Raw genomic sequence first — 144,179 nt, 5'->3', positions numbered from 1 at the left:
ATGGGAGGCCTCCCAGTGCGGTGGCGGTGGAGGAGGCCCCTGGGAGCCGGGAGGCGGAGCCGGCCGCCGTATCCCTGTATTATACTACTTGCCTGGTTTTTGTGCTGGATGGTGGTGAGAATCTGCATGAAGATAGCGATTTGTGTGGGTAGGCTTACGATAGACGGTATGTCCTAAGGAGCCGTCCGGTTTCTTTCTTACTAGAACATCCAAGAAAGGAAGGCATCCGTCCGACTTCATTTCCATAGTGAATTTAATTGGAGGATATTGCTGATTTAGGTGGTTTAGAAATAGATGAAGTTTCTCAGGACCTTCTGTCTAGACCACAAATGCACCATCAACATACCGCATGCTTAGGATCATAAGGGCGTATCTACAATTTTTGACATTTTGAGGTTATGATATCATTGCAATGCAGAAAGAATGCTTTATTTGAGTAACAGAACGGCGTATCTCTAATTATGCTAGTTTTTAAAATTTGCATGGCGTAAGTCATTAAGAGATTTGTTTTAGTAAATAACAAAAGGGCGTATGAGTATACGCCCATTTGTTACTCACAAACACATAAGATATGAGGCTAATACTTTAGAAACAAAATGGCGTAACACCTGATACGCCACTTTCACTCTATTATTTCGTTTATTCTCTATGGAAACCTGTGTAACTAGCGTGTGTTAAACATATCACCGTTTTGTGAGATGAATTAGTTTCTCTATTTTCGAGCACTATAAGAGTAATGAAATACTTGATAGTGTTTTAAAACTAGAATAATACTATAAATGAAGAAGGTGAGTCTAAAATATGAGCCACACAAATCAGCAAAGTATATTACCAAATACAGTAGAGACAATACGCGACACTCTGCGAAATATTGAGGGACAGCGATTAGATCTCAATCTAGCGGAGTGACCTGAGAGTTACTGATTCTGTCATAAGAGTACGTGTATTTGTTTGCGAAGTTTTGGGGGTTATTTATACGTTTGTATTAAGATGACATAAGTAAATAGTAACGTGTGTCATTCCTTTATATCTCCTGTCAATATGAGTGGAAGGATATATGCTGCGTTTGGCTGCAATAACTATGAAGTGCAGAAGGATTCGCGGTCTTTCTTCCGCTTCCCCCGTGACCTGAAAATGTAAGTAAATACTGTGTTTGCATATATATCCTTCCAGTTACAAAGATATTTTTATAGAAGGCCTACTTCCTAAACTTCTGACCTGCGCGCCCCATATTTTAACTGGCTTAAAATATTATAATAAGCTTATTTTATTGTATTAGCGCAGCAGTTAACCTTCAATACTGATGTGTTGTTGTAGGTGTGATCTGTGGGTTTTGATTTAATTAAGGAACATGCATATGTGTGTGGCTGGTTGTGTTCCAAGTTACCCCATTTGGAATGCCGTAATGCGTTGTCAAGCACTGAAGAAAATATGGGTGATTTAAGAAATGTGATGATGATGCAAAGGTGAGTGGCTACTCATTGAATTCGATTTACAAGCTGTACTGAACTGGCCACATACAAATGCCAAAGCACTGTTTTACAAAAGAAGACTTGCTTTCTACAACCTAACAGTGTTAAATGCAGTTGCAAATAGTGCTGTCTGTTACACATTGAATGAGACTATAGCTAAGAGAGGGTCATCTGAAATAGTATCATGTGTTTATAAGATTCTTACTCAAAATGCAAATGGCAAAGAGATTGTTTTTATACAGATACGTGTAGTGGCCAAAATAGGAATGCGTATATCTGTGCAATGTGTCTCTTTGCTGTAAAACAATTAAATATACCTGAAATCAACCACAAATATCTTACTCCAGGCCACACACAGATGGAGGTTGATTTGGTACATTCTATGATCGAAAAAAAGAAGAAGAGTGTTCACATATTTGAGCCATCTGGTTGGAAGACAGTCACCCGCCTAGCAAGAAAATCACCTTACGAAGTAGAAGTTATGTCACAAGATGATTTCTTTGATTTTAGAAAAGTAAAGCAGGCCCCTATAAACAAACAACAGTAGATGTTAGTGGTCAAAATTACCGAGCTCGATAGCTGCAGTCGCTTAAGTGCGGCCAGTATCCAGTATTAGGGAGATAGTAGGTTCGAACCCCACTGTCGGCAGCCCTGAAAATGTTTTTCCGTGGTTTTCCATTTTCACACCAGGCAAATGCTGGGTCTGTACCTTAATTAAGGCCACGGCCGCTTCCTTCCCACTTCTAGCCCTTTCCTATCCCATCGTCGCCGTAAGACCTGTCTGTGTCGGAGCGACGTAAAACAACTAGCGAAAAAAAAGTGGTCAAAATTAGATGAAAATTCTGTGGTTGAAGTAACTTACTTGAAAGAGGATCCCAAACATGTTTACTTCAAGTACAACATGCATGAAAAATTCAACAAAATGCATATTGTAGGAAACAAGAGATTAGCACTTAGGAGGAAACAGAACTGTAACAGTGTTAGAGATGATCTATTCACAACCTCTTCCAATTTCGGTTGGAAAGTTAAAAGATTTTCAAGAACTTTGCAAACAAGGTATTACTAAATCCAAGTATCATAAATTTTATATGTCCCTGAAGTCAGTCACCACAAGCCAAGAGAGTGACAATGATCTAGATGATGTTGGCAATTAATGAGTATCCTTTTTCTTTATTGATTCTTGCAATTATTGCTTACGGATTTCATCAAAGTTATGTCAGTGCCGTTTTTTATTAGCAATATGAAAAATATTCAAAACTGGTCTACTGTATTAGGCATATTGCTTTAGTGTAGTTTTGTTATGCTTTAAATCAGCAATGATCTACATATTTATCAAAGTTCAATGTAGTAACTATTAGTCTTATTATCAGTCTGAATTTAGCATAGTCTAGATAAAATATTGTATGGTTGTTCTGTTGTAACTTTGGAGTGTTCTGCATCACAAACATATTGAGTTTATTAGGCATTTTTTCATGTAAAACGCAAGTTTTCAGTCAGTGTTGTGTTAATAATGTAATGATCACGTTACTGTATCGTAACAATAAAAATATTATTATTATTATTATATTATTATTATTATTATCTCATTTTTCTTGGACAGTTCGACTTACGCCTTGCCGTTATTTTAAGTTTTAAAGTACCAGACAAGTACTTACGCCACCTGACTCATTGAAAATTGTGAATAACAAAAGGGCGTATGTCAGGGAAAAGAATTTTAAAATAAAGTTAGGAACAATATTATTCGAACTTGTTTTGAATTACTTGCTTTTTTGCTTAATTCAAACCTAAATGAAACCATTTAATTGCATCATCATGTGCTGGTACTTATCTTGTACTGGTGATTTACTCTTAAATAAATTGTGTGGTGATATTTCTGATTTTCTCAAAATGGCAGAAATGTAGATACGCCCTTATGATCCTAAGCATGCGATACCTCCACATATCATAGGTTTGACGGGCGCCATAGCCATAGCCTCCTGTGCTCCATAAAGAAATTAGCCACTGCGGGCGAAAGTGGACTCACTCCGTCCATCTGTTCGTAAAAATTCCCACCCAACACGAAGTAGCTGGAAGTCATGCAGTGGTAAAATAGCTTAGTAATATCCTCAGGGAACAGGTGTTCGATGAGAGACATGACCGTGTCAATCGGCACTTTAGTGAGGAGGTATATAATCTTCTTTCACCGCTTTTCCCACACCAGTCGGGTGCGAACTGTCACCCATATGTGGATTTTCTCCTGTTTTACTGCCGGATGCCATTCCTGACGCCAACCCTATTTGGAGGCATGTAATTACTATTTCGTGTTTCTATGGTGGTTGGTAGTCTGGTGTTTTGTCTGCATTTGAATAGAAGAGTGTTGGGAGAGACACAAACACCCAGTCCTCGAGCCAGGAGAATTAATCAGACGCGATTAAAATCCCCGTCCCGGACGGGAATAGAACCTGGGGCCCTCTGAACCAAAGAACTCAACGTCGACCATTCAGCCAAGGGTCGGACAGTGATAATAGTTTGATGTGTTTCTTTGGCAAGTCTTCTTTTAATGGGAGCTTTGGAGCTTCCTGCATCTCTTCAACTTATTGGCAGAAATGCTTGCATGGTGTTGCATGACTGAGCCACACATATGACTTAATTCTCCGTCACCATATTTTTTGAACATGGGAGTATTTATTCTATGCTTGTCCGTCACAAGACGAATAACATAGAATCCCGCTTTCAAAACCTGCTGAACCAGGAGGAAAATTCATTTCCTTGCAATGCCTTCACCATTATGTAGGCAGGCGGAATCGTAAATTTCTTAGTCAATCCATGAATTACAAAGCACAGCAGTTAGTTGCTCAGGCCTATGTCAATAATACATCTAAATATTTTTCTTATAGTAAAAAAATAATTGAAGCCGACTGGATTCGAATGATGTCTTTCAATTCAAAAATTTTGTGAAAAACGGATTCGTTACGTCAGAATTTACCCGTGTGTTAGCAAGTAGAATCAACAAACACAGCAACTGAAAAGGTGCAGGCGGTTATCGATCATGTGCTGAAGGAAGAGGGACAACTCTGAGAGTTCAGCGGGATTGCGAATTCTTTGACCAGTTCATAATTAGTGTAAATACTTCAGCGTCTGGAGATGGATAGGCCCGAAATTACAGAAAAGAGTGAATGTTTAGGGACATTCGAACACCCACCCAACATACGATAAGATAGCAATGTAAATGAGCCTTGGAACTAGCAAAGGAGAAACGACGATGCACTATTTTCCGGCCGACTGTACAAACATGAGAGTTATTGGTCCCTGAAACAGCACATGTATCCGTTATGCCATGTGATCTGTACTGGTGTGAACGCCGTAAACTATGAACCGCGCAGATATTAACTTCGGAGTTGGAAGGGCCTTAGGTTAGTATAGCCTACTACACTTTTTTTTGCTATTTGTTTTACGTCGCACCGACACAGATAGGTCTTATGGCGACGATGGGAGAGGAAAGGCCTAGGAATGGGAAGGAAGCGGCCGTGGCCTTAATTAATGTACAGCCCCAGCATTTTCCTGGTGTGAAAATGGGAAACCGCGGAAAACCGTCTTCAAGGCTGCCGACAATGGTGTTTCAACCCACTATCTCCCGGATGCAATCTCACAGCTGCGCGCTTCTAACCGCACGGCCAACTCGCCCAGTTACTACACTTGTAGAGAGTGTCATGGGAGATTTAGTGCCCGAGTCTGCAAAATGCAGGTCGCCTGGGGCGTCGGAATTGTCATGGCCAATCTGAGACGAGGTCTCGAGATTTTTCGAGACCGATGATGATGATGCTTGTTGTTTAAAGCGGCCTAACATCTAGGTCATCGGCCCCTAATTGTACGAAATGAGACGAAATGCAATTACATTTAAAAGTCCAAAATCATCCACTGACCAGAATTCAGAACATGGCTAAGAATGAATGAATGGATGGATACGAATTTAAAACAATCAGTGGATCCAACTCGCAACGCCCCACATTCCCAGAAACTAGCGTTAAACAATAGTAACTTATTACTGACCAAGGGACTGCTTCTAAAGCACAATACTGAATCGATGGTGCTTGAAGTCTAAAGGGGTCCACAATCCAGGCCATCGGCCCCTCATAATGGTACTTATAGCTAGGAAAATATAACCATGGTATTTGTGTTTGCGGAACTAATCAAAAGTAGCGTAGACACGCGGTATTCCATACATTATGGTACTACTCACAGGTAATGTAATGCGCACATGCAACGCAAACCTATGGTGTACTAATCACAGGAACTCTTGCTATCCCGTGGTGTTCCTCACCACGACCCATGGTGTCACTCATATAGTGGTACTAATCACGGGTACTGTAAAACCCACCCTGATTCACACACTGTCGCTACTGAACACAAACCTATTGTGTTCCTAACATAGTGGTACTACGTGCAAGTAAAAGCGACCAACGATGTTCCCTGCGTGATGGTACTAATAACAAGTAGTCTAATGATTCTAATTTGATCATCCCTAGGTCGCCCCTTTTAGTCCCCTCTTAGGACAGGCAGGGAATACCGTGGGTGTATTCGTCTGCATCCCCCACCCACAGAGGGTTGTGTGTTTGGTCCGCGAGAGCTATTTTATTTCGCTCAATTATTTCCCTGAAGTCCGTCGGCAAGCCGGTTAGGACCTCCCTATCCGCAACCTGGGACGCGCCACGTGGGAGTATCACCTCTCCCCCTGCTACGCCAGCGTAGTAAGTTCGTGGTTTCTCGAGACTAGCGCTGGCACTATTTCTCTCGAGATATTTCGAGAGATCTCGAGAGTATTGTCCCCGCATTGTGTGGCGATCAGAGTGCCGCAGGCCTACAGATAGATGAGCTGAATGTGGTTTGTTCCGAGTTTGCGTATAGCAAACCACAGGCCTTCCCCATTCCATAAATACGTGTCAATAAGAGGCTAGGGCGTTTATCTCATTTCTACCGAGGTATATTTTGACGCGGTATAACAAATTATAAAGGAGAACGTTGTATGAAGCGGTAAGTACACGAATGAGTAGGCTAAGTACAGAAACTAACTGCTGCTGTAGGTACAACTACCTGGATACTAGAGGCGTGCATTATTCGAACTCGAGATGCGCCTTGCTGCATATGCAACCACCATTACGCATGAGTGGAATATGTAATCTAAAATGCCGAAGTTCGCTCCAGTTCTTTCGACAGGTTGGTGTACATCGTTATCAGACTCCACATTCAGTATCATATGACCACTGCTTGTGTTAACCAATATTTTAGCGACCAAGGAAATGGTTCCTTACAATTTTATCGAGTATTCGCGTCATAATTATGTACTTCAGTGTATGACGGTGCAATGTGTAACTTTGTCTAGTTGTACGCGACAACTTGAAGACTATGTCCGAAAGACATCGTAAGTCGTGGAAGTCTTATTTTGAAGAGATGCCACATAGTACAACCCGCCGTGTTGTTCGTTCAAAAGTAGTAAATTACGTCGGCAGAAATACTTCTGGGATGATCCGGCACTTGAAAGCACATATCAACGAAAGGAATCGTCCCAGAACACCTCCGGCCCGGACTGCATCACAAAAAGCTACCCTGTCGACAACAATTGCGAGGTATCCAGGTAGGTGCACACCCTATCTACAGCTATTAACAAATTATACGGGTTATTCAGCTAAGAGGACCACTTGAAATAACTCGCAAACAGTTTAAGATAGTGATGGGCATTCTGAGATGAGGTTTCGGGATTTCTCGAAATTTCTCGAGACTAGCGCAGACACTATTTCTCGCGAGAAATTTCGAGAGATTTCGAGAGCGTCGTCCCCACATTGTGTGGCGAGCAGCGTGTCGGAGGTCTACAGGTAGCGTGAGCTTAATGTTATTTGTGCCGAGTATGCGAATAGCCAACCACGAGCCTTCTCCATGTCGTCAATAGGCCTACGTGTCAAAAAGCGGCTAGGGCGTTCATTTGTTCCATTTCTACAGAGGTCTATTTCGACGCAGTATGACAATTATAAAGGTATTCTGGCAAAGGATGCAGCAGTGAGTACACGAATGAGCAGGCTAGGTACAGAAATTGACGGCTACTGTAGGTACCCTTACCTGGATACTGGAGACGTGCATTGTTCGAATTCGAGACGGGACAAGATGCACCTTGCTGCATATGCAACCACCGTTACGCATGAGTACAACGTGTAATCTAAAATGCCCGAGTTTCCACCACGTGTACATCGTTATTAGACCCCACATTCAATATCCCCATGACCACTGTGTTTACCGATATTTTGGTGACGAAGGAAATAATTCCTTACAATGGCATAGAGTATTCGCGTCATAATTAGGTACTTCGTAATATGACGGTGCAATGGGTAATTGTGTCTAATTGTACGCGACAACTTTAAGACGATGCCCGAAATGCAGCGTAAGTCAAGGATGTACGTTATTTTGAAGAGATGCCACATAGCACAGCCAGCTGTGTTTATTCAAAAGGAGTAAAATACGTCAGCAGAAATACTTCTGGGATGATCCATCACTTAAAAACAGTAGCGGCGATAGGGGGGGTGGAAGGTAGCTTCCCCCCCCCCTTTCTGGAGAAAACATTGCATTTGTATTACATTTTAGACGGCTGAAACTGGTAATTATTATTTTAAAGCAATTTATTCAAGCCCTGTCTTTTCAGCTCTTACTCTATTTTCTTAAATTATTACAAACGTTTTTGCGGAAATACGCACAAAATATCGTTTGTCGCGACTAAACGATTTGTATAGCGCCACAGCAAGTTCAAGTGCATTTGCACGTGCTGTGAGGAAGGGTAGCAGTCTTATTTGCCCAAGTTATGGACACTGATGTATGATTCACCCGCTTGCCGTGCGCATTCGTCAGTCTGACAGTCTCTTTAGTGTCTGTTAGATGTAGTCAATTAATAAATGATTTTAATTGTATTTTCACGCCTTACTTCTATTAAATTCGAATACACGTGTAATTGTTCTTTTGCTGAAAGTTTTACTGTATAGTACTGAATCAAAATCTAAGAAAAAAAAAACAAATGCTATTAATACCGCACTTAAGTTCGTAAACTTATCTCTGTCGAAATTCGCTCAGAGAGCTTCAAAAACTTAATATTTTGTAGATTGTTTTGACTATTATGTACACCCCCGTCGCATTATGCCACAAACCCGGGTACATTTTGTTGTCTGTGCCCCCTCCCAATCGCCACTACTGCTTAAAAACGCATATGTATGAAGGGAAGTCGTCACAGAAAGCCCCTGTGTGTGGGGGCGGTAAAATAATACCTACGGTATCCCCTGCCTCTCGTAAGAGGCGACTAAAAGTGGCTCTTAACTTGGGAGCGTGGGTTGGCGACCACGGGGTCCACAGCTGAGTCATGGATATTGCTTCCACTTACTTGTGCCAGGCTCCTCACTTTCATCTATCCTATCTGACATCTCTCGGTCAATTCTAGTTCTTATAAGAATCGGACGGTATTACAGCACTCGAGGCATAGGGGTTTTTCATTTTCACGCCCTTTGTTGCCCTTGTCTTCCTTTAGCCGACACTTTCATTTTGCGAAGTGTCGGATCCCTTCCATTCTTTCTCTCTGATTAGTGCAGTATAGAGGATGGTTGCCTAGTTGAACTTCCTCTTAATAAAATAATCACCACCACCAATTGTCACAGACCGGGCGAATTGGCCGTGCGGTTAGGAGCGCGCAGCTGTGAGCTTGCATCCGGGAGATAGTGGGTTCGAATCCCACTGTCGGCAGCCCTGAAGATGGTTTTCCGTGTTTTCCCATTTTCACACCAGGCAAATGCTGGAGCTGTACCTTAATTAAGGTCACTGCCGTTTCCTTCCCATTCCTAGGCCTTTCCTCTCCCATCGTCGCCATAAGACCTCTCTGTGTCGGTGCGAAGTAAAACAAATAGCAATCGTCACAGAACACCTTCGACTCGGTCTGCACCACAAGAAGCTGTCCTATCTACAGTTATTAACAAATTATAAGGTAAGGGTTATTTAGCTAAGACGTCCACGTGAAATAACACTTGGACCCTTTTTCACTTTCGTTAATGGTATTAAGCGGCTCATAATTAAACATGCAGTACTTTTTCCAGGCTTTTGACAAAATTCATCGGTACACGAGTTTCCAACTAGAACTGCTGATACTATCAAGTGTGCGTTTGTAGTTACTGCGACGTCACACAGCTCGCTGAACAGAAGAATCAGTCTCGAGAGTGTTGCCCATTACCCCTGTCAAAAGAATTGGAGCAAATCGGGTATTTTAGAGTACACGTTCCATTCATCTGTAATGGTGGTTGCATATGTAGCCATGCACATCTTGCCCCGTCTGAAGTTCGAATAATACGCGCCTCTAGTATTCGGATAAGTGTACTACCTAACTGCAGTTATTCACCAATTATACAGGATTATTCAGTTAAGATGTCAACCTCAAATAAGTCCTGAACTGTTTAAGATATTGATATTCTGTTTTCACTTTCGTTAATGGTATTAAGGGGATCATTGCTGAACATGTACTACTTTTCCAGGCTTTTGACAAAATGTATCGGCTCACAGTTTCCATATGAACACTATTTCACGCGATAACTGCTTATGGTATACTATATAGTTTAACTCTTAGTGTCCGGCTCCATGGCTAAATAGTTGGCGTGCTGGCCTTTGGTCACAGGGGTCCCGGGTTCGATTCGCAGCAGGGTCGGGAATGTTAACCATAATTGGTTAATTCCGCTGGCACGCGGGTTGTCGTCTTCATTTCATCATCACGGCACGCAGGTCGCTACTGGCGTCAAATCGAAAGACCTGCATCTGGCGACCCAAACTTGTCGTCGGCCACTCCCGGCACTAAAAGCCATACGCCATTTCATTTTTACACTCGTAGTTACTGGAACATGGCACAGATTGCAACACAGGAGAATCGGTCCCGAGATTCTCGCGAGTCTAGATCTGTGACGTAAGTCTCGAGTCTCGTGCAAGAGCGTTGCTCATTGCTACATCTGAGTGTCTAATGTTTTGGTCGAATCGAACTTTTTCATTTCGCTGCTTGTCTTGAACGACAGATCGCGCCCCATCGTCTAACCACCCCGACCATGTCTCATCACAGTAGAGCACTAGTTCATTCTCATGATATATTCCAGAGAAGATTACGTTGATAATTTTCTACTGTACGAAGAAGCAAGGCCGAACTAATTCGAGTCGCAACGCCTGTGTTACGGTAATTTCCTAACAGAAGACTACCGATTACCAATACACACAGAAAACTAACATTTGCGGTCAACAGACATGTAAAAAGGTACCTTTTGTTAGACATGGCCCTGTAACATGTGGACCAAATGCAGAGGCTATTTTGAACGCTGTTTAGCACGCGGACACTTTCACGACAGACCAACATCAACACGTCATCTCAATACACTTGGCTAGAGTCCAGTTTATAATACAAACCTGAAACTGTATGATTCCAGTTAACATTCTGCGTTCTCACGTATGTGTCTGCTCCAACGTGAACAGTTCTCTTATCGGGTGTCTCCAGCTGTAAGTGAACCGCTGGCTGAGGGTGGGCCTGTCATAACAGCGACCAGAGGCTCTCATCGTGACCTCTAACCTCGCTTGGACTACTCTCTTCCGATTTTTTCTAGTGGTTTTACGTCGCACGGCACAGATAGGACTTATAGCGACGATGGGATAGGAAAGGCCTAGGAGTTGGAAGGAAGCGGCCGAGGCCTTAAGGTACAGCCCCAGCATTTGCCTGGTGTGAAAATTGGAAACCACGGAAAACCATCTTCAGGGCTGCCGACAGTGGAATTCGACCCCACTGTCTCCCGGATGCAAGCTCACAGCCGCGCGACTCTAACCGCACGGCCAACTCGCCCGGTCTGACTTCTGATTAGTGTTAGAGGATAGTTGCCAGTTTCTGCTCAGAGCAATCTCCACCACCATTAGCTACGTACAATTCAAGGGATGAGGTTTAGGTCAGAGTCAGCCAACTGCGTGTACGTGTGACGTCAGGTACACGTCACACGCTTTCCTCGGGCAGCGAAACGAAGTACTTAGTACTGTAACTGAGAAGTCAATGCTAGAGGGGCGAGGGGAATCAGAACGTCATTCCTAGGGGGAGGCCCAAGGGCTGCAGGTAGTACAATGCGGTTATGTGTAGTACATATTTCTCTCCACACAATTTGTTGTAACGTAACTTTGTAATGAAGTAGCATAAAAGGTATAAAGCAAATTTATTGTTTTTTCCGGTGAATCTTCCGAACTTATATTGAACAGAAAATTGCTGGCGTTACAATATCACCCACTGTAAAAATAGTGCTAATAGTAAAACAGCACAGTTTTACAACAAAAATAGTACAGAGAGTAATCTGTAAACTTAAAACATACGTTTTACCTCATGATATCAATACTCAGTTGCCACTCGTGGGTTTCCTTGATTTTTGTAGTCTTGTTTCGTTGACTAGTTTTGCTATATTTGGAGTTAATGTTTGAGGAAACACTAAGTGTAAGAGCACACTTCAAGTCGTAACCTGACAACTGGCTTCTCTGTTTTGGTTTTGTTGATTTAAAATAGAAAAGATTAGTTCACAGGCATACGCGGAACCGAAAATACTCAACATTCTCGCTGCAAACCTATGCAATCGGGGAAACCTATTTTTTTTATTATGAGCCCAACTACAGAATTGGGCCCTACCATAGAAGGTCCACCATCTGTTTCTATTAAAACTAGTTTGTTCGATGGCAAAGAAGCATTGTCAATAACACTTACAATGCAGTTGAAAATGTCCATGCCTTTCGTGGTATTCTTCATAGGCACTAAATCCAGTATTTCCTCCCAAATTGTAAAGTTTTTGTCAACCCCTCGTATGAAAACGGCTAGCTGGGCCGTGTAAGAAATATCTGTGCCCTCGTCAATTGCTAAGGAGTATGCCCGGAAGCTTTTTGTCTGTTCTAATAATTGTAGGTGGACATCATCAGATAGATCTTGAATTTTTATCGACACTGTGTGCGCGGAGAAGCTGGTAGCTTCGAACTCTTGAATGATATTTAGACAAAACTCCTCACCTGATAGAATTAAACATTCATTTACTGATTCACCACCACTGAATGGTTTAAGTTTCTTTGCAATTACATATTAAAAAACTCGTGTCCTCATCCCGAGGTGGTGCAGCTCTTTTCAGGCACACACCCATTGGAGGTGAACTGCATGTACCATTTCAACACATACCAGCCCTCCTGCCATTCTTAAATTTCTGGCAGTACCTGGAATCGAACCCGGGCCCCCGAGGACGGCAGCTAATAACACTAACCGTTACGCTACGGAGGCGGACTGCAATTAAATATGAACTTGTATAACTCAGTTGAACTGCTGACTCACTGATCGAATGCTCAACATGGTTAATTTACCTTTTAGTTCTGTAATTACATGTACCCTTTCCTCGCCTTGATACTGATAATAATCTGCAACGTGATACAAACTGTAGTGGCGTTGTAAATTATATATTTTTGCATACTGTAGCTCTTTTCTACAAACTAAATATTTAACTGTAGCAATCCTTTCATTTTCAACAAATAAAGATCTTCCCATAAAGATCGGAGGTGTAGATAGGTTCTCGCACCGTGATGTGCCCGGTTCGTCCATACTTATGTACTGTACTGTACTGTACTGTACTACTAACCCCATACGGCTGAGGATGTTTATGGGTATGTCAAAATCATAAACCTTTATTCTAAATTTGATCCTAGATTTAACAATTTGGAGTATCTGGAAACTTATATTTAACTTTTAACCACGCCATTTTCAGTTGTTGCAGATAACGTTGACCTAGACCTACAATTAGAGTTATTAGATTTACAGTGTGATAGAGAACTAAGAGGTCAATTTGTAAACAAAAAGGATTCGTGTGGCTTTTTTGAAAAGTGTCTATAAAAGCCGTAGCCACCAGCATGTATGGCACATCACGTGTTTACCACAAAGCGAGGCTGTCTCTTCGTGTCACTCTACGACAGCGGCTCCCCACCTTCTGCGCTCTTACGTCACATGGGCTCTCCAACGTCACACGGTCTCTCTTACATCACATTGCAGCTAGTTGGCCGACCCTGGTTTAGGTCCAGATACTTACACATTCATAGGCGAGATATAAAAGATACGATATGACCACATTTGAAGGCATGTCTAGACCATGAAACAGTTACCTCGCCAGCATGTCATAGGAGTGTTACCCTCGTCAGTTGTAAGATTTCTTCTGTATTTAAACACTTGCTCCCTTTCTATTGCATATTTTAGGAATATTTGCTAGGGGGACTAGGAATGAAACATCCATGTATTAGGGTTTATCATTTAACATCCAAAGCATTATTTTATATAGCAAAGAGTGAAGAAATTTATTTTAACAAACATTACACTGCCTTTACATATGTCATGAAGCACAAATTCTCGAATAGATTTCTTCATTTTACAAAGCTCATGCTTGTTACTGCACGAGTCATTGTAAGCACTAATTAACAATTTCAGAATCACAAGATCAACTTTTAAGGTTTGAAAGCAGGTTTATTGTGTCATGTCTTGCAGAATTTTAACGTTGAGTTATGTGAACATTAAAAATAGTAACATTACGTTAATTAAATAAAATTTCTTATAATAAAATAAAAAACATGTTCTAAACATTTCTACACAGAATATTTCTTTGCCGTGTTTTGGACCTGCCAAATCACTTCCCAATTCGCGACCAGTCCTCTCAAGACAAAAATGTTTTTATAGCAGAGTTACTTTTGGGAGCATAGGCAACTGCTGTATATCCGGCACGATTTAAGGTGCTTTTGTTCACAGCACCAGATTTCACTAGGTACATCACTACGTCGAGGTGGCCGGCTTCGCAAGCGAAATGCAGAGGCGTCCAGCCGTCATTCGTGGTGCCAAATGGAGTCTTGTCACATTTCTCCCAGAGATACTTAACTACGTGCAAATGTCCGCGTTTAGCTGCGAAATGTGCAGCACACATTCCTTTAGAGTCTTTATCATGAATGCCAACACCGGCATTGCCCACTAGAAAGCGTATGACGTCCACGAAGCCACCTTCTGCTGCTATGTGCAGAGCTGTTTCCGACAATGCTGTCTTTTCTGAAGGATTCATGTTTGCCTCCGTAACTAGGTATATGAGGACATCGCGGTGTCCACCGTAGGCTGCCCAGTGAAGAGCTGTTCGCCCTTTCAAGTTGTCTGTGGCGTTCACACAAGCTCCACCCTCTTCTATGAGATATTGAACCAGAGACAAGTGACCTGTCTCTGAGGCCAAAAGGAGAGGAGTCTTGCGATCAGCAAATCTGTATTCCACGGGTAATTTACCGGTCTGCAGTATGTGCCTTACACCAGACCAGTTCCCCTCACACACGGCTTTGTGAAAGTTTTCTGGAGTGGCATCGAGTTTGGTTGCCATCTGCACCTTCCTGATAGAACCAGCACAAGCCGATGATACTCCACATTTCATGAAGGCCCTCTCCGTCTGAATGTGCAGATTCTCCCTCTCTCGCAAGAGTTTCTCCTTCTCGATGAGCATGGCCTCCCTCTGGGTAACAAATTCCATCTTCTTCTGAAGCAGTTTGTCTTTCATTTCTATTTCATTTTCGAATTCATAGACTTTCTCTTTATACTCCTGGAGTAATTTGGCCTTCACAGAAGCTGCTAGCTCGTCGTTCTTAAGGTTCTTGAGGGCTTCTTCCAAGAGGCTGCCACATAACTCGCAGTTCACCTGAAAGATAAGAGTGCAGGTTTAGATCACAAGACAGACAAGACAATGGACAGCTTCCACTGATCAATGATTAAAATGTAATTGGTGCAAGTTTAACCTCCCAGTGAACAGCTAAACATACCCTAATCCCAAAACACACAGGTTAAACACTAATAGAAAGGCTACGATTATGCCAAATTATCAACAATATCGTAATCACATGAAATTAAGATCTAACTATTTAATGAAAAGATATATTCATTATGCACTCAGTACTGTTTTCAGGACATAAACTTTGTAATTGTACAAAATTTCAGCCTCACGTAAAGTGAGTTTTGTATTTATGTCTATATTTACGCCAAGTTATAGGTTAGGTCAGGGCCTCTCAGAGTGCATGCACTGTGCACGGTGCAAAAGACGACTTCGCTTGGTTGACCAGAGTGCAGACCCTGCATTAGGTATTACGTATTTCATTGTAGAAATACTGTGTATTTGTTGATGTATGGGAGTCATTGTTTGGATGGTGTATACACTCTGTATTGCACTGGTAGCATTCTAGAGCTGAAAGCGGGAAATCTTTGTTAAGCAAGGAAACTAATATAGTGTTGTGCAAGATGTTCGTCTGCCCAATTTGACGTGTGTCTCGCAACAGTCTTCAAGGCGCCAATGTGCCAAAGTTGAGCTTCACAATTTAAAAAACGGCATGCCACATGTGAAAGCCTATGGAAGATTGTGATTAGCTAGTACTGAGAAAATCATGTGATTTGAAAAAGCTATATTATGGAAGAGAGATCACCCGATTCCTTATCTTGACTTGGCAGAGAGCGGACGTGCTTGATCCTAGCCCCTTATCTCCTGATGCATTGTGTACTGTAGCGGGAATTTCGTGTGTGTAGTTACTAATATAATTAGTATTGCATGCTCGACTGACGGTAGGCAGCCTTCTGGTGTCTACCAGTGTAATTTAACATCAATTACCTGGTGGTAAGTAGATTTAGTGTCTGTGTGTGCCTGTATCTTTTGCTTGTTGTCGTTTGTGCATGGCTCTCCCCCCGCCGGGAGACGCAGGAATTTCCTCGCATGAAATAGATAATTATCCTACCAGCTCCTTGGCAAGCCTTTCCGCTTCTAGTGAAAACAGTTCAATTACCATTCTCCCTGATATTGACCCAAAAATGTTCACAACGTTAGTCAATACAGGCAATGTTTCTCAAATCCTTGCTTCCCCTCCCGCATGGCACCCCATGAAATTTAAAAAGATGAAAGCTACGAATGCTACCCCTATGACAGAAAAACGTTTTCCGGTCTTAGCTTCTCAGACCACCTTTGGGGAAAATAATAGAGAAGCCTACACCCTGACCAAGTCGACCACCCCGAATGTGACTGTGGCTCAACAAGTGTGGTACCGGAGGCTTCTATGAGCTCTTCTCAATCTGTCCCAACAGAATGAGACCAGCTCGGTACCCACTGGTGGTGGGGGTGAGGCGATGGAGACTCCCCTCACCCCAAAAAGACTCTTCCATATTTAGTGGTTGCTGACGAGTCTCAGTACCAGCGCCACTACAAATATCTAACAAGTAAATGCACTGTCGAAATCAGGATCATCAATACTAGAGATGCTCTTAAGTTTCATGCCGAGATTGTTGAGGTTTATAAGTTCATGAAGCAGTATTTTGAAGAAGCTAATACCTCATTTTACACCAAACAACTGCCGTCTAACTGCAACATTGTCGCAACTGCCGGCATTGACTGGGTTCATGGCACTGGGCTATGGGCCTAAGGATTTGCATGAATTTACTAAAAAGGATGCAAATATCAAGAAGGTGATTCCACTCAGTGTCATGAGTGTCACACTCCCTAACAGGAAATTCAGCGAGACCATCTTCTCCCTGCGATATCTTCGCGGGGCCAAAGTTAAAATTGAGGCATACAGGGGTCGTGAAGGGCCCTCGTAATGTTATCGGTGTCAGAGAAGGGGTAGAACCACGTGGCGGCCGCCAAGTGTGTGTACTGCAAAGCCTGGAGAGAGAATGCCGTCTGTTTCAAACCATCCTGGAACAGACCCAGACTAACGAGCTCGAATAAGCCCAGAAAAAGAGTGCACTAGCATCCTCTAAGCCAGTCGACCCCAACATCTCATTTTCCCACGTTACGGGCGGCTCTCCTACCCCCTGAATCTGCTTCGAACCCTGCTCTCTCGACTCAGGCGTCACCCATCTCCAATCTGTCGGGCATGCGTGACATCTTAGACCTCTGCAGGAGTATCAATTTTACCAGGCCTACACTAAAAGACACGTTGGAAAAAATAAAGTGTCAGACAACAATGGATATAATTATGGTTCTGCTGAATGCACTGTGCTGTACTTCACTGAATCTTAGTTTGACGTGCATTCTTTTCTGACATGGACTTTTACAATTTGTGCTTGGAATTGTCAGAGAATTGTTCATCAGAAGTACGAGCTTGAGGCTTTTATTTCTGGTCACAATATCGATATCATGCTACCTGGTGAAACATAGCTAAAACATTATACGCCCTTCAAAATTAAGAATTTTACGATGTATCGTAAGAACAGAATAAACGGTGAGCATGGGAGCGTGGCTGTGTTGATTAAAGCAAAAGTTCCTCACCACTTTATTGACCCCCTTCCTCACGGTGTTATAGAGTCCCTCGGCATTGAGGTTAGACATGAAAACTATCACTATCGTATTTTTGCGGCCTATCTCCCTCCCAAAGCCCCGCTACATTGTGCGGAATTACATACTCTTAAATAAACCTCTCCATGTTCCAACTATTATCAGTGGTGTCTTAAATTGCAAGCATCCAGATTGGAATTCACATGTGACTAATCCTAAGGGAAGAACGCTACAACAATACATGGGGGACAATGATGTTTGTCTGTTTGCTCCAGTGGAACCTACTATTTATCCTACCAATGGAGCGCTCCGACGTCATTGATGTGGCAGTAACAATTCTGTAATAGTGACATTCATTTTACAGTCCCAAGAGAATTAAATTCAGATCGTGATCCCATTATTTTCAATCTTACATGGGTTAGGTTATCTGAGCCATGTCTAAATTATAACAGGTTCCCTTGGCATGTCAACGAAACCTAAGAACACTTCCTGTCCACAGCAGAGATGATATCGATCACGGTAGCTGGAAGAGACTGTAGGTGTCACGAGACGGATGCGCAGTAGACTGCCGTGGCCGTGACGTCACTGGACCGTCCCTCCCATTACACTACGCATTGTTTGGCGCGTTAATATCGGTCTATATACTCCTTGGTGTCGGTGTTTTCATTCTAAACAGTGAAGTTCGGTGCATTGGTGTTCGTCTGCGGTCTGCACATTGCTTCTTTAATTATTAAATACTTCTGAGGCTTGCGAATGTTTTGAAAGTTGTGAACTTGCGCATATCATTCCAGTGTATATGTAGTGTTTGTGCTGTTAAAATGCCGTGCTGTGCGCTTGGAGGCTGTATAAACCATCCCAACAACAAAGAATTGTTAGTTGTCCTTTTACATATTCCCAAAAGACCCAACTCTGCAGAAACAAGGGTACATTTTTGTAAAAGAAAATATGCTTTCAACTCGAAAATCGAATGTATATGCTCCTAACATTTTTTGTCCTCTGATTTTGAAAGAGACTTACAATCTGAACTGTTAGGCCTTCCCCCCCTAAGCGCTTGTTGGAAAAAAAAAGAAAAAAGAAAAGCAACAGTTCCTTCCCAAAACATCCCCACGTTTTCTGCATCAATAGACAATTCAGAGAGAAATACACGCGCCAAAAGGTGGGATTGTAAAAAAGTTCTAGAATCGCTAATAAGCAAATCTGTAGAGAAATCAAGTGAGCTTTCTCAGGAAGGACAAATTAACGAACAGTTACGCCAAAATAAAGACAACTTACCCTCGAAGTATGAACTAGCTGGTGTGATGTTAGAAATGCAGAATTAAAAGAAAGAAACAAATTACTTACTGATCTAGAAATATCCCAAGCCATAATAACGAAATTGGAGAAAAAAATTTAAAAATGGGAGGATTTTTTTCTAAATGTCAAAAACACTGTTTAGCAAAGGGAAAGTGTACAAACTGGCCACCTGAAGACGTAGCTAAAGCAGTTACAATTCGGCGTATCTCCAGAAAAGCTTTTTGAAACAATAACACGGCGGTTGTTACAATTTTCAATTCCACCTGGTTTTTTTTAAATACTAGTTTTAACCTACTAAAGGGTCAAACAGTATTTTAAAAGAGATGTAGTGATGAGCTTTGTCGAGATGAAAGTTGAATCTGATATATGCTACGATAGTGTCGAAGATGTATTTGGAGGGCCCCATGTAAATATGCAGATTATAATAAGAAGTCTAAGTGGTAAATGGAAACAGCCTGTTTACTATCAGTTCGACCGGACCGTCACTACCGATTTATTTTATGAAGCTGCAAAACTTGACGAAACGGGATTTCATCTAAGGGCTTTTGTGAGTGGTATGGGTGGTTCCAACCAAAAGTTAAGCATCGACTTCGGAGTAAGTCCAGAGAATTCTTGCATAAAAGATCTATGTACTGATGACTGTGTGATTTGGGCGATTTGTGACGTTAATACGAAACTGTTAGAGCAAGGATACACGCATGCCATCTGGAAAAACTGTTACAAAAGACTTATGGGCATCGTACAGTACTAAAAAATTGGGGACTTAACATTCACTCACAAAATAACTGTACGACATTTGCTACTAACTGGTAGTGAACGATAAAAGGTAAGAAAAAGTGCTGAACTTCTCTCTGGCTAAGGGTATATCGTGTATTCCTGGGAATGAACATGATGTACAGTTTGTTGACACTGTTAATGATGGATTTGATGTTCTTAATAGAACCCCTCAACAAACAAGTTCAAAAGTAACTGACACGTTTAGAGGAACAGGAGGTATCCTGAAAAATATGTTCGACCTGTTTCCATCAGCAAGAGATATTGGAAAGACTAACTTGCTACCTTTTCAAATAGGCTGTACGGTTTCCATCCGTAGTTTGCAGGGATTATTTCGAAACCTAAAATCTTAAGGACATCATTATCTACTAGCATCGAAATGTTATTAGATGTTTCAGAGTTATATGTTGCTATGATAAGGGGATTAGGACGGTTTTATGACCACTCCCTCCCCACAACAATTACCCAGTCCCTATTACTGAGCAAAAGTGCATATGACAATGGAAACTGGAAACTGCAACCGGGAAGAGTGTGAAACATTAACTGTAGATGTCCTCGACCAAATAGACTGTGCTTTTACTAATGGCATAACTGAATCAGTTGAAACTATCTTGGACTTTTTATTAAGAGTACGAAGACTAATTGTATAGTTTACTCATTCATATATCAGTTTACTGCGGAGCACAATCTCGAATATTGCTTACATAATGAAAATAAAGACTTCTTGTAAATGTTGGCGGTGTGTATTGCATACCGAGTTACGAAAAAAGGAATCACCACTAGCTTCATCTACGGAGAAGTCTCCCGGGGCTGATAGGGTAACCGTTAACGAAATCAAGTCTCTCCCCTACAGGGCTGTGGTATTACCAGGTGTCCTCTTTACGGCCTGCCTTTCTTTGGGTTACTACCCAACGGCCTGGAAGACGGCAGAGGTCTGCCTGATTCCTAAGCTGGGGAAAGACAGACTTAGCAGAGAATTGCCACCCTGTCAGCCTTCTCTCCCACTTGTAAAAACATTTTCGAGGGACTTATTGTCTAACGCCTCAATTGTTACCTTACATCCAATAGAATATTGAGACTGGAGCAGTTTGGTTTCCGGACCAACGCTCAGCCCCATTGGCGGTATTACGCCTGGTTCAATATGCTACGAGATCGTTCACGCTATGGCGTAGCGGTCTTTTTCGATGTCTACATGGCTTTTGATACCGTCTGGCACGATAATCTTATAATGAAATTGGGGGAATTATACAAGGTATCCCTATACCTAGTCAAAATTCTCCACTCGTATCTACGCGATCGACAATTTGTCACCTGCGATGGTGAGAACTCCACCCCTCGATGCTTGATGGCAAGAGTGTCTCAGGGAAGAGCACTGTCGCCAACCTTGTACGCCCTATATGTGAACGATCTCCCCAGGGTAGCAGGGGTAGAAGTTCAACAGTAAGCTGATGACACTGCAGTTTATACCGCCCAGCGAAGATATCGTGATGCCACAATGAAAATGCAAGCCTGGATAAACCAATCTCTATCCTGGTGTACTAAGAACAAAGTCAAAATTAACCCGAGTCGGAGACCGAGGTTTCTTCATAAACTCCGCCGCACCAAGTTACCGCGGTTGACTCGTGTCAAGTACCTTGTTATGATCCTGGACAAAGCACTAACCTGGAGATGGAATATTGACCAGGCATTACAGCGAGCCAACGCCAGAACGGTAGCATTGCGCCCTCTGGTACTGGATAGGCATCTCAGCGATTGCATGAAGAGGTCCTTGTATCTTGCGTGCATTCGCCCCATCTTTCTCTACGGCTGTGAGGCCTGGTGCTATATTGCCAAAACGCACATTCGGCGACTCCAGGTGTTCCGGAACAAGGTGCTGCGGCGCATGACCGTTTTACTATGGTACACCACTAATATCAAGATTCGTCAGAAACTTAGGATCTCTACTGTTCAATTTTTAAGCACGGTAGGGTGACGAAATCTCTGATCACCATGGCCCAATCAAACGATGAGGGCCTTTCTTTGCTCAAACGGGTCATCAGGACCAAGAATCCAGCAAGAATCCGCGGCCCTTGGCTCTTTTATTGCAAATTGTAAGTTTCGGCCTTTTCCAAATTTGATAACATTTCAGGTATTCACTAACAGGTACTAAATTCTGTTTCTCTAAGACTTCCTACTTGAAGTCAGGTTACGGTGCAGTGATGAGCGGGTTTCAATTTCGCCCTACCATCCACGATAGGAAAGTGATTTTTCCCCCGCCAGTGTAGGTAACTCGCGACTTTTTCTGACTCATCAGGGAACCACGGGAACAGGTGAGTAAGAGGGCATATTTTTCGCCCTGGGGCTCCCATATACTTGATCTCACAAGGAAAAAAAAAAGAGGTCTTGTTGGTGTTGAGTAGTGGAAGTATTGACATCGGGTGGTTGTCTTGCTTGAAGTGTGCGTCGTTTAGCCATATTGCACATATGATACCCTATGAAGGGCTATGCCAATGCACTTGGCGGAATACAGCGTGAGTATGAATTCAGTATAAAACAACTAATCAAGAACTTGTCACCTAAGTTATCTGAGAGTGTGGACGAGGTATGGTGGTATTTAACATCAACTTTCAACTACAATCAACCACTACAGATCAATTCGATATGGTGTAGCGAGTTATACTGCATAGGTATGTGATCCCATTATTCAGACTATCCAGATTATATACAAATTCCAGTTAAGGTTGTGTGTATACATGTACAATGAGTTTGGCGTGCGAGAAAAGACGGAGAAAGTCCAAATATAGTGTTGATAGAAATAGTCGTCGTACCAGTTAATTTATTAAGCTTGACATTATGACGTGTCAATTCTGTGCGGGTTGAGAATAAGAGGAGAGAAATAGTGTATGTCCCATGTTGAAATTTATGTTGCGCGATATTGAGGTGGTATGCCATATATTGTATTAATGTGGGCAGATTTTTCACGTTTATTTCCTGCAATGTCGTTTGATATCTGTTGTAAAGAATATTGAGGTGGTTAAGGTTGTAAGTATATTTAGATATTTTAATAGTGTGTCATTTCAAATCATTTCGACAAGTCATCAGGTTAGGGCAGCAAGTCGGGATATCGTCAGCCTATCACCCCACCCTGAGTGATAATTTATGCTCGTGCTTATTTCATAATGTGTATCACCAAGTTCACTGGCGCCCAATCAGTTATCTTTTGATAGTTGTGTTCCAGAACAGTGAATTAAGTGTAAATGAATTGGGAAGTCCAGATAGCTGTAGATGCTACTTGGGTGTTACAGCAGTTTAGTCTACATAATGATAATCGTAATAAAATTAATGGATGTATGAGCATTACATTGTGTAATGTAACTTTTAAGTTGAGACCTAGTTAGCTTGTGATCACGGTGTGGAGCTTGATTTCTGTTGGTACCAGTACAACTTCTAAAATATGATTTTTGATTGCCTCACCTTAACTTTTAATATCAAGATTTTGATGATTATGATGCTGTTTAAAAGGGCCTAACATGTAGGTCATCGGCTCCTAATGGTAAGAGATGAGACGAAATGTAATGCCACTTGAAATTGCAAGATTTACTATTTGCGTGTGACGAGAAGTCGTGGGAGCTTGTAGGTAGGGCACGATACTATACTCTCAGCTACAAACATTAGACCTGACAGACAATGCGAGCTCCATGTTATTAAACTATTCATTACGCAGTACAAACAGTAAATGTTTAACTAAAACATTTGTTCTACCACTTTGAAACTTCATGACGTTACCTCAATTCGCAAGAATCACCGCGGACGAAACCCATGTTGATACTTGAGATAGGCGCATGCCTACCCCTCGCACCTCTTACCGCGCATCCCCGCGACTTCTCGTGTACCCATAAAACAAAATTCAAAACATTATAATGAAGAATGAATGTGAAATTAAAATAATCAGATTTTCTGCACAATAGTTATTGTTAAAATAATTTCAAAATCCATCCACTGACGAATGATGGTTGTTGTTTAAAGCGGCCTAACATCTAGGTCATCGGGCCCGAATGGTACGAAATGAGACGAAATTAAATAAATTAAAAACCCAAAATCCTCCACTGACGAATTAAAAAAATGTACAAGTATGGATCCAATCCACAACTTACCATAAAATAAGTGAACAAAGGGTTGCTCCCAAAACAAAATCCTACATCGATGATGCTTGTTCTCTAAAGGGATCCAACATCCTATCACCAGCTCCTTATAATGGTACTAACCACAAGTAACGTAGACTCGCGGTGTTCCTCGCGCTGCGCTGCGAGTATCAATCACAGGCACCGTAAACCTATGGTGTTCCGCATATCGTAGTAGTGGAAACCCATAGTGACCCACTCACGATGCTACTAATTACAAGTAGTCTCATCGTTCTAATTGCATCATCCCTTGTTCGTGCCTTTTAGTCTCCTCTTATGACACGAAGGGGGCAGCGTGAGTGCATTCTTCAAGTTTTGAAAATTAAATAACTTAACAATCGAGTTCTTCGAATATTCAAAGATAAGGTTTTGATCCGTTCGAATGGTTTCACGATGTTGCCGCCAGACGGCTATGGGAATTTTCGAGCACAGCCTCCAAGTATTACGATTATAGATCGTACTGAATATATGATCCTTGTCAATGCTAACAATAACATGGAGAAAATATGCGGTGGGGGAAGTCCGAATGCCGTACTAGCAAAATATCGTTACCGAAACAACTTTCATTCGTATAGGTATTGGGCATTGATGTCGCTAAAAATAAGATGTGCGCCACCAAAACTGCTTGGCAAATGATTTGAAAAATATTCATGCTTCACAAATATTTTAGACAGGAGTGGTAGATTTTTTCTGCGTGGGAGCAGAACTGTTCTTTTGTCGTAGTGTTGGGAGTTTTATTTGTGCTCTTGAGTGGTGTGGTCCTGTTCTGTATGAGAATAAGACCTCTAAAGGTGTCAGTTGTTGCTGCACTAAAGTGAACAATGCAAGAAAGACTTGGAAAGCGCTGGCAGTGGACACTACATCTGTCTGATGTTCTCGTGAATCATATTCCTACCATTAACATTCTCTCGAGAATATTTACAGGAGGTTTACGGCAGGCATTAGTTACACATTGCCGGGAACAATCAGACGAAGTAATTATCAGCCTGGAAAGAATAGGGAGGATTGATTTTGTTCGCGACTTTCATTAGCGGCCTACCGCCAACCGCTATTCGTCAGCGACCATTAGATAAATCTAATTTCCTTTTTCTTTATTTAACATCCTCATCTGCAGTGTCCGGCACCATGCTAAGTGGTCAGCATGCTGGCCTTTGTTCACAGGGGTCGCGTCTTCGATTCCCGATAGGGCCGGAAATTTGAACCATCATTGGTGAATTCCACTGGCAAGGGGGCTGGGTGTTTATGTAGTCTGTCATTTCATCCTCATCACGACGCGCAGTCGCCTAAGGGCGTATGTCATTCTGGTCTCCAACAGTTAATAGAGGTACCACCTATGTCTGTGGCCTATGCACTGAAACTGTCCGTCAAGAAACCTTACTTTTGTTTTGGGAAAAGTGGACATTATGCTAGGGTTTTCACGTCTAATATTTCCCATAACCCTAAGTCTAAGCACTCCTCTTATGTTGGGTTCGCTGCTTCAGCAGGTGCACAAACGCTGCCATGGTCAGTGGCCCTCATTAACACGGGGTGTTCATGAAAACTGCACTCAAGTCACGATGTACTATTGCTCTGAGTGCGTTAGATCATCAATACGAAACTTAACTTTTTATTCTGCCTACCCTTGAGAGTGGGGGCGGTAGAATAACACCCACGGTTCCCTGCCTCGTAATAGGGACCCCAGGGGCTCTTAATTTTGGAGCCAGAGTTGGTAACCACGGGGCCCTTAGCTGAGCCCTGGCATTTCTTCCACTTGTGGCAGGCTCCTCACTTTCATCCATCCTATCCGACCTTCCTTGGTCAACTCTTGTTCTTTTCCGACCCCGACGATATTAGAGCATTCGAGGCCTTTGGAGTCTCATTTTCACGCCCTTCGTGGCCCTTTTCTCCCTTTCGCCGATATCTTCAGTTTCTGAAGTGTCGCATCCCTTCCGTTTTTTCTTTCCGATTAGTGTTATACAGAGGATAGTTGCCTAGTTGTACTTCCTCTTAAAAAGATAATCAACACCACTGTTGTAAGACGTTTTGACTCTGAAAGACCCTTCACTGTGGAAACTGAAGAGTTAGAGACCTACTGTAGCTCCATTGTCCCAGTCTGGTTGTCGTCTTTCTTTAGACTTATCGCGGTCGCATCATTCATACATCCATGAAAAGAGAAGTTCAAGCCATTGCAGAAGCAGTTCGTAAACGGAGTAATCCTGATTCCCAGACACTTGAGCTGATAAAAGACCAAATATCTGTCGCCTTCACGTTTGATAACAATCAAGGAAATGCCAAGACACTGCGGTCGCGAATGAAAGTATTCTACTTTCAGTACGACATTATCTATGCGGCCGAGAAGTTTGTACAAGTGCAGCGACAGTCTCATGGTCTCGAGGAACGCGCCGTGTGATGACTGCATAAGAGAAGAGAGGAGGTACCAACTAACAATAATCGGAAGGAAAAGTATGGAAGAGGTCACACACAGAAAAGTAAAGGTATCGTGATGATGCTTGTTTAAAGGGGCCTAATATCTAGGTCATCGGCCCCTAATGGTACGAAATGAGACGAAATGAAATGACAAATTAAAAGTCCAAAATTCTCCACTGACCAGAATTCAAAACGTGAGGAAGAATGAATGGATGTATATGAATTTAAAACTATCAGTGGAACCGACCCACACTACATCACGTACACAGAAGTAGGGACTGCTTCTATAGCACAATACTCAATCGATGAGGCTTGTAGTAGAAAGGAGTCCAACATCCAAGTCAACGGTAGGCCTACTTACCGCTAGAAAAATAGAACCATGGGATTTGTCATGTTGCGGTACTAATCAAAAGTAGCGTAGACTCGCGGTATTCCACACATTATGGTACAACTCACAGGTAATGAAATTCGCACATGTATTACAGACCTACGGTGTTTCGCACATTGCGGCGCCATTGACAGGCAACACAAACATATGGTGTTCATCACAGTGTACAAACATAGGGACTCGTACTATCCCATGGTGTTCCTCATACAGTGGGTACTAATCATAGGCAAGCCAGAACCATGGGTTCCGTCATCCCATGGTGTCGCTCATATAGTGCTACTAATCACAGGCACTGTAAAAGCCGTCGCGCTCTCGTTTGCTACGAATCACAAACCTATTTGGTACCTAACATAGTGGTACTACGCGCAAATAAAAGCGATCCATGGTGTTTCCCGCGTGGTGGTACTAATCACAAGCAGTGTCATTGTTCTAATATAATCATCCCTTGGTCGCCCCTTTTAGTCGCCTCTCACGACAGGCAGGGGATAGCTTGGGTGAATTCTTCGTCTGCGTCCCCCAGCCACAGGGGTAGTAAAGGAATCAGCGAAAGGAAAAGGGACCACGAAGGATGTGGAAATGACGTAACTTCGCCGAGGTCGAGTTGGGCAAGGGAGGTCTTAAGTGGAAACTGTCCGACTCGTTGGCTGAATGGTCAGCGTACTAGCCTTCGCTTCAGAGGGTCCCGGGTTCGATTCCCGGCCGAGTTGGGGATTTTAACCTTCATTGGTTAATTCCAGTGGCATTGGGGCTGGGCGTTTGTGCTGTCCCCAACATCCCTGTAAGTCACACATCACACATAACACTATTCTTCACCACAATAACACGCAGTTACCTACACATGGCAGATGCCGCCCACCCTCTTCGGAGGGTCTGCCTTACAAGGGTTGCACTCTGCTAGAAATAGCCACACGAAATTTAAAAAAAGTGGAAACTGCCTGTCCCTTGCGACTCCGTTCAAAAGACGTTTTACCGAGCGAGTTGGCCGTGCGGTCAGGAGCACGCAGCTGTGAGCTTGCATCCGGGATATAGTGGGTTCGAACCCCACTGACGGCAGCCCACAAGATGGTTTGGCAAATGCTGGGGCTGTGTCTTAATTAAGGTCACGACCGCTTCCTTCCCAGTCCTAGCCCTTTCCTATCCCATCGTCGCCATAAAACCTATCTGTGGCAGCGCGACGTAAAGCAAGTAGCAAAAAATAAGACCTTTTAATAATAAAAATTTGCTTGACGTCCCACTAACTTACGGTTTTCGGAGACGCCGAGGTACCGGAATTTAGACCAGTAAATCTGGTGACCTTCAGGCTGACATTTGAGCACCTTCAAATACCACTGGATTGAGCAAGAATCGAATCTCTAAGTTGGGGCCAAAAAAACTCTTCAATCGCCTGAGTCACTCAGCCCGATAAGAGGTTTTACTGTAGTAAGGAGGTAGGAGTTTGCCTATTTTATTCCTCTGTTCAGAAACAGGCTTTTGAGATATAAACCCGTTTTAGGGTCTTTTCGCTAGATTTCGTTAGTTTTAATGTGCCTATAAGTGCCTATTTTAGGAGTTTGTGCCTATTTAGAGTGTAATTCCTTATTTGATGCCTTCTGCCTATTTAAAATCAGCCGGTAGCTGATGTGCTCGACCACGAACACAAACGGTAATTCTCGGAAGTCACCAGAATTAGTGCTTGGGAAATTTCCATCAGGGGAAACAAGGAACTTGACCTCTAAGCCTTCAATCCCTCGAACGTCAAGACTAATGCGACAACCAGTCAACATCGAACTATGTTGCACAATCCATACCCCCTACCTCCCTCTCGATGCGAGCTGTTGTACGCGTACGCTTTATTTTCACGTGTTGTGATTTATTTTGCAGAAGTGCATCCGCGGCAACGCTCAAATAAAAACCGTCGAAGTCCTAGTGGCTTCAACAGTGGATCACTGGAGATTCCTGTTTCACTGCGGATGGAAGGGTAATAATCTGCCAAGCTTGTTGTAAGGAGGTAAGTTCGTTTGTTCCTTTTATCTTCTTTGTGACTGAGAAGTACGATCGCATTTCATTGTAGAATGTATAGGCCTATTAATTATGTATTGTGGTAAGTTATGTCGTGAACTTTCAATCATTTATATTCCAAAAATGTAAATAATCATTTAATTAGTGGACGAGGAGTTAGAACGCTGGTGGTCTTGTCTCAGAGTGGATGAAAATTAAACAATTCTTTTCCAGTGAAAATAGAGATTTACAACCGAAATGTAATTTTAAAAACTCACCTTTTGAAGTCATAAACTTTCAGACTTACGCGAAGGTTCTAGTGAAATCTGTTACGCTTCCACTAAGACTTCGAACATAGGTTGCAGATTCAATGTGGCGCGGCTAGGACGATGTCACAGAGGCTAGACATACAACATGACACGGCTCGGACGATGTCGCAGCGTGTTTTACAAAGATGCCAAAACAACTAGCTCGTTGTGCCAAAACTATCCTTACAAGACCAGGCCAGTGAACAAACCGTTTTTCTCGATTGGTGAGGTCCGGTTAGTAACCCTTGTGCTGGGCGGAGAGGGGCAGCAAAGAGTCTGGGGGGGAGTATGCTCGCAGGTTAGGGCCGCGAATCGCCCAACAAGCCGCCAGCATCCCCTAGGGCAGGCCTTTCCAACTCGAGCACTTAGTGCTGGGGCGCACCAGCGCTGCACTACGCAGCACCGTTCCCCTCCTTCCCCACCTTCCCGCGCAGTGGTCGGTGCATGTGTGCGTAAGAGACAGTACATTCATTCTCAGTAGAATCTATTCGATTGAACAGACTGGAGCAGTTATTTTCACCTTTAAAATGTCGTTTAATCCTTCATGGCTGGATTCATATTTTGTTCTCAATACCGAAGGGAAAGTTCAGTGTTTAATTTTTCATGTCATTTTAAGCGTAAAGTCTTCAACCGTGCGAGGACACTACCACAATAAACATGTTTCCACCTATGATGACATTGTTGGCGCAGCAAGAACCGAACAAATTGCTAAGTTAAAATCGGAATTGCCAAGTTCTTCAGAGATATGTAATAACTTACTCATTAGGAATTGTTTACATGCAATTTAGGAGATTTCTTTTTGGTTTTGTATTATTAAGAACTGTTTAGAATTAGACTTAGATGTGCTGCTAAGGAAAAACACTGGGGGAGTTGGCGGCGCGGTTAGGGGCACTCAGCTCTGAGCTTGCATCCGGGAGATAGTGGGTTCGAACCCCACTGTCGGCAGCGCTGAAGATGGTTTTCCGTGGTTTCCCATTTTCAAAGCAAGAAAATGCTGGGGCTGTTCCTTAATTAAGACCACGGCCGCTTCCTTCCCATTCATAGTCTTTTCCTATCCCATCATCGCCATAAGACCTATTGCAAAATAAGAACCCACAAAGAATTATTTTATGTCCCTGTCCCACAGATACTTGAACCCAATATTTGAGAAGGCCCAGTTCGAGCACGTTATGGCCTATTGTTGCTCTGAAAATTGTAAAAAACAGATGTTTTCAATTCTGAATTTAAATAAATGGAGAACTAGGACTTCTGTCTGATGCGGACTTAGACGCTGTACTTAGAATTTCTACTGCCAAATCGATTGTACCCATTATTGGAAATTAGTTGCCGCAAAACGATGTCAGCAATCGACTTAAACGCTAAATGTACATTAAGGCAAACTCAAAGTATGTACAGAATAAATTGTGTGTTTATGTGTTCACAGAACTGTCATAAATAATACTGTTTTCATAAGCTGCGCGCTGACTTGACGACCTGTGGTTCTGCCTCTGTCATTTCTCCTTCCCCCACCACATCAGCGGTGCTACAGCACAGCACCGGTGCTGCTGCCGGGGCCGGCCGGGGCCATGGGACCACCTCGGTTGGAATCGCTTGCCCTAGGGTCTTGCTAAATTGTGACAAAAGGTAAGGTTATGGGCGCATGCCACGGCAGTTTCAAATTACGCGGTTTTCTCATTTTCAACGAGCGTGGCATCCTTGTGGCCACACATGATGCAGGACTTATTGCAGGCAACAAAATAGTCTTCATGACAACTGACCCGGCTGACCAAAGCCAGCGAATAGCAACAAATAAAATTTACACAACTCAGATTTATAGTGCCTCCGTTTTAATTCTTCCAGATAAGTAAGAATATCGCTAGGAGCAACTTGTGTCCCTGGTAAGCATAAAGGAAGGATCTCTCCTCTACGCTACTCGGGTATCGTTCCACGTAATTTTTATTGTATTTTTCCACTCTGTGAACTCGACAAGATACTGCCAAGTAAGTGAAAAATCTTTGAGGATATATTTCCATGTAAATTACGAATTCCCTTGTTCCTACTTTAAGTTTTGTACTTCTGGAAATATCTAATAGTTTATTTTTGTAACAAGTTCATGATATATACACTAAGCATTATTGCGAATTAGCCCAACTGTTGAAATTTAAGATATAGGAATACTGTAATTTAAGTGAATATTATTTTTCAGATCAAATTTGAAAATTTTCTTCAGAGATATGCAGTGCAATGGTGGGAAGTAATATTTTTAACAATGATACATAGAAGTGTGATTGCATATGACAAAAGACATCAATGTCCTTATAGCAGTGTGCATGCTATCTTGCCAACTGTTGAAGCACGAATGACCCAAAAATATATTAATGAAAGTATTTTCTGTATTTCCTATAAATATGAAGGAAATTTTCCCGGACCGCTGTGCAGGATCGCTAGTTCCAGCCCCAAGACTTATGAATATTATCAGAAAAAAAATTTATGTATTTATATTTTACCCGACTTCAGAGCCATATTCCTCCACCTCACCTACGGAGAAAGAATGCCTTGTTGCGTGAGTACCAGAAGCTGTCGAGGAATTCCAATCTGCCAATTCATGGAGATATACCCTACGCCTTGAACAACAGACTTCGGTCCAGAAATCCACCTCTAAGGACTGCCAAAATCCTGGTTGACAAATTCAGCCTGCAGCAGGATTGGTTTTAAGAATGGACTTCTATGGCTCCAGCTGAGTATCAGAACTTCCCCTGTATAACAAGTATTCCAAAAAGATTTGACCTACCTCGCAAAACCTGGACAACCCTCAATCGTATCAGGACAGGCCATGGAAAGTGCGCTGACTTCCTCTATAAATGGGGCAAACTTCCCTCCCCGGAATGCAGCTGTGGTGCCCCTAAGCAAACAGTTCATCATATAGTGGAACAGTGCCCCCTGAGTGCTTATCAGAGTAGCCCAAAAGACTTTCCTGACCCAAATCCTTCTTGTATAGACTATTTGCAGAGCTTGATGGTGAAATTGTAACCTACATAGTGTACTGTATATTTAATTTGTGATTGTGTGTTTTTTATTTTAATGTCATACGCTAAATAATAAAAACCCAAAGTTTCCAACATTTCAGAAGATATTAATCCAAAAAATAGCGCAGTACAACGAGAAGGTTTTTAAAAAAATTGTCTGATGCTCAACATGTTAAAGAGTATAAGCAGTCAAGGTCATTTTAAGTGACAAAAAGTAAACAATATAATCAAATTTAAGTGGTAGCAGTACCTTATTGAAGGTTTGTGTCATAGCATTGCTTACGTCCATAAGCCTACAGTTCGAAGCGCTGCAGTGGAAGTCAAGGGAACTAGATATTGTAGGTCTGGCAGTTTCAGGGGGTTCCTATATAATATGAAATTGGATAAAATACTGCACACAAATAGAATTAAATTTTCTGTTTCCTTTGTTTGAGGTGCCTGAACAAACAGAAAATGTTCACGTTCTTCTGATAACAGGGCCATTCACTACAAAACGCCCCACTATATATTTCACTATTAACTCTGCCCTCATGCGAAGATGTGCTAGTTTGGTTGCTCGAACAGGAAACATAAGCTTTATATGGCTGGTTGTGTTTCTGCCAAGTGGTGGTAGTGAAGTACATCTGGGCAACCATCGTCTATTAACACTAATCAGAGGGAAATGTGAAGGGGAACTTATCCTTCGAAAAATGAAGGTTTTTGCCAAAGAACGACAAGGCCACGAAGGGAATGAAAATGAAATGTCAGGCCTACAATATCGAATATATCCTAGCATAAGCGAAAAGTTCGATAGAGTCCTGCAGCGGAATCCAGGATGGAAAGAGATGATAAAAGTAGCCAGGGTCCTACGAGGTAAGGTAGATGAAGCAACTTCAATACAAAAACTTTCTGCATGACAGAACAAGATTGTTACCTACCGGAAAACAGTGAAAAGTTGCCTGTTGTAAATTCCTTTTATAGTAATTGGATGTGTTATTAAATTGTAAGTATTCTTTCATACCGATTTTATTTATTTTACATGTTAGTGCCTAATTACATGGCTATTTTAACTGCTTTTAGTGCCTATGATTCTCATCTGTTTGTCCAACCCTTGTTCCGTTTCCCTGCGGGGTCGGGTATGAGGTGAGATGAATCTGTCGTAGCGGGTTTTTATGACCGTATGCCCTCCCTGACGTCAACCTCAGGAGTTGAGATGAAATGAATGACGTGATATATGATAGTAGGGAGAGGGTGAAACCCGGTGCCGGCACATAGCCTACTCCTGTCGAATAGCACCAAGGGGTCTGCTCAAGGCTTAACGTCCCCATCGGACGGACGAATCACCCTCAGAGTCATATGCCAACCGGCTAACCTCGGTGTCAGACCGATTTAAACTTCAGCGCCTTAACGATCAAGGCCACCAGGCGGGCAATTCTCATCTCTAGTAATATACTGTATTCATGTTCACAAAGCCTATCACAAATATCTGATACCAAAGGGTTAAAGCTCGGAGGTCGCAGTACTATTTACAAGTAGGGTAGGTCCTTGTTTTAAGTTAGTAAATCTTGGCGTATTCTCGAGATGCAGGGAGTCCTGTTTCTACTGCCGCGCAGCGAAGCGCTCTCAGAAAATGTTTACGAGCTACGACTAGCAAGGAGAAGAAATCCTTAAGTATGGTTACCTTATCAACAGGTCCGGGATTGGACTCCACTCCACCGATGATCAGAAGCGCTTTCAACACCAGAACGAAGAAGCTGGGCGGAACCTTCATATTCAGCTCCTGAACAAACTCGATCATCCTGAAAATGAGAACCAAATATGAAACATTCCTCAGTTGAAGAAAACTAACATAACAGAGTGTGCAGTAGCGAACGGGTAGTCCATGATTAAGCTCAACATTATAGAAAGACGAGCGTGATACTTTCCCGTTGCTTTCCACAAAAGCCTTAATCTGGTCTCTGCACCTGTCTACTGCTTGAGCCAAAAGGGGACCATTTTATTGCTACAGCCTATTTCAAGTCTACTGCTACACAACTCAATAGTGACTTGGTGCGACCTCATTAATCGTTTCTAAGTTACTGGTGGCGATCGTTCTCTCTGCGTCGATCTTCTGCAGTCACACCCACGGTATCCCCTGCCTCTCGTAAACAGGGCACCAGAGTCTCAACTTGGAAGCGTGGTTTGGCGACCTGCAGCCCTTACACTGCTCACTTTCATGCATGCTATCCGACTTCCCTTGGTCAACTGTTCTCCGATCCCGAAGGTATTAGCGCATTCGAGGCTGGAATTAATGGTTTGATGAACATTCAATCACTACTGATCTGCGTTTAGGGTAGTCGCCCAGGTGGCAGATTCCCTACCTGTTTTCTAGCCTTTTCTTAAGTGATTGCAAAAAAATTGGAAAAATATTGAACATCTCCTTTGATAAGTTATTCCAATCCCTAATTCCCGTTCCTATAAACGAATATTTGCCCCCAATTTGTCCTCTTGAGTTCCAACTTTATCTTCATATTGTGATCTTTCCTACTTTTAAAAGACACCACTCGAACTTATTCGTCTAATGTCCTCCCACGCCATCTCTCCGCTGACAGCTCGGAACATACCACTTAATCGAGCAGCTCGTCTTCTTTCTCCCAAGTCTTCCCAGCCTAAACTTGGGAACATTTTCGTAACGCTACTATTTTATCGGAAATCACCCAGAACAAATCGAGCTGCTTTTCCTTGGATTTTTTACAGTTCTTGAATCAAGTAATCCTGGTGAGGGTCCCATACACTGGAACCATACTATAGTTGGGGTCTTACCAGAGACCTATATGCCCTCTCCTTTACATCCTTACTCCAACCCCTAAATACCCTCATAACCATGTGCAGAGATCTGTACCCTTTATTAACAATAATATTTGTGTGATTGCCCCATTGAAGGCCTTTTCTTTTATTAACACCTAGGTACTTACCATGATCCCCAAAAGGAACTTTCACCCCATCAACGCAGTAATAAAAACTGAGGACTTTTACTTTTTGTGAAACTCATAACCTGACTTAACCCCGTGTATTATCATACCATTGCCTACTGTCCATCTCACAACATTATCGAGGTCTTTTTGCAGTTGCTCACAATATTGTAACTTATTACTCTACACAGAATAACATCATTTGCTTACAGCCTTACCTCTGATTCCACTTTACACGTATCATTGAAATGTATATAAGAAATCAAAGGTCCAATAATACTGCCTTGACGAATTCACCTCTTAATTATTACAGGGTCAGATAAAGCTTCGCCTACTCTAATTCACTGAGTTCTATTTTCTAGAAATATTGCCACTCATTCACTTTTTTTCTAGTCCAATAGCACTCATTTTTGCCAGTAGTCTCCCATGATCTACCCTATCAAATGCCTTAGATACGTCAATCGCAATACAGTCCATTTGGCCTCCTGAATCCAGGGTATCTGCTATATCTTGCTGAAAACCTACAAGCCGAGCTTCAGTGGAATAATATTTGCTAAACCCAAACTGTCTTCTGTTAAACCGGTTAATATCGCAAACATGTCTAATATAATCAGAAAGAATGCTTTCCCAAAGTTTACATGCAATGCATGTCAAACTGACTGGCCTGTAATTTTCAGCTTTATGTCTATCACGTTTTTCCAACCAATTGCCTTTAGTATATCCTCAGAAATTTTATCAATTCCAGCTGTTTTTTATAGTTTCCAACTTTTGTATCTTACTGTAAATGTCATTGTTATCATAGGTAAATTTTAAGACGACTTTGGTATTACTCGCCTCCCCTAACTGGACATTATCCTTGTAACCACTGATCTTTACGTACTGCAGACTGAATAATTCTGCCTTTTGAAGATCCTCGCATACACACTTCCCTTGTTCATTAATGATTCCTGGAATGTCCCTTGGACCTGTTTCTGCCTTAAAGTACCTAGGCCTATACATACCCTTCCATTTTTCACTAAAATTTGTATGACCACCAATTATGCTTGCCATCATGTTATCCTTAGCTGACTTCTTGATGATGATGCTTTTGTTTAAAGGGGCCTAACATCTAGGTCATCGGCCCCTGTGGTGCGAAATGGGACGAAATGCAATGAGAATTTAAAAGTACAAAATTCATCCATTGACCAGAATATAAAACGTGATGAAGAATGAATTGATGAATATGAATTTAAAACTATCAGTGGATCTGACCCGCAATGCCTCTCATTCCCAGAAACAATATTACTGCTTCCAAAGCACAATCCTGAATCGATGATGCTTGTCTAAAGGGGTTCAATATCCATGTCAACGGTCCCGCATAATGGCACTTATCGTTAGTAAAGCAGAACCATAGTATTTCTCAAGTTGCGGGACTAATGAAAGGTAGCGTAAACTCGCGGTGTTTCAAACATTATGGTACTACTAAGTATTGTACGTCGTACAGGTAACGCAGACCTCTGATGTTTCTCTCATAATGTCGCCACTCATAAGCAACGCAAACCAATAGTGTATTCCCGTGGTGTTCCTCATATAGTGGGTACTAAACATAGGCAACGAAGACCCAAGGTGTCGCTCACATTGTGTTACTAACCAGAGGCAACGCCCAGACCCGTGGTGTTTCTCACATAATGGTACTAATCTCGGACAACGTAAGCCCGTGGTGTTCCGCATTTAGTGGTAATAATCACAGGTACTGGAAACCCACAGTGAACCACTCTTTGCTGCTACTAATCACGAAACTATTATGTACCCAACAGAGTGGTACTACTCGCAATTGAAGGCGACCTATGGTGTTCCCCGCATGATGGTACTCATCATAAGTAGTTTCATGGTTCTGATTCAATCATCCCTTGGTCGCCCCTTTTAGTCTCCTTTTACGACAGGCAGGGGATACAGTGGGTATATTCTTCGTCTGTGTCCCCCACCCACAGGGAACAAAGAAGGGGTCCGTCACTTCGGAAAATGAAGTAACGGACGAAGAAAGGTAAGGGCCACGAAGGGCGTGAAAATGAAAGACTCCCTAGGCCTCGAATGCTCTAATACCGTCGGGGTCGGAAAAGAACAAGAGTTGACCAAGGGAGGTCGGAGAGGATAGTTGAAAGTGAGGAGCCTGGCACATGTGGAAGAAATTCCAGGACTCCGCTAAGGGCCCCGTGGTCGCCAACCCACACTCCCCCGAAGTTGAGAGCCCCTGGGGCCCCTTTTAGTCGCCTCTCACGACAGCCAGGGGATACAGTGGGTGTATTCTTCAGCTGCGTCCCCCACCCACAGGAGGTAGCAGACTTAGTTGCTAGAATCAACTTCCTAGCAAGTTCCTTCACTTTTTCCTTACTTCCATAGCCATTTCTTTCTTTCCAACCTGCACCACCCCCTTAGTCTCTAATTCTGTTATAATATAGTGGATCTTTACCATTCCTTACCACGTTTAAACGTACACACCTATTTTCACATTCCTCAATTACTTTAAACCCACCCCAGAGTTTGTTTACATTTTTATTTACCGTTTTCCACCGATCATAGTCACTTTTTAAAAACTGCCTCATCCCTGTTTTATCAGCCATGTGGTACTGCCTAATAGTCCTAATTTTAATACCTTCCTTTCATTCACTTTTTTTTTAACTACGACAAAAACAGCTTCGTGATCACTAATACCATTTATTACTTCGGTTTCTCTAAAGAGTTTATCTGGTTTTACCAGCACCACATCCAAAATGTTTTTCCCTCTAGTTGGTTCCATCACTTTCCGGATCACCTGCCCCTCCCGTACTAACTTATTTGCCTTTTGTTCACAAATTTTCCGTAGGTTACCGGCTAATGCATGATTTCTATTTTCAAGCTCGTGTGGCAGATTGTGAGGCAATCTAGAATTTGGGCGAGGGGTTGAAATTTAGGACGTTCAGGGAACTACAGCTAAAAAATGACCGCATATTTATAAGAAGTTAAGTAGAATTTTATTTAATATCTTTCATCTTCACGCCCTTCGTGACCCTTTCCCTTCTTTGGCGAATACTTCGACTTTTCGAAGTTTCGGACCTCTCAACATTGTTCCCCTCTGATTAGTGTTAAAGGATGGTTGTACTTCCTCTTGAAACAATTATCAACTTCCACGCGCTCTGGTGACAGTTGAGCTTTCTACAGTAGTGTTCATTTGCTTTGCAACATCAGCGCAGAGAGCAGACTCGCACAACAAATGCCAGATCGTTGCATGGGGTAGTAGCCTATGTACTTTTCTTGTTTGCGATAAAACGCCCTTAACAAGTCACAAAATGTTTACGTAAGCTCGAGGCATTGCGTAAAATTCGAACGTGTATTCTTTCTCAAAGTAAAACTAAATGGGACAGTAAGTCAACAGCGAATTCACGCTGTTTGATTGATTGATTGATTGATTGATTGTTGTTTGAAGGGGCCTAACAACTAGGTCATCGGCCCCTAATGGTACGAAATGAAATGACAACTTAAAAGTCCAAAATCCTCCACTGACCACAATTCAAAGCATGAGGACGAAGAATGAATGGATGGACGGATATGAATTTAAAACGGTCAGTAGATTCGACCCACAGTGCCTCACATGCACAGAAGCTGGCAGAAAACAATAGTATTACTGACCAAGGCACTGCTTCTATAGCACGATGCTGAATCGATTATGCTTATAGTCGAAAAGGGGTCCAAAATCCAGGTTATCAGCCCCCCATAATGGTATTTATCGCTAGGAAAGTGTGCTATGTGTAATGTTGCGGTACTAATCAAAAGTAGCGGAGACTCGCGGTATTCCACACATTGTGGTACTATTCACAGGTAGTGTAATGCGCACATGTAACACAGACCTGTGGTGTTTCGCACATTGTGGCGCTATTTACAGGCAACGCAAACCTACAAAGGCAACTCAAACCTATGGCGTTCCTCACATAAGTGAACTAACCACGGGGACTCGTATTATCCCGTAGAATTCCTCACATAGTGGGAACTGAGCACATGTAAGGCAGAACCATGGTGTCGCTCATATAGGGATACGAATCACAGGTACCCACCGTCTGATTCACACACTGTCGCCACTAATCACAAACCTATTACGTACATAACAGTGATACTACGCGCAAGTAAATGCAACCCATGGTGTTCCCTGCGTGATGGTACTAATTACAAATAGTTTCATGGTTCTAATTAGACCATCCCTTGGTCGTCCCTTTTAGTCGCCTCTTACGACAGACAGGGGTGAATTCTTCGCCTGCTTCCCCCACCTACACGGGGTGGGTGTTTGGTCCACGAGAGGTATTTTATTTCCCTCAAGTCCGCCGGCAAGCCGGTTAGGACCCCCCTATCCGCCACTTGGGAGGCGCCACGTGGAATTCACGCTGATTGTAGGATGTTTCTTCTAATAGTTTTTGAACCATTATAGCATTTCTTACGAAGAATACCGCATTTCCATCAGCCAAGAGTCACTCATATAAACTACAAGGTCTGCAGCAGGCAAGACAAGAGCAGAGAGTAATCTATAAGTAGCGCAGCTGTTCGATATTGCTCTTTGGAAACGAGATCTTCAGATAGACGCTCGACTGAACAAGCTGGTTGACAGTGTTCGCTTGTGGGTATACAAGGCCTCTATCACTGAAAACGAGCCATTTGCATGCCCTTTTGTCTGCATTCATAGACATTCTTTTATTAGCAATGCCTAGACCAAAATAGAAAATTTAAAATTTCAGGGACATATTTATCTTCACAAATAATTTTCTCGTGTGGTTGCGAGCTGTAGAATACACCCCCCGATATCTCCCGACTGTCTTACAATCAGACGAAGTGGGCACCCAGGGTCTTTCAAATTGGCGACCACGGGGTCCTAGTGCTACGCTACTCTCTTGGTCGACTATTGTTCCCTTCTGATAGGTTTGTGAGGATTAGAGTGGCCTTTTTCCTAATTCCCTCATCCTTCGAAACGTCTGAGCTTAGCGTTAATAGAGGACTTAGAGCAATCACCACCACCACCAACCCGCCCAAATGTGTGAACAAAGTCTAGCATAAACACTTTGCTGTAGTCCGCAGTAAAATCAACCTTGAGATTAACCACATAATGTGAAATGAAATGAAATGTCCTATGGCTTTTAGTGCCGGGATATCCCAGGATGGGTTCGGCTCGCCAGGTGCAGGTCTTTCTAATTGACACCTGTAGGCGACCTGCGCGTCGTGATGAGGATGAAATGAAAACACATAACATCCAGCCCCCGTGAAATTGGAATTAACCAATTAAGGTTAAAATCCCCGACCCGGCTGCGAATCGAACCCGGGACCCTCTGAACCGAAAGCCAGTACGCTGACCGTTCAGCCAACGAGTCTGACACCGCATAATGTTATCCACCCCTATACACTTCACATTACATAATCTACAGGAATGGGGAGAGAAAGGGGCGACGTGACTGGTAGCTACAAATAACGGGAGAAAATACCGTCTACAAGTCGTACCCGTCCTAGTGGCCATGACAGTCCTGTAGGCCGGCAAGGTGTAGCCTGTACAATTTCGAGCCTAAAGCCTCTGTTCTGTTCCAAACCTCTCCCCAGTCTTCATCTGGAATGAGGGCGTCTGATGGAGACGTTAAGCTTTTAGCTATTCGGGAGATAGTAGGTTCGAACCCCACTGTCGGCAGCCCTGAAATTGGTTTTCCGTGGTTTCCAATGTTCTCACCAGGCTGTACGTTAATTAAGACCACTGCCGCTTCCTTCCCATTCCTAGCCCTTTCCTGTTCCATCGTCGCCGTAAGACCTCTGTGTCGATGCGACGGAAAGCAACTAGCAAAACAAAGCTTTAAAAAAGCTTTTAGCAGATTATGTGCATCAATCACCAATTCAAAATCTCTTTCCAAGGCGGGACAAGCAGATAGACCTAATAAATTTGACTGAATACCAAAAGATCTGCTCACTCCGAGGTTGGTCAATTCTTTGCTTGTCTATCCCTTGGTAAATTTCATTATCGACGATAAGCTTTCTTTCTTGCTGTACGAGTCCTAGAAAACAGTCAACTGGTGGTCAGACTGCAGTAGTGGTGGCTCAGCAAATTCAGCAATGTTGTGCTCACCACGATAGTTTATGCTCCCAAAACATGGTTACCAGATCCGAGTTGTATCGTTTGTTTTAAAATTCCTAATCACCTGGCCAAATCCCCGTCGGTTCGGGACATTTAGCTTCAGTAGACAGGAGTCTCTACACTGTATCTTATAAGCCGCTCTGCTGCTACGAGCGCAAGCCTGGAGGTGTGTACATTACTACTACGGTACTGTAATGTAATAGTCTCTCACATAAGGACATTGCAACTAAATGTGTACAACACTGCCTTTGCATCAAATGTAAGAAATATCGAGCTTTTTAATCAACTAACAGTGAACGAAAAAAAATCCTTTAAAAATTGACAAAAGCTATGAAGTACAAAATACAAGTATTTAAATTTTTAGGGGCGTAAGAAGCTTAACTCCCATATGAAGAATTAAGCAGAATAGTGCTGAATACAATGCCGCTACTTTATCGCTTCTGTAGAAAATCGTCACGTGTTTATGAACTTAAAAGAACATAGGTTAGGGGGAAAGTAGCTTCTCTGCCACCATGTATATACAAAACAGGAAATCTAACACACGAACATATTACTATGTCAATCCCTACGGCACGGCCTACGCAGCTGAATGAACAGGTAACTGGAGCCTGCACAGCCCTGAGTGACCAACGTGGAGAAGTACAAGTCAACTCAGGGGAAGAGACTTGCGCCATTAAGTTAAATTATAGGGACGTGCTCCATGCTGCTGTTTTCTGACGAAACATAGCAAGTGACAAATCAACCGACTGCTGTAGTTCATTATTAAACATCTAGGTCATCGGCCCCTAGATTGCTGTAGTTAGACATTCTTATCCGGGAAGCATGCGGAGCTATTTAAGAGAATACGTTGTTCTATGAACCCCGTTAACTGCATTTAGAAATTAATTTTGTACAAAGAAAAATGTACATTTTCTTTCTAACTAGTAGTCTAGTTTTGTCGAATGCCTCCTCAATATAACTAGTAAAGTGTTAGAACATGAATGCTGGATTCACAAACTTGTGTCGGCGGGATGCGACCTCACTCGCCCTCTATGCTCCTATTCGGTGAAAGGGCTGGAGAAAGAGCAGATTCATCCAGTTTTAAAATTCATGCAGACATTTTAAGAGTTTGTGGCGCTGCGCTGGTCTTCAGGATAGTGTCACTAACGACGAACATCTGCCATTCATCGATTAGAATGTGCACTTACATGGGGTGACCAGATGCAAGTACTGTAGATAAAACAAGACGAGGAAACTATTTAAAAAGGGGGACAATGCCGGAAAAAAAGAGTACAAGAAGTTCGTCCACTGAGTCTGAATTAACATCTATTCTAATTTTCACGTAATTTACATAAACAAAATTTATCAATATCCATATTATATAGTAAATTGTTACAAAATTTAAACAATGAATCTAACACTCCTTGCCGGTACTTCTCTGAAGATGTCTTCGGCAGTTTTGGCGTGTCTAACATAAAAGATACACATGTAAATTCCTTTACATACCGAACCATTAATAAGATTTTCTGAGATCTTTTTTTGAAATGGTTTCTGTTATCAGTGCATTGTACTGAGCTTAGTGAATATAGTCTTTCTACATTTGCATTGTGCCCTGTTATAGAAGGAAAAGTATTCTGCAAGTTTTAGTAACTCTCAAGTGACTTACGTGAATTGAAATACTTAGCCTATTTCCGACTACAAACTAACTTGTTAAATTCAGGGTCATTACTACGCTAATTCCGGAATTGTTTGAAATTGCACAACTAATCAAAATATTTCTAATGATTTAGACTTAACTCGCAAATACGGAATACATTTTTCAACATCACAGTAATGAATCACTTCTCAGCCCCATCCATTTAGAAGAGGCTTCCTTAAAATCCCCGTAATATCCTGTCGCTTGCCACATTAACATAGCAGCGAGATGAGAGGGAAGCGTGCGCTATATAGAGTGGTAAATAGAGTGACACGGCATGCGCTGTATATCCATAATCACATTTCTATTATGCCATCGTGTAATGAAGTAGTAAGATAGGGCTTACCCCAAAGAAGTAGATTTACGAGGGCATTTCATTTTTTTTTTTTTTTTTAAGGAACTCGCCCGGACCCCGGACAATGATCTAAAAAGGACGTCTGGTCACGTGTCTTTGGTCAATTAACGGCCTTCCCGAAAGGCGAAAGCGCGTTGTGGTTGCCAGGACAGAAAATATTAAACCGTAAGCAACCGCCAACTCCCCAAATCCAAGCTTCCATCTTAAGGGTCCATTTATGTGAGTAATCTGAGATAGCGCATTGTTAGTTTTTATTAGTTTATTAGAAGAAATGATTGACCACCATTCAACACGTCAATTTATTAGGATAAGATTAATAGATTATTACTGCGCGAGTAAATACTGCATATATGCACAGTATATTCATGGGAATTTTACGAGAGTAAAGGCAGACTGAAATAAAAAGTTTAATCAGAAGGGTTAATAGTGGATTGAGAGGACAGTTTTAAATTTAGAGAAAACTTAAACGTTCGCTTTGTGGAAGACAAACTAAATATAACTGGAAGTGATATTTCCTGGCCATTAACAAAATAAAGCTTGTGTCCGTAACATTAAATCCGAACTGCCACAGAATTCTGAAAATAAGTCGAGAAGTGAATTTCTCTTCAAATGATTGGAGAGTGCTACTTATAGATTATACACATTAACTAGCAAGATACCCGTGTTATGATAAGGATAAGAAAATATAATTCAAAATTTTACAGTTTGGAGTGTCCACTGTCAGCTGAACCTCTAAAGTACTCCCTCAGTTCGTACGTCAAATGGCTTTGGGTGAAATTATTTTCTGATCTAAAACTCATTTGAACTCCATATGGAAGAATTTGAATGTCTAACCCTATCTTATTTAACACCCATTTAAAAGACACCAACCTGCGTAATTTTTATTTTCTATGTCGAACAGTAATGTAGTAATGAATACTTTTTTCGAGGGGTGAATGTTTTAAAATATGTATTAGCATCTGAGATATAGAAGACCACCGTTCATGAAAAATAATTGCCTGAAACCGTTTCGGAAGAATGGATATTGTGTTTGAGAGTCAACCATCATCTAAAGGCCTTAAGGGAGAAATATTTTAAGCAGTCTATAGGCTACGATATTTTTCACCTAGGTCATAAAAGACCCTTCTCATAATATTACAACTTTGTGCCTCAAACTGTTTTGGAGGCATGAATAATTTCGTTTACGGAGACAACCCTATTTAAAACTTTAGGGGTGGGACGTTTGAAAATATTTCCTATTTCTCACCTAGGATTTAAAATATATAGTCCTTACCGCTATTTGGATTTTATCTTCGTGCGTTAAACAGTTCGGAGGAAGGAATGAATACCTAGTCTATATATGTTTTCGGATCTTAACCCCCATTTAACTCAGAGGTTAAATTTGTTTCAAACCTTCTGTTATTTAACATCTAGGATATCCTTTGGAATTTTAACTTTGTAATTCAAACGGTTTCATATGTATGCATATTTGTCATTTCTCGCTCCCCCAGTCAAAATCCCTTAGGGGTGTATTGTTTTATATCCACTTCTCATTTATGCCCTCATAAAAAGAATTCAACTCTTACACCTCCTTATGCAGATATAACCTCCCTCACCAACATCACATCCTCAAGCCTACTGCGGGGGACACGCTCACAGGCTTTTCTTCTCCAAATTGGACTTACGTCCACGCATCCCTTCGGCTTTTTTTTTCCTTTTCTTTTTTTTTTCGGCCGGGTGGCCATCATCTATAGTTGCTACCCAGCCGACCCCCCAAAACAAAGGTTGACGCCTCGTTGGCTGTCACCATGTACACCTGCGCCATCCTAGACATTGCTCCAGCCATCTCCGAAGATTGCTCCGCTGGCTTCCGCATACATGATGCCTACCGGCTATTGGACGGCACCAGTTCATTGCCATCTCCACTGATTCTTCTCTACATATCAACGTTGGACGACCAGCAGCGCCTCGTCGACGCCGGCGTATCCGTACATAACCGCTTCTACCCCGTGGAATCTACTCCTCCATTCGTACTTGCCCAACTCTTCGCCGACCCTACCACCCTTCCTGTCGTCCACATGCCGTCAACCTTAACCTCGCAACAACCCACATCGACTTCCTCTTCCCTTTCCCCTACAACAACTATCACCACCACGACTTCTGCCACGACGCATTTGTCCTCTCACATCTCGGCTACATTTGTCATAACTAGCCACCCACCGCCCATTTTGACCTCCTGCTTTCCACTTTCTACATTCTACATTTTCTACTACGGTAAACCCCCTCCCTCATAACATCACCTTGGTATCCTCCGACTTAACGCCGCCATCGCCTCAATCATCGCTTCAAGACAACGTCGCAGCAGCACCACCGTTATCAACGCCCACGCAGAAATCCACATCTCATCATGGTCTCCCCAGCTGTGTGATCCGTGGACTCGACCCTTCCATCTCCAGCCAGGACATTCTGCAATAACTAGAAGCCGCCGGAATCCCCGCCTGTCGTGCGTTTCGCATTCAGACCCGTTCAGGACCAACATATATGGTACGTCTCCTCCTCCCGACTATCGCCGACGTCCAGCGCCCCATTGCCACCGGAGCCCCCATCTATGGTCATCGATATAGAGTGGAGCCTTCTCGTTCACCACCAGCACGCTCTCCAACCTACACCATCCGTCGTCGCCCCCGGCCGACCCCTCCTCCCGTTCCACCTTCTCAACCCGTTAGTCCACCCCCTCCAACTTCTTTTCGCCACCACCGTCCCCCGCTGACTTTTTCCGACTCTTACTCACTTCCCTTGTAACCTTCTCGTCTGTGTTTCATGTACTTGCTCTTCAACTCCCTCATCACCCCCTTTCTTAAAACTTCTCTTCCTTCAGTTCCGCCATGTCTCTCTTAAGTCCTATATTAAAACCGTCCACATGCACCTCCCTATTCCACAATTCTCCTTCCCATCTATCTAACTTTTCCTCTTCGAACACATACCCTATCATTTCTCACTTCGTTTACCCACCTTCCCTTTTCCACACATCTCCTTGACCCGCCCGCACCTCTTGGCCTCTAGGTGGCCCGCCCCACCCCTGCAGGGTGGGGAATGAAAACGAGAACAGTAGTAATAGTCCCCCACCAAATCCGTGTATTTTTAAAGGAGAATCTAAATACCAATTTTCACGTTCGTAACATCCTTCGTTTGATATACAAGTAACCTCATACAAAGAATTAAGCTCATATTTCAATTCATTACCCTCCCCCTGCTAGAATTGTGTTTTCGGCAAACGAAAGAATACGTGTAGTTTTAAAAAGAATTCATGTCTGTATCATCAGTTTGAGATATAAGACTATACTCGTGAAAAGGAATTCAACCCATTTCAGTCTTTATAAACCTTTTCAGTGTTTCTTCTGAAAACAAAAAAATACATGTTACTTTATTTTTAAAGGCGATTAAAAATCAGTGTTCACGTCTTTAATATGTTAAGTTTGAGATATACTGTAGATACGCACATTTTAAAAATTTATCCCTTTAACACTTCCCAAGTGGATTTTCATAAAACAAGTTTGTGTGTGTTTCCTTACTTTTACAGGAGATTCCAAATACCAGCTCAACTGTAACCTCTTCAGTATTTTATATATAAATATAAGTATCCTCATTTAAGGAATTCAACACTTTATGGAAAATCTACTTCAGGGGATGGTATAAGCGAAAAGTGCATAAACAAAAAAATACGTGTTTATTTTTAAAGAAGATTCCAAATACAAATTTGCAAGATGTGTAGTAGCTTTGGCTCGGCGATGATGAATCAGTCAGGACATGTGATATAGGCCTATAGATGGAGCCTGTGGTGTGAACACATTTTGTTCATAGGTAATAATACGGTGATGAATCAGAAAACTTACTGGTCAGCGCGGCGAGTGATTTGTAGGTCCACAACATTTCGCATGCTCCACGATAACTTAGCAAGTCGTGAAGTACTCGTGGACAACTACAGATTGATGAAATCGTTTAAAATATCCATCTGGTGCTGGAAAAGAGGAAGGAGCTAGGTTTGCCGTAAGGAGAATGCGGCGCAACATTAGAAATTATTTTAAATCTTCTCCCACTGAATAGAGATAAGTCAAGTACCCTACCGCACAATGATGAATCCAGAAAAAAGGAAAAGGCCCATATAATTACCCGATTAGAGAAGGAAATATAGCAGTAATTCCAGTCTAACATTTGTAACGAATTTTGAATGTGTGATAACGTTAAGGTCTATACTCGAATTTTCAGAAGGGAACTATCAGCTCAAAATGCAAGACCACGGAGCTCGATAGCTGCAGTCGCTTAAGTGCGGCCAGTATCCAGTAATCGGGAGATAGTGGGTTCAAACCGTACTGTCGGCAGCCTTGAAGATGGTTTTCCGTGGTTTCCCATTTACACGCCAGGCTGTACCTTAATTAAGGCCATGGACGCTTCCTTCCCATTCCTAACCCTTCCCTGTCCCACTGTCGCCATAAGACCTATCTGCGTCGGTGCGACGTACAGCAACTAGCAAAAAGAGGAAAAAAAAAAGCAAGACCTGATGTGATATATAGTTACTAGTTGCTAACTCCGCGTTAACGCAATCGTGTTAATTTGAGATTAAGTTAACAGCCAGTAGGGCTGAAAAAGCAACAGTATCAACGTCTGCGCTCAGCTACACGTTAACAGCAACAATGTTGGCGTTACGTCCCATTAACTATTACGGTTTTCTGAGACGCCGATGTGCCGGAATTTAGTCCCGCAGGAGATGTGCCGGTAAATCTACCGACAGCTTCAAATACAATCGGACTGAACCAGGATCGAAGCTGCCAAGTGTCGGTGTGAAGGCCAGACTATTGTAACGGCCGCAGAGATTCCTTCACTTATAGTAGCTGACCACGATGCATTCATATCCAAGTGAGCACGGCACGCGAGTCTACACAGCACATGCGTGTGACGTCGCATTACACACAAGTGTTGCCTTACTTTGAAACGCTGTTTCATGTTTCAGGTAGCTCCCTCTATCTGTTAATATAAACAATGTTAACCCCCAACGACGGACGTTAACATATTGCGCGTAGTTACTGACGTGAAGTCCCATGGTCCACTACTGTAAATATGGGCTAGAAAATGTCAAAGTAATCATTTTGATGATTGTTTAAAGGGGCCTAACATCGAGGTCATCGGCCCCGTAATGGTACGAAATGAGACCAAATGAAATGGAAAATTAAAAGCCCAAAAAACATCCACTAAACACAATTCAAAACGTGAGGACGAAGAATGAATGGATGGATGCATGGATATGAATTTAAAACGATCAGTGGAACCGACCCACTGTGCCTCACATGCACAGAAGTGGGCGTAGAACAATAGTATTAGCCTACGGACCAAGGGACTGCTTCCATAGCACAAAAACTGAATCTATTATACTTTTAGTCGAAAGGGGTCCAAAATCCAAGTCAGCGGCCCCAAACAATGGTACCTATCGCTAGAAAAGTAGAACCGTGGTACGCGTATTTGTCATGTTGCGATATTAATCAAGAGTAACGTAGACTCGCGGTATTCCACGTATTATGGTCCTACTCACAGGTAAGTTAATGAAATTCGCACATGTATGGGAAGTTAGGGAGAGATGCCGCACTTTTTTCAAAAAATCAGAAAAAAATCTTAAAATGAATTTTCATACATTTATTTTTTACCCGCACATGACATTAATTCATTACCTATACATAAACGTCCATCTAACACCTGTCCAATATTTCACTCTAACGTTATAGTGACAATACATCAATAAGTTACTCCACTGAAATTTATCACCACTGAGGAGAGTTGCCGCACCATTAAGGAGAGTTGCCGCACCACGGAGGAGAGTTGCCGCATTGTCATTTTTGTTTCCTAACATTCTTTTCTCTGATAAGTTCTCTTCCACAGTTATTACAAAGTTGTTTGTAGAGTGTGCATGTTTATTGCAACCACTTGAGACATTTGCTGCACTGAATTCAGTCACTCTTGGAAGCTGTTCGGTAGTTGTTTTCCCAACACTCCGTGCAGTTGTTGATGTCTTGGTCCAATGTGAGATTTAGTACCGCACTGCCAGGGATGATCCTTTTGCGCACAGAGTTTTCTTCCCTTTGTGCTGGAGCAGGTACTTTAGAGCCTTTCAGTTTGCCTTTTCTCTTTGTAGACGCCTTGGTGTTCTCTATTCTCACTGAAGTAGTGAGAATTTCTGCCGACTGTTTGTAGCGCTTTGCAGAAGGAAGGGTAATGGGAATAGGACTTATCTCGTGAAGGTGCTTCGAGGGTGAGACTTTGGTCATTGTGGGAGTGCTGGGGGGACTGAGGGGTTTGGAGGACAGCGAAGTACTGGGAGAATCCAACTCAGGATTCTTAGAACTGGAACAACTTGCCATTTCAGGGGAACCGGTTTTGCTTGTGGTGGGTACGGGACTGCTACTAGTGTTTCCCGAAGTTGAACTGTCCATGGTAGAGAGTATAGCACCGGATATAGAGAAAAATTTCTCAGGAATTGCATCGGGATTAAAAGGAAAAATCCCACAGGCTCTGAAACCTGAAACTGCATTGCCAACTGAAGCAGCCTTGCTCCATGCTGCGCCAGTAAGATGCCCAGCTTCATATTTTGTGATATTCCTTTGAGGATGATCTCGAATCCATGCAGCAGCCTCCTTGTTGTAGCTAGCCTTCAAAGGACCAAAAAACGATCGATCTAAAGGCTGAAGGGCGTGTGTAGTGTGACTCGGCAAACACAAAATCACGACCTCTTCCTTTTCAGCGCATTCCAAAAGCTCCAAAGAATGGGTGTGAGACGCATGCCCGTCTAGAATAAGGAGAGTCTTTCCGCGTGGTTTTCGAGGAACAAAATGTTTCTTGAACCATCTGAAGAACAGTTCAGCAGTTATATAGGACGACTTTGGGTTCATGTAGACGTCCGATCCACCCGGAAGCCCATCAGCAAACTCAGCTTTCTTGTTGACACCTTTCATCACCAGCACAGGTGGCAGAAATGTCCCCGCTGCATTGCAGCACGCAACACAGGTAACATTTTCTCCCCTCTCCTTGGGTGTTAAGGAGATGACGCTCTTAGAGTCTTTGGTTGCCACAACCTTTCCAGGTTTATTGATGAGAGGGAAGCCGGTCTCATCAACATTGAAAACATGGTCTGGTTTGTCGAAAAGACCAAGTTCTTCCAACACGTCACGCAGAATCGTAAAAAAAAATTCACGTCTGTTCTATTCATCCCACAAGCTCTGTTGACGGATAGCCCCTCTGCTTGCCTCAGCGATAGCTCTGGATTCCTCTTTAGGAAGGCATTCAGCCAAGCATACCCAGCTATTTCCTTTTCACGGGAAAACGTATGCTTTAACCCTAGCTTTTCCGCGAACTTGAATGCTACGATTCGCACTGTTCTGCCATCTGGTGCGAATCCTGATGCGGCCAAGCGTTGAATGTGGGTAACAAGCCTCTTTTCATTATCGGCTGTTAACACGCCATCTGGACCTAGGCGTTTTTTGGAAACGTCACCCTTTTCTATCCTGCGACAGATTGTCCTAGCTGGTATTCCATAATACCGCTCTGCTTCTCTCTTCCCTATTTCACCTGCTGCTACTCTGGTTACAGCTTCCTTGAGGGCCTCCTCTGACCATGCTGCCCTTGTGGATTTCCTCTGATACGTGGAAGGCATTTCTCTGCATAGAAAAGAAGCATCATTCGGTAATGTTTTCAAATTTCACCAACACCAAGTGCAAAAATCGTACTAACTACAGCTGTATTAATGGGTATGTTAAATATTCAAGCCAATGTGTCATTTTCCCGGCCCCGCGGTGTAGGAGTAACGTGCCTGGTTCTTACTCGGAGGCTCCGGGTTCGATTGCCGGCCAGGTCAAGTGATTTTTACCTGGACTTGAGGGCTGGTTCGAGGTCCACTCAACCTACGTGATTACAATTGAGGAGCTATTTTACGGTGAGATGGCGGCCCCGGTCTAGAAAGCAAAGAATAACGGCCGAGATGATTCGCCATTGCCTAGCAAGTGACTGCTGCTCAACCCGAAGGCCTGTAGATTACGAGGTGTCGTGTGGTCACCACGGCGAATCCTCTCGGCCGTTATTCTTTTCTTTCTAGACTGAGGCCGCTATCTCACCATCAAATAGCTCATCAATTGTAATTAAGCAAGCTGAGTGGATCTCGAACCAGCCCTCAAATCAGGTAAAAACCACTTAGCTGGCCGGGAATCGAGTCCGGGGCCTCCGCGTAAGAGGCAAGCACGCTATCCCTACACCGCGCGGCCGGTTTATTTTGGATACAGTACAATAACATATGAAGAAAAGGGGCATATAAACCTTGGTAATCATTCCACAAGATGCGGCATCTCTCCTTCGAAATGACGTGGCATCTCTCCTGAATTTGAAGGAGAGATGCCGCAGTCGGTAAGCACAAAGGGCCTGTTTTGTTCGAGGATTCCTTTGTCTGAATTGAGAAGAATAACGTCCTCAGATATCACATTAAGCAATACATGGTATTTATACCTAGCGATTGCAGTGTAGTAATGTGGTCATCTTACCTTCTTAGAATGTTTTCACACCAACTGACAAGGCAAAAAATGTTCCATTCCCATACGTATCCACAGCACTCGAGCAACTGGCTTGCTAGCAAGCTGAGTGAACATCAGGGATGGAGGCATACAAGCTGTGAAGTTGGTGGAGCTATCCGACGGCACAGTAGTGAACAATGGCTTCTGCGGCATCTCTCCCGATGCGGCATCTCTCCTCAACTTCCCATATTACAGACCTTCGGTGTTTCGCACATTGCATGGCCATTTACAGGCAACGCAAACAAATGGTGTTCATCACGTAAGTGTACTAGCCACAGGGACTTACTATCCCGTGGTGTTCCTCATATAGTGGGTACTACTCATAGGCAAGCCAGAACCATGGGTTCCGTCATCCCATGTTGTCGCTCATAGTGCTACTAATCACAGGCACTGTAAAAGCCGTCGCGCACTCTTTTGCTACTAATCACAAACCTATTTGGTACCTAACAGTGGTACTACGCGCAAGTAAAATCGACCTATGGTGTTCCATACTACTAATAACAAGTAGTTTCATTGTTCTAGTTTGATCATCCCTTGGCCGCCCCTTTTAGACTCTTACGACAGGCAGGGAATACCGTGGGTGAATTCTTCGTCTGCGTCCCCCGCCCACAGAGGGTTGTGTGTTTGGTCCGCGAGATGTATTTTAATTCCCTCAAGTCCGCCGGCAAGCCGGTTTGGAACCCCCTATCCGCCACCCGGGACACGCCACGTGGGAGTGACACCTCTCCCCAGCTACGCCAGCGTAGTAGGTTCGTGGAGTAATCATTTTGATGTTTGAACTATGTATGCTAATAAATTACACACTGAATTAAAATATATTTAAAAAACAAGCAGTTAAAGTGTGTATGTTCATAAATAGCCTAGGCGTCACTGAAGAGAGGTACTAGGGAAATGAGTAGTGAGGTAGTTTCCCGTTGCTTTCCTTACCGAGCCAAACCAAAGCAAACCCCATGGCACTACAGCCCTTGAAGGGCCTTGGCCTACCAAGCGACCGCTGCTCAGCCCGACGGCCTGCAGATTACGAGGTGTCGTGTGGTCAGCACGACGATTCCTCTCGGCCGTTATTCTTGGCTTTCTAGACCGGGGCCGCCATCTCACCGTCAGATAGCTCCTCAATTCTAATCACGTAGGCTGAGTGGACCTCGAACCAGCCCTCAGGTCCAGGTAAAAATCCCTGACCTGGACGGGAATCGAACCCGGGGCCTCCGGGAAAGAGGCAGGCACGCTACCCCTACACCACGGGGCCGGCTCCTTACCGAGCCAGCCGTTGCTATTACATATCAGTCTGCCAAGCCCACTGAAATGCATGCATCATCAGACCCTATGAACGAAATTTTCACACCATTCACAACGGACTGGCTGCATAAGGAATGGTATTACCAGCATCACTCATACCTCAGTCACTTTCATATTGTCAAAGCCAAGGATGAGACAGACAGGTCAATGAAAGTAACAAATTTGATATAGCCCATACCAGAAGACAGTCCACTGTAAACACTACATCTCACCAGCAAAGGCATCTGAAGTTAATGCCAATATTAAAGCACCAAAAGTAATATTACTCGTAAGGTTGCAGGTTCTATGGTACAAAGCAAGAGACTTCAGAAATGTCTGTATCTACAGTCTCTTAACACACATCCCCAACGTAGTGTTCACACAACGGCGTATGTTCAAAGTTGCTTAGAATAATTATCACACGCAACAAAAAATTGTGCAACACTTACCTTACAAATCAAACCCCTTTTTGATTTTTTGTAAAATAAAAGTCCCTGTGTTTAGAAAACATGGGTCCATCAGTCTCATTTTGACGGTACATATGTCAATGCAATGCGAATGTCTGTACTTTACAACTGAAAGTAAAGCCATGCCCTCGCCCCGAGCTCAAGTGAGCTGGCATCTTTTGCAGTACTGGAGGCCTCTAAGGATGGAACTACGCTTGGCACTACGGAAGTGCGGTCCCAGGGACCGAGCTGTTATAAGAGTCACTTCAGCGTTGTTTGCAACGGGAACACAGAAGACTGGAAATTAGGAAACTAGAGAGAGAAAAACGAGGCTAAACGGTCCCAGTGACCTCTGCGATATAGGCCCTACGCGTTGTCGAGCAACGTAAGTCTAGGTCAAAACCGTTTCTCTGAGAAAATCTTCCAGCGCGTGATGTACAAAGCTACTTGAACCTGCAAACTGAACCTTAAGAACAATAAACTAACAGTAAAAATAAAGGCTACCGGTACTTTAAAGCTGCCTTTGCGGGTCCAAATGCATGTTGCGGCTGAAAAGGTGAAATACGACTTCCACCCATCATTGTATTGTCTTGTCAAAATGGACACCTACAGCACGACAGCTGCCTCTATTATACTGTAGATCGCTACAGAAACTTCTGTAATCTTAGTACACGCAGCCTTAGTCGATATTCGTACGTACCGGGCTTCACAAAATTAACAACAGCTACTTAAAAATGAGAGGTATTAACAATAGCTCTAGCCGCTCCTTTACTACTGAGTCCCCAAGTTCAGGTTTGCCTGTAGGCCTAGAGGATTTAAAAATCTCATCCTCGACTCCTAAGCAGTCTATAAAAATATACATTTCCATTTTAATTATATTAAATAAAGTTAGCTAATTTTTGAAGTTTTCACATAAAATAAACCGGTTGGTTCTCACTTTCGAGCACGTGTTCACGAGCTTCTGCACCGATAGTACCTACGGAATACCTCTGCATGAACTTGAAAAGGTGAAGAGAAGTTCTTTAAATATTTAAAAATGAAAGAATATTTTGTACAAGGAGAAAGGTGTACGGAAGACAAAGGTGCGGTAAAGATCACATCCTGATAATCATTGGTTCATATTCCTCCTCAGTTTCCATGTGTCGCGCCAGAATTCGAGACGTAACATAGCATTTCTACAGGTGGTTTGAACATCTGCCCATCAAGACCCACCATGTTACAGACTAGCTCAGTAATTATATTTTCGATTTAAGCACAAACTTGATAATGCTTCATTTAAAGAATTCAGGGCAACACCGTCTCTTTTAAAAATAACAGTTTATTGAAATGCCAAGACCATTCCAGCCTTACAACATGTCCGTTACTACGATCTAACGCCACACATTTCATATTGTGACGCAAGTTAGAATTTCATAAAACAAATGGTGTTGCATATATAAGTTATTTTAAATTCTGGTGAAAAGCTTTAATTATATTGCAAAAATTTTCCAAACTAATTAAGTTTTCAATTGTTTATAGTCCTAAATCAGTCAATGGAGTAGACTAAAGTTATGCGCATGTGATATTACCCCATGCATTGGGAAATATTGTACCGTTTCATTAAATACTTTCTGGAAAATATGTATTCTCTTCTTTCCCGTAATACACGTTTTGTTTTTGTTTTGTAAAGTGCGTCGACATTCTTTTTCTAGAGGTATTCTATATTGTACGGTTTGTTGTATGTCCCCTTAATATCCAACGGAGAAATTAGCATGAACAATGTAGAATGACATACTACAGACTGCACAGTCAGCCGACCTATTTGACTGTCACGGAGACAATCTAACCCTAGACATGAACGGAATTTCTGTGCCAGCTCAGTTTTCATTACGCTTAATCATTAATAGTTTCTTCTGAAGAAGACTTTTCAATACATCCAATTCGTGTATTACCATCCCCAAGTTAAAAATATGCAGCTTGATTGGTTCTGAAATAAGTTGTGTAAAATTTGTCTTTTTGGATGAAATTGATCGTTCAGAAGTTGCATATTGTCCCAGTATTAAGGTTATGAATTTAACAGCATTTCACAACCAGAACATACCTTGTTGCAGAGAGAGAGTGAGTTGCAGTTGACACTAAACTGATTGCTAAGCTCGGAGGAGAATGCAGCCCCTCTACACGTCCTGAACTGCTCAGATCGTAGGCCACGCCTCTCTTCTTCTGCGCATGCGGCAAACAAGTTGGGAGACGCCCACTGGACGACGCCTGGCCATGAATTGTTGAAGAGTTTGGGAGCAGTGTCGCCAACCTATAAATCTTTTATCCGCTAAATTTTAGTTGAATATTCGCTAAATTTCGAAATGAAGCAAAATAGCATATACCAGCTGTTTTAATTAAAGAGATTAACTCAACACTCACCAGTTTCAGAACAGGAGTTCATGCTCTGAAGAAGATTTGCTGGATTGAAGTCCTGTAGTTTAATATGAAGCCACATAGTACCATTCTTTTTCAAAATATACGCTGGCACTTCACAGCAGCAAAGCACATACGGAAATTTTCAAATCTATTTCGAAAGTTATTTTCACTTTCATTACTGTTTCCAGTGTTTTTGGTAAGTGCGGAAAGAACTAATGTCAATTTCGCATTTATATTGCACTGTCGGTATTTGGGATCAGTGGGAAGCTCAACCAACTAGTCTTTACGAAATATCTGACTACTATTTAACTTATTCTTTCGACATATTGGCGTGCCAAATATAACCTGACGTCAAAAGAAACACGTTATCAAACACGACACTACCCGGCTCATCAACGATTTTAACAAATTCTGACTGAGGCTAAGGGCCAGAGCTGATCTAGAAAACAAGTCGTACTATGCAGTAACATAAAATTTCAATACAACGGGAATAAGTAGACTATTATGCCGTAGTAAGTTCTACTTATATTATTTTTTTCTCCTGGTGATGAAAGGTGATGTTGTTACCGCTGAAAATCGCCAAAAGAAGTTTGAAAATCCGTCAAAAATCCCCTGTCCCCTAAATGGAAAATTTATCCGCTGTTCTATTTTAAAATCCGTCAAATTTGGCGGAAAATCCGCTGAGTTGGCAACATTGTATTGGGAAAAATTAATAATCTCTTTGATGGAGCCAGTGCTAATGATAGGTCTATGCTTTGTCGTAACGGCAATCCATCAATTGGGAGGTAAAAATTATAATAAACTTCTCATAAAAATTAAGATAGTCAACACGAAATGTAAAATGGCTGAACTATTATTTTATTACGTTTGGATAACTTATGGCTAGGCAATAAGTCTAAATGCTAAAGAACTTTTGACCGGGCGAGTTGGCCGTGCGGTTAGGGACGCGCAGCTGTGAGCTCGCATCCGGGAGATAGTGCGTTCGAACCCCACTGTCGGCAGCCCAGAAGATGGTGTTCCGTGGTTTTCCATTTTCACACCAGGCAAATAGTCGGGCTGTACCTTAATTAAGGCCACGGCCGCTCCCTTCCCAATCCTAGGCCTTTCCTGTCCCATCGTCGCCGTAAGACCTATCTGTGTCGGTGCGACGAAAAGCAAATAGCAAAACCAAAACGACCTTCTGTTAAATTGGCAACAGTTAGAGTTCATATTTCTTTCTTTTTTCCTTCTTTCTTAATCTGTTGACCCTCCAGGGTTGGTTTTTCCCTCGGATTCAAGGAGGGATTCCACCTCTACCGCCTCAGGGATAGAGTCCTGGAGAGTGAGACTTTTGGGTCGTGGGGTACAACTGGAAAAAAAGGACCAGTACCTCGCCCAGGCGGTCTCACCTGCTATGCTGAACCGGGGCCTTGTGGGGGATAGGAAGATTGGAAGGGATAGAGAAGGAAGAGGGAAGGAAGCGGCCGTGGCCTTAAGTTAGGTACCATCCTGGTATTTAGGTGGAGAAGTGGGAAACAACGGAAAACCGCTTCGAAGGATGGGTGAGGTGGGTATCGAACCCACGTCTACTCAGTTGACCTCCCGATGCTGAAAGGACCCGGTTCCAGCCCTCGTACCCTATCACTGTTCAAATTTCATGACAGAGCCGGTAATCGAACCCGGGCCACCGTGTGTGGCAGCTAATCACGCTAACCAATACACCGCAGAGGCGGACTGACAGTTCATTCCTCCTGAAATAAGTGAACCACTGCAGTGGAAGCTTGTTGGAGAACAAGCCGAGGATTTTTGAAATTAAGTAGACTAATGACATCGCAGCAATTCTTACTATGGCTGCCCATAGTTCTCAAGAAAGGGTAACAACAGACAAGTCTGTAAATTTGTATTCGGGAGATAGTGGGTTCTTCGAACCCCACTGCCGGCAACCCTGAAGATCTTTTTCCATGGTTTCTCATGTTCACACCAAGCAAATACTGCGGCTATACCTTAATTAAGGCTACGAGCCGTTTCCTTCCCACTCCAAAGTCTTAACTATCCCATCGTCGCCATTAGACCTATCTGTGTCGGTGCGACGTAAAAAAACCGAACAAGTATTTCAACGAAGGGGAAAAATGCATTGTTTTAGCATCAAAGAGTAGTTACAATAACTCTAGCCTAATTATACATATTAACAAGAAATTCCGACAGTAGTATAATGGGAGAGTTCGGCGGCCTCCTCCTCCTCCGGCTCTCGGAAGAGGCCTCCTCCTCAGCCAGTGGCCTCCTCCTCCTCCTCAGCCAGTGGCCTCCCAGTGGCCACCTCCTCCTCCTCCTCAGCCAGTGGCCTCCCAGTGGCCACCTCCTCCTCCTCCTCAGCCAGTGGCCTCCGAGTGGCCTCCTCCACCTCAGCCAGAGGCCTCTTCCAGTGCTGCCAACTTAACCTAACTAGCGCGAGATAAACAAAGCCACGTGCTTTTTGACAGACAACAACGCACCGCTAACCTCAGTACTGCCATCTTGACGGGCCTAAACCTCAGTAGTGCCAACTTAACCTCACAAGCGCGAGGTAAACAAAGCCACGTGCTTTTTGACAGCCACGTGCTTTTTGACAGATTTGTAAACAAAGCCACGTGCTTTTTGACAGACAACAACGCATCGCAAACCTCAGTACTGCCATCTTGACGGGCCTAAACCTCAGTAGTGCCAACTTAACCTAACTAGCATGAGGTAAACAAAGCCACGTGTTTTTTGACAGCCACGTGCTTTTTGACAGATTTGTAAACAAAGCCACGTGCTTTTTGACAGACAACAACGCATCGCAAACCTCAGTACTGCCATCTTGACGGGCCTAAACCTCAGTAGTGCCAACTTAACCTAACTAGCATGAGGTAAACAAAGCCACGTGTTTTTTGACAGCCACGTGCTTTTTGACAGATTTGTAAACAAAGCCACGTGCTTTTTGACAGACAACAACGCATCGCTAACCTCAGTACTGCCATCTTGACGGACCTAAACCTTAGTGGTACCAACTTAACCTAACTAGCGAGAGGTAAACAAAGCCACGTGCTTTTTGACAGCCACATGCTTTTTGACAGCTGCCATCCGCCATCTTTGAGCACCGTGCTGCCCTCTTTCGTCACCTGTCATCGGCAGTGCTGCCATCTTGACGGGTCTAAACCTTAGTGCTACCAACTTAACCTAACTAGCGCGAGGTAAACAAAGCCACGTGCAGCCGTCATCCGCCATCTTTGAGCACAGTGCTGCCCTCTTTAGCTACTTACCTTTGAAATGTGGTGGCGGATAATTTGAAAAATGCTTTTTGACAGCAGCCATATTGCATCGCAAACCTCAGTGCTGCCCTCTTTAGCTAGATACCTGTGGTAGCAGACAATTCCACGTGACAGCAGCCATCTTTATTCAAGAGAGCACCGTGCTGCCCTCTATGTGGTGGCGGCAAATTGAAAAATTCCACGTGCTCTTGTTTGGAAACAAACTCACGTGCTTTTTTGACAGCTACCATCCACCATCTTTAATCAACAGAGCACAGTGCTGTACTCTTTAGCTAGATACCTTTGAAATGTGGTGGCGGCAATTTGAAAAATTCTATGTGCTCTTGTTGGGGAACAAAGCTACGTGCTTTTTCTGACAGCTGTCATCCGCCATCTTTAATCAATAGAGCACTGTGCTGCTATCATGCGGGCAATTTCGTTAGCTGTCATCCGCCATCTTTAATCCAGAGAGAACAGTGCTGCCCTCTATGTGGTGGCGGCAAATTGAAAAATTCCACGTGCTCTTGTTTGAAAACATACTCACGTGCTTTTTTGACAGCTGTCATCCGCCATCTTTAATCCAGAGAGAACAGTGCTGCCCTCTATGTGGTGGCGGCAAATTGAAAAATTCCACGTGCTCTTGTTTGAAAACATACTCACGTGCTTTTTTGACAGCTGTCATCCGCCATCTTTAATCCAGAGAGAACAGTGCTGCACTCTATGTGGTGGCGGTAAATTCCATGTGCTTTACAAACCTATGTGCTTTTCTGACAGCTGTCATCCGCCATCTTTAATCTAGAGAGAACAGTGCTGCACTCTATGTGGTGGCGGCAAATTCCACGTGCTTTACAAACCTATGCGCTTTTCTGTCATCCACCATCTTTAATCTAGAGAGAACAGTGCTGCACTCTATGCGGTGGCGGCAAATTCTACGTGCTTTACAAACCTATGCGCTTTTCTGTCATCCACCATCTTTAATCTAGAGAGAACAGTGCTGCACTCTATGTGGTGGCGGCAAATTCTACGTGCTCTTATTTGGAAACAAATTCTACTCGCTCTTCAGCTGTCATCTACCATCTTTAATCAAGAGAGCACCGTGCTGCCCTCTTTGTGGTGGCGGATAATTTGAAAAAATTCTTTTCGACAAGCAGCCATCTTTAATCCAGAGAGAACAGTGCTGCCCTCTTTAGCTACTTACCTTTGAGGTGGTTAATTTGAAAAATTCTTTTCGACAAGCTGCCATCTTTAATCCAGAGAGAACAGTGCTGCCCTCTTTAGCTACTTACCTTTGAGGCGGTTAATTTGAAAAATTCTAGCTGCCATCTTTAATGAAAAGGGCATCGTGGTGCTATCTTGCGGGTAATATTTTACGTCACAGCTGTCATCCACCATCTTGCATTGCTAACCTTAGTGCTGCCCTCTTTAGCTACTTACCTTTGACAAGCTGTCACCCGCCATATTGCATCGCAAACCTCAGTGCTGCACTCTATGTGGTGGCGGATAACTTGAAAAAATCTTTTTGACAAGCAGCCATCTTTAATCAACAGAGCACCGTGCTGCCATCTTTAGCTACCACCATCTTACATCGCTTACCTCGCTGCTGCACTCTATGTGATGGCGGTTAATTCGAACAAGTTTAATCACGCATCGGGTAAGCTAGAGTAAGCACGTGCTGTTGTGATGACATCATCATACATGTTTAGACTTGTCCGTTTTCTTAAGAGTAAGTCGATGTAAAGGAATGTGGTAGCGGTAAATTCGAACGAGTTTAAACATGCATCGGGAAAGCTAGAGTAAGCAAGTGCTGTTGTGATGACGTCATTGTGCATGTTTAGACCTGATCGTTTTTCTTAAGAGTAAGTCGGTGTAAAGCAATGCAATAAGTACAACATTTTTTTTGAATGCGATCAAATATTTATTTACAAATGTACTACAACAGTGTTCGTTTTTGCTGCTGACAAGGTTGGTGTGCTTCTTAACAACGTATGCTTCCGAAATGCCTCCTGCAACATTCAAATTAAACAAAGCATTTAGAAATATATTATACTAAGTATGTTATGCTTTACAGAGAAGATCATGTACTTCTTACCTTGCTGTTATTCCTTTTCGGAATCATCATCATCATCATGAAGTACTAGAGAAAGTTCATTCATACACTGTGTACAGTGTTCAATCCTCGGATTTGGTCCATCCCAATCATCATCACCATTTTCTCCTCGATGCTTGTAATGTCGCTCACAAGTTCTGCATAAAGCTACTTCGATTGACATCTTACTGTGTAGAGGAAGGATGTCCCAAAAATTATGTACGTAAGAGGCAGCGTACGTATATAAAAATCCTGGTGGTAAGTATTGAATAAGATGTTTCGGCATCGATGATCTACGTTTATAGAACATCTTAATAGCCTCACTCACTCGTGAAACATAAATAAGATGTTGCGTATGAGCATGCAAACAGCATGCACATTTACAGTTTTGTTCCATAGCGTACGATGTCGAAGCACACACTAATGAAAATGATAAAGATCTATTCTTATTTATAGTCTCGTAACAATATTCGTTAGCGGATGGTAAGTAACATCACTCATATGAATAATAAGACAATAGGCTGCTGTGTTAGCAGGAATGTTTTCAGATGTTTCAAATTCTAAACGAATATCAACTGGAGATTCTTTTATAGATTCTTCATGATAAGAGCAGTCTATAACTACAATCGGTGCTTTATTTTTAAATTCTTGAGGTGTAAATAGCGGACGATCTTCTTTCTGATAATACGATGATTGAAATTTACAAAACATGTCATAGAGCATCCCAAACTTATTTTTCTCAAAGTTAATGTCGATGTTTTCGTAGGGATACGTAATTCCATTGAGATATAGTCTAACGTGTCTTAATTTGCAGTGATCAAACAGTGAGCTATCTTTTTCGTGATTGAATTTACGATTAGTTTGAAAGCCAAAAATAATGTACAAGGGCTTCTCAGTAAAACGTGATGTTTTAACTGCCCAGCTATGCTTGTTTGTAGGTGGTAACACAGGATATTCATGCAGCTCCCAACTTCTAAAACGTATAGGTAATGGTGTATCATTTTCTACAATCTTGAGCAATCGAAGTTTTTCACGATCAGATAAGGTTACATGTGGGATCCGCCACAGTATACGATGCAGTGTTATTTTCGATTCTACAGGTGTTTCTACTGCTTTAAGAGAATTGTAATCACTTCGATCACGGATTAGAATAAGCTCTTGTTTTACGTTGATTATAATACGTGTAAAGTCTTCTGCGAATCCAAAAATATGTTTCAGTGATAACATACCCGTAAAAGTTCCATCCTCATTAATCATCCAGTTGTTAGTAGATTTTGGACACCATCCAGCCATCCGCAAAAGATTACTTTCTTCATCACAGAAAGAAGGGTAGAGTTTCATTGCGCTTGTAATACCAACATTCTTCGTTCGATCTATTTCAACATTATTTACTTCATATCGCGCTTCAGAAAAGAGAAAAGCTAGAGCATGGTTGTTTAGTTGTGAAGTGCTTGGTCCACTTCCATCAGACTTTTCTAATCGTCCTTCAATATAGAGGTAGCTTTCGTGTGGTAAGGTGTAAACATCTTGTTGATTAATAATAAAATGAATTTCATCATTGTTATTTAATCCAAACGTAAAAGGTTGATAAGAATGAAGCTCACTTCGTACTACACCTTCACGACTTTCTACTGTATTCGTAATGTCTAGCATTTCTTCCATTCTGTTGTAGTAGTGTATATCCTAAATCTTGGAGTATCTGCTTATGGGTATCTGTTAACTCGATGAGTCTCTGCACACATGTAGTATGCCTTCGGAATGTACACCGTGTTTTATAGATGGTTTTCATACTGGTTTAAGATGTAGTTTGTAAGCTACGTACGCGTGCTGATCTAAATGAATAAGCTGATTATGTTTATTTACAAGTCTAAGAGTAATGTTGCTAATGTGTTTTACAGACACAGGATGATAAAGAACTACTGCTGGTTTCTCACAAATAGTATATCCACGTTCCTCTGTAACAATAAAGTCGTGCAGGACGTGCGAAGGTTGTAGATTACTATTCAAGTCTGTAATAATATTACAAGTAATGTTCACATTATAATCATCGAAGAGTTTTATAGGTTGATCAGACTCGTAACGTACGTTCGGTAGGAGCTCCCTCGATGAAAATCCAAGCAGTGGTCCAATCGAATCAGGTTGTGATTTGAAGTCAATCTTAAATGATGATTCAATAACACATTTGTGCGTAATGTTGCTTATAGTGATTGAGAACTTGTAATTATGATTACTAAAACTATCTTCCCCAAACTGATCAATTAACGTACTTTCAATATAGTCGTGAATATCATCTACTGTATAACTACCTGAGGGTAGTGTTAGCACATACTCATCGTAATAGAACTTGTTTAAACCATCACGCACATTATAGATTTTATTGTAGCTTTCAAACGATACTAGTCCAAGACTATGCGGCTGATAACCAAGTTCGATTGGTGGATTAAAATAGACGGTTGTTTCAGGTCCTTCTCCACGTACAGCAAACGTTCTTTCACTGTTCGTCATCACGCATACACTAATGCACTTTCTCTACTGTCTGGGTTTGATATAAGAACATAAGACATAATCGTCCGCACATGCGTGTATTAAAGTTTTGCACACGGTTTTTATTGTAAACAATGTCTGCACTGCTTCCGAAATAACGTATGAGCTCAAAAGGAGGAGGTAAATCTCCATAGCTATCAAAATACCATACTTTAGATTTACGTTTTACATAAGCAACGTAATGAGTTCCAGGTCCACGACTGTCGTCCAAGTTAATTACGGCACTTTCACGTTCACGTGGACGTGCTGGTAGTTGATCACGCATATACACTCCTCGAAAATAATGAATTCCTAGTTGTTTAGCAAACGTAAAAACTTCATCATGCGTTAGAGCTCGATATGGCAGTGCATTCAGTAGACGTTTTTTGGAGAAATGTAGATACCAAGCCCTTTCTTGTATGGCGCTAGCTTCATGTTCACACCTTTGCCTCGTAACGCAATTGCCTCCATCGTCTTGTTATGACGTTCACTCTCTTTCAACTGTTGTTTCGCTTCTTCTACAGCTTTGACAGTTCTCGCTACAGCACTAGCACCACCTAGCAGTGACCCTAAAGCTGCTAAGCCAGCAAACAGCGCAGGAAGAAATCCTCCTCGTTTTGGTACAGGAATAATTCGCGCACGTTTACTAAATATTGCTCTGCACTTTGGAGAAATTCTCGCTCTTGCTGCGCGTAACGCCTTAGTAATAGCTACACGAGGATTGTATTCCCCTCGAATAGCTTTTTGCGCAGCCTTTATAACATCTTTCCATCCAACAGTTTTTACTTTCTTCTTCTTCTTCATGTCGTTTGGATATCGTTGTTTCACCATGCTGGACACGACTTTACTAGTCAAGAGCAAATCATAAACTAACCGTTGCCTCTTGTTTCGTTTAATATATATATATATTACTATTACGTACTTTATGATTCAGTTATCATGAAGATTATAAAGCAGCAAGACACGCTACCTGTTACCGACATTGTACCACATCTCTTACCTAGTTCTAGTACAACTACAAGAAAACGTCATGGAACGTTGTTTCCTTTTACTGTGCGATGTATTATATCAGGTCCGTCGGGATGCGGTAAAACAAATCTTTTACTCACACTTATTACTTCTGTAAATGGTATACGCTTCGAGAATATTTACGTTTTCGCAAAGTCACTCTATCAGCCGCTATATACTATTCTACAAACTGTAATGCACGATCTAGTTAAAGATGGAATAAGATATTTTAAATTTAATTCACATGAGCAAGTACCATCACCAGACGATGTGCTTCCTAATTCTCTAATGATCTTTGATGATGTCGCAACAGAACAGCAAAACGTTATTCGTGCATTCTTTAGTATGGGTCGACATAAATATGTTGATTGCATCTATTTGTGCCAAACCTATTCTCGTGTGCCCAAGCAGTTGATACGCGACAACGCAAATGTTATTGTGCTTTTTCGGCAAGATGAGCGCAACATGCGACATGTGTATAACGATCATGTTAACACTGATATGACATTCGATGACTTTAAACGTATGTGTGCTAAATGTTGGTCATTACACCGTTACAGCTTTTTAGTTATTGATAAAGAAAGTGATGTACAGCATGGACGATATCGCATGGGTTTCGATCATTTTATATGCATTAACACAGAATTACAGTAACTACTTGATTAAAAACCACCATCATGTTAACATCTAGCAAGGAGATCACAAAACATATCATCCAAGCTCGAAACAATATTCGACGGAAATTTAAAGAGCTTAAACGTATTCAAGCAGACACGGATTTATTTTTAAAAACACAACTAAGTACACCACTCAAAGAAATTTTTAATTCTACTTCATTACCGCAGTCTACTTCAAGTTTTGCTTCTATGCAAACATCATATCATAAAGAGAAGCATGAAGAAGAAAAGCATGAAGAAGATACGGAAGAGAAGAAGCAGGATGTAGATCAAGAAGAGGAAGATAAAGAAGAAGAAGAACTTAATGATGCATCACCATCTAAGCGTGTTGAGTTTTTAACTACAGATGTTATTGCAGAAACACCTACTACATCGACGCAAAATCTACCATCTTTGTCTGAGGTTATGATTACACCAGAATATCGCAATCAGTTTAGAACTTTTATTCAAGATACCTATGGATCTCTCTTTGCACCTTATATAGAAAAACTTTTTACAGGACAAACTGACACTACCTATGGTATTCGCTACGAAGATGACTGTTTCCGGATAGGAAATTCAAATGTTAAGATTAATAGCAACAAACTCATTGTAAAAGGTGTTACCTATAAACCTACGAAAGGACTCTTAGAACTTCTTTTCTCACGAATACCTGACAAGGATATAATTTTACAAGATGATCTTAAAAAGTATAAAGCAATACTTTTTGCTACCGATGCAACACGACGTAATTACAAGAGAACAGAAGCTGTAAATGCGAATAAGAGTTACAAGTATCGTGAGTTTATTTCTAAGCTGTTTCCGACTGCACGTAGTCTAGACGTTATCTACAAGCCTTTGTTGCCGTATGTGGATGTAAGATACTGGAATGACCCAAACTTACTCGTTGAACGATTACAACTTTTAAGAGCATCGCAAGAGGCTGGTCACACTGGTCACGGATCAGAAATTCTAGAAATAGAAAGAGAACTACGTTATGCCGGTATTATTTTATAATGGCTCGTCAAGAGAAGATCTCACCTGTAAAGGTAAACATCGCACATGAGTTACATAAACCAGCACGTCGCACCTACTGTCGCAGACGCGTTATTACACGAGGAAAAGATGATCTCTGGCAAGCAGACTTAGTAGAAATGATTCCATATGCTTCTAGTAATAAGGGCTATAAGTATCTACTTACTGTTATCGATGTGTACTCAAAGTTTGCTTTTGCACAACCCGTGCGTTCTAAAACAGCAGCTCAAGTTAAAGAAGCATTTAAACATATTGTTGAAGAATCGAAACGCTGCCCAAGGCTTCTTCAAACTGATCAAGGTAAAGAGTTTTACAACAAGGATTTTTCTTCTTACCTCAAGTTACTTGGCATTCAACACTACTCTACGTTCAGTAATCTCAAGGCAAGTGTTGTAGAACGCTTTAATCGTACACTCAAAACAATGATGTGGCGAGAATTTACAGCGCAAGGTTCATATCGTTGGATTGATCTGCTACCTAGACTTTTATCTACCTACAACGATACACCTCATCGCACTATCGGAACAAAGCCACGTCTTGTTACAAAGAATACACCTCGTCTAGATGCTATTCATCTTGTAATCAAAACAGCTGATCCACGTCGCTATCGCTTTAAAGAAGGTGATTTCGTTCGCATCAGCAAACACAAGTCTATCTTTGCAAAAGGATACACACCTAACTGGAGCACTGAAATTTTTCAAATCAGAAGTGTTAAGCTTACTAATCCAGTTACGTATTTACTTCGCGATCTCAGAGGACAGCCTATTGAAGGAGGATTCTACATCGAAGAACTGCAGAAAACAAAATATCCTGATCACTATTTAGTTGAACGTGTTATTCGACGTCGTGGTAATAAACTGTATGTTAAATGGCTTGGTTTTAATAACAGCTTTAATTCATGGATTAATAAAGAGGATGTACTTTAAATCTTATGTGTGTTTTCTTTTAATCCTCTACGTTTCCTTTCTTCTAAGTCACTAGGACATGCCGTAGGATTAAACAACACCTGTAATATGTTTTGACAATTCATATTTATTTTAGACTATATACATACATTTTTATCCTTTGTTCATGTTACGGTCTTTGTCACTCAGTTTTTCGTTTTATTGCACCAACAACGACAAGTGCTGCTATATTCTTCTGAGCAGCTAAAGCACTAGGTAATAACACATACACACACATACACAGCATAACTTTACGAAGCAGATTTTAACAGCTACACTCTATGCAGGCAGCATGTAACTACGTATCAGGCGAACGTGTTCTAGGGCCGCAGGGGAGATGAAGCACGAAGAAAAGAAGATCAATCACTCTATTGATGAGTCCACGCCCAACATGCTTCCTCATCTTTCTCCCAGCACGTTTCTTCACCTTTTCCTTGTTTACTCTCTCCACAGCCATGATAAGTGTTTATAAGCGAAGACAACTCGTTAGTTTTAGGTCCGTGATACAGTTTAATTAGTTGACATGTACGGCACTGTCTCACAGAAGGTCTTCTAGCTAAACTCACGTGTTCATGATGTAAACTACACGTTTGAAGCTCTGACAAAACAGGATCTTGAGTCCACTCACGAGGCACCTTATCCCAAATCTTCTTTACAGCATTCGCAGCTACATTGACCAAAAATGCCTTTGGTAATGCATTTAACTCTTCTTCAGTAAAAGTGTTTAGTTTCTTTTTGCATGCATAAAACTTTACGATCGCCTTTTCAACTGCGTTACACTTAGTATCTGTTAGAAATGACATGATGTCTTTACTCTACAAATGTTTCTTTTACACTAAGGTTATTTCGACACTGCACTTTACATATGTTGTTCACTTCCCGACATGCACTGCGACACAACCAATCAAAGAGCATGCATACATGTTGTAAAGACTGTTTAGTTGTTTCTCTACTATGCTCTTTCGGAAGAGTTTTAAATGATGGGCACCCCAATTCATGCATGTCGATAACTTCACATGATGATGGTAGAAAATCACGCAACCATTCTTTCTTTTCACAACCCTTTAAAAGAACAAGATCTGCTCTTGACAAATGTGCATTCATCATTAAAGGTAGAAAACGATAAGGTATTCCTTTTTCTTCCCACTTCAAACCTAAATTGTTTTCAATCCACTGAGTCTGCTTTTTATCTTCATCTGTTTGCAAACAGTAAGGGAACGGTGGACTAAATACTAAACTAACAAGTTTTGGTGCCCACAACACACAGCAATCTAACACAGCCACCTCTTTAAACACAAACTTGTTTCCGTTTACTTTAAAGCCTTGCACATCAACTATTAATGTTTTCGTCATGTTTGCACTCCACACTCTATCACTGTTTCCCGAAGACTAAAGCTTTTAGTCAACGAACGGGTTTAAACATGCATGATAACGTCATCACTGCAGCACGTGCTTACTCTAGCTTACCCGATGCGTGATTAAACTTGTTCGAATTAACCGCCATCACATAGAGTGCAGCAGCGAGGTAAGCGATGTAAGATGGTGGTAGCTAAAGATGGCAGCACGGTGCTCTGTTGATTAAAGATGGCTGCTTGTCAAAAAGATTTTTTCAAGTTATCCGCCACCACATAGAGTGCAGCACTGAGGTTTGCGATGCAATATGGCGGGTGACAGCTTGTCAAAGGTAAGTAGCTAAAGAGGGCAGCACTAAGGTTAGCAATGCAAGATGGTGGATGACAGCTGTGACGTAAAATATTACCTGCAAGATAGCACCACGATGCCCTTTTCATTAAAGATGGCAGCTAGAATTTTTCAAATTAACCGCCTCAAAGGTAAGTAGCTAAAGAGGGCAGCACTGTTCTCTCTGGATTAAAGATGGCAGCTTGTCGAAAAGAATTTTTCAAATTAACCACCTCAAAGGTAAGTAGCTAAAGAGGGCAGCACTGTTCTCTCTGGATTAAAGATGGCTGCTTGTCGAAAAGAATTTTTTCAAATTATCCGCCACCACAAAGAGGGCAGCACGGTGCTCTCTTGATTAAAGATGGTAGATGACAGCTGAAGAGCGAGTAGAATTTGTTTCCAAATAAGAGCACGTAGAATTTGCCGCCACCACATAGAGTGCAGCACTGTTCTCTCTAGATTAAAGATGGTGGATGACAGAAAAGCGCATAGGTTTGTAAAGCACGTAGAATTTGCCGCCACCGCATAGAGTGCAGCACTGTTCTCTCTAGATTAAAGATGGTGGATGACAGAAAAGCGCATAGGTTTGTAAAGCACGTGGAATTTGCCGCCACCACATAGAGTGCAGCACTGTTCTCTCTAGATTAAAGATGGCGGATGACAGCTGTCAGAAAAGCACATAGGTTTGTAAAGCACATGGAATTTACCGCCACCACATAGAGTGCAGCACTGTTCTCTCTGGATTAAAGATGGCGGATGACAGCTGTCAAAAAAGCACGTGAGTATGTTTTCAAACAAGAGCACGTGGAATTTTTCAATTTGCCGCCACCACATAGAGGGCAGCACTGTTCTCTCTGGATTAAAGATGGCGGATGACAGCTGTCAAAAAAGCACGTGAGTATGTTTTCAAACAAGAGCACGTGGAATTTTTCAATTTGCCGCCACCACATAGAGGGCAGCACTGTTCTCTCTGGATTAAAGATGGCGGATGACAGCTAACGAAATTGCCCGCATGATAGCAGCACAGTGCTCTATTGATTAAAGATGGCGGATGACAGCTGTCAGAAAAAGCACGTAGCTTTGTTCCCCAACAAGAGCACATAGAATTTTTCAAATTGCCGCCACCACATTTCAAAGGTATCTAGCTAAAGAGTACAGCACTGTGCTCTGTTGATTAAAGATGGTGGATGGTAGCTGTCAAAAAAGCACGTGAGTTTGTTTCCAAACAAGAGCACGTGGAATTTTTCAATTTGCCGCCACCACATAGAGGGCAGCACGGTGCTCTCTTGAATAAAGATGGCTGCTGTCACGTGGAATTGTCTGCTACCACAGGTATCTAGCTAAAGAGGGCAGCACTGAGGTTTGCGATGCAATATGGCTGCTGTCAAAAAGCATTTTTCAAATTATCCGCCACCACATTTCAAAGGTAAGTAGCTAAAGAGGGCAGCACTGTGCTCAAAGATGGCGGATGACGGCTGCACGTGGCTTTGTTTACCTCGCGCTAGTTAGGTTAAGTTGGTAGCACTAAGGTTTAGACCCGTCAAGATGGCAGCACTGCCGATGACAGGTGACGAAAGAGGGCAGCACGGTGCTCAAAGATGGCGGATGGCAGCTGTCAAAAAGCATGTGGCTGTCAAAAAGCACGTGGCTTTGTTTACCTCTCGCTAGTTAGGTTAAGTTGGTACCACTAAGGTTTAGGTCCGTCAAGATGGCAGTACTGAGGTTAGCGATGCGTTGTTGTCTGTCAAAAAGCACGTGGCTTTGTTTACAAATCTGTCAAAAAGCACGTGGCTGTCAAAAAACACGTGGCTTTGTTTACCTCATGCTAGTTAGGTTAAGTTGGCACTACTGAGGTTTAGGCCCGTCAAGATGGCAGTACTGAGGTTTGCGATGCGTTGTTGTCTGTCAAAAAGCACGTGGCTTTGTTTACAAATCTGTCAAAAAGCACGTGGCTGTCAAAAAGCACGTGGCTTTGTTTACCTCGCGCTTGTGAGGTTAAGTTGGCACTACTGAGGTTTAGGCCCGTCAAGATGGCAGTACTGAGGTTAGCGGTGCGTTGTTGTCTGTCAAAAAGCACGTGGCTTTGTTTATCTCGCGCTAGTTAGGTTAAGTTGGCAGCACTGGAAGAGGCCTCTGGCTGAGGTGGAGGAGGCCACTGGGAGGCCACTGGCTGAGGAGGAGGAGGAGGTGGCCACTGGGAGGCCACTGGCTGAGGAGGAGGAGGAGGTGGCCACTGGGAGGCCACTGGCTGAGGAGGAGGAGGAGGCCACTGGCTGAGGAGGAGGCCTCTTCCGAGAGCCGGAGGAGGAGGAGGCCGCCGAACTCTCCCATTATACTACTTCCGACTTATAAAAAAAATGATCGTCGTTGGAAATGTTCACGGCAGAGATGTTGGCCGAGTTCGCACTCGATGGTTGAACATTAGGCCTATACCATACGTCTGGCGAGGATCACAACCCCTGACCAACAGCCTCCTCGGTGTTGAGGGAACGATAAGAGTGGGAAAGGGTCATTTTCAGTCTGTCGGTGTTTTTGTTTAGGATCTACCGGTCTGTCCCGGCCCAACTAAAACCCTGTATAGAACGACACGGCCTAAAAATACACTCTTAAAAATCATTGAACTAATAGTTATCGTTGCCTCTGCTGGTAGGACTTAGTGTTTACAGTGCACTATGTCTTCTGGTATAGGCTAGAGCAATTTTGTTACTTTCATTGATCTGTCTCGGTCTTATCCTTGGCTTTGACAATATGAAAGTGACTGAGGTTTGAGCGATGCTAGTAATGCCAATCCTTATGCAGCCAGTCCCTGCTATGAATGGTGTGTAAATGTTGCTCATAGGGTCAGTTGGTGTATGCATTTCAGTGGGCTTGGCAGACGGATATGTAATAGAAACTCTGGCACGGTGGGGAAAGCAACGGGAAATTACCTCACTCATTTCCCTAGTACGCCTCTTCAGTGATGCCTAGGCCATCTATGACAGCTGATGGCAGAGCTGTTGAGGATCCCACCAGCGGTATCGCTGACGGACTGAACATACATACAATAGTCATCGGCTAAAAACAGTTCTTTCTATAGACTAGTATTTTGCAGTTACATTATTCCTGTCAATGCGCTGCGGTTTGATAAGAGTTCATGGGGGGTTTGTGATCTTCATCTTCGTACAGTCTGCGGATAAAGTGCGTGTCCTCTGTAACTTATTCTCTCACCGCTGTATACTCTGAGCTGGTGTTTGGACCTTGCGGAGAGAGGAGCGCATCTTTCCTCCACCACCCCGCTCCAGTCATCGAGCTGACGGAAGGGAAACAAAACAAAAATTCCTGGGTGAGACAAGTTACAGACTGCCTCCCTGTCAGAACAAGAAGACTACTGTCGCCTTCTAGCGGAGCGATCAGCGAAACACTCATCTGCTGTCACCATGTAGCTATACTAGACTTAACTAAAGTTGGTGTATGACAGGTAAGGTTGGAGGGAGGAGCATTGGGCGTGCCATTTCACGACGTTGCCACATTCCAGCATTCCTTTCTACTTTCTCTTACCGCTCGCTTCCTGCTCACTTGTTCCCTCCTTCATTCTGACCGCTGTGACATGAACTGGTCTTCCTTCACATTCTTGTTTTCCACTGTAATGGGAGTGATCGCAAATGGGACAAATTTTGCTGTGACTGTGACTGACTTGGTCTCATGTTACGTTATTTTTAACAGGGTCCGGCCCGATAAGCTCAGACAGTAGAGCGCTGGCCTTCTGATCCCAACTTAGCAGGTTCGATCCTGGCTCAGTCCGGTGGTATTTTAAAGTGCTACAGGATGTAAAATCAATAACATTATTATTCTTTAACAGGGGTGGTGCCTATAACCTGACAAATCCTTCAACATGCCCTTTGTCCTATACTTTGGCTCTGTACACCTTATTGGTATAAGTACAGCACGTAAAACAAATAAGAAAAAGTGAGTTCAAGTGGGAAAAATGGTGCGCGGGGAGGACGGGGAGTCATAAATCGTATGTACTCTTTTCCACACCACCCAGCGGTAGAGTACCTGGCGAGTTTCATCGTACTCGAAATATAAATTGAAATGCAGTGATTGTACGTACGTACGTAAATAGTATTTAAAATACAATTAGAAACTTACTATCGACCAGAAAACAGAAATGGATGCCACTCACACTGAACTGCTTGCGACAATATCTAACCCACAAGTGAAGTGAGAGGTTTGGCAACTCCCAGCAAGACGAGCTGCCCAGAAGTTTTATCTCCATAGCAACCGCAGTCGCCCCACCCTCGTTTCCATTGCAACCATACCGCCACACTCTATCCCGCCCCGGCAGGCAGTAAAAGGACCTAGAGCTGGGAACGGTAGGAGCGGAGCGGAGCAGTTGTTTCCGCTCGTCCTCCGGAGACCTCCGGTAGTCCTCCGATTGAATTCACGGGCGGAAAATTCAAATGCTTTAATGTGGGCAATGTTGTAACGGTGATCTTAGGAGGAATTACAATTTAAATTTCATTACTAATTCCACAGATGCATGTGTTCCCCCACGTATGTCATTCAAATGCTGTAGTCGTTTCAAGATCGCCGCATTATTTGTTACGCTATGAACACCAGATCTGCTGACATTCAGTTTGCAATAGGTGCAGGTGGATAGAATACTGTAGATTGAATATTGGCACATATTATACCATTGCAAATGCATTTACAATATTATTAATAGTAAAAAAGTTTAAGTAATAAGTATATTCCAGTGCATGTAAACATGTATTATATACGATGCTTTTCCATTGTGTTATACGTGTAGCTCATTTATTTCGGAAGGGTACGTCCGGCTCCATGGCTGCATGGTTACCGTGCTGGCCTTTGGTCACAGGGGTCCCAGGTTCGATTCCCGGCAGGATCGGGAATTTTGATTTTAATTGGTTAATTTCGCTGGTACTGGAGCTGGGTGTATGTGTCGTTTTCATAATCATTTCATCCTCATCACAACGCGCAGGTCGCCTAAGGGTGTCAAATCAAAAGACCTGCATCTGGTAAGCCGAACTTGTCCTCGGACACTCCCGGCACTAAAAGCCATACGCCATTTCATTTTTTAATGAAGAGTACGAACTGATTGGTACTGGTTATATGCTGTACCGGGCTGAGTCGTTCAGACGGTAGGCTCTGGCCTTCTGAGCTTAAGTCTGCGGTTTCAATTCCGACTTTGCTCGGCGGTACTTGAAGATGCTGACATACGAGAGTCGCATGTCGGCAGGTGTACCGGCACATGAAAGAACTCCTGTGGGACAAAATACCGGCACCTTAACGTCGCAGAAAACCAAGGAAGTGGTTATGGGAGTATAATAATAATAATAATAATAATAATAATAATAATAATAATAATAATAATAATCATAATCTTTCTATCAATTTACCCTCCAGGGTTGGGTGTTCCCTCGTTCGCAGAGAGGGTCCCATCTATACCGCCTCAAGGACAGTGTCCTGGAGCGTGAGACTTTCGGTCGGGGATACTTTTTTGTTTTTGTTTTACGTCGCACCGACACAGATAGGTCTTATGGCGACGATGGGATAGGGAAGGTCTGGGAGTAGGAAGGAAGCGCCCGTGGCCTTAACTAAGGTACATCCCCAACATATGCCTGGTGTGAAAATGGGACAGCACGGAAAACCAACTTCAGGGCTGCCGACAGTGGGATTCGAAACCACTATCTCCCGGTTGAAAGTGGGTTCGGACCCCACTGTCGGCAGCCCTGAAGATGGTTTTACGTCGTTTTCCATTTTCACGTCTAGAAATTGCCCTCCTTAGTCGTTCCTATCATATCGTCGCCATAAGAAGGCATGACGTAAAGCAAATTGTTACAAAAGTAATTGACAAATGAAACACGAACGATAAATGAGAATGTATATATTTCCTATATTCGCCTTCGTCATACTTATAAAGCAGTATTTACGATGTCGCTACCACATCCGTTGCGCACCACGGATGGAACGGCAAGGGAGCAAACATTCAATACTGTTCTTCCGTCCTCCGCTCGCCCTCCGCTCGACGACCGAACCACCGATTGGTTTCCAAGCAACAGTTTACTAGCAAAGAATACCGGAGGGAGCGCTGCACTCGCACTACCGATTGCAATCATAGGAGCAACTGCTCCGTTCCCAGCTCTACGTTCAATGACGAACCGATGCAATCTCAGATGAAACTGTGGAACATGACATAGCTAAGAGGAAGACAGACTGCCTAGAGCTGAGAACGGTAGAAGCGGAGCGGAGCAATTGTTTTCGCTCTTCCTCTGGAGACCTCCGATAGTCCTTCGATTGAATTCACTGGCGGAAAATTCAAATACTTTAATGTGGGCAATGTAGTAATGGTGATCTTGGGTGGAATTACAATTTAGGCTTCAGTATCAATTCCACAGATGCATGTGTCTTTCTACGTTTGTCATTCAAATGCTGCAGTAGTTTCAAGATTGCCTCATTATTTTGTTACGCAGTGAATAACCGATTTTGATCTGTTGAAATTCAGTTTGCGTCCGCCTCTGTGGTGTAGTGGTTAGTGTGATTAGCTGCCACCCCCGGAGGCCCAGGTTCGATTCCCGGCTCTGCCACGAAATGTGAAAAGTGGTACGAGGGCTGGAACGGGGTCCGCTCAGCCTCGGGAGGTCAACTGAGTAGAGGTGGGTTCGATTCCCACCTAAGCCACCCTGGACGTGGTTTTCCGTGGTTTCCCAGTTCACCTCCAGGTAAATGCCGGGATGATACCTAAGTTAAGGCCACGGCCGCTTCCTTCCCTCTTCCTTGTCTATCCCTTCCGATCTTCCCATCCCCCGTAAGGCCCCTGTTCAGCATAGCAGGTGTGGCCGACTGGCGAGGTACTGGTCATCCTCCCCAGTTGTATCTCCCGGCCCAGAGTCTGAAGCTCCAGGACACTGCCCTTGAGGCGGTAGAGGTGGGACCCCTCGATGAGTCCGAGGGAAAAAACCAACCCTGGAGGGTAAGCAGATTAAGAAAGAAAGCTCATTTATTACTGAAGAGAATGATATATATATTGTACGGAGGGCCCCCGTAGCCCGCTCCCCCGCCGTGACCATCGACTCAATCTACATGGCCTCCGACATGCTATTAATTTCTAAGAAGAAAAGAAATAGCTGGGTAGAGTGGGAAGTGATACAAGGAGTATCTGCCGGTTTCCGAGTCAGACTCGCTACCACGGCAAAGTTTGTGTTGGTTGGATAGTGTTAAGGTGTGGTATTGAAGGGTCAGGGAAAAACCACATAGGCAGTAAGAAGAAAGAGCCTACATGTAAAACCTGAGAGAAGTGATTGGAATTGTTTATATGCTGTACCTGGCTGAGTAGTTCAGACGGTAGAGCGCTGGCTAGTGGCTGGGACGGAGCGGTGCAGTTATTGTGACGGTATCTTCCAGTTGTACCGAGTAAACTACAGAGTGAATGTACTGTAGCGGCATGACAACGTAAAGGTATTTCATCCGTATATTCAGTGCCCTTTTCTCACAACATAACTGTTTCGCTTAACACAGCAATGTTGTTTTCTTCTGCTGAAGCCGACTACCACCCGTCGCGTAAATGCGGCCGCAAAATGTGCATATTGCTGATGTTTATCATCGGTAATTTCAAAGAAATGCCATGCATCAGACGGCCTTCGTAGCATTTGTGGTACAAATTTCTGTACAAATTTATTAAATGCCTTTAAATATTCTAAAACACGAATACCATCTAAAAATGGGATTAAATATCAAACCAATACCACAATTATTTTCTAATATACTTTGCATTACCTACACAACACAACAAGCAGAGGAAATATAGACGCAAATTTAATACGCACAGACTGAATACAGGTACAATACACTTACAAGGGGAGGCCACGACGTTCGGATCACGGACTACCTTCCAACTTTGTACACAGTGAGTAGTCCATTAGGACAACATAATGTGCAAGTAGTACGGCGTACTACTAAGGCGTTCTCGAGAAAATCGCAAGATAACTTTTCGCGTCGAATATGTACCGGTGCTTTGTGTTCACGAACGCGAAACGGCGGTGGTCGAGTGGTTAGCTTTCGAGCTCCGAAAGCGCTGGTTCACTGGATCGAGTCCTGCTTCTCGCGTTGTTTTTCAACACTGGTTATTTTCTTCAAAATGGTATTTGTTTGAGGCGTTGACCCATGTGGACCTTTTGCCCCTACAGGCACCATATTGTATGAACCTGCGTGTAATTGGAATGGCGGTAGTGTGGAATGTTGTATGTGAGGTAAGGAAGATTAAGGACGTCACAAACACCCGGTCCCCAGGACTGGGATAGTATTCGTTACAATTAAAAAACCCCGACCCGGCTGGGAATCGAACCCGGGGCCGCCGGGCGACAGGCGGGCGCGTTGGCCCCTACACCGCGGGGACGTACGACAGTAGTTATAGTCTATCATATATATTACACTTCAAAGGTAATATTATAATAAGGTCTATTCTATTTGCATGGACTTTTATCGGAAATATATATGTATTATTAAACGTTAACGATAAATGCGAATGTATATATTTCATACATTCGCCTTCTTCATACTTATAAAGCAGTCGCAACACATCCCTTGCGCTCCACTACTGGAAGTGCAAGCGAGCACACATTCAGTACTGTTGCTCCGTCCTCCGTTCGCCCTCCGAAACCACCGATTGGTTTCCAAGCAACAGTTGACTACCGGAGAATACCGGAGGGAGCGCCGCACTCGCACTACCGATTGCAATCATAGGAGCAACAGCTCCGTCCCCAGCTCTAAAAGGACCTCCCTCTAAGAAATGTCAAACACCAGCTTTCGTTATTACTACTACCGTATATGGTTGCCATAAGGTTCAGGATGAAATGCAGGACACCAACATCGACAAGTTACAATCATAGGCTCCCATACCACGGGAGCACTTGCCCCCATACATATAATGGTACGGGGACGCAAGCGTGTTTTGCTTCCGTAAGAATATCTGATATTCTCATCTTTGTCCCGAACTCAAGACCAAACGGTCGGCGCCTATCGTTCCAACCAGTGTATTACTTTTTTGTTATTGGCTTTACGTCACACCGACACACACAGGTCTTATGGCGACGATGGGATAGGAAAGGCCTAGGAGTTGGAAGGAAGCAGCCATGGCCTTAATTAATAGGTACAGCCCCAGCATTTACCTGGTGTGAAAATGGGAAAACACGGATAACCGTCTTCAGGGCTACCGACAATGGTGTTTCAACCCACTATCTCCCGGATCCAATCTCACAGCTGCGCGCTTCTAACCGCACGGCCAACTCGCCCGACACTTCTAGTGTGATGGAAGATTTAATGCCCGAGTCTACAAAATGCAGGTCGCCTGTGGCGTCTGCATTATCATGGCCAATCTGAGATGAGGGCTCGAAATTTCTCGAGACTGATGATGATGCTTGTTGTTTAAAGCTGCCTAACATCTAGGCCATCGGCCCCTAATGGTCCGAAATGAGACGAAATGCAATGACAATTTAAAAGTCCAAAATCATCCACTGACCAGAATTCAAAACATGATTAAGAATGAATGGACGGATACGCATTTAAAACAATCAGTGGATCCGATTCGCAATGCCCCACATTCCCAGAAACTAGCGTTAAACAATAGTAACTTATTACTGACCAAGGGATTGCTTCTAAAGCACAATACTGAATCGATGATGCTTGTAGTCTAAAGGGGTCCTAAATCCAGGTCATCGGAAAGTACAACCATGGTATTTGTCATGCTGTGGTACTAATCAAAAGTAGCGTAGACTCGCGGTATTCCATACATTATGGTACTACTCACAGGTAATGTAATCCGCACATGTAACACAGACCTACAGTATGGTGTTTCTTACATAGCGGCGCCATTTACAGGCAACGCAAACCTATAGTGTACTAATCACAAGGACTCGTACTATCCCGTGGTGTTCCTCACCACGACCCAATTTGTCGCTCATATAGCGGTACTAATCACGGGTTCTGTAAAACCCACCCTGATTCACACACTGTCGCTACTAAACACAAACCTATTGTGTACCTAACATAGTGGTACTACGTGCAAGTAAAAGCGACCAACGGTGTTCCCTGCGTGATGGTACTAATAACAAGTAGTCTCATGATTCTAAAGTGATCATCCCCAGGTCGTCCCTTTTAGTCGCCTCTTACGACAGGCAGGGGATACAGTGCGTGTATTAGTCCGCATCCCCCACCCACAGAGGGTTGTGTGTTTGGTCCGCGAGAGCTATTTTATTTCGCTCAAGTCCATCGGCAAGCCGGTTAGGACCCCCTATCCGCCACCTGGGACTCGCCACGTGGTAGTATCACCTCTCCCCCGGCTACGCCAGCGTAGTAGGTTCGTGGTTTCTCGAGACTAGCACAGGCACTATTTCTCGCGAGATATTTCGAGAGATATGTAGAGTATTGTCCCCGCATTGTGTGGTGATCAGCGTGCCGTAGGCCTACAGATAGATGGAGCTGAATGTGGTTTGTTCCGAGTATGCGAATAGCAAATCACAGGCCTTCTCCATTCCATAAATACGTGTCAACAAGAGACTACGGCGTTTATTTCATTTCTACCCAGGTCTATTTTTACGCGGTACAACAAATTATAAAGGAGAACGTTGTATGCGGCGGTAAATACACGAATGAGTAGGCTAAGTACAGAAACTGACTGTTGCTGTAGGTACACCTACCTGGATACTAGAGGCGTGCATTATTCGAACTCGAGATGCGCCTTGCTTCATATGCAACCACCATTACGAATGAGTGGAATCCATCCATCCATCCATCCATCCATCCATCCATCCATCCATCCATCCATCCATCCATCCATCCATCCATCCATCCATCCATCCATCCATCCATCCATCCAAAGGCTAAGCCTTGTCGTTGCAGCTACATCCCACGGTCTTCGGCAGTGCTTTTCATCGTGACATAGGAAGCATAACCCAGCTGAGTGATTATGTTCCTAAGGTATGAGAGACGTGCTCTTCCTCTCTACTTCTTCCCTAGGACCTTTCCTTCAAAGACATGCTGGAGAAAGGTGTCATGTCGTAGGACGTGTCCAAGAAATTTAGCTTTCCTTTGCTCTTTTGAATAAATTAAGATCCGTTTCTCATTAACGTCATTCAAGATTTAGATATTAGTCTTTTTTCTTTCCAACTCGTCACTGTCAGTCTTATCCAGAACCACACTTCAGCAGCTTCTAGTGTTGTTCTTCTTCTTGGTGATGTTGTTTGCGCTCTTAATATGTAATTTTGTCCAGTTCAGGGGATACCGTTCGTGTATTCGTCCGCATCCCCCACCCACAGGGCGTTGTGTGTTTGGTCCGCGAGAGCTATTTTATTTCGCTCAATTATTTCGCTCAAGTCCGTCGGTAAGCCGGTTAGGACCCCCCTATCCGCAACCTGATTTGATGAATAATACTTTAAAAAGTTCAATACACTAATCTATGAGAACACTTTTTACCCTAAACATTTACACTACTATAGGCCACCATCTCAAAATCTCAGATCACGCAAAGTATATCAGTAACAACACCAATGGAAGCAGGAGTATATGAGCATGATCCAAGAGTACAAACACAGGTTGTTATGACAATATTTGCCTCATCCAGAAACGTGTTTATGACTGATTGTATCGGCAGAAGGATTAGTATTTCTAGTATTTAGTATTTATTGCTGAACATAACAGGCTTCCGCCCAATACATGTTTTATTCACATCAGGTTATAAATTAAAAATAATTAAAATATAATAAGTAACATAAATTAAATTAAATTAAATTCTATATCTATATGGGCCTTGAACAACTCCTTCTCGGAAGTCCAGTGGCCATGGCATTTCGGTAAACTAACAATGGCAATTGACAAATTAAAATGGCATGATAGAATAAAATAGTTAACGTAAGGTTAAGGCATATACACTGACTGACAGAGCAAATGCAACACCAAGGAGGAGTGGTTCGAAAGGGATGAAAGTTGGGGTAAAAACAGAGTCGGCACGGAAGAATAATTGATGTTTATTTTAAACCGATATGCAGGTTACACAATGCGCACGGCATCGACTCAGTAGGATGTAGGACCACCGCGAGCGGCGATGCACGCAGAAACACGTCGAGGTACAGAGTCAATAAGAGTGCGGATGGTGTCCTGAGGGATGGTTCTCCATTCTCTGTCAACCATTTGCCACAGTTGGTCGTCCGTACGAGGCTGGGGCAGAGTTTGCAAACGACGTCCAATGAGATCCCACACGTGTTCGATTGGTGAGAGATCCGGAGAGTACGCTGGCCACGGAAGCATCTGTACACCTCGTAGAGCCTGTTGGGAGATGCGAGCAGTGTGTGGGCGGGCATTATCCTGCTGAAACAGAGCATTGGGCAGCCCCTGAAGATACGGGAGTGCCACCGGCCGCAGCACATGCTGCACGTAGCGGTGGGCATTTAACGTGCCTTGAATACGCACTAGAGGTGACGTGGAATCATACGCAATAGCGCCCCAAACCATGATGCCGCGTTGTCTAGCGGTAGGGCGCTCCACAGTTACTGCTGGATTTGACCTTTCTCCACGCCGACGCCACACTCGTCTGCGGTGACTATCACTGACAGAACAGAAGCGTGACTCATCGGAGAACACGACGTTCCGCCATTCCCTCATCCAAGTCGCTCTAGCCCGGCACCATGCCAGGCGTGCACGTCTATGCTGTGGAGTCAATGGCAGTCTTCTGAGCGGACGCCGGGACTGCAGGCCTCCTTCAACCAATCGACGGGAAATTGTTCTGGTCGATATTGGAACAGCCAGGGTGTCGTGCACATGCTGAAGAATGGCGGTTGACGTGGCGTGCGGGGCTGCCACCGCTTGGCGGCGGATGCGCCGATCCTCGCGTGCTGACGTCACTCGGGCTGCGCCTGGACCCCTCGCACGTGCCACATGTCCCTGCGCCAACCATCTTCGCCACAGGCGCTGCACCGTGGACACATCCCTATGGGTATCGGCTGCGATTTGACGAAGCGACCAACCTGCCCTTCTCAGCCCGATCACCATATCCCTCGTAAAGTCGTCTGTCTGCTGGAAATGCCTCCGTTGACGGCGGCCTGGCATTCTTAGCTATACATGTGTCCTGTGGCACACGACAACACGTTCTACAATGACTGTCGGCTGAGAAATCACGGTACGAAGTGGGCCATTCGCCAACGCCGTGTCCCATTTATCGTTCGCTACGTGCGCAGCACAGCGGCGCATTTCACATCATGAGCATACCTCAGTGACGTCAGTCTACCCTGCAATTGGCATAAAGTTCTGACCACTCCTTCTTGGTGTTGCATTTGCTCTGTCAGTCAGTGTAATAATAAAGAGCAAGATGTCGCAACCATGTGAACCTACTTCTACCTCCTACCCTGTCAGCATGTTTAATGGAATTATCACTCCATGCTGACGTTGTCTTAGCCTCTAAAGTACTGAGTGCCAATCCCTTTCTGTCCTATTTATGCTGGCTACTTCACTATTTACATTCAATGCCATTACATCATATACTACCTCGTATTTCTCAGAGACATTGTTTTCTCACTGCCCATAAAAATTTAATCCACTGTCATTCCTCTATTGATTTGCTATCCATACAGTAATTTTTTGTTTATCTCTTTGTCTACACATTTTTTGCTGCTTAGCATTTAAGAATTTTGCTCTTAATTTCTCTGTTCCTATAAAATCACAAAGAAAATGTAAGTCATCATGTTCAGCCTCGCATAGTATACACTGAGAGCTCTTCCAGCTCCTATTCGACCCTTTATTTCTATGCACGCCCATCAGCCAGCATAGTAACCGACCCTTTAATCTTCCGTCCCCAAATCTTATACTTAATTGGGAGAACTGGTATACCTTGTAGAATAGGCTGAGCGAAGGCCTTCCCCTACATCCTTCCAGACATTTCTGGATCTGTATGTCCTTAATTCTCATTGTTAGGGTCCGCTGCATTCTGCTATTGTTCCCCTTCCATCCTTCTCGCCAAATATATCCCATACTCAGTTCCTCAACATAACTTTTGATTTTTGCTAGCCAACCCTCATCGTACATTCCTTCCAGTTCATATCTATATATTTCCTGCAGTAGAATGCCGCCGCTTTCTCGTCTTAGTCTAGTCCAATAGTTTAAAACCCTTTTGACACAGTCCAACTCAATAAACTCTCCACATAAGATTAGCGCCCCCACATTGGCTGTACATTGCGGTAGCCTCATAACAGTATTGCTGAACTTATATATAATTTGATTCAGGCTATACCCTTTCTTTTCTAATCCCCACATTTCAACGCCATATAGAGTTCTGCTTAGGACCAGAGATTTTAGTATTAGCCTAAGTATTTTATAGCTTGCTCATGGGTATTTGGCGACTAGAATTTTTATTGCTACAAGGGTTGCAACCCCCCTCATCTTGCATCTCTTTATGTGGTCATCCCAAGCTCCTTTTCTATTCAGTATCATTCCTAAATATTCTAATCTGTCTACTTCCTCTATTCTTGCCCCTTGTATCCACCATTCCCTTACTTTTTCTACTTCTACTTACAATCATCACGTTTGTTTTATTATAGTTAATTTTCAGCGACCACTTATTTGCATAATCTACTAATTCATCCAGACTTTTCTTCAGGCCACCCATGGTCAGCGTCGTTAACAGAATATCATCAGCGAAGATCAGTCCTGGGATCTCTATATTACCCACTGCCGGCACAGCCCACCTAATCTCTCCATGCTCCTCCAGTATATCATTTATAAATAGTATAAATAATATGGGCGATAATTTACACCCTTGTTTGAGGCCTGCTTGCACTTTATCCGTGCGCTTATTAAATTGTTCTCTAGTTTGACGCTACTGTATACTCTTTGATACAGCGCCTCTACCGCACGTATCATTTGCCTAGAGACTCCCAGCCTCCCTAGTTTTCCTATTAACGCCTTTCTGCTCACCGTGTCTAACGCTTTCTCAAAATCTACTGCTGCTAGAAATAAGCTTCCTTTTTCCCGCACAATGTATTTCTCCGCTAGCATTTTCACAATCATGATATTATCTATCGTTTGCCTCCCCATCCTGAAACCTCCCTGGTATTTGGAGATTATGCCGTTGTTTTCAGCCCAGTCTCTTAGTCTATTGGCTAAGACACCTGTGTAAACTTTGCTCAATGAATCTAACAGGGTTATACCTCGGTAGTTATTGGGTAAATTTCTATTTCCTTTTTTGTATATTGGGCATATTATCCCATATTCCCATTCCTTCGGTACCTTTGCTCCGTTGAAAATCTCGTTGAATAGATTTACAATTCCTTCTCCCATCTGACCGTATTTACTTATTTGTTTCCAGCATACATTACTAATACCACTCCCCTCCTCCCAGCCGCTGATTTTATCTTCAGATTCCCAATCACCTCCTCAACTTCTTCTATCGTCATATCCCTATCTAGTACATGGATGCTTACTCCCACGTTAGACCACACGGCCTACTTTCTTTCCTAATACCCCTAATCGTCCCTTCCTCCTAAGCTCGCTTTTACATAGTCAATATTCATTTTTTTTGTACCCTTCCCACCTTTATTTATCATATTTATTCTCTCCCAAATTTTCTCAGTCTTATTCATACTGCATACATTATTTATTAGCTCTGATTGGTTCTTATTCTTCTACGCAATTTTCCTCTTATACTCTTTCCCCAGTCTACAAAATGCTTCACGATCTTTGTTCCTTCCTTTTGTTCTGTACTCTTTTAATGCTCCTAGCGCTGCTCTTCTACAAACCTCACATTCTCTATCATACCAGCCATCCCCTTCTGCTTCTTTCTTCTGCTGTGCTCAACTGCCCTTGTCACTCTCCTTATAGGGTATTCTAACAGCTCGAGCGCTCTGTCCATGTTATTTTCCATCAGCGCCCTTTCCCAGCCAATTCTAATTATCTCCTTATCCATAAATGCGTCCAGCTCTCCTCTTGAATTCTCTGTCCATATATATTTAATGTAACCACTGTCTCCCTCTGTCGTACTATTCCTTTCTACCTCTTTGGTCTCCTCCCTCCTTACCAAACTCACGCATACCGGAGCGTGGTTCGATTCGTTCCAATCCTCCACCATTTTGCTTTATGTTATCTAGCAGGTCCTCTGAACTCATTACTAAATCTACAACGCTCCCCCCCCCCCCCGTTCAGTAATATATGCCATTTTTCCTTCTCTGTCCTCCTCCTAATAACCGTTCAAAATGCAGAAATTCCCGACTTCGCACAATTGTAAACGTTTTCTACCGTAGTTATTAATTACCATATCGTTACTACTTCTTCCTGATCCTACAATCGATTCTTCTTCCTTACTATACCTCGGGCTTCGCTCGCCTATTCTGGCATTCCAGTCTCCAAATAACAATATTCCGTCCTCCTCATACCTCCATCTAATGATTTTAATTTCTCATAACAATTCCTCGAAGAAGTTATCATTTGCATATGATTCTTTGGGGTGACAGTAGGCAAAAGCCAAACATACAGGTTTCTCTCTCCCTGCCTCGCTCCCCCATGTTAAATCTTATCCATATCACACCTTCAATGCCACTCTCAATATACTCTATACATTCGTTCAATTCTTCTTTAACTAGCACGACTATTCCTCCTGGCACACAACCCATTTTCCTCAATCTCTTCCTTGTCTTGTGCCTCACCGTAAATCCTCCCCGAGTTATCTCCCTGCCTGTTTCTAGCCATGTGGCAGAAGGATTACATAGCTTCTAGTGTTGATTGTGATTGTTTTCCCAAAGTCCAGGTCTCTCAACCATAAGTTAGCACACTCCAAAGAAAGGTTTTAACACATTTCTTCCTGGTTTCAATTCCTATGTGCTTATTTAACAATAGATTTTTCCTCTTTTGAAACACTTGTTTTGCCATAGCAGTTCTTTTGATTTCTGCAAGCCACTGATTATCATTGGTAATAACACTAGCCAGATAAAATTTGTAACCTGATCTATTTTTTCACAGTCTAATTTAATGTTTGTTTTCAATTCAGTCTTCATCTTTTGAACGGCCATCATTTTCGTTTTCTTTGTGTATTTTTAGCCTGAACTTCTCTAACGTGTTTAGTATACCGAGCATCCTATTCATTTTGTGCTCTGAATCAGCTGTCAATGCAATATCATCTGCAAAGCGAATACTATGAATTTGTTTACCATTAAAATTTATCCTTTTGTTTTTTCTTTTACTGTTCTAATAGCGAATTCTATGAAAATATTAAACAAATAAGAGAAGGGACAGCCTTGCCGCACTCCTCTTCTTATTCTTTTTTTTTGCTTGTTGCTTTACGACGCACCGACACAGATAGGTCTTATGGCGACGATGGGACAGGAAAGGGTTAGGAGTGGGAAGGAAGCGGCCGTGGCCTTAATTAAGGTACAGCCCCAGCATTTTCCTGGCGTGAAAATGGGAAAACCACGGAAAACCATCTTCAGGGCCGACAGTCTTCTTATTCTTGCTTCTCTTGTCGTTCCATTGATATTTATTTCTCTGCGTAGGGCTCTATACAGGTTTAAAAGCAAACATCTGTCCTTCCAATCAAGACCCAACGTTCTCAGAGTTTGAAAAAATAACTTCCAGTCAACCTTGTCGAAGGCTTTCTCTAAATCCACGAAAGTTACACAAGTTTTCCTGTTAACATCCAGTCTTCTCTCCAGGATTTGACGCAGAGCTAGAATTGCTTCTCTAGTACCCTTACCTACCCTGAAGCCATATTGGTCATCATAAATTCTGTTCAATTTTCCTCCTGAATCGAAATGAACGCCCTAGTCGATTGTTGACACGTATTTACGAAAATGAGAAGGTCCGCGGTTGGCTATTCGGACACTCGGTACAAACAACATTCAACTCCGACTACCTGAAGGCCTACGACACGCTGCTCGCCGCACAATGCGTGAACAACGCTCTCGAGATCTCTAGAAATAGTGCCTGCGCTAGTCTCGAGAAATCTCGAGACCCCGTCTCAGACTGCCCATTACTAGTCTGTAGTGTTTTTGGTCGAATCTAACTTTTGCATTTCGCTTCTTGTCTTGAACGACTGATCGCGTCCCATCGTCAACCACCCTAACCACGTCGCATCACAGTACAGCACAGCACTAGTTCATTCTCATGATATATTCCAGAGAAGATTACGTTGATAATTTTCTACTTTACGAAGAAGCAAGGCCGAACTAATTCGAGTCGCAACGCCTGTATTACGGGCATTTCCTAACAGAAGACTACCGATTAGCAATACACACAGAAAACTAACATTTGCGGTCAACAGACATGTAAAAAGGTACCTTTTGTTAGACATGGCCCTGTAACGTGTGGACCAAATGCAGAGGCTATTTTGAACGCTGTTTAGCACAGTAACACTTTCACGACAGACCAATACCAACACGTCATCTACTCAATACACCTCACCCGTACCATCTGCAGTTACACCAACAGCTACACGGATGTAATTTCAAGGTTCGAAACATTTTCAATGTGTATTACGCAGCCTAACCATTGATGCAACGTTTTTGTCAAGAGTCCTGTTTATAATACAAACCTGAAACTGTACGATTCCACTTAACATCCAGTGTTCTCACGTATGTGTCTGCTCCAACGTGAATAGTTCTCTTCTATCGGGTGTCTCCAGCTGTAAGTGAACCGGTGACTGTCGGTGGAGCCTGTCTTAACAAGGACCAGAGGCTCTTATCCTGCTCCCCTGCTCCTCTAGTTTATCCTGACCTCTGACCTCCCTTGGACTACTCTTCTGATTAGTGTTGGAGGATAGTTGCCAGTTTCTCTTCCTCCTCAGGACAATCTACACCACCACTAGCTACGTACATCTCAAGGGATGAGGATTAGGTCCAGGGATGTACCCATTCAGAGGCAAGATATAAAAGATACCATATGACTACATTTGAAGGCATGTCTGGACCATGAAACAGCTACCTCGCCAGCATGTCATAGGAGTGTTATCCTCGTCAGTGGTACTGTGACGTACCCACTTTGCCCACAGATGTATGACAAATTTATAACGTGGCGGGTCACTTTAATATTAAAATAAATAAATGATATGTCATTGTTTCTCCAGAAACAGTATCTCAAGGGCGCCAGTCTTCAAGCTTATGGCTTGAAAACAAAGTAGATAAATAATAATAATAATAATAAATAAAAATACGTAATGAGACTCAAAAAACTCCCAGGGGTGGGGTGAACGGAACACAAATCATTAAGTACACTAACTTGCAATTTAAGGATCATTAATAATCATTTCATAAAATACAAATTAAAACAGCTATTTATTAAGATGAAAACGTGACGTAACGGCGTATTAACGAAATCTGAACTTACGGAAGCAAAAGAAAAAGTGAATGAAATTAACTCTAAGAAAATGAACTGTTGCGCGAAGACTTGCAGTAACTTATGCCATAAGCTCACCAAATGTAGACTCTGTTGTCTTGAAGCTGGAGATGGGTGGATCTCTCGTACAAGCTGCCTCATCTGTTGTTGGATTCCAGTCCTACATCCACATTTCCTGTCTTTAACACTTCCTATTGTACTCCTTACATAAAGTCGTAATGAGTCCTAATTTTAAGTGCAAAACCACCATGGGTTATGTTCATGGAGAGAATACATTCGTATTCTTCCGTATTACGGAACAGTAGCGTAGCTAAACTCATAATAAAAGCTCTCCTGCCCTATACTAGTCAAAAACCGGTCTCCCGTTGACTACCTCTCGTCATTGAGATAACAAGTCCCAATGAGAGTAACTTTTGAGTAGAATATACTCAGATGCGAAGTGAACTAAGTTAAAATCTTCTCCGATGTGTAGACGTAGAATCGTAGTAAGAGTATCTTCCAAGCGTGAGAATCAGAATCAGAATCTGAACAAGAAAGTGAGTCTGAAAGAGTCTGAATGAGATTGTCCTCTCCAGCCCTTGTCGGTGGTATATATTGGTTCAAAAGTCTCCTTCCATCAGCCATATCACATGTTCCAGTAAGATTCGAGGTCTCATCCCTTCTCCCTTGTATAGCTGTGCATCCATCACGTTGCTTCATTACGTTCATTCACATAGGCTGAACTTTCCCGCTGAAATAAAGCGTCTCGAAGCTGAGTTTGAAAAGTGGGTGTTAATAATGTATCAACTGTCTTTTCATGAGGTGGAGAGGGTAAGGTCTCTCGTAACCTCGATGACGTACTTTTCCTGGAACTGGGCTGAAATTAGCCTGCTGACTCTGGTCACCTCACAACGGCTATTGGAAAATTTACTGCAAGTTATAAATATGCGTGATGTTGAAATACTTTACCCAATAATTTGTTCGTTCAGAATACGTTATAGCCGCGATACAAAGAAATGAAATTATGATTGAAATGGATGATAAAAACCCTATATATATACATATTAATTTTAAAATGACCTATCAGTGATTAAATATATACATCTTATCGATTAAATATATAGTTCAATAATTAAAAATATACAGTGATGTCCCAAACATCACAGTACGAGTTCTTCTATATTCAAACACTTGCTCCCTTTCTATTGCATATTTTAGGAATATTTACTAGGGGAACTAGGAATGAAATATCCATGGATTAGGGTTTATCATTTAACATCAAAAGCATTCTTTTATATAGCAAAGAGTGAAGAAATTTATTTTAACAAACATATTACACTGCCTTTACGTATGTCATGAAGCACAAATTCTCGAATAGATTTCTTCATTTTACAAAGGTCTTGCTTGTTACTGCACGACAGTGTAAGCACTATTTAACAACTTCAAAATCACAAGGTCTTTTAAGGTTTGAAAGTAAGTTTATTGTGTCATGTCTTGCAGAATTTTAACGTTGAGATATGTGAATATTAAAAATAGGAACTTTACGTTAATTAAATAAAATTCCTTATAATAAAATTAAAAACATGTTCTAAACATTTCTACACAGAATATTTCTTTGTCGTGTTTTGGACCTGCCAAATCACTTCCTAATTTGCGACCAGTCCTCTCAAGACAAAAATGTTTTTATAGCAGAGTTACTTTTGGGAGCATAGGCAACTGCTTTATATCCGGCACGATTTAAGGTGCTTTTGTTCACAGCACCAGATTTCACTAGATACATCACTACGTCGAGGTGGCCGACTTCGCAAGCGAAATGCAGAGGCGTCCAGCCGTCATTCGTGGTGCCAAATGGAGTCTTGTCACATTTCTCCCAGAGATACTTAACTACGTGCAAATGTCCGCGTTTAGCTGCGAAATGTGCGGCACACATTCCTTTAGAGTCTTTATCATGAATGCCAACGCCGGCATTGCCCACTAGAAAGCGTACGACGTCCAAGAAGCCACCTTCTGCTGCTATGTGCAGAGCGGTTTCCGACAATGCTGTCTTTTCTGAAGGATTCATGTTTGCCTCCGTAACTAGGTATATGAGGACATCGCGGTGTCCACCGTAGGCTGCCCAGTGAAGAGCTGTTCGCCCTTTCAAGTTGTCAGTGGCGTTCACACAAGCTCCAGCCTCTTCTACGAGATATTGAACCAGAGACAAGTGACCTGTCTCGGAGGCCAAAAGGAGAGGAGTCTTGCGATCAGCAAATCTGTATTCCACGGGTAATTTACCGGTCTGCAGTATGTGCCTTACACCAGACCAGTTTCCCTCACACACGGCTTTGTGAAAGTTTTCTGGAGTGGCATCGAGTTTGGTTGCCATCTGCACCTTCCTGATAGAACCAACACAAGCCGATGATGCTACTCCACATTTCATGAAGGCCCTCTCCGTCTGAATGTGCAGAGTCTCCCTCTCTCGCAAGAGTTTCTCCTTCTCGATGAGCATGGCCTCCCTCTGGGTAACAAATTCCATCTTCTTCTGAAGCAGTTTGTCTTTCATTTCTATTTCATTTTCGAATTCATAGACTTTCTCTTTATACTCCTGGAGTAATTTGGCCTTCACAGAAGCTGCTAGCTCGTCGTTCTTAAGGTTCTTGAGGGCTTCTTCCAAGAGGCTGCCACATAACTCGCAGTTCACCTGAAAGATAAGAGTGCAGGTTTAGATCACAAGACAGACAAGACAATGGACAGCTTCCACTGATCAATGATTAAAATGTAATTGGTGCAAGTTTAACCTCCCAGTGAACAGCCAAACATACCCTAATCCCAAGACACACAGGTTATACACTAATAGAAAGGCTACGATTATGCCAAATTATCAACAATATCGTAATCACATGAAATTAAGATCGAACTATTTAATGAAAAGATATATTCATTATGCACGCAGTACTGTTTTCAGGACATAAACTTTGTAATTGTACAAAATTTCAGCCCCACGTAAAGTGAGTTTTGTATTTATGTCTATATTTACGCCAAGTTATAGGTTAGGTCAGGGCCTCTCAGAGTGCATGCACTGTGCACGGTGCAAAAGACTACTTCGCTTGGTTGACCAGAGTGCAGACCCTGCGTTAGGTATTACGTATTTCATTGTAGAAATACTGTGTATTTGTTGATGTATGGGAGTCATTGTTTGGATGGTGTATGCACTCTGTATTGCACTGGTAGCATTCTAGACCTGAAAGCGGGAAATATTTGTTAAGCAAGGAAACTAATATAGTGTTGTGCAAGATGTTCGTCTGCCCAATTTGACGTGTGTCTCGCAAAAGTTTTCAAGGCGCCAATGTGCCAAAGTTGAGCTTCACAATTTAAAAAACTGCATGCCACATGTGAAAGCCTATGGAAGATTGTGATTAGCTAGTACTGAGAAAATCATGTGATTTGAAAAAGCTATATTATGGCTGGTTTGTTGGAAGAGAGATCACCCGATTCCTTATCTTGACTTGGCAGAGAGCGGACGTGCTTGATCCTAGCCCCTTATCTCCTGATGCATTGTGTACTGTAGCGGGAATTTCGTGTGTGTAGTTACTAATGTAATTAGTATTGCATGCTCGACTGACGGTAGGCAGCCTTCTGGTGTCTACCAGTGTAATTTAACATCAATTACCTGGTGGTAAGTAGATTTAGTGTGTGTGTGCCTGTATCTTGTGCTTGTTGTCGTTTGTGCATGGCTCTCCCCCCGCCGGGAGACGCAGGAATTTCCTCGCATGAAATAGATAATTATCCTACCAGCTCCTTGGCAAGCCTTTCCGCTTCTAGTGAAAACAGTTCAATTACCATTCTCCCTGATATTGACCCAAAAATGTTCACAACGTTAGTCAATACAGGCAATGTTTCTCAAATCCTTGCTTCCCCTCCACCATGGCACTCCATGAAATTTAAAAAGATGAAAGCTACGAATGCTACCCCTATGACAGAAAAACGTTTTCCGGTCTTAGCTTCTCAGACCACCTTTGGGGAAAATAATAGAGAAGCCTACACCCTGACCAAGTCGACAACCCCGAATGTGACTGTGGCTCAACAAGTGTGGTACCGGAGGCTTCTATGAGCTCTTCTCAATCTGTCCCAACAGAATGAGACCAGCTCGGTACCCACTGGTGGTGGGGGTGAGGCGATGGAGACTCCCCTCACCCCAAAAAGACTGTTCCATCTTTAGTGGTTGCTGACGAGTCTCAGTACCAGCGCCACTATAAATATCTAACAAGTAAATGCACTGTCGAAATCAGGATCATCAATACTAGAGATGCTCTTAAGTTTCATGCCGAGATTGTTGAGGTTTATAAGTTCATGAAGCAGTATTTTGAAGAAGCTAATACCTCATTTTACACCAAACAACTGCCGTCTAACTGCAACATTGTCGCAACTGCCGGCATTGACTGGGTTCATGGCACTGGGCTAAGGGCCTAAGGATTTGCATGAATTTACTAAAAAGGATGCAAATACCAAGAAGGTGATTCCACTCAGTGTCATGAGTGTCACACTCCCTAACAGGAAATTCAGCGAGACCATCTTCTCCCTGCGATATCTTTGCGGGGCCAATGTTAAAATTGAGGCATACAGGGGTCGTGAAGGGCCCTCGTAATGTTATCGGTGTCAGAGAAAGGGTAGAACCACGTGGCGGCCGCCAAGTGTGTGTACTGCAAAGCCTGGAGAGAATGCCGTCTGTTTCAAACCATCCTGGAACAAACCCAGACTAACGAGCTCGAATAAGCCCAGAAAAAGAGTGCACTAGCATCCTCTAAGCCAGTCGACCCCAACATCTCATTTGCCCAGGTTACGGGCGGCTCTCCTACCCCCCGAATCTGCTTCGAACCCTGCTCTCTCGACTCAGGCGTCACCCATCTCCAATCTGTCGGGCATGCGTGACATCTTAGACCTCTGCAGGAGTATCAATTTTACCAGGCCTATACTAAAAGACACGTTGGAAAAAATAAAGTGTCAGACAACAATGGATATAATTATGGTTCTGCTGAATGCACTGTGCTGTACTTCACTGAATCTTAGTTTGACGTGCATTCTTTTCTGACATGGACTTTTACAATTTGTGCTTGGAATTGTCAGAGAATTGTTCATCAGAAGTACGAGCTTGAGGCTTTTATTTCTGGTCACAATATCGATATCATGCTACCTGGTGAAACATGGCTAAAACGTTATACGCTCTTCAAAATTAAGAATTTTACGATGTATCGTAAGAACAGAATAAACGGTGAGCATGGGAGCGTGGCTGTGTTGATTAAATCAAAAGTTCCTCACCACGTTATTGACCCCCTTCCTCAAGGTGTTATAGAGTCCCTCGGCAGTGAGGTTAGACATGAAAACTATCACTATCGTATTTTTGCGGCCTATCTCCCTCCCAAAGCCCCGCTACATTGTGCGGAATTACATACTCTTAAATAAACCTCTCCATGTTCCAACTATTATCAGTGGTGACTTAAATTGCAAGCATCCAGATTGGAATTCACGTGTGACTAATCCTAAGGGAAGAACGCTACAACAATACATGGGGGACAATGATGTTTGTCTGTTTGCTCCAGTGGAACCTACTATTTATCCTACCAGTGGAGCACTCTGACGTCATTGATGTGGCAGTAACAATTCTATAATAGTGACATTCATTTTACAGTCCCAAGAGAATTAAATTCAGATCGTGATCCCATTATTTTCAATCTCACATGGGTTAGGTTATCTGAGCCATCTCTAAATTATAACAGGTTCCCTTGGCATGTCAACGAAACCTAAGAACACTTCCTGTCCACAGCAGAGATGATATCGATCACGGTAGCTGGAAGAGAGATGGTAGGTGTCACGAGACGGATGCGCAGTAAACTGCCATGGTCGTGACGTAACTGGACCGTCCCTCCCATTACACTACGATTTGTTTGGCGCGTTAATATCGGTCTATATACTCCTTGGTGTCGGTGTTTTCATTCTAAACAGTGAAGTTCGGTGCATTGGTGTTCGTCTGCGGTCTGCACATTGCTTCTTTAATTGTTAAATACTTCTGAGGCTTGCGAATGTTTTGAAAGTTGTGAACTTGCGCGTATTATTCCAGTGTATATGTCGTGTTTGTGCTGTTAAAATGCCGTGCTGTGCGCTTGGAGGCTGTATAAACCATCCCAACAACAAAGAATTGTTAGTTGTCCTTTTACATATTCCCAAAAGACCCAACTCTGCAGAAACAAGGGTACATTTTTGTAAAAGAAAATATGCTTTCAACTCGAAAATCGAACGTATATGCTCCTAACATTTTTTGTCCTCTGATTTTGAAAGAGACTTACAATCTGAACTGTTAGGCCTTCCCCCCCCCCCCCCCCCTAAGCGCTTGTTGGAAAAAAAAAGCAACAGTTCCTTCCCAAAACATCCCCACGTTTTCTGCATCAATAGACAATTCAGAGAGAAATACACGCGCCAAAAGGCGGGATTGTAAAAAAGTTCTAGAATCGCTAATAAGCAAATCTGTAGAGAAATCAAGTGAGCTTTCTCAGGAAGGACAAATTAACGAACAGTTACGCCAAAATAAAGACAACTTACACTCGAAGTATGAACTAGTTGGTGTGATATTCGAAATGAAGTATTAAAAGAAAGAAAAATTACTTACTGATCAAGAAATATCCCAAGCCATAATAACGAAATTGGAGAAAAAAAAGTTTAAAAATGGGAGGATTTTTTCTAAATGTCAAAAACACTGTTTACCAAAGGGAAAGTGTACAAACTGGCCACCTGAAGACGTAGCTAAAGCAGTTACAATTCGGCGTATCTCCAGAAAAGCTTTGTGAAACAACAATAACTCGGCGGTTGTTACAATTTTCAATCCCACCTGGGTTTTTTAAATATTAGTTTTAACGTACTAAAGGGTCAAACAGTATTATGAACGATAATTTTAAAAGAGATGTAGTGATGAGCTTTGACGAGATGAAAGTTGAATCTGATATATGCTACGATAGTGTCGAAGATGTATTTAGAGGGCCCCATGTAAATATGCAGATTATAATAAGAAGTCTAAGTGGTAAATGCAAACAGCCTGTTTACTATCAGTTCGACCGGACCGTCACTACCGATTTATTTTATGAAACTGTACAACTTGAGGAAACGGGATTTCACCTAAGGGCTTTTGTGAGTGGTATGGGTGGTTCCAACCGAAAGTTAAGCATCGACTTCGGAGTAAGTCCAGAGAAGTCTTGCATAAAAAATCTATGTACTGATGACTGTGTGATTTAGGCGATTTGTGACGTTAATAAGAAACTGTTAGAACAAGGATACACGCATGCCATCTGGAAAAACTGTTACAAAAGACTTTTTTTATGGGCATTGCGCAGTACTAAAAAATTTGGGACTCAACATTCACTCACAAAATAACGGAATGACATTTGCTACTAACTGGTGGTGAACGACAAAACGTAAGAAAAAGTGCTGAACTTCTCTCTGGCTAAGGCTATATCGTGTATTTTTCCTGGGAATGAACATGTAGTACAGTTTGTTGACACTGTTAATGATGGATTTGATGTTCTTAATAGAACCTCTTCACAAACAAGTTAAAAAGTAACGGACACGTTTAGAGGAACAGGAGGTATCCTGAAAAATATGTTCGACCTGTTTTCATCAGCAAGAGATATTGGAAAGACTGACTTGCTACGTTTTCATATAGGCTGTATGGTTTCCATCCGTAGTTTGCAGGGATTATTTCGAAACCTAAAATATTAAGGATATCAATATCCACTAGCCTCGAAATGTAATAAGACGTTTCAGAGTTAAATCTTGCTATGATCAGGAGATTAGGTCGGTTTTATGACCACTCCCTCCCCACAACAATTACCCAGTCCCTATTACTGATCAAAAGTGCATATGACAATGGAAACTGGAAACTGCAACCGGGAAGAGTGTGAAACATTAACTGTAGATGTCCTCGACTGAATAGACTGCTGTTACTAATGGCATCACTGAATCAGTTGAAACTATCTTGGACATTTTTTATTCACAGTACGAAGACTAATTGTATAGTTAACTCAATATATCAGTTTACTGCGGAGCACAATCTCGAATATTGCTTACATAATGAAAATAAAGACTTCTTGTAAATGTTGGCGGTGTGTATTTCATACCGAGTTACGAAAAAAGGAATCACCACTAGATTCATCTACGGAGAAATCTCTCGCGGCTGATAGTGTAACCGTTAACGAAATTAAGTCCCTCCCCTACAGGGCTGTGGTCTTTCTAGCTGCCCTCTTTACGGCCTGCCTTTCCCTGGGTTACTACCCAACGGCCTGGAAGACGGCAGAGGTCTGCCTGATTTTTAAGCCGGGGAAATAGACTATTAGCAGAGAATTGCCGCCCTATCAGCCTTCTCTCCCATTTGTAAAAAAAAAATCGATTGACGTATTGTCAAACGCCTCAATTGTTACCTTACATCCAGTAGAATATTGAGACCGGAGCAGTTTGGTTTCCGGACCAACGCTCAGCCCCATTGGCGGTATTGCGCCTGGTTCAATATGCCACGGGCTCGTTCACGCTACGGCGTAGCGGTCTTTTTCGATGTCTACATGGCTTTTGATACCGTCTGGCACGATAATCTTTTAATGAAATTGGGGGAATTATACAAGGTACCCCTATACCTAGTCAAAATTCTCCACTCGTATCTACGCGATCGACAATTTGTCACCTGCGATGGTGAGAACTCCACCCCTCGGCGCTTGATGGCAAGAGTGTCTCAGGGAAGAGCACTGTCGCCAACCTTGCACGCCCTATATGTGAACGATCTCCCCAGGGTAGCAGGAGTAGAAGTTCAACAATATGCTGATGACACTGCAGTTTATACCACCCAACGAAGATATCGTGATGCCACAACGAAAATGCAAGCATGGATAAACCAATTTCTATCTTGGTGTACTAAGAACAAAGTCAAAATTAACCCGGACAAAACCCAGGCGATCCTCGTTTCGAGTCGGAGACCGAGAATTCTTCATAAACTCCGCCGCACCAAGTTACCACGGTTGACTCGTGTCAAGTACCTTGGTATGATCCTGGACAAAGCACTAACCTGGAGATGGAATGTGGGGACCAGGCATTACAGCGAGCCAACGCCAGAACGGTAGCATTGCGCCCTCTGCTACTATATAGGCATCTCAGCGATTGTATCAAGAGGTCCTTGTATCTTGCGTGCATTCGCCCCATCTTTCTCTACGGCTGTGAGGTCTGGTGCTATATTGCCAAAACGCACATTCGGCGACTCCAGGTGTTCCGGAACAAGGAGCTGCTGCGCATGACCGTTTCACTATGGTACACCACTAATATCAAGATTCGTCAGAAACTTAGGATCTCTACTGTTCAATTTTTAAGCAGGGTAGGGTGACTAAATCTCTGATCACCATGGCCCAATCAAACGATGAGGGTCTTTCTTTACTCAAACGGGTCATCAGGACCAAGAAGCCAACAACACGTTACCGAATCCGCGGCCCTTGGCTCTTGTATTCCAGATTGTAAGTTTCGGCCTTTTCCAAATTTGGTAACATATTCACTAACAGGTACTAAATTCTGTTTCTCTAAGACTTCCTAGTTGAAATCAGGTTGCGGTGCAGTGATAAGCGGGTTTCAATTTCGCCCTACCATCCATGATAGGAAAGTGATTTTTCCCCCGCCAGTGTAGGTAACTCGCGACTTTTTCTCACTCATCAGGGAACCACGGGAACAGTGAGTAAGAGGGCATATTTTTCGCCCTGGGGCTCCCATATACTTGATCTCACTAGGAAAAAAAAGAGAGGTCTTGTTGGTGTTGAGTAGTGGAAGTATTGACATCGGGTGGTTGTCTTGCTTGAAGTGTGCGTCGTTTAGCCATATTGTACGCTGGTGTCTTATCTTTTGGAGATTGGTCTCATCTATGGATGGCCGGTTGGGACGCACTGCAGGGTTAGAGATCTATATATGATACCCTATGAAGGGCTATGCCTATGCACTTGGCGGAATACAACGTGAGTATGACTTCAATCTAAAACAACTAACCAAAAACTTGTCACCTAAGTTATCGGAGAGTGTGGACGAGGTATGGTGGTATTTAATATCAACTTTCAACTACAAACAACCACTACAGATCAATTCGAAATGGTGTTGCGAGTTATACTGCATAGGTATGTGATCCCCATTATTCAGACTAGCCAGATTATATACAAATTCCAGTTAAGGTTTTGTGTATACATGTACAGTGAGTTTGGGGTGTGGCAAAGGACGGAGGAAGTCCGAATATAGTGTTGATAGAAATGGTCGTCGTACCAGCTAATTTATTAAGCTTTATATTATGACGTGTAAATTCTGTGCGGGTTGAGAATAAGAAGAGAAACAGTGTATGTTCCATGTTGAAATTTATGTTACGCGATATTCAGGTGGCATGCCATATATTGTATTAATGGGGTCAGAGTTTTCAAGTTTATTTCCTGCATTTGATATATGTTGTAAACAATATTGAGGTGGTTAAGTTTGTAAGTATATTTAGATATTTTGATAGTGTGTCATTTCAAAAGAATATAACCTAGCCAGTATATCGTAATGCCTTTACTTTCAGTTCAACAAGTCATCAGGTGAGGGCAGCAAGTCGGCATATCGTCAGCCTATGACCCCACCCTGAGTGACAGTTTATTCTCATGCTTATTTCATATTGTGTATCACCAAGTACACTGGCGCCCAATCAGTTATCTTTTGATAGTTGTGTTCCAGAACAGTGAATTAAGTGTAAATGTATTGGGAACTCGAGATAGCTGTAGATGCTACTTGGGTGTTACAGCAGTTTGGTTTACATAATGATAATCATGAAAATGATGTATGAGCATTACCCTGTGTAGTGCAAGTTTTAAGGGGATGTTTTAAGTTTGAGTCCTAGTTAGCTTGTGATCACGGTGTGGAGCTTGATTTCGATTGGTACCAGTACAACTTCTAAAATATGATTTTTGATTGTCTCACCTTAACTTTTAATTTCAAAATTTTGATGATTATGATGCTGTTTAAAGGGGCTAACATGTAGGTCATCGGCCCCTAATGGTACGAGATGAGACTAAATGTAATGCCACTTGAAATTCCAAGATTTACCATTTGTGTGTGACGAGAAGTCGTGGGAGCTTGTAGGTAGGGCACGATACTACAATCTCAGCTACAAACATTAGTCCTGACGGACAATGCGAGCTCCATGTTATTAAACTATTCATTATGCAGTACAAACAGTAAATGTGTAACTAAAATATTTGTTCTACCACTACAAGACCAGGCCAGTGAAAAAACAGTGTCTCGATTGGTGAGGTCCGGTTAATAACTGTTGTGCTGGGTGGAGGTGGGCAATAGGGCCGCGAATCTCCCAATAAGCCGCCAGCATCCCCTAGGGTCTTTCTAAATTGTGACAAAATGTAAGGTTATGGCCGCATGCCACGACAATTTCAAATTAGGCGTTTTTCTCATTTTCAATGAGTGTGGCTTCCTTGTGGCCACACATGATGCAGGATCTATTGCAGGCAACATAAAAGTCTTCATGATAACTGATCCGGCTGACCAAAGTCAGCCAATAGTAACAAATAAAATTTTCACAACTCAGATCTATAGTGCCTCCGTTTTAATTCTTCTAGATAAGTAAGAATATCGCTAGGAGCAGCTTGTGTCCCTGGTAAGCATAAAGAAAGAATCTCTCCTCTACGCTACTCAGGTATCGTTTGACGTCATTTTTATTATATTTTTCACTCTGAACTCTACACGAAACTGCCAAATTATAAGTGAAAAATCTTTGAGGATATATTTTCATGTAAATTTCGAATTCCCTTGTTCCTACTTTAAGTTTTGTACTTCTGGAAATATCTCTAATAGTTTCTTTTTGTAACAAATTCATGATATAGTCTATACACTAAGCATTATTGCGAATTAGCCCAACTGTTGAAATTTAAGATATAGGAACACTAATTTAATTCGATTTTATTATTTTTCGGATCAAATGTGAAGATTTTCTTCAGACATATGCACTGCAATGGTGGGAAGTAATATTATAAACAATGATACATAAAAGTGTGATTGCATATGACAAAAGACAACAATGTTCTTATACCAGTGTGCATGCTATCTTGCCAACTGTTGAAGCACGAATGACCCAAAAATATATTAATGAAAGTATTTTCTGTATTTCCTATAAATATGAGGGAAATTTGCCCGGAACGCTGTGCAGAATCGCTAGTTCCAGCCCCAAGACTGCTATGGATATTATCAGAAAAAAAAAAATTGTGTATTTATATTTTACCCCATAGTTTCCAACATTTCAGAAGATAAAAATCCAAAAGATAGCAGACAACGAGAAGGTTTTAAAAAAAAATTGTCCGATGCTCAACATGTTAAAGAGTATAAGCAGTCAAGGTCATTTTAAGTGACAAAAAGCAAAAAATAATCAAATTTAAATGGTAGCAGTACCTTATTGAAGGTTTGTGTCATAGCATTGCTTACGTTCATAAGCCCACAGTTCGAAGCGCTGCAGTGGAAGTCAAGGGAACTAGATATTGTAGGTCTGGCAGTTTCACGGGGTTCCTATATAATATGAAATGGGATAAAATACTGCACACAAATAGAATTAAATTTTCTGATGATGTTGTTTGTTGTTTTAAGGGTCCTAACATCGAAAGTCATCTGCCCGTAATGATACGAAATGAAAGAACAAAAATTACAAAGGAATCCACTGACCAAAATAAAAATAAAAAATGTCATGAAGAATGAATGGATGGACAGGAACCCAACAAGACACAAACAAACAAAAACCAGTGGATCGGATTCAGTAGAGAACGAAAATAACATTACCGACCAAGGAACCACCTATAAAGCACAATGATGCTTGGTGTCTAAAGGGGGTGCAAAATCCACGTCTAAGGCCCCACAGAATGGTACATGTCGCGAGTAAAATAGAACCATGGTATGTGTCATGTTGGGGTATTAATCAGAAGTAGCGAAGACTCACGGTGTTCCACACAAGATGGTACTACTCAAGTATTGTACTTCGTACAGGTAAGCAGACCTATGGTGTTTCGCACACAATGGCGCCACTTACAGCCAACGCAAACCGATGAGTTTCCTCACCTAGGGTACTAGTCACGGGTGCCGGTCCCAAGGGCCCCGTGGTGTTCCGCATATAGTGGTACAACTCACAGGCTACGCCCAGACCCGCGGTGTTGCCCACATCGGTACAACGCACGGGTACTGGAATCCAACCGGCCAGGCTTTTTACTGCAACGAATCACAAACATATTTCGTACCATGTTAATGATACCACTCGCAAGTACATACAACAAATGGTGTTCCTCGCATGATGGTACGAATCAAGAGTAGTTTCATGGTTCTAATTCATTCATCCCTTGGTCGCCCCTTTTAGTCGCCTCGCACGACAGGCAGGGTATACCGTGGGTGTATTATTCGTCAGCCTCCCCCACCCAAAGGAGGTGTGTGTTTGGTCCGCGAGAGGTATTTTATTTCCCGCAAGTCCGCCGGCAAGCCGGTTAGGACCCCCTATCCGCCACCTGGGACGCGCCACGTGGGAGTATCACCTCTCCCCCTGCTACGCCTGCGTAGCAGGTTCGTGGTAAATTTTCTGTTTCCTTTGTTTGAGGTGTCTGAACAAGCAGAAAATGTTCACATTTTTCTGGTAACAGGGCCATTCACTACAAAAGGCCCTACTATATCTTTCACTATTAACTCTGCCCTCATGCGAAGATGTGCTAGTTTGGTTGCTCGAACAGGAAACATAAGCTTTATATAGCTGGTTGTGTTTCTGCCAAGTGGTGGTAGTGAAGTACATCTGGGCAACCATCGTCTATTAACACTAATCAGAGGGAAATATGAAAGGGATCTGATCCTTCGAAAAATGAAGGTGTTTGCCAAAGAACGACAAGGCCACGAAGGGCATGAAAATGAAATGTCAGGCCTACAATATCTAATATATCCCAGCATAAGCGAAAAGTTCGATAGAGTCCTGCAGCGGAATCCAGGATGGAAAGAGATGATAAAAGTAGCCAGGGTCCTGCGAGGTGAGGTAGATGAAGCAATAGAACTACGACGAGATGAAGTGGCTTCACTGAAGTTCTGTCCGATCTCTTCATGTGATGTTGAGAAATCTTTCTTCAATACAAAAACTTTATGCATGACAGAACAAGATTGTTACCTACCGGAAAACAGTGAAAAGTTGCTTGTTGTAAATTCCTTTTATAGTAATTGGATGCGTTATTAAATTATAAGTATTCTTTCATGCCTATTTTGTTGTCTATTTTACACGTTAGTGCCTATTTACATAGCTATTTTAACTGCTTTTAGTGCCTATGATTCTCATCTCTGTTTGTCCAACCCTTGTTCCGTTTCCGTACGGGGTCGGGTATGAGGTGAGATGAATATGTCGTGGCGGGTTTTTATGAGCGGATGCCCTTCCTGACGTCAACCTCAGAGGAGTTGAGATGAAATGAATGACGTGATATATGATAGTAGGGAGAGGGTGAAACCCGGTGCCGGCACATAGCCTACTCCTGTCGAATAGCACCAAGGGGTCTGCTGAAGGCTTAACGTCCCCATCGGACGGACGAATCACCCTCAACAGAGTCATATGCCTATCACTCCATATGAGCACTGCGGAGAGGTTTGTAATTTAATCCAGGCTTTTGGCACGCAATCTAGTGATTAGAAATTGTATACCACCACCTCCCCTACCCTGCCGGCCAACATTCTGATGGTGACATTTTTTTCGACCAGCGGGACTCGAACCGGCTAACCTCGGTGTCAGACAGTTTTAGACTACAGCGCCTTAACGATCATGGCCACCAGGCGAGCAATTCTCATCTCTAGTAATATATTGTATTCGCGTTCACAAAGCCTATCACAAACATCTGGTACAAAGGGTTAAAACTCGGAGGTCGCCTTAATATTTACAAGTAGGGTAGGTCCTTGTTTTAAGTTAGTAAATCTTGATGTAGGGAGTCCTGTTTCTACTAGGGCTCTCAGAAAATGTTTAAAGTAACGTTTGAGACCTACGACTAGCACGGACAACAAATCCTGAAGTATGGTTACCTTATCAACAGGTCCGGGATTGGACTCCACTCCACCGATGAGCAGAAGCGCTTTCAACACCAGAACGAAGAAGCTGGGTGGGACCTTCATATTCAGCTCCTGAACAAACTCGATCATCCTGAAAATGAGAACCAAATATGAAACATCCCTCCGTTGAAGAAAACTAACATAACAGAGTGTGCAGTAGCGAACGGGTAGTCCTTGATTAAGCTCAACATTATAGAAAGACGAGCGAGATACTTTCCCGTTTCTTTCCACACCAAGCCTTAAGCTGATCTCTGCACCTGTCCACTGCTTGAGCTAAAAGGGGACCATTTTATTGCTACAGCCTATTTCAAGTCTACTGCTACACAACTCAATAGTGACTTGGTGCGATCTGATTGATCGTTTCTAAGTTACTGGTGGCGTTCGTTCTCTCTTTGCGTCGATCTTCTGCAGTCACACCCACGGTATCCCCTGCCTCTCGTAAACAGGGCGCCACAGTCTCAACTTGGAAGCGTGGTTTGGCGACCATGGAGCCCTTATACTGTTCACTTTCATGCATGCTATCCGACTTCCCTTGGTCAACTGTTGTTCTCCGATCCCGAAGATATTAGCGCATTCGAGGCTGGAATTAATGGTTTGATGAACATTCAATCAATCACTATTGATCTGCATTTAGGGTAGTCGCCCAGGTGGCAGATTCCTTATCTGTTTTTCTAGCCTTAAGTGATCGCAAAGAAATTGGAAAAATATTGAACATCTCCCTTGATAAGTTATTCCAATCCCTAACTCCCCTTCCTAATAATAATTGTTTTACGTCCCACTAACTACCCTTACGGTTTTCGGAGACTCCGAAGTGCCGGAATTTAGTCCCGCAGGAGTTCTTTTACGTGCCAGTAAGTCTACCGACACGAGGCTGACATATTTGAACACTTTCAAATACCACCTGACTGAGCCAGGATCGAACCTGCCAAGTTGGGGCAGAAGGCCAGCGCCTTAAACGTCTGAGCCACTCAGCCCGGCATTCCTTCCTATAAACGAATATTTGCCCCCAATTTGTCCTCTTGAGTTCCAACTTTATCTTCATATTGTGATCTTTCCTACTTTTAAGGACACCACTCAAACTTATTCGTATACTGATGTCCTCCCACGCCATCTCTCCGCTGACAGCTCGGAACATACCACTTAATCGAGCAGCTCGTCTTTCTCCCAAGTGGGAACATTTTCGTAACGCTACTCTCTTGTCGGAAACACGGAAAAAAATCGAGGTGCTTTTCTTTGGATTTTTTCCTGTTCTTGAATCAAGTAATCCTGGTGAGGGTCCCATAGATTGGAACCATACTCTAGTTGGGGTCTTACCAGAGACTTATATGCCCTCTCCTTTACATCCTTACTACAACCCCTAAATACCCTCATAACTATGTGCAGAGATCTGTACCCTTTATTAACAATAATATTTGTGTGTTTACCCCAATGAAGGCATTTTCTTTTATTAACACCTAGGTACTTACAATGATCCCCAAAAGGAACTTTCACCCCATCAACGCAGTAATTAAAACTGAGAGGACTTTTTGTGAAACTCAACCCGGCTTAACCCCGTTTATTATCATACCATTGCCTACTGTCCATCTCACAACATTATCGAGGTCTTTTTGCAGTTGCTCACAATAGTGTAACTTATTTATTACTCTACATAGAATAACATTTGCAAACAGCCTTCCCTCTGATTCCACTTTACACATATCATTGAAATATATATAAGAAATCAAAGGTCCAATAATACTAACTTTACGAATTCACCTCTATTACAGGGTCAGATAAAGCTTCGCCTGTTCTAATTCACTGAGTTCTATTTTCTAGAAATATAGCCACCCATTCACTTTTTTCTACAATAGCACTCATTTTTGACAGTAGTCTCCCATGATCTACCCTATCAAACACCTTAGATACGTCAATCGCAAAACAGTCCATTTGGCCTCCTGAATCTAGGATATCTGCTATATCTTGCTGAAAACCTACAAGCCGAGCTTCAGTGGAATAACATTTCCTAAACCCAAAGTGCCTTCTGTCAAACCAGTTAATATCGCAAACATGTCTAATATAATCAGAAAGAATGCTTTCCCAAAGCTTACATGCAATGCATGTCAAACTGACTGGCCTGTAATTTTCAGCTGTAAGTCTCACGTTTTTCCAACCCATTGCCTTTAGTATATCCTCAGAAATGTTATCAATTCCAGCTGCTTTTCTAGTTTTCAACTTTTGTATCTTACTGTAAATGTCATTGTTATCATAGGTAAATTTTAATACGACTTTAGTTTTACTCGCCCCCCTATCTGGACATTATCCTTGTAACCACCAATCTTTACATACTGCTGACTGGATAATTCTGCCTTTTGAAGATCCTCGCATACACACTTCCCTTGTTCATTAATGATTCCTGGGATGTCCTTTGAACCTGTTTCTGCCGTAAAGTACCTATACACACCCTTCCATTTTTCCATTAAATTTGTATGACCACCAATTATGCTTGCCATCATGTTATCCTTAGCTGACTTCTTGATGATGCTTTTGTTTAAAGGGGCCTAACATCTAGGTTATCTGCCCCTCTGGTGCGAAATGAGACGAAATGCAATGAGAATTTAGGAGTACAAAATTCATCCATTGACCAGAATTTAAAACGTGATGAAGAATGAATTGATGAATATGAATTCAAAACATCCAGTGGATCTGACCCGCAATGCCTCTCATTCCCAGAAACAATATTACTGACCAAGGGACCGCTTCCAAAGCACAATCCTGAATCGATGATGCTTGTCTAAAGAAGTTCAATATCCATGTCAACGGTCCCTCATAATGGCACTTATCGTTAGTAAAGCAGAACCATAGTATTTCTCAAGTTGCGGTACTAATCAAAGGTAGCGTAAACTCGCGGTGTTCCAAACATTATGGTACTGCTCACAAGTATTGTAAGTCGTACAGGTAACGCAGACCTGATGTTTCTCACATAATGTCGCCACTCATAAGCAATGCAAACCAATAGTGTTCCCCACCTAGGTGTACTAGTCACGGGCGCCGGTATTCCCGTGGTGTTCCTCATATAGTGGGTACTAAACATAGGCAACGAAGAACCATGGTGTCGCTCACATTGTGTTACTAACCAGAGGCAACGCCCAGACCCGTGGTGTTTCTCACATAATGGTACTAATCTCAGGCAACGTAAGTCCGTGGTGTTCCGCATTTAGTGGTAATAATCATAGGTACTGGAAACCCACAGTGAACCACTCTTTGCTGCTACTAATCACAAAACTATTGAGTACCCAACAGAGTGGTACTACTCGCAAGTGAAGGCGACCTATGGTGTTCACCGCATGATGGTACTAATCATAAGTAGTTTCATGGTTCTGATTCAATCATCCCTTGGTCGCCCCTTTTAGTCTCATCTTACGACAGGCAGGGGATACCGTGGGTGTATTCTTCACCTGCGTCCCCCACCCACAGGGGGTTGCCGACTTCTTTGCTAGAATCAACTTCCTAGCAAGTTCCTTCAATTTTTCCTTACTTCCATAGCCATTTCTTTCTTTCCAACCTGCACCACCTCCTTAGTCTAATTCTGTTATAATAGAGAGAATCTTTACCATTCCTTACCACGTTTAAACGTACAAACCTATTTTCACATTCCTCAATTGCTTTAAACCCACCCCAGAGTTTGTTTACATTTTTATTTACCGTTTTCCACCGATCATAGTCACTTTTTAAAAACTGCCTTATCCCTGTTTTATCAGCCATGTGGTACTGCCTAATAGTCCTAAATTTAATACCTTCCTTTCTTTCACATTTATTTTTAACTACGACAAAAACAGCTTCGTGATCACTAATACCATTTATTACTTCGGTTTCTCTATAGAGTTCATCTGGTTTTACCAGCACCACATCGAAAATGTTTTTCCCTCTAGTTGGTTCCATCACTTCCCGGATCACCTGCCCTTCCCGTACTAACTTATTTGCCTTTTGTTGTTCACAAAGTTTTCCGTAGGTTACCGGCTAATGCATGATTTCTATTTTCCAGCTCGTGTGGCAGATTGTGAGGCAATCTAGAATTTGGGCAAGGGGTTGAAATTTAGGACGTTCAGGAAACTACAGCTAAAAAATGACCGCATATTTATAAGAACTTAAGTAGAATTTTATTTAATACCTTTCATCTTCACGCCCTTCGTGGCCCTTTCCCTTCTTTGGCCAATACTTCGACTTTTCGAAGTTTCGGACCTCTTAACATTGTTCCCCTCTGATTAGTGTTAAAGGATGGTTGTACTTCCTCTTGAAACAATGATCAACTTCCACGCGCTCTGGTGACAGTTGTGCTTTCTACGATGACGATGATGATGCTTGTTTTAAGGGGCCTAACATCGAAGGTCATCGGCCCCTAATGGTACGAAATGAAAGAACAAAAAATTCAAAGGCATCCACTGACCAAAATAAAAATAAAATGTCATGGAGAATGAATGAATGGATGGACAGGAACCCAACAAAACACAAAACAAACAAACAAAAACCAGTGGAGCGGACTCAATGCAGATCGAAAATAACAGTATTACCGACCAAGGAACCACTTATAAAGCACAATGATGCTTGGTGTCTAAACGGGGTGCAAAATCCACGTCTAAGGCCCCACAGAATGGTACATGTCGCGAGTAAAATAGAACCATGGTATGTGTCATGTTGGGGTATTAATCAGAAGTAGCGAAGACTCACGGAGTTCCACAAAAGATGGTACTACTCACAAGTATTGCAATACGTACAAGTAACGCAGACCTATGGTGTGTCTCACACAATGGCCCAACTCAGAGTCAACGCAAACCGAAAAGGTTCCCCACCTAGGTGTACTAAACACGGGCGCCGGTATTCCCGTGGTGTTCCTCACATAGTGGGTACTAATCACAGGCAACGCAGACCCACGGTGCTGCTCATATAGTGGTACAACTCACAGGCTACGCCCAGACCCGCGGTGTTGCACACATGGGTACGACGCACGGGTACTGGAATCCACCAGGCCAGGCTTTTACTGCTACGAATCACAAACCTATTTCGTACCGAATTTAGTGGTACTACTCGCAAGTACATGCAACCTATGGTGTTCCCCGCGTGATGGTACGATTCAAAATAAGTTACATGGTTCTAATTCAGTCAGCCCTTGGTCGCCCCTTTTAGTCGCCTCTTACGACAGGCAGGGGATACCGCGGGTGTATTCTACATGTGCGTCCCCCACCCGCAGGGGGTGTGTGTGCTTTCTACAGTAGTGTTCATTTGTTTTGCAACATCAGCGCAGAGAGCAGACTCGCACAACAAATGCCAGATCGTTGCATGGGGTAGTAGCCTATGCACTTTTCCTGTTTGCGATAAAACGCCCTTAACAAGTCCCAAAATGTTTACATAAGCTCGAGGCATTGCGTAAAATTCGAACGTGTATTCTTTCTCAACGTAAAACTAAATGGGACAGTAAGTCAACAGCGAATTCACGCTGTTTGATTGATTGATTAATGTTTGTTGTTTGAAGGGGCCTAACAACTAGGTCATCGGCCCCTAATGGTACGAAATGAAATGACAACTTAAAAGTCCAAAATCCTCCACTGACCACAATTCAAAGCATGAGGACGAAGAATGAATGGATGGACGGATATGAATTGAAAACGATCAGTAGATTCGACCCACAGTGCCTCACATGCACAGAAGCTGGCAGAAAACAATAGTATTACTGACCAAGGAACTGCTTCTATAGCACGATGCTGAATCTATTATGCTTATAGTCGAAATGGGTCCAAAATCCAGGTCATCAGACCCTCATAATGGTATTGTACCCGGATGAGAAAGGCCCTAGTTTTCATGATTTGATTTTTATAAGATGAATGCAAATATATAGGAATATTAAATTGAATACAGTGTCAGTTTTGTGTGGACGGAAGGATTTCAACATAGACATATCGCGACAGTCCGTCGCCACAGTTAAGCTTGTCATTATGGGGAGAATGTTTCTTGGTCAGAAGCTAAGAGGATTAAATCTAGAGCTCACAACAACAGAAGTAATGACTACACGGAAGTGAAAGAATATTTATTTCTGAACAAGGGCGAGTCAGGTGCATTACCGATACGAAGAATATGAAGTATGAGGATTTCCAACGCCTCGAGGCATTTTGTGTTGTCAGGTTGCAACGAAGAGATTTTAAACTAACCGATGCGGTGTTGACCAATGGAAAAATTTGTCATAGGCCCGCAGATAAACGAACATAAGAGAAACTCAGAGTGAACTCCAGTTAGCTTCTCCGATGACAAATTATTCCAACCACATAATTGAATAGAGGGGATTTTTGTAATATCATTCCCATGTTAATAGTAATTATAATAAATTAAAGTAATGAATTCTTGGAAATGACCCACGCTATCTCGCCATTGGTCAAGAAGAGCACGCCATCAGGGACGCCGACTTCGCGCGCGAAAGGTGGAGGACAGGAATTAAGTGATATTTCCATGATCACCGAACGATATGAGTTCAGAGTAAGACATATGAATGTGTATCGCCAGTTTATTAAGTGGGATAAAGTAAGAAATCCAAATCCACCTGCATATGCCGATTTAGGATAACCAACCCCCCTCCCCATGAGATGACCGCGGATGACCCCGGCGGAAAACCATATCGTCCATAAATAACCAGTAGTGGGACCTCACATCACCCAGTTGTTACCAGTCACCAGTTGTGACCACTCGAGCTTCACATCAACCAGTCGTTTGAAATAATTTGTTACGCTGACACGGTGACTGTAATTCAGTACCAGAAAACTCATTATAGATTCTGTTAGAGTGAAAGTACGTTAGTAGTCATGAAGGTGAAGAACAGTGATAATTATTCAGTATGTTGTTTGAGTCATCAGTCCATAGACTGGTTTGATGCAGCTCTCCATGCCACCCTATCCTGTGCTAACCTTTTCATTTCTACGTAACTATTGCATCCTACATCTGCTCTAATCTGCTTGTCATATTCATATCTTGGTCTACCCCTACCGTTCTTACCCCCTACACTTCCTTCAAAAACCAACTGAACAAGTCCTGGGTGTCTTAAGATGTGTCCTATCATTCTATCTCTTCTCGTCAAATTTAGCCAAATCGATCTCCTCTCACCAATTCGATTCAGTATCTCTTCATTCGTGATTCGATCTATCCATCTCACCTTCAGCATTCTTCTGTAACACCACATTTCAAATGCTTCTATTCTCTTTCTTTCTGAGCCAGTTGTCGTCCATGTTTCACTTCCATACAATGCCACGCTCCACACGAAAGTCTTCAAAAACATCTTTCTAATTCCGATATCAATGTTTGAAGTGAGCAAATTTCTTAAGAAAGCTCTTCCTTGCTTGTGCTAGTCTGCATTTTATGTCCTTACTTCTGCCATCGTTAGTTATTTTACTACCCAAGTAACAATATTCATCTACTTCCTTTAAGACTTCATTTCCTAATCTAATATTTCCTGCATCACCTGCCTTCGTTCGACTGCACTCCATTACTTTTGTTTAGGACTTATTTATTTTCATCTTGTACTCCTTACCCAAGACTTCATCCATGCCATTCAGCAACTTCGAGATCTTCTGCAGTCTCAGATAAAATAACAATATCATCGGCAAATCTCAAGGTTTTGATTTCCTCTCCTTGGACTGTGATTCCATTTCCAAATTTCTCTTTGATTTCCTTTACTGCCTGTTCTATGTAAACATTGAAAAGGAGAGGGGACAAACTGCAGCCTTGCCTCACTCCTTTCTGGATTGCTGCTTCTTTTTCAAAGCCCTCGATTCTTATCACTGCAGACTGATTTTTATACAGATTGTAGATAATTCTTCATTCTCGGTATCTGATCCTTATCTTCAGAATCATAAATAGCTTGGTCCAATCAACATTATCGAATGCCTTTTCTAGATCTACGAATGCCATGTACGTGGGCTTGTCCTTCTTGATTCGATCCTCTAAGATCAGACGTAAAGTCAGGATAACTTCACGTGTTCCTACATTTCTTCTGAAGCCAAATTGACCTTCTCCCAACTCAGCTTCAACTTGTTTTTCCATTCTTCTGTAAATAATACGTGTTAAAATTTTGCAGGCATGAGATACTAAACTAATGGTGCGGTAGTTTTCACACCTGTCAGCACCGGCTTTCTTGGGAATAGGTATAACAACATTCTGCTGAAAATCGGATGGGACTTCTCCTGTCTCATACATCTTGCAGACTAAATGAAATAACCTTGCCATGCTGGTTTCTCCTAAGGCAGTCAGTAATTCAGAGGGAATGTCATCAATTCCAGGTGCCTTGTTCCTATTGAGGTCACTCACAGCTCTGTCAAACTCTGACCTCAAAATTGGGTCTCCCTTTTCATCAGCATCAACAGCCTCTTCATGTTCCAGAACCAAGTTATCTACATCTTTACCTTGATACAACTGTTGGATATGCTCCTGCCATCTTTCTGCTTTGTCTTCTTTCCCTAGAAGTGGTTTTCCACCTGAGCTCTTAATATTCATACACCTAGATTTCCTTTCTCCAAAGGTTTCCTTGATTTTCCTGTATGCAGCATCTACCTTTCCCAGGACCATACAGCCTTCGACATCCTTGCATTTCTCCTTCAGCCATTCTTCCTTAGCTGCCTTGCACTTTCTATCCACTTCATTCTTTAATCGCCTGTATTCTTTTCTGCCCTCTTCATTTCTAGCATTCTTGTATTTTCGTCGTTCATCAATCAGGTCTAGTATCTCCTGAGTTATCCACTGATTCTTAGTTGATCTTTTCTTCCTTCCTAACATTTCTTCAGCAGCCCTACTGACTTCATTTTTCATGACTCTCCACTCTTCCTCTATAGTGTTTCCTTCAGCCTTTTCATTTAGTCCTTGTGCAACATGTTCCTTGAAACAATCCCTCACATTCTTTTCTTTCAACTTGTCTAGATCCCATCTTTTTGCATTCTTTCCTTTCTTCAATTTCTTCAACTTCAGATGGCATTTCATGACCAACAAGTTGTGGTCAGAGTCCACGTCTGCTCCTGGGAAACTTTTGCAATCCAACACCTGGTTTCTGAATCTCTGCCTAATCATAATGAAGTCTATTTGATACCTTCCAGTGTCTCCAGGTCTCGTCCACGTATACAGCCGTCGTTTGTGGTGTTTGAACCAAGTATTGGCAAGGACTAAATTATGATCAGTGCAGAATTCAACCAGACGACTTCCTCTTTCGTTCCTTCGTCCCAATCCAAATTCTCCTACTGTATTACCTTCTCTTCCTTGGCCTACCACTGCATTCCAGTCTCCCATCACAATTAGATTCTCGTCACCTTTTACATATTGTATTAAATCTTCTATCTCCTCATATATTCTTTCGATTTCTTCATCATCCGCTGAACTAGTAGGCATATAGGCCTGCACTATTGTGGTGGGCATTGGTTTGGTGCCTATCTTGACGACAATAATTCTTTCACTATGCTGGTCGTAGTAGCTTACCCGCTGCCCAATTTTCTTATTCATTATTAAACCAACTCCTGCATTTCCTCTGTTTGATTTTGTGTTGATAATTCGGTAGTCGCCTGACCAAAAATCTTGTTCTTCCTGCCAACGTACTTCACTTATGCCAACTACATCTAACTTTAGCCTATCCATCTCCCTTTTCAGATTCTCTAACCTACCACAACGATTCAAACTTCTAACATTCCACGCTCCGACTCGCAGAATGTCAGTATCCATCTTCCTGATGATCGCCCCCTCTCGTGTAGTCCCCACCCGGAGATCCGAATGGGGGACTAGTTTACCTCCGGAATATTTTACCCGGGAGGAAGCCATCATCAGTACATCATTCATACAGAGAGAGCTGCATGTCCTCGGGAGTTAGTTACGGCTGTAGTTTCCCGTTGCTTTCAGCCGTGTAGCAGTATCAACACAGCTAAGCCATGTTGAGTATTATTACAAGGCCGTATCAGTCAATCATCCAGACTGCCGCCCTTGCAACTACCGAAAGGCTGCTACCGCCCTTTCGATGAACCATTCGTTAGTCTGGTCTCTCAACAGATACCCATCCGATATGGTTGCACCTGCGGCTCGGCTATCTGCATCATTGGGACACGCAAGCCTCCCCACCGCGGCAAGGTCACATGGTTCGCAGATATCGAGTGTAAATTATCAGTATCACTGTATGCGAAATTAATACATTTCTCAACATTTCATGTGTTGGAATTTAAAGGATCGACAGGAACTCCGATAATACTTTTGAAGGCAGTGTTCAGAGCCTGAAAGAAATATTTCATGATAGACGGTATAACTATTATTGTAGCAAGGAACTGTAGGAGCGAGGCGATCACAGGACGGCATCGTATACTTCAGGAAGTGCGGATTGAATAACGCGATACGTGCCAGTTCGAATGAAACGACACTTCGTCGTAATGTGTCACGACGTGTGATTCGGGCTCAAGGAAGAATTGTGCAAATGTAATGGGTCTAGAGGCACCTATAAGTGTTTTTTTGTATAAATTAATGTAAATTCTGTAAGTAAGGTATTAATCATGGGTAGTCACCCAAAAGTGTTTTATTGTGTTAAATTAATAAAGTGCGATATGATGAACGAGTAAATTACCATGGGGCCAGGAGGCGTCTCATCCGCTACGAGACAATGGAATTCTACATAGGAATGAGTACACAAATTTAATATTTTGGGATGTTATCGCGACTAAACGGGGTTCAATGTAGATTAATTATGGTTAACATGGTCCGCCTCCCGAATCCATGATTTTAATTTTTTTGTTAGACGGACGAACCAATTTATATTAACGTAATAATGGGTTAGATTAATTAATTTGAGTATTTTTTTGTTGTATATAATGTAAATATGGGATATATTTATTTCAATTAATGCATGCTGTTTGTAATACTTTGATTTAGGTTCATTTCAAGTGTTAAATTCCTTTTTGTGCTAACCCATTTATTTGATTTCAATCACTGCGGTGATTATTTGTATTTTAGTTAGGAATATTTTCTACCAGACAGCCAGATTATGAAAGTGCCAGAGTATGTAAAATTTGTGTTGCGTACGGAAGGTCGTAATAATAATAATAATAATAATAATAATAATAATAATAATAATAATAATAATGACAGTGCTTCGTGAGTTAGCTAGTGCAAATAATAATCAATGTGGAGATGACATGTAGCGTTAAAAACTAATTCGCGTAATCAGTTTGATTTTACGTAAATTGTTGATTTCACGTTTGGACTTAACCATTAAAATTTGTTTAAAAGCGATATAGGCACGTGAATTAGAATGGTCACGATATGTTAAAAGCCCAGAGTGGTTTGAGCCCATATTTAGAGTTGGAAGTCATGAGGGACGAATATCCGGCTTGAAATAAATTGAGCCGTACTGTTTGTGATGAAATAGATGAATCTCAAGGCTTAAGATAACATAAAATGCATATTCCGGTGTTATGAGTGGCAGAATCCACGCACCGAGGATTAATTTACGAATTAAATGTTTGAAGAGTTCCAATAAAAGGAAATGGACTTCAAATTGGAAGGAATAGTTTAGCAATCGCCGGCATTGGAGGTATTTGCCCAGCCGCGATGTGCCATAGGTTGTGAGATGTGTCTTGGGAGGACGTGTTGTGGCTACTCTGACCACTACTCTTATACTTTCATATCTCCTTCACACAATATACATAACATTTGTTTGAGCGCCAGTTGCTTTTTTAAGAAAAACAACAAAATTCGGTAGAGCATACCTCTTATATCAATTATCTCAAGGCGTGAGGTGATAAACTCACATATCTGGCAATATACAGGGATATGGATCAGGACAATATTAAATTACTGTTGCATTTCCACAATTGAGGATTGTACATGGAACTGGAATCACTTATTATAATTAAAATAAAACTGAGTTTATGACTATAATTTACGTCACAATGAACAATCATTGACGTCTTTTAATTTAACTAAAGAAATATATTGTGAGATTTGCGGTACGAAAAAAAAGGAAAATTTAATCTAAACAAAAAAAGCTATTGGCATGAACTTGAAGTGAGATGTGATATCGCCGCTGATTACACTCTTCTTCATGTTATGAATGCATAACATGTCTGATGCTTTAATTACCTGTTGTCTGCATACACCGCTGTTGAACTTGAAATTCTTGGGAAAACCTGTGAGCTGAAGTCGGGAGCCGTCTGTTGTAATCTTCTTATATAACAAGGAGTTGGCCTACATACCATGTACGCGTGTAGGGCTCCAATGTAATTACGTCCACTCAATATATTTTAAATAATTGGAAAATATTATAGAAACATCTTGTGAAGTCCATCCTCACAAGAAGATAATGTTTCTTTAACAGCATAGTACCCGTCTCTGCTCGGATACAACCACCACTTGTAGACTTCCTCGATGATTACCTCTTCAAACACAACTCTTAGCTCTGACCATCACACTAAGACCACTTCTTCCATTTGATACATCAGACTGTTACATATGATCTGCACGATATGAACTGCTTATGAACTGAGTAAGAACAGAATACCTCTCCCCACCGTCGCCTTGACTTTATATCACCTCGCGATGACGACTCATCTCCCCACTCACTGTTCATCCCTTCCACTTCCACATACAGTAGCTGGCGAATACTGACACTTGGTCGCAATCACGTGTCCACGCACTGATGTCATCAGTCACGCGCTGTCTAAGCGTACCCAAGCGGACCAAGAATGACTATACCGAATGCGTCACCGGGAAAACTCCTTGTACACAACATTCCCAGTTAAACATAGCCTCGATTGCAAAATACTATGCCAGCTCATCTAGCCAAAGTTACAAGCCACAGCATGACAATATGAAACCAACAAATCTCACTTACTACAATACAGAATAATTACAAACATATTCACTTAACCTATGATTAAATACAATAATATACGCGATACCTAATTATTACAGTCTAAATGATGAGAAACAGAATATATAAAATCTAATTAATCGGGTTAATAATAATAATAATAATAATAATAATAATAATAATAATAATAATAATAATAATAAATACAGAATGGAGTCTGTAACCCAGTTGTACGGTTACAGTGTGTCCCCATATAAATGAACGGCAGTACGAAACTGAAGGTACGGTCCCGAATACCGTGTTGTCCCGACCGACATAAAGCAGATCTTGGTGGTTCATAACGGGATTTAACATATGTGACTAAATTCTAAAGAGTGGAAATTAAAATATCAACTTTCCATGTTTAATAATAATAATAATAATAATAATAATAATAATAATAATAATAATAATAATATTATAAAGAGTTATCATAATAGGAAGAATTTATTCGATTAATTTGAGAATAATTATGGTGAGATCAATGTAAGATATTAACCCCATGATGAATAAGTGATGCGATAATGATAATCTCCACTGATAGAAGTAATAATAATAATAATAATAATAATAATAATAATAATAATAATAATATTTTATTAGGAAACTGGTCATAAATTTATGCGGATAAATTACGAGGAAGAACGACCCTTCATTTGAAACGTCGGCAAGGGTTGGCATATAATCATCCCGGATGACAAATGATAATCAAATATAGGATTATAATTGAAATTAATAAAAAAAATAATTGATGGTAATCAAAGAATATAATAATGATCAGATAAAGAATGATAATGATATTATTTAATAATCATAGGAGGATATGATAGGGACAGTCGTCATGTGTCGAACTGCTCAGAACCAGATGTTGGGTTTTCACGGGGGAGATTGTTAGCGGTAGATACGAAGATAACGCACGGACGGCACATGTCTTCATTGTCAGAGTGTAGTAATGAACCTTTCCGTACGTCGTGTATTGACAAGTGTAAATATTGAAATAGGCTTTGAGTTAATGAACTCTACCTGGCGTGTTTGTGAATCTGGAAATAATAGGCTAGAGTTTGTCCGTACTATAAATTCCCGTTTTTCGAGGCGATAACATTTCCACGGTGGGTGTCCGGCTCACCAGAATGTACATACCGGAAGTGTCTCATGTCCAAACGGAACGAGGAGATGACAGTAAATAGTTACTGTCATGCCTTCGTCTCCGAAAGAGGAGGAAACGTCCACTCATACGGATGTGAATTCGACCCCCAGTAACCAATTGGGGCGAATTCACCAAATGTTTTACACTCCAGAGTAGTGAGGTAAATCCAAATAGTATGTCATTTATTTTTCAGGATGGAAGTGTCCCAATGTAATAATTGTCATCATGTGTAGTTTGCAAAATAAGTGAATTGCTCCTCATTGCAATTCCAATAGGAAACAGTTTCCATATCTTTTTATTGTAGTTAGTCCAGTATGCCCATGGAATTCAAGTTGTCACTTTCCAGTCCTATTGTGGAGTCAAAAATTTGTGTGCATGAATGAGTCGTCCCCCGTTACCTTAATTTGCATGCCCCGTTCATCCCTGCGTTCATTTGATGCGCCGATATATAATTAGATTTTCTTACATACATACATCATCATTATAGACTGTTATGCCTTTCAGCGTTCAGTCTGCAAGCCTCTGAGTTACTAAACGTCGCCACAATCCTCGATTTGCAACTAGTGTTGTGGCCTCATTTAGTTCTATACCTCTTATCTTTAAATCGTTAGAAACAGAGTCTAACCATCGTCGTCTTGGTCTCCCTCTACTTCTCTTACCCTCCATAACAGAGTCCATTATTCTCCTAGGTAACCTATCCTCCTCCATTCGCCTCACATGACCCCACCATCGAAGCCGGTTTATGCGTACAGCTTCATCCATCGAGTTCATTCCTAAATTAGCCTTTATCTCCTCATTCCGAGTACCCTCCTGCCATTGTTCCCACCTGTTTGTACCAGCAATCATTCTTGCTACTTTCATGTCTGTTACTTCTAACTTATGAATAAGATATCCTGAGTCCACCCAGCTTTCGCTCCCATAAAGCAAAGTTGGTCTGAAAACAGACCGATGTAAAGAGTTTCGTCTGGGAGCTGACTTCTTTCTTACAGAATACTGCTGATCGCAACTGCGAGCTCACTGCATTAGCTTTACTACACCTTGATTCAATCTCACTATATTACCATCCTGGGAAAACACACAACCTAAATACTTGAAATTATCGACCTGTTCTAGCTTTGTATCACCAATCTGACATTCAGTTCTGTTGGATTTCTTACCTACTGACATCAATTTAGTCTTCCAGAAGCTAATTTTCATACCATACTCATTGCACCTATTTTAAAGTTCCAAGATGTTAGACTGCAGGCTTTCGGCACAGTCTGCCATTAAGACCAAGTTGTCAGCATAGGCCAGACTGCTTATTACATTTCCACCTAACTGAATCCCTCCCTGCCATTTTATACCTTTCAGCATATGATCCATGCAAACTACAAACAGCAAAGGTGAAAGATTACAGCCTTGTCTAACTCCTGTAAGTACCCTAAACCAAGAACTCATTCTTCTCACCGAAGCGCAATTGTCAAAATAAATGCCTTTGATTGATTTTAATAATCTACCTTTAATTCCATAGTCCCCCAGTATAGCGAACATCTTTTCCCTCGGTACCCTGTCATATGCTTTCTCTAGATCTACGAAACAAACAACTGCCTATTCCTCTCGTAGCATTTTTCAATTACCTGGCGCATACTGAAAATCTGATCCTGACAGCCTCTCTGTGGTCTGAAACCACACTGGTTTTCATCCAACTTCCTCTCAATGACTGATCGCACCCTCCCTTCCAAGATGCCTGGTATACTAATCAATGAGATACCTCGATAGTTGTTGCAATCCTTCCTGTTCCCTTGCTTATAGATAGGTGCAATTACTGCTTTTGTCCAATCTGAAGGTACCTTACCAACACTCCACGCTAATTTGACTACTCTATGAAGCCATTTCATCCCTGCCTTCCCACTATACTTCACCATTTCAGGTCTAATTTCATCTATTCCTGGTGCCTTATGACAATGGAGTTTATTTACTATCCTTTCCACTTCCTCAAGCATAATTTCACCAACATCATTTTCCTCCTCCCCATGAGCTTGACTGTTTGCAACACCACCATGATGATTTCCTTTTACATTGAGATGATGTTCAAAATATTCCCTCCACCTCTCCAGTGATTCCCTGGGATCTGTTATGAGTTCACCTGAATTACTCAAAACACTTCATTTCCTTTTTCCCTCCCTTCCTAAGATTCTTTATTACTGTCCAGAAAGGTTTCCCCTGCTGCTTGACCTAGCCTTTCCAGGTTATTACCAAAATCTTCCCATGACTTCTTTTTGGATTAAACAACTATTTGTTTCGCTCTGTTTCTTTCATCTACGTACAAATCCCTGTCTGCCTCGGCCCTTGTTTGGAGCCATTTCTGATAAGTCTTTTTACGTTTACAGGCTGCTCTCACTTCATCATTCCACCAAGATGTTCGCCTTTTCCCATCTTTACACACACTTGTTCCTAGGCATTCCCTTGCTGTTTCTACTACAGCATCCCTGTATGCCACCCATTCACTTTCTATATCCTGAACCTGCTTACTGTCTACTATTCGAAACTTCTCACTAATCATATCCATGTACTTCTGTCTAATTTCCTCGTCCTGGAGATTTTCTACCCTTATTCGTTTGCAGACAGATTTCACTTTCTCTACCCTAGGCCTAGAGATACTTAGTTCACTACAGATCAGATAATGGTCTGTATCATCGAAAAATCCCCGAAAAACTCGTACATTCCTAAAAGATTTCCTGAATTCAAAGTCTTAAGATATAGTCTATTATGGATCTGGTACCCCTACCCTCCCATGTGTAGCGGTGAATAGCCTTATGCTTGAAGAATGTATTCGTAACAGCTAAACCCATACTAGCACAGAAGTCCAGCAAACGCTTCCCATTCCCATTAGCTTCCATATCTTCTCCACATTTACCAATCACCCTTTCGTATCCTTCAGTTCTATTCCCAACTCTCGCATTGAAATCGCCCATTAGCACTATTCTATCCTTGCTGTTGACCCTGACCACGATGTCACTCAATGCTTCATAAAACTTGTCAACTTCATCCTCATCTGCACCCTCACATGGTGAATACACGGACACAATTCTTGTCCTAATTCCTCCCACTGACAAATCTACCCACATCATTCGCTCACTTACGTGCCTAACAGAAACTATGTTGCGTGCAATGGTATTCCTGATAAAGAGCCCTACCCCAGACTCTGCCCTTCCCTTTCTAACACCCGTCAAGTACACTTTATAATCTCCTATCTCTTCCTCCTTATCTCCCCTTACCCGAATATCACTTACTCCTAGCACATCCAGATGCATCCTCTTTGCTGACTCAGCAAGTTCTACCTTCTTTCTTCCATAAGCCCCATTAATATTGATAGCTCCCCATCGAATTCCATTTCGTTCGCCAAGTTGTTTCCAAGGAGTCCCTCGCCTGTCAAATGAGAGTGGGACTCCATTACTCCCATAGGTCCGAGGCTTGCTTAAAGTGTTCTGAGCTCGGTAAATTCATGAAGCAGGATGCTGCCCTACTTGCACATAGTCCAAGTGAGGATCTCTCCTCTAACGGGTTATGGACCACCGGTGAATTGTGTAGTCCTAGCCGCCTGAGCACAAGGAGGGCCACGACTCAGAATATGTCCGAGATGCCCACTCCCATTCCATAGCAACTGGTATCCCGACTCTCAGGACCACTTATTAGGCCACTCAGCCGTTGCCCATGGTTCACGAACTAGGACGTGACTACAGTAACCCACAAACATGAACCATTAGATTTTCTTTATTAAATTTATTTTTTATCTTTTTCGAACTGATCACCCCTGAGATTAATGCTAGTCTGGGACTCAGGATGTGAGCGGGTGCAGTATTTATCGCTAGGAAAGTAGAACCATGCTATGTGTAATGTTGCGGTACTAATCAAAATAGCGGAGACTCGCGGTATTCCACACATTGTGGTACTATTCACAGGTAGTGTAATGCGCACATGTAACAGACCTATGGTGTTTCGCACATTGTGGCGCTATTTACAGGCAACGTAAACCTACAAAGGCAACTCAAACCTATGGCGTTCCTCACATAAGTGAACTAACCACGGGGACTCGTATTATCCCGTAGAATTCCTCACATAGTGGGAACTGAGCACATGTAAGGCAGAACCATGGTGTCGCTCATATAGGGATAAGAATCACAGGTACCCACCTCCTGATTCACACACTGTCGCTACTAATCACAAACCTATTGCGTACATAACATAGTGGTACTACGTGCAAGTAAATGGAACCCATGGTGTTCCCTGCGTGATGGTACTAATTACAAGTAGTTTCATGGTGCTAATTGGATCATCCCTTGGTCGTCCCTTTTAGTCGCCTCTTACGACAAGCAGGGGTGAATTCTCCGTCTGCTTCCCCCACCTACACGGGGTGGGTGTTTGGTCCACGAGAGGTATTTTATTTCCCTCAAGTCCACCGGCAAGCCTGTTAGGACACCCCTATCCGCCACTTGGGAGGCGCCACGTGGAATTCACGCTGTTTGTAGGATGTTTCTTCTAATAGTTTTTGAACCATTATAGCATTTCTTACGAAGAATACCGCATTTCCATCAGCCAAGAGTCACTCATATAAACTACAAGGTCTGCAGCAGGCAAGACAAGAGCAGAGAGTAATCTATAAATAGCGCAGCTGTTCGATATTGCTCTTTTGAAATGAGATCTTCAGATAGACGCTCGACTGAACAAGCTGGTTGACAGTGTTCGCTTGTGGGTATACAAGGCCTCTATCACTGAAAACGAGCCATTTGCATGCCCTTTTGTCTGCATTCATATACATTCTTTTATTAGCAATGCCTAGACCAAAATAGAAAATTTAAAATTTCAGGGACATATTTATCTTCACAAATAATTTTCTCGTGTGGTTGCGGCCTGTAGAATGCACCCCCCGATATCTCCCGACTGTCTTACAATCAGACGAAGTGGGCACCGGGGTCTTTCGAATTAGCGACCACGGGGTCCTAGTGCTACGCTACTCTTTTGGTCGACTATTGTTCCCTTCTGATAGGTTTGTGAGGACTAGAGTGGCCCTTTTCCTAATTCCCTCATTCTTAGAGCAATCACCACTACCGCCAACCCGCCCAAATGTGTGAACAAAGTCTAGCATAAACACTTTGCTGTACTCCGCAGTAAAAATCAACCTTGAGATTAACCACATAACGTGAAATGAAATGAAATGTCGTATGGCTTTTAGTGCAGGATATCCCAGGATGGGTTCGCCTCGCCAGGTGCAGGTCTTTCTATTTGACACCTGTAGGCGACCTGCGCGCCGTGATGAGGAAATTAATACCACACATACACCCAGTCCCCGTGCCATTGGAATTAACCAATTAAGGTTAAAATCCCCGACCCGGCCGGGAATCGATCCCGGGACCCTCTGAACCGAAGGCCAGTACGCTGACCGTTCAGCCAACGAGTCTGACACCACATGTTATCCACCTCTATACACTTCACATTACATAAATTACAGGAATGGGGAGAGAAAGGGGCGACGTGACTGCTAGCTACAAATAACGGGAGAAAATACAGTCTACAAGTCGTACCCCTCCTAGAGGTCATGAGAGCGTCTGATGGAGACGTTAAGCTTTTAGCTATTCAGGAGATAGTAGGTTCGAACCCCACTGTCGGCAGCCCTGAAAATGGTTTTCCGTGGTTCCCCATGTTTTCTCACCAGGCAAATGCTGGGGCTGTACCTTAAGACCACGGCCGCTTCATTCCCATTCCTAGCCCATAAGACCTATCTGTGACGGTGCGACGTAAAGCAACTAGCAAAAAAAAAAAAAAAAAAAAAAAAAAAAAAAAAGCTTTTAGCAGATTATGTGCATCAATCACCAATTCAAAATCTCTCGTTCGAAGGGGACCAGCAGATAGACCCAATAAACTTGTCTGAATACCAAAAGATCTGCTCACTCCGAGGTTGGTCAATTCTTTGCTTGTCTATCCCTTGGTAAATTTCATTATCGACGATAATTTTTCTTTCTTGCTGTACGAGTCCTAGAAAACACTCAACTGGTGGTCACTGCAGTAGTGGCGGTTCAGCAAAATCACCAATGTTGTGTTCACCATGATAGTTTATGCTCCCACAACATGGTTACCAGATCCGAGTTGTATCGTTTGTTTTAAAATTCCTAATCACCTGGCCATAGTCTCGTCGGTTCGGGACATTTAGCTTCAGTAGACAGGAGTCTCTACACTGTATCTTATAAGCCGCTCTGCTGCTACGAGCGCAAGCCTGGAGGTGTGTACATTACTACTACGGTACTGTAATATAATATAGTCTCTCACATAAGGACATTGCAACTAAATGTGTACAACACTGCCTTTGCATCAAATGTAAGAAATATCAAGCTTTTTAATCAACTAACAGTGAACAAAGAAAAAATAATTCCTTTAAAAGTTGACAAAAGCTATGAAGTTCAAAATACAAGTATTTAAATGTTTAGGGGCGTAAGAATCTCAACTCTCATATGAAGAATTAAGCAGAATAGTGCTGAATACAAAGCCGCTACTTTATCGCTTCTGTAGAAAATCGTCACGTGTTTATGAACTTAAAAGAACACAGGTTAGGGGGAAAGTAGCTTCTCTGCAACCATGTCTCTACAAAAAAGAAAATCGAACACACACTAACATATTACTAAGTCAATCCCTACGGCACGGCCTACGCAGCTGAATGAACAGGTAACTGGAGCCTGCACAGCCCTGAGTGACCAACGTGGAGAAGTACAAGTCTACTCAGAGGAAGAGACTTGCGCCATTAAGTTAAATTATAGGGACGTGCTCCATGCTGCTGTTTTCTAACGAAACATAGCAAGTGACAAATCAACCGACTGCTGTAGTTCATTATTAAACATCTAGGTCATCGGCCCCTAGATTGCTGTAGTTAGACATTCTTATCCGGGAATCATGCGGAGCTATTTAAGAGAATACGTTGTTCTATGAACCCCGTTAACTGCATTTAGAAATCAATTTTGTACAAAGAAAAATGTACACATTCTTCCTAACTAGTAGTCTAGTTTTGTCGAATGCCTCCTCAATATAACTAGTAAAGTGTTAGAACATGAATGCTGGATTCACAAACTTGTGGCGGCGGGATGCGACCTCACCCGCCCTCTATGCTCCTATTGGGTGAAAGGGCGGGAGAAAGCAGATTCATCCAGTTTTAAAATTCATGCAGACATTTTAAGAGTTTGTGGTGCTGCGCTGGTCTTCAGGATAGTGTCACTAACGACGAACATCTGCCATTCATCGATTAGAATGTGCACTTACATGGGGTGACCAGATGCAAATACTGTAGATAACACAAGACTAGGAAACTATTTAAAAAGGAGGACAATGCTGGAAAAAAAGAGGACAATAAGTTCCTCCACTGAGTCTGAATTTAATCATCTATTCTAATTTTCACGTAATTTACATAAACAAATTTTATCAATATTCATATTATATAGTAAATTGTTACAAAATTTAAACCATGAATCTAACACTCCTTGCCGGTACTTCTCTGAAGATGTAGTCTTCGGGAGTTTTGGCGTGTCTAACAAAAAGATACGCATGTAAATTCCTTTACATACCGAACCATAAAGAAGATTTTCAGAGATCTTTTTTTGAAATGGTTTCTGTTATCGGTGCATTGTACTGAGCTTAGTGAAAATAGTCTTTCTACATTTGTATTTTGCCCTGGTATAGAAAAGTATTCTGCAAGTTTTAGTAACTCTCAAGTGACTTACGTGAATTGAAATACTTAGCCTATTTCCGACTACAAAGTAACTTGTTAAATTCAGGGTCATTACTACGCTAATTCCGGAATTGTTTGAAATTGCAGAAGTGATCAAAATATTTCAAATGATTTAGACTTAGCTCGCAAATACGGAATACATTTTTCAACATCACAATAATGAAACACTTCTCAGCCCCATCCTTCAAATCCCCGTTATATCCTGTCGCTTGCCACATTAACATAGCAGCGAGATGAGAGAGAAGCGCGCGCTATATAGAGTGGTAAATAGCGTCTGACACGGCAAGTGCTGTATATCCATAATCACATTTCTATTATGCCATCGTGTAATGTAAGATATGGCCTACCCCAAATAAGTAGATTTACGAGAGCATTTCTTTTCTTTTTCTTTTTTTTTAAAGTAAATCGCCCGGACCTCGGACAATGATCTAAAAAGGACGTCTGGTCACATGTCTTTGGTCAATTAACGGCCTCCCCGAAATGCGAAAGCGCGTTGTGGTTGCCAGGACAGAAAATATTAAACCGTAAACAACCGCCAACTCCTCAAATCCAAGCATCCATCTTAAGGGTCCATTTATGTGAGTAATCTGAGATAGCGCCTTGTTGCTGGTCTGCTGTGTAGATACTTCGTAGTGTAGTAGATTTATGTTCGTTTTTATTAGTTTATTAGAAGAAATGATTGACCACCATTCAACACGTCAATCTGTATGAACACTTACGTAGTAGAGTAAATTAGGATAAGATTAGTAGGTAGATTATTACTGCGCGAGTAAATACTGCATATATGCACAGTATATTCATGGGATTTTTACGAGAGTAAAGGCAGATTGAAATAAAAAGTTTAATCAGGAGGGTTATTAGTGGACTGAGAACACAGTTTTAAATTTACTAGAGAAAACTTAAATGTTCGTTTTGTGGAAGAGAAACTAAATATGGCTGGAAATGATTATTTGAACCCCAAACGGAATAATTTGAATGTTTAACCCTATCTTATTTAACATCCGTTTAAAAGCTACCGACCTGCGTAATTTTTATTTTCTATGTCGAACAGTAATGGAGTAATGAATACTTTTTTCAAGGGGTGAATTTTAAAATGTGTATTAGCATCTGATATAGAAGACCACCGTTTATGAAAAATAAGTGCCTGAAACTGTTTCGGAAGAATGGATATTGTGTTTGAGAGTCAACCATCATCTAAAGGCCTTAAGGGAGAAATATTTTAAGTAGTCTATAGGCTACGATATTTTTCACCTAGGTCATAAAAGACCCTTATCGTAAAATTACAACTTTTTACCTCAAACTGTTTTGGAGGGATGAATAATTTAGTTTATGGAGCTAACCCTATTTAAAACTTCCGGGGTGTGATGTTTGAAAATATTTCCTATTTCACACCTAGGATTTAAAATATATAGGCCCTACCGCTATTTGGATTTTTATCTTCGTACGTTAAACAGTTTCGGAGGAAGAAATGAATATATGCGTTTCAAACATTCTGTTATTTAACATCTAGGATTTCCTTTGGAATTTTAACTCCGTAATTCAAATGGATTCATATAAATGCATATTTTTCATTTCTCGTTCCCCCAGTCAAAATCCCTTAGGGGTGTCTTGTTTTATATCCACCTCTGATTTATGATCTCAAACAGAATTCAGCTCTTACACCTACTTACGCAGATTTAACCTCCCCCACAAAATCCGTGTTTATTTTTAAAGGAGAATCCAAATACCAATTTTCACGTTCGTAACATCCTTCGTTTAAGATACAAGTATCCTCATACAAAGAATTACTCATTTTTCAATTCATTACCCTACCCCTGGTACAATTGTATTTTCGGCAAACGAAAGAATTATGTATCATCAGTTTGAGATATAAGACTATCCTCGTGAAAAAGAATTCAACCCATTTCAGTCTTTTTATAAATCTGCCCCCACCTTTTGAGTGATTTTCCTGAAAACAAAAAATACGTGTTATTTTTGATCTCTTAAAAATAAAGTACCGTATCAATGTTCACGTCTGTAATATGTTAAGTTTGAGATATACTGTAGATACGCACATTTTAAAAAAATTATCCCTTTAACACTTCCCAAGTGGATTTTCATAAAACAATTTATGTGCATTTCTTTACTTTTACAGGAGATTCCAAATACCAGCTTTCACGTCTGTAACATCTTCAGTATTTTATATATAAATAAAAGTATCCTCATTTAAGGAATTCAACACTTTATTCATTCCTTTTCGCTCATCCCATCACCTGAAGTGGATTTTCCATAAACAAAGAATACGTGTTTATTTTTAAAGATTTCAAATACTAATTTTCATGATGTGCAGTAGGTTTGGCTCGGCGATGAAGAATCAGTCAGGACATATAATATAGGCCTATAGATGGAGCCTGTGGTGTGAACACATTTTGTTCATTGGTAATAATACGGTGATGACGAATCAGAAAACTTATACTAGTCAGCGCGGCGAGTGATCTGTATGTCCACAACATTTCGCATGCCCCACGATAACTTAGCGTATCGTAAAGTACTCGTGGACAACTACAGATTGGTGAAGTGGTTTTAAATATCCATCTGGTGCTGGAAAAGAGGAAGGAGCTAGGTTTGCCGCAAGGAGAATGCGGCGCAACATTAAGAATTATTTTAAATCTTCTCCCACTGAATAGTGATAAGTACCCTACCACACAATGATGGATCCAAGAAAAAAAAAAAAAAAAAGGAAAAGGCCCATATAATTACCCGATTAGAGAAAGAAATATAGTAGTAATCCCACTCTAACATATGTAACGAATTTTGAATGTGTGATCACTCTAAGGCCTATCCTCGAATTCTCAGAAGGAAACCATCAGCTCAAAATGCAAGACCACCGAGCTCGATAGCTGCAGTCGCTTAAGTGCGGCCAGTATCCAGTATTCGGGAGATAGTGGGTTCGAACCGCACTGTAGGCAGCCCTGAAGATGGTTTTCCGTGGTTTCCCATTTTCACACCAGGCAAATGCTGGGGCTGTACCTTAATTAAGGCCATGGACACTTCATTCCCATTCCTAGCCCTTTCCTGTCCCACCGTCGTCTTAAGACCTATCTGCGTCTGTGCGACGTACAGCAACTAGCAAAAAACAAAAAGAAAACAAAAAAAGCAAGACCTGATGTGATATTTAGTTGCTAACTCCATGTTAACGCAATCGTGTTTATTTGAGATTAAGTTAACAGCCAGTAGGGCTGAAAAAAAACAGTATCAACGTCTGCGCTCAGGTACACGTTAACAGCAACAATTTTGGCTTTACATCCCATTAACTATTATAGTTTTCGGAGACGCTGATGTGCCGGAATTTAGTCCCGCAGGAGATTTGCCGGTAAATCTAGAGACAGCTTCAAATACGACCGAACTGAGCCAGGATCGAAGCTGCCAAGTTGCGGTCTGTATTGTAACGGGCGCAGAGATTTCTACACTTAGTAGTGGCTGACCACGGCACGCGAGTCTACACAGCGTATGCGTGTGACGTCGCACTAGGCACAAATGTTGTCTTACTTTGAAGCGCTGTTTCATGTTTCAGGTAGCCCCCTCTGTCAATATAAACAATGTTAACCCCCAACTACGGACGTCAACATTTTATGCGTAGTTACTGGCGTGAGGTCCCACGGCCCACTACTGGAAATATAGGCTAGAAAATGTCAAAGTAATCATTTTGATGATTGTTTAAATGGGCCTAACATAGAAGTCATCGGCCCCTAGTGGTACGAAATGAGACGAAATGAAATGGAAAATCAAAAGCCCAAAAAACGTCCACAGATCACAATTCAAAACGTGAGGACGAAGAATGAATGGATGCATGGATATGATTATAAAACGATCAGTGGAACCGACCCACAGTAGGGTTGGGCACTATGTCCCTGTTTCGGCACAAGGTGCCGGTGCACAGTTATGTTCCGCTGTTCCAGAACACCGAGTGTCAATTGTTCCGAAACATTCTCAAGCGAGCCGGAGACACTGACTCGTTGTCCCACAGAAGCGTCACTATGCACTGCCCTTCGCCTACTAGCTGAACTGTGCAGCGGGCGCACGGGACGCGGGACTGCAACTGCACAGTGTAGAGAGAACTTCGAGAGGCAACATTACATGCTCCGCGCCAGTGGCACCTGGGAGTGTGCCTGTACGGAACGTGCTGTGTGGTGTGTGCCTGTGTGTAGTTATGGTCACGGTCCAGCATAAAGCTGCAGGGAACGTGAATGAACAGTCGGAACACTGAAATTCGCGCCCAATAATCACGTTTAAAGGCTGCTTTTAGGTTAAGATTTTTCCGGTCAATATAAAATACACACAACACGGTTACAATGGCAGTGCAGGTGTATAAAAGTAACCAATTCAAGAATATTTTTACCAGTTGAATGTATTGGCCTGTATTGTGAGTAATTAGTGAGTAATTAATATCTCGAAAATTTCCCTCAACACTTTCTCGGGGATTGGCGTTAAACATTAATTTGGACTTTAAGGAAACGTTTAAGCCCAAGAAAAATAAGGGTCGTCGCTTTGGAATTAAAAATATAACTGGATGAATACATTGTTGTACTTTCGTGCTGTTAGGCCGGGCGCACATTGAGAAGCAGTTTGCCGCAGAGCAGGGAAGAACAGAGCAGAACAGCGCGAAGCTAAACGAAACTGCGAAGTGGACGTGAGCGCACATTGCCACGCAGGGTCTCGTCGGTTTTCAGAAATAACATGTTTTCTTTAGACTCTGTGATACTGGGGCATCCAGTATCAAGAGGCTCTTTTTTTCTTTTTCTTCAAGCATACGCGATTTTTCTCATTTTGTTAGTCATCTTTACAATTTCCCTTGTGCTGATGGCAACGCGGTTATTCAGCTTAAGACAATCGCAATAAAAACAACCACCTTCGCCAGTTTACAAGACTGAACAATATTGCTATGTTAGCGATGTTCGGCGTTCATATGGACTAAGCAAAGAATTGAATTCATGATAATTTTTTTATATTTTTTACGTCGCACCGCCACAGATAGGTCTTATGGCAACGATGGAATAGGAAAGGGCTAGGAATGGGAATGAAGCGACCATGGCCTTAAGGTACACCCCCCCAGCATTAGCCTTGTTTGAAAATGGGAAACTACGGAAAACTATCTTCACGGTTGCCGACAGTGGGGTTCGAACCCCTATCTCCCGAATGCAAGCTCATAGCAAGGCGATCCTAACCGCACGACCAACTTGCATGGTAAATTCATTAATAGGATCACAGTGGGGGAGAGGGAAAAATATGTATTTACAAATGTACTGCTAGATTTTCATCTAGTTGTCACAAGACACAAGATACTAAAATCAATCAACATTGACAATCTGTTGTGAACGCGTTTGCATTTATATTTGACAAGATATGATGAATGATTTTCCGTATTTATCTCTTCACATAAATGTGATGATGGATGACGGCGACGGAGTCGGCGATGATGCTCTCCATAATCAGCATTAGATCTTTGTCTTAAATTCTATATGTTGCGAGAACTTGGGTCACGGATTGTTTCATAGATATGAGGATTACATTCTTTTGTTTGTTGTTTGTTTAACGTCGCACTAACATATCGAAAGTTTTCGGCGACGGAAGGGTGGAAGATTGGGAAGGTAGCGGGCGTGGCCTTAATTAAGGTACAGTCCCAGCATTTGCCTAGTGTGAAAATGGGAAATTACGGAAAGCCATCTTCAGGGCTGCCGACAGTGGGGTTCGAACCCACTATCTCCCGAATGGAAGCTCACAGATGCGCGACCCTAACCGCACGGCCACTTGCTCGGTGGATTACATTTTCGGCCTTTCTCTAAACTACCTTATTACGCAGCGTGAATAAAATGATTTATAGCCTAGACTGTAGTGCCTTATTCCCCGAAATTACATACCGATTCTCATTAAATTCTGTTCAGCCATTTTCTCACGAACATACATACATACTGCATTGCAGTCCACGTGATTCACATAGTACAGTACCTACAAAACATGGTGAGACTGAAGGGCTGTGGTAATTTTCTCCTCCATTTCTTAACTAACTGCGTGACACGTGCGCAGGAAACTGTTTCGAAGACTGCGCGTGGTAGGCGAAAGTAGGTGCAGAACCGGCCTGCTCTGCTCTGTCCTGCCCTGTCTGTCAACTTGCGATGGTGCAATGATTTGTGTGGATTACAAAAATCTACTCTGCGCTGCACTGCTTTAGCTGCTCTCAACTTCCATTTACTTTCTTCAATATCTCCATAATTTCCCTCAACACTTTCTTGGGGATTGATGTTAAAAATTAATTTGGACTTTAAGGAAACTTTTAAGCCCAAGAAAAATGTGGGTCATCGCTTTGGAATTAAAGATATAACTGGATGAAAAAAATGTTGGCACTCTAACACAGGGCGGCACACAGCCGGTATCGACAGGCAGACACAGCCAAGGCCAACTACTCTATCTAGTGCGGCCTTGGCACAGCACGTTCGGTTCAGGCACATTCCAGCTGAAGCGGAGCATGTCCTGTTGCCTCTCGAAGTTCTCTCTAGGACGCAGTTACAGTCCTGTGTCCTGTGTCCCGTGTCTCGGCACACTGTACCGAAACACTCCGCCTCAAGCTCCTAATGTTGCGGAACAAGTGAATGTTCCGGTCTGCCCAACCCTAACCCACAGTGCCTCACATGCACAGAAGTGGGCGTAGAACAATAGTATTGCTGACCAAGGGACTGCTGCTATAGCACAGAACTGAATCGATTGTACTTGTAGTCGAAAGGGGTCCAAAATCCAAGTCAGGGGCCCCTCACAATGGTACTTATCGCTAGAAAAGTAGAACCATGGTATTTGTCATGTTGCGGTACTAATCAAAAGTAGCGTAGACTCGCGGTATTCCACACATTATGGTACTACTCACAGGTAATGAAATTCGCACATGTACTACAGACCTACGGCGTTTCGCACATTGCGTCGCCATTTACAGGCAACGCAAACCTATGGTGTTCATCACTAAGTGTACTAACCACAGACTCTTACTATCCCATGGTGTTCCTCATATAGTGGGTACTAATCACAGGTTCTGTAAAAGCCGTCGCGCTCTCGTTTGTTAGTAATCACAAACCTATTTGGTACCTAACATAGTAGTATTATTATTGGTGTGGGCAACAAGTTAGATACATATATACAAGTATATACTATTTACAAATATACACAGACAAGAAACATGTTTTATAGCAGAATGTTCAGTTGGGTGATCCACTGTATGGCTTCCTCTGTTGGTGCTAAGAAAGCAATAATTGTGGCTCCTGGACCTACCTTTTTAAAGTTCTCCCAGCAATCACAAGAGTATTTCATGAACATAATGGTAGTACGCGCAAGTAAAAGCGACCCATGGTGTTCCCCGCGTGGTGGTACTAAGTAGATTCATGGATCTAGTTTGATCATCCCTTGGTCGCCCCTTTTAGACGCCTCTTACGACAGGCAGGGGATACCGTGGATGAATTCTTCGTGTGCGTCCCCCGCCCACAGGGGGTAGTGTTTAGTCCGCGAGAGGTATTTTATTTCCCTCAAGTCCGCCCGCAAGCCGGTTAGGACCCCTATCCTCCACCCGGGACGCGCCACGTGGGAGTAACACCTCTCCCTTGCTACGCCAGCGTAGTAGGTTCGTGGAGTAATCATTTTCATGTTTGAACTATGTATGCTAATAAATCACACACTACTGAATTAAAATATTTATAATACAAACAGTTAATAGCAATATTAAAGCACCAAAAGTAATATTAGTCGTAAGATTGCAGTTTCTACGGTACAAAGCAAGAGAATTGGGAAATGTCTGAGTATCTACAGTCTCTTAACACACATCCCCAACGTAGTGTTCACAGAACGGCGTATGTTCAAAGTTGCTTAGAATAATTATCACACGTAACAAAAATTGTGCAACACTTTTACCTTACAAATCAAACTCCTTTCCCGACATTTTGTAAAATAAAAGTCCCTGTGATCAGAAAACATGGGTCCATCAGTCTCTTTTTGACGGTACATACGTCAATGCAATGCGAATGTCTGTACTTCACAACTAAAAGTATACCCATGCCCTTGTCCCGAGGTGGTGCTGCACACTCAAGTGAGCTGCCATCATTTGTAGCCTCTAAGGATGGCACTACGAAAGTGAGGTCCCAGAGACCGAGCTGTTATAAGAGTCACTTCAGCGTTGTTCGCTATGGGAACACAGAAGATTGGAAATTAGGAACCTAGACAGAGAAAGACTAGGCTAAACGCTCCCAGTGACGTCGCGTCGGTAGTTAAGGCCTACTCGGCGATAAACGGCACGCGTTGACGAGGAACGCAAGTCTACGTCAAAACCTTTTCTGAGAAAAACTTCCAGAGCGTGATGTACAAAGCTACTTGAACCTGGAAACTGAACCTTAAGAACAATAAGTAAAAATAAAGGCTACCGGTATTTTAAAGCTGCTTTTGCGGGTCCAAAGGCAGGTTGCGGCTGAAAAGGTGAAATACGACTTCCCCCGTCATTGTATTTTCTTGCCAAAATGGAAACCCACAGCACGACAGCTGCCTATTATTCGCACACTTTTTAGTGATTGATATTTGTACAGGAGTGAGGGAGCTCTCCGGTGCCGGTAATACTGTCAACTGAATGGAAATGAAATCTGAATATAATCGATAATATGATCGATTGATATGAATTTTCTAAACCTTTATTTTAAGCCAACAACTGTGTCACAAACACATAACATTTCTCGATGCGAATCTTGTTCTTGCTTCGCTGTGTAAACAACAACAGTACTAGTACGTAAAGTGTACGCCAGACGTCGCACAGCGATGCATAAGCGATTCTTAGTTTGTGTTTCAAAGATTGCCAATACGAATCTCTAAGATAACCGAGGTCGACCGAATCAGCACAAGGGTGTCCATCTATCACTAAAACGTGTGCGAGTAATAGTGTAGATCGCTACATAAATTTCTGTAATCTTAGTACACGCTGCCTTGGCCGATATTCGTACGTACCGGGCTTCACAAAATTAACAGCTACTTAAAAATGTGAATTATAACAATAGCTCTAGCCGCTCTTTTCAGACTGAGTTCCCAATTTCAGGTTTGCCTGTAGGCCTAGAGGATTTTAAAATCTCATCCTCGACCCCTAAGCAGTCTATAAAAATATTATATTTCCAATTTAATTATATTCAATAAAATTAGCTAATTTTTTAAGTTTTCAGATAAAATAAGGCTATTGGTTCTCACTTTCGAACACGGGTTCACGGGCTACTGCACCGATAGTACCTACGGAATACCTCTGTATGAACTTAAGGTGAAGTTCTTTAAATATTTAAAAATAAAAGAACACAACTAATTTCGTACAAGGAGAAAGGTGTACAGAAGACAAAGGTGCGGTAAAGATCACAACCTGATAATCATTGGTTCCTATTCCTCCTCAGTTTCCATGTATCGCGCCCGAATTCGAGACGTAACATAGCATTTCTAAAGGTGGTTTGAACATCTGCCCATCAAGACCCACCATGTTACAGACTAGCTCAGTAAGATAATTATATTTCCGATTTAAGCACAAACTTGAGAATGCTTCATTTAAAGAATTCAGGGAAACGCCGTCTCTTTTAAAAAGAACAGTTTATTGAAATGCCAAGACCATTCCAGCCTTACAACATGTCCGTTACTACCATCTAACGCCACACATTTCATATTGCGTAGCAAGTTAGAATTTCATAAAACAAACGGTGTTGCATATATAAGTTATTTTATATTCTGGTGAAAAGCTTTCATTATAATGCAAAAAATTTCAAAACTAATTAAGTTTTCAATTGTTTATAGTCCTAAATCAATGGAGTAGACTGAAGTTATGCGCATGTGACATTACCCCATGCATTGGGAAATATTATACCTTTTCATTAAATACTTTCTGAAAAATGTGTATCTATTCTTTTCCGTAATACAAGTTTTGTTTTTTGTTTCGTAAAGTGCGTTGATATTCTTTTTCTAGAAATATTCTATATTGTACGGTTTGTTGTATGTCCCCTTAATATACAACGGAGAGATTAGCATGAACAATGTAGAATGACATAGGCCTACTACAGACTGCACAGTCAGCCGACCTATTTGACTGTCACGGTCGTCAAACAGCCAGAGACAATCTAACCCTAGACATGAACGGAATTTCTGTGCCAGCTCAATTTTCATTACGCTTAATCATTAATAGTTTCTTCTGAAGGAGACTTTTCAATACATCCAAGTCGTGTATTACCATCCCCAAGTTAAAAATCCACAGCCTGACTGGTTCTGAAATAAGTTGTGTAAAATTTGTCTTTTTGGATTAAATTGATCATTCAGAAGTTGCATATTGTCCCAGTATTAAGGTTATTGAATTTAACAACATTTCACAACCAGAACATACCTTGTTGCAGAGAGAGAAAGAGTTGCAGTTGACACTAAACTGATTGCTAAGCTCGGAGGAGAATGCAGCCCCTCTGCACGTCCTGAACTGCTCAGATCGTAGGCCACGCCTCTCTTCTTCTGCGCATGCGGCAAACAAGTTGGGAGACGCCCACTGGACGACGCCTGGCCATGAATTGTTGACGAGTTTAGGAGCAGTGTCGGCAACCTATAAATCTTTTATCCGCCAAATTTTAGTTGAATATCCGCTAAATTTCGAACTGAAGCAAAATAGCATATACCAGCTGTTTTATTAAAGAGATTAACTCAACACTCGCCAGTTTCAGAACAGGAGTTCATGCTCTGAAGCAGATGTGCTGGGTTGAGGTCCTGTAGTTTAATATGAAGTCACATGGTACCATTCTTTTTCAAAGTATACGCTGGCACTTCACAGCAGCAAAGCACATACGGAAATTTTCAAATCTATTTCGAAAGTTATTTTCACTTTCTTTACTGATTCCAGTGTTTTTGGTAAGCGCGGAAAGAACTAATGTCAAACAATTTCGCATTTATATTGCACTGTCGGTATTTGGGATCAGTGGGAAGCTCAACCAACTAGTCTTTAGGAAATAACTGACTACTATTTAACTTATTCTTTCGACATATTGGCGTGCCAAAAATAATCTGACGTCAAAAGAAACACGTTATCAAACACGACACTACCCGGCTCATCAACGATTTTAACAAATTCTGACTGAGGCTGAGGGCCAGAGCTGGTCTAGAAAACAAGTCGTACTATGCAGTATAAGTTCAATACAATGGGAATAAGTAGACTATTATGCCATCGTAAGTTCTGTATTATTTTTTTCTCCTGGTGATTAAAGGTGATATCGTTACCGCTGAAAATCTCTAAAAGAAGTTTGAAAATCCGTCAAAAATCCGCTGTCCGCTAAATGGAAAATTTATCCGCTCTTCTATTTTAAAATCTGTGAAATTTGGTGGAAAATCCGCTGAGTTGGCAACACTGTATTGGGAGAAATTAATAATCTCTTTGATGGAGCCAGTGCTAATGATAGGCCTATGCTTTTTTTTTTTTTTTTTGCTAGGGGCTTTACGTCGCACCGACACAGATAGGTCTTATGGCGACGATGGGATAGGAAAGGCCTAGGAGTTGGAAGGAAGCGGCCGTGGCCTTAATTAAGGTACAGCCCCAGCATTTGCCTGGTGTGAAAATGGGAAACCACGGAAAACCATCTTCAGGGCTGCCGATAGTGGGATTCGAACCTACTATCTCCCGGATGCAAGCTCACAGCCGCGCGCCTCTACGCGCACGGCCAACTCGCCCGGTAGGCCTATGCTTTGTCGTAACGGCAATCCATCAATTGGGAAGTAATAATTATATTAAACTTCTCATAAAACTTAAGATAGTCAACACGAAATGTAAAATGGCTGAACTATTATTTTATTACGGTTGAATATGGCTAGGCAATAAGTCTAAATGCTAAAGAACTTTTGACCGGGCGAGTTGGCCGTGCGGTTAGGGACGCGCAGCTGTGAGCTCGCATCCGGGAGATAGTGCGTTCGAACCCCACTGTCGGCAGCCCAGAAGATGGTGTTCCGTGGTTTCCCATTTTCACACCAGGCAAATGCTCGGACTGTACCTTAATTTAGGCCACGGCCGCTCCCTTCCCAATCCTAGGCCTTTCCTGTCCCATCGTCGCCGTAAGACCTATCTGTGTCGGTGCGAGGTAAAGCAAAAAGCAAAACCAAAAAGACCTTCTGTTGAATTGCAGCAGTGAGAGTTCATCTTTCTTAATCTGTTACCCTCCAGGGTTGGTTTTTCCGTCGGATTCAACGAGGGATCCCACCTCTACCGCCTCAAGGATAGTGTCCTGGGGGGTGAGACTTTTGGGTCGTGGGGTACAACTGGAAAAAAGGACCAGTACCTCGCCCAGGCGGCCTCACCTGCTATGCTGAACCGGGGCCTTGTGGGGGATGGGAAGATTGGAAGGGATTGACAAGGAAGAGGGAAGGAAGCGGCCGTGGCCTTAAGATAGGTACCATCCCTGCATTTACGTGGAGAAGTGGGAAACAAAGGAAAACCACTTCGAAGGATGACTGAGGCGGGCATCGAACCTGCGTCTACTCAGTTGACCTCCCGAGGCTGAGTGGGCCCCGTTCCAGCCCTCGTACCCCATCACTGTTCAAATTTCATCACAGAGCCGGGAATCGAACCCAGGGCTCCTGGTGTGACAGCTAATCACGCTAACCAATACACCACAGAGGCGGACTGACAGTTCATTCCTCCTGAAATAAGTGAACCACTGCAGTGGAAGCTTGTCCGGCTCCATGGCTAAATGGTTAGCGTGCTGGCCTTTGGTCGCAGGGGTCCCGGGTTCGATTCCCGGCAGGGTCGGGAATTTTAACCTTAATTGGTTAATTTCGCTGGCACGGGGGCTGAGTGTATGTGTCGTCTTCATCATCATTTCATCCTCATCACGACGCGCAGGTCGCCTACGGGTGTCAAATCAAGAGACCTGCACCTGGCGAGCCGAACTTGTCCTCGGACACTCCCGGCACTAAAAGCCATACGCCATTTCATTTCATTGCAAGCTTGTTGGAGGACAAGCCGAGGATTTTTGAAATTAACTAATGACATCGCAGGATTTCTTACCACGACTGCCCATAGTTCTCAAGAAAAGGTAACAACGGACAAGTCTGTCAGTTTGTATTCGGGAGATGATGGGTTCGAACCCCACTGCCGGCAACCCTGAAGATCTTTTTCCATGGTTTCCCATGTTCACATCAAGCAAATGCTAGAGCTATACCTAAATTAAGGCTACGAGCCGCTTCCTTCCCACTCCAAAGTCTTAACTATCCCATCGTCGCCATTAGACCTATCTGTGTCGGTGCGACGTAAAAAAAAACAACGAATATTTCAACGAAGGAGAAAAATGCATTATTTTAGCATCAAAAGAGTAGTTACAATAACTCTAGCCTAATTACACATGTTAACAAAAAAATCCGATTTATATCATGTTTGTGGGTTACTGTAGTCACGTCCTAGTTCGTGAACCATGGGCAACGACTGAGTGGCCTAGTAAGTGGTCCTGAGAGTCGGGATACCAGTTACTATGGAATGGGAGTGGGCATCTCGGACATATTCTGAGTCCTGGCCCTCCTTGTGCTCAGGCGGCTAGGACTATACAATCCACCGGTGGTCCATAACCCGTTAGAGGAGAGATCCTCACTTGGACTATGTGTAAGTAGGGTAGCATCCTGCTTCATGAATCTACCGAGCTCAGAACATTTTAAGCAAGCCTCGGACCTATGGGAGTAACGGAGTCCCACTCCCATTTGACAGGCGAGGGACTCCTTGGAAACAACTTGGCGGCGTGAGCCACTGAGTCAACGGCAGCCGTCCATTCCAGCTAAATGCATGCTTTCACACTGCACGGTTTTTGAATCGTATGGCAGCTCTCGAGCAGCTGTAGAGGAGATAACGCGAGGGTATCTAGACACAAGTTATACGTATCGTAGTGTTTTATCGTTTTACTTTGTTATTAAAATGTTCAGTGCATTGCTTTGTAGGATTTATCGTTGGTTTTGCGAAATGGCTGACGTAGATTCTGAAATTCTTATTACTCTGGTCCATACTGGGACATAACGCTAGACATTTATACAGTAGTGGCGATTGTATTGGACGTGTGTGTTGGGGGGGGGGGGGGGCGAAATGTACAAACAACAAAACGTACCCAGGTTTGTGGTGTATAGCGTGGAGGTGTGGGGGTGTGTATATACACCAAAACTTTAAAGAAAAGCAGAAAGTGGTAGGCTAATTTCGACAGAGAGGTAAAGATTGTCAGACTACCAACTTAAGTGCGGTAATAGTTTTTTAAAATTTTTTTTTAAAATTTTGGTTCAATACCATATAATAAAACTTTCATCAAAGGAACAATTTTACACATGCACTAAAATTAAACAGAAGTACGGTGTGATAATACAATTAAAATTCGTTTAGAATTTGACTACACACTACGAAACTAACACACTAACGAGATTGCCAGATAGACGAAAACGCGCGGCAAGCGAGTGAATCATACCTCAGCGTCCATGACCTTGGCAATAAAATATACCCCTGCCACCCTTCCTCACAGGACATGCAAAGTCTCCACTACTTGGCATGGCGCTATACAAATCGGTTAGTCGCGACAAACTACATTCTGTGCGTATTCCCGCTAATAATTTTATTGATAATTATAGAAAATAAAAGAAAGATTTATCTGATAAGACAACAGGGTTTGCACAAATTGCTTTTTTAAATAATTAAATTAAGTCCTAGTTTCAGCCACCTAAAATGGAATAATAATGTAATGTTTTCTCCACTAAGGGGCTGCCTGACCGAGGCGGTAAAGGCGTGCTCGGTCCGCCCGGAAGGATGTGGGTTCGAATCCACGTCAGGAAGTCGTAAAATTTAAGAAACGAGATTTTCACTTCTGGAGGTACATATGGCCCTGAGGTTCACTCAGCCTACTCCAAAAATGATTACCAGGTTAATTCCTGGGGGCAAAGGCGGCCGGGCGTAGAGCTAACCACTCTACCCCATCACGTGCCGCGGTTAACAATGGTGGAAGCCTTTACCTCCCACTCCTCCAAAGGCCTTCATGGCCTGTACGGAGGTGTCTTTGTCTTTCTCCTCCACAACGTGAGGCGGGGGCGATCGCACCCCTCGCCCCTAATCGCCGCTGCTGCATTTATAAAGATCGGAATGCGACAAGAAAAGCCTGGCGTGAAGTTTACTTAGAAATAAAACCAGATTTTGATCTAATTTAAGACAATGAAAAAAGTGGGTTTGGTAACTTAAGTGTATTTTCAGTATATATATAGTGTATTGTACCGGTTACGACCTGTACATGATGCAGCCAACGGTCAAGAAGCAAGAATCGCTAAGGCCCTGGGAAAATTGAGAAACGCTGCAGATATCAGACAGCGGAGAAATAGGAATCGAAAATTCAGACCACCCTTGCAAGTGGGAGACAAGGTGTTAATTCGCAAACCTGCGATGTCTCGTCCGGAATTGAGGATCTATGCGAAATTTTGCCCCTTGTACATTGGACCTTTCAGGATTTCTAGAACTTTGGACAACGGTGCTTATGAGATCACAAGATTAGATGGCAACCTTGGAGGCAACTACAATGCTTCCAATCTCAAAAAATACTTTGAATAAGGTTAACTAAAGAAAATCCTCATCGTATTTCCTTTTCCCTGAGAGGGAGGGATATGCACCGGTTACGACCTGTACATGAGTATTTTTTGAGTATAAATGACATTTAATTATCACGCGTAATGTTCTGAGCACGCCTGGTTTGTTTACCAAGCAAGCGAGTGAAGGACAGCTGTGAGCTGTGACGTAGCCACAGGGGCTAGCTAGACCGCCCGCCCGTCACACCACGTGATCCCAGCCTGGACTCGTATATTCTAGATTCCACGTCACATCTTCCAGATTGTTCGACGGGGAAAATTTTGTAACTCCCGTAATAATTATGCTAGCGGCTTGAGCGATATGTCATCTTGTTTGGGATCACCTGAACGTCGCAATGCTCGAGTTTCAAGTAAATCCATCGAGGGATTTAGGAGATATTCAGTCAAGCCGTATTGTGACGTAGACGCCCCGGATCGAATAAAAGGAGGGCCCACTGTATGCAGCCCTCCAATGGTTCAGCAATGGCCCGTAGACTGAACACGAGACCCCAGCAGTTAAGGATCCTTTATTGGAATGCGGACTCGATCCTTGGAAAAATGACTGAATTAAGTCAGATTGCCAAGGAGATGTGTTTAGATCTCATCCTCATCGGGGAAACTAAACTCAAACCTGTAAACCGGATCTTCCTTCCAAACTACTCTCTCTACCGTAACGATCGCCCCGGTGATCGTGACGGTGGGGGAGCAGCTATCTTCATTAAAAATACCTTAGTCCATACCCGCATACCCACTCCCGCCGACCTTCGTACCCTAGAAGCCACCCTCGTTGAGGTTGAGACCAGTAAAGGACCCCTAACCGTTGCCTCGTGTTACCTACCGCCCAATGTAGAGTTTTTCCCGGCCGACCTCGACTCAGTAATTAATGGACGTCCTAGAATCATCCTAGCTGGGGACTTCAATGCGAAGAATCCTAGATGGAAGAGCAGGGTTCTCAACGACCGTGGGAAGAAGCTTGCCAGCTACTTGGACAGACATCAGTTACTCTCCCACCCACCCGATAAACCCACCCACTACCATTACTCCGGCCTACGTCCTGACACAATAGACATCGCTATCTCACATAACCTCAATATGTACCCCAATCTCTATACCCAAGACCCACTAGACTCCGATCATTGCCCCGTCCTACTCACCCTAGACGCCACGCCCCTTTCCGACCACCCCCCCCCCCCCTCATCCCACTACATAGAAGGAAAATTGACTGGCAGCTTTTCAGGACCACACTCTCAGAGAACATCACAGGCAATCCCAGCATTCGCTCTTCGGAAGACATAGACGTCCAAGCTGAACTAATTGCCACAGCTATTAGGAATGCAGCTGAAACTTCCTCCGTGGGACCGAAGACCAGACCCCCGCTACGGCGCCCGCTCCCCTCTGCAGTACTCCAGCTTCTGAAGCTCAAGAATAGAGTTAGGAAGCTGTGGCACGTCACCAGGGACCCCAATATGAAGATCTTATAGAATAGACACCGGCGAAACATTAGAGTACTAATGGAACACCATCGCCGAGCTGCATTCCAGTCGAGGTTGGCCGAGTTAAGCTCTACGGATGGCTCCATTTATCGTATGGCACGTAAATTTACAGGTGAAAGGACAGGCATACCCCCACTGCACGGACAACGTGGAGTGGCCCACTCAGACAAAGACAAGGCAGAGGCATTCGCAGACACGTTCGAATCTACGTGTTCTCCGAATGAGGAGCCAGCAGACGAAGACTTTATAGATGAGGTCGAGGACAGCCTCCTCGAACATGACGATAATGACCTTCCTAGGGACTTCAAATTTGTTTCAACCAGAGAGGTGGTACGTCACATCCAGCGCCTGAAAAACAGGAAAACCCCCGGCCTGGATGGGATTTCATCTACCCTTAAGAATCTCCCTAAGAAGGCCATTACTTTTCTGACTAAACTTTTCAACGCAATATTTCGCTTTGCTCACTTCCCAGCCTGCTGGAAAGTGGCTAAGGTTATAATGCTGAGAAAAGGAACAGCTAACCCGACGTTCCCACAGAACTACAGACCTATTAGCCTGCTCTCAGTTATCTCCAAACTGTTTGAGGCTATTCTCCTCTCCCGCCTACAGACTGTAATAGACGACCTCAATATAGAACCGAACGAGCAGTTCGGCTTTAGGAAGGGCCACTCCACCACCCACCAACTACTACGACTGACTGAGGACATTACGAAAAACTTTAACGACAACAGGTACACAGGAGTCTGTTTTCTTGATGTCGCTAGGGCATTCGACAAGGTCTGGCATGACGGACTAGTATATAAGCTAAGAACCCTTGGTTTCCCTGGGTATCTCACAGCATTAGTCGCAAGTTACCTCAGCGACCGTAGCTTCCAAATCTCCGTAAACAAGGAGCTATCGACAGCACGCCCCATCACAGCCGGAGTACCGCAGGGTGGGGTAATTTCCCCAGTGCTTTTCGAAATCTATACCTCCGACATGCCAAAACCTGCGAATGTCAATCTATATTTATATGCTGACGACACAGCTCTGTCCGCGGTCTCATGACAGGCCCCGAGAGTCGAACACCACCTTCAGACAGCGCTGACCACTATCGAGCCCTGGCTCGAGAAGTGGCGCATCAAAATTAATGTAGGCAAATGTCAGGCTACGCTCTTCACGAAGAGACGCGGCAGACTGGCGGGCGGTCTGAACTTCTTTGCTGAGGTAATCAGATGGTCCGACAGCGCCAAGTACCTGGGGGTCACCCTAGACCGCGGACTGACCTACCGTCAGCATGTAACTAACATTTCAGGCACCGCCCATGCAAGGGTATCAAAATTATTCCCTCTGATCTATGCTGAAAACAGCCTCACACCACAAAACAGGCTCCTCCTGTACACGACGATGGTTAGGCCGCTACTCGAGTATGCCTGTCCTATATGGGGCGTGGCCGCTGATTGCCACCTGAGTAGGCTGCAGTCCGTTCAGAACCGGGCCCTGCGGCTTATTACGGGTTGCGATCGGTATACACGTATCACCCACCTCCACGACCTGTGTCAGATAGACACTGTTAGGGTGAGAATGATAAACCTAGCCAAGACAATCTACAGGAGGGCCCCACTAAGTGGTAACCCTCTTATTCACAATCTAGGCTCCTACGATACTCGCGGCCTCAAACACAAGAGACCGCTGGTACTCGTAACGTAAACTTCCCCGCGCACCCAGCGCATTTTACTTTCTCCTCTACGTGCCTAGCGCCAC

At 42.5% G+C, this 144,179-nt stretch overlaps 2 protein-coding genes across 2 annotated transcripts; both read right to left on the bottom strand.

Annotated features, from left to right (window-relative positions):
• Window positions 1–13,846: 13,846 nt before the first annotated feature.
• LOC136860230 (espin-like) lies at window positions 13,847–55,714 on the bottom strand. The gene is made up of 3 exons (XM_067138744.2): window positions 55,591–55,714; window positions 33,796–33,913; window positions 13,847–15,211 (listed from the first exon to the last, which is right to left on the bottom strand). Exons 2-3 carry the CDS (start codon window positions 33,910–33,912, stop codon window positions 14,201–14,203), a joined length of 1,128 nt encoding a protein of 375 aa, XP_066994845.2. The 5' UTR covers window position 33,913; window positions 55,591–55,714; the 3' UTR covers window positions 13,847–14,200.
• A 33,919-nt stretch (window positions 55,715–89,633) lies between these two features.
• Window positions 89,634–135,847, bottom strand: LOC136860214 (espin-like). Its single transcript, XM_067138743.2, has 3 exons — window positions 135,725–135,847; window positions 103,516–103,633; window positions 89,634–91,102 (listed from the first exon to the last, which is right to left on the bottom strand). Exons 2-3 carry the CDS (start codon window positions 103,630–103,632, stop codon window positions 90,089–90,091), a joined length of 1,131 nt encoding a protein of 376 aa, XP_066994844.2. The 5' UTR covers window position 103,633; window positions 135,725–135,847; the 3' UTR covers window positions 89,634–90,088.
• Between the last annotated feature and the right edge of the window lie 8,332 nt (window positions 135,848–144,179).

This window comes from Anabrus simplex, chromosome 1, assembly GCF_040414725.1.
Source record: "Anabrus simplex isolate iqAnaSimp1 chromosome 1, ASM4041472v1, whole genome shotgun sequence".
NCBI classification, from domain to species: Eukaryota; Metazoa; Arthropoda; class Insecta; order Orthoptera; family Tettigoniidae; genus Anabrus; species Anabrus simplex.
This window is presented reverse-complemented; position numbering and strand designations above follow the sequence as displayed.

Coding starts and splice junctions, on each gene's coding strand:
- LOC136860230 (XM_067138744.2), bottom strand. CDS start 33,912: ATGATCGAGTTTGTTCAGGAGCTGAATATGAAGGTTCCGCCCAGCTTC. Junction 15,212..33,795: donor ATCCCGGACCTGTTGATAAG/GTAACCATACTT, acceptor CTTATCTTTCAG/GTGAACTGCGAGTTATGTGG.
- LOC136860214 (XM_067138743.2), bottom strand. CDS start 103,632: ATGATCGAGTTTGTTCAGGAGCTGAATATGAAGGTCCCACCCAGCTTC. Junction 91,103..103,515: donor ATCCCGGACCTGTTGATAAG/GTAACCATACTT, acceptor CTTATCTTTCAG/GTGAACTGCGAGTTATGTGG.